Genomic DNA, 144,179 nt, shown 5'->3' with positions numbered 1-144,179 from the left:
CAGGAAACCCTTCAGTCCCTTGGCCTTGTTTATTGTCTTGTAGTCACCGGCATCATCATCAATAATTCTTTCTATGCACTCAACAATTTCCTTTTGGTATTTGTACACAGTGGTTACGCTCCGTGATTTAAAATTTCATCTGATGGACTGAGGACAGGTAGGAATACGCTTCTTCTCTACTTCCTCAAGAATGGCAGTACGGCTGGAAGACCGGGAAAAAAAGGTGGAAATTCCTTCCAAGTTGCTAAAGAAGATCCGCACTTGTTTATTGCCCGTCGCACAACCTTCAACAATTAAATTTAACTGATGGGCGTAACAGTGAATAAAGTGAGCATTCCTGTACATTTCTCTAATTCTAGTTTGAACTCCACTTTTATGGCCACTCATAACAGGAGCACGGTCGTAACACTGAGCTATCAGTTTATCAGGTTTTTCATGTGCATTCATTTTCTCTAGCTCACAGAGAACAGCTGCAGTTACATCGTCTGCACTGTGACTTTTTGGGCGTACAAAGGAAATAAATCTTTCATTTACTTGTCCCAGTAGCTCATAGCGAATTATTAGGACCAATTGTGACAAATTTGCTCAGTCAGTAGTTTCATCAACTTCTATTGCGAGAAAGTTTGCCTTCGACAGTTCACTCCTGATGAGATTGAGGCATACCTCATAAATTGATTCCAGGAGTTCATTTTGAATTGTCTTCGATAGGCCTAAGAAAACACGGTTTTCTGATTTCTCAATGTGCTGCTTCAAGACGCAGTCCAGTTCTGCCATAAGACTGACTAATCCTCGAAAAATTCCCGGGTTTTTGGAATCTTCTGTATCGTCGTGGCCCCTTGAAGCAAGCTCGAATTTGCCGCAAAATTTAATACAGTCTATCAGTTTACCCAGAATATACCGTTTGTTTGATACATTTTCATTATATATCTTTATATTACGGCGGTAAGCACTGTCTAATTGGCACATAATGTCCACTTTCCCTAGCATTGAAAACTCAATGAAACCATTTAAATGTTTTTTGCTGGAATTATGTTTTTTCACCTTTGCGTGAAAATTCTTTAAGTCAGTGATACCAGTTTCAGTCCAGGCACTATCAGTACTATTTGTAAGAAGACAGGTGAAACAGAAAAATGCATTTTTCACTTCACAACCACACAACCACTCAGCTGCTTCATACATTGCTCTACTAAAACTACGTTTGTGTCCTTGCCTAGATTTGCACTGTTTCTGTTCTTGATTGATCGCTAGATCGGGTCTGGGTACACCAAGTTCTTTCACTTTCATCCTATGGCCGTGTTCCAAGTTTTTTACCTATTAAATTGCACACTGAATTAATATTGCGCTGGTTTCACACTCGCGGTATGTCGCAGATATTCACAAGCAAGTAAAACTCACTAAAATCGTGCAAAATACACTCCGAAAAAGAAACTTTCTAATATCACACGGTATCAACAAAAGCAGTCAGCATCAGCAAGCAAGGAAAGTAAAGTAACGGGACAAATTTCGCGCGCTTTGTCCTCTAATCACTTATGATACTCTCGCTAGATGGCAGTACTGTTATGTCACTGTAGTCCAGTGCACTCTGGCGGGATATTTGCAAACTTATTCTAAATGTGGATAAAATAGCCAATGGCAGAAACAAAACAACTATGTAAAACATTATCAAAACAATAATATTAAACGTAGATTAATGACGCATCGAAGCGTAGTAGAGATGTGCAGAGACAGAGATTGGATAGCGAACTTTCGGCCACACTACATTCCTTTATTACATGGATAGCGAAACGTGAAAAACGTGTGGTGGTTGGTATGAAACCCTTAGGCTACAAGCTCTGAGCCTTCGGATCGCCCATAAAGAGCAGTACTATTTAGAAGCCACGCCCCCAAACCGCAACTACATGCAGCTTACGGAAGTTCCAAGGCGCAGCCTAAACACTACTAACCGCTCGGAAAACATCTATCGATACAAACAGTTCCAAAAACGTTATTTTAATCGGAATTGGAAATATGCGAAATTCGTCTTGATAATGTAAATTATGTAATACGTTCTTGCGAATTTACTTTAACATATTTTTTGGGGCGGCTCCGCCTCAGAGCCTTTAATTATGAGCCGCACCTGTTTGTGACTACTACAGCGCCATCTATCACAAAGCGAAAAAAGTGGTCCAATGAAAACATTCATATTTCTTTACGTACTAAAAAAATATGTAATAAAAATGGGTGTTCCTATTTAAAACAACGCAGTTGATATCCGTCTGACCTATGGTAACGCCATCTAGCGGGCCAACCATAGTGCCATCTGGTTTCCCCCTTCAAGCTAGACAAGTTTCGTTCTTTGTAGTTTTTTCGTTTGATGCTTATTTCGTGAGATATTTGGCCCGGTCTCTATCAATGGACCACCCTGTATATACTGGGTGATCAAAAAGTCAGTATAAATTTGAAAACTGAATAAATCACGGAATAATCTAGATAGAGAGGTACAATTTGACACATGCTTGGAATGACATGGGGTTTTATTAGAGCCAAAAAAATACAAACGTTCAAAAAATGTCCGACAGATGGCGCTTCATCTGATCAGAATAGCAATAATTAGCATAACAAAGTAAGACAAAGCAAAGATGATGTTCTTTACAGGAAATGCTCAATATGTCCACCATCATTCCTCAACAATAGCTGTAGTCGAGGAATAATGTTGTGAACAGCACTGTAAAGCATGTTCGGAGTTATGGTGAGGGATTGGCGTCGGATGTTGTCTTTCAGCATCCCTAGAGAGGTCGGTCGATCACGATACACTTGCGACTTCAGGTAACCCCACAGCCAATAATCGCAAGGACTGAGGTCTGGGGACCTGGGAGGCCAAGCATGACGAAAGTGGCGGCTGAGCACATAATCATCACCAAACGACGCTCGCAAGAGATCTTTCACGTGTCTAGCAATATGGGGTGTTTTTTTGGTTCTAATAAAACCCCATGTCATTCCAAGCATGTGTGTCAATTTTTACCTCTCTATCCACGTTATTCCATGGACATTTTGATCACCCAGTATATACAAGCACAATGTGATTCAAAAAATAAAAATATTATTCTCTCTCTTTCGTGATTCATGTCTGTGTGTGTGTGTGTGTGTGTGTGTGTGTGTGTGTGTGTGTATGTGTGTGTGTAAATAGAGAAGTGTTTAAGCTTCACCTACCACTAGCATTCCAGTCAAAGTAGTCTGAATTCCATCCAGATCATTTTTTTAGTACAGCTGTTTGGGTTGGACGCTTTAGAGCCAGTCCATAAATTGTTATTAAAGTATTTCAGATGTCTGTGGTGAAAATGTGCAGAGCTAGCCAGTTCAAAAATATTTAGAGCTGCTCAGTTAAGTTGGAACCATCCAATTAAATGTTGTTATTAAAGTATTTCATGATAAATGTATATTTCAAACATATATATATATATATATATATATATATATATATATATATATATATATATATATATATATAACTTGTCTCATTAAGCTGGAGCCAACCAATTAATTAAGTATTTCATGCAAATTGTCTAGTTCAAATAAAAGTACTTACAGCTATCTAGTTAAGTAGGAGAACGTTAATTCATAGAGCAGCTCGGTTCAATCTAGTCTGTTTGGATGGAATTTCATTAGTAATAGTATTTAGAGTGTAAGTTAGTCTGTACATCTGCTTTAGTTTTAAAGTATAGCTCTACAAGGGGAAAAAAACATTCCCTTCAAGGAATCTCCAACATGTGTTGAATTCTAGTAATAAGTTAAAAGTATCTCTGCGCTGAACTGAACTGTATCTCAAGAACTATATATATATATTGCACACCACTAACTGAATTGTAATCTCAAGAACTGAATTGAACTGAATAAAGGAAAAAATATTCGTTACCCTACATCACTGTTGGTATTATTTTAAAAAAACCTAATTATTTTTTTGCTAAAACATATCTGTGAACTTTCTGCAGGCACATCTGCGTTGCACGCGCACATCTACAAGACATAGCATCTTTAACGCACAATTCCAGAAAATTCACTGCAGGCGAGTGCAAGGGAATGCGGAAGCCTACCTATTAATAGCACAAGTATCATTAGTCCCTTGTTGGAGTGCACAAAGGTGTGGTAAGTAGGTCACACAGTTCCAGTGGACTGCAGGTATAGATGGAAACAGGTATAGTATCAGGGTTAACCTTATATTCTAAGGACATAGGTCTCAATAAAAAATGCATGGACAGATTGTTAGGAAAAAAACATTCACTTGTTTCTAATCCAACTTAAAAGTAATTCATAGGCAGATACAGGAAAACTTTTTTGATACATGTTCTTGAGTTGATGGAGAGAAGGACACCCATAGAATTCCAGGTCTTGAATAGCAGAAAACTTAAAGATTCGATGCATCCATGAGATCTTCCCCTTCATGTTGATGATGGTGTCCAAATGATCGAATAAATTTAAGTGCAGTCACCATATCTTTATAGGGTATGCCAGGATCATCCCAGTGAATTCCGTGGTAGAAATGTGTTAACCACTTTGTACTCTTCAGTGTCTTAGCGTACCTCACATACTTGAAAGGTCTTGGTGATGCAACGCTTGCTGAGAATGTCTCTATCATTCCAGCATCTCGTGTGTACGCTACAAACGCAACATCTTTCAATATGAACTGTCTATGCTCACCATCATAGAAACCATGAGCGCCCACAATGATGTTCACACCTTGAGATGTCATTGTGAAATGCACTAGGTATGGGGCAGCACCTATTCATTTATACAGCTCGTTACACAACACCTGTGAGCGGGCAGTAGTTGATCACACAGTCATGTAGAACTAGAGCATACGCAGCAGTGTGTTCTGGGAAATTTGTCAATGATTAAAATTCAATTTGCACATCTATAGATCCTGACTTAATTATCTCATTCTGTTTCGAGCAGTCTATTACAATGATCGGTGAAAGTTCCTTGAATTTATGCAGACTCAGTAGACACCATCCACCCTCTCCTTCAGCAATTTCATAGTAAGAAGAACAAAACCTTGCGTACATGTCATACGTTAGATTGTATACATTTTGATTCCACTGCAGATGTAAATTGTCATATGGGTAGAATTCTGAACAGAAGTAGACTTTGGCATTAGTTAACTAGCAGTTGTCAAACACGGTAGAATCATTTGCTATATTACCTCTTCTATCAGTCTGAAACGCAAGTATGATGAATTTGGGTGATTCTAGATGGGAGGAGGTTTTAATTGCCCACGTTTGTCTGCTCGCAGTCGGTAGCACTGGGTACTCGAAAACCTCCGATGAGTGAAATGTCAGCGACAGAAATGTACCTGAAAGCTTCAAATGCTCCTTGTCTGATACACTAATGTGAGGCATTTTCCATATTATCTTTCTGATTGTGATCATAATCTCCTCTTGAGCTCCTTGAATGTATGAGTTATTGTCCATAACACTCTGCACCAGAATGAGTTCCTGTTTAGTGTTCATAATAATCTGTCTTACGTCCTTAAAGTATCTCATAGGCATTTTAGAGGTATCCATGCAGTAAATCGCTTATACTCTGCAACTGTTCTATCCTCTGAATCGTGTATGAACCAACCCGCATTTTCTAAAATATACAAATCTATGGGTGGTGCAGAGATGAATGTTTTAAGTGTTGATGTTGTGCCGACACTGCATGTATGGTCGATCTCAGACCCATTGAGTTCATAGCATATCTCTTGGAAGAGGAATGCTAAAGCGTTACGTATAAGCTTGGATCCCTCTGTATCGCTGCTGTCAGTTTTCTTGAATGACCCCTCGAGATATATAAAACTCTTGCATGGAAGTGTGAGTGTGTCTTGGTGCTGGATGACAATTCTGATTTCATGGTTGAAGTGTAAGGTTTACGAGAGAAGTATTCCTGATGTATAATTCTCTCATCATATTCTAGTGGACTGGTTATATTGCGTGACGACGTCATTGCGCGGTTTCAGGCCAACTGATTTAAGAAACTCATAGTTTGCACTTGTTATCACTTTGCTGTTTGGTAACGAAGTGGCATGCTGTGGATTGTGCGCACTTGTTTTATACCATATGCCCATCCTGCCTTAGATGTAATCGTACAACGATTTCCTCACCATGAAAGTCAACAAGTTGATTATTCTGCTCCACAATACGCAGCTCCAAACAGTCCAATGTCTGAGCTCTCACTGGAAGGTATAGTGCATTGGCTGCTGTCTCAACAATCTTATACCCCGCTGCGACTGAGAGAAAGAATCCGTAAATAGAGTGAATATGACTATCGTTGAGATAGGAGTTCCTTGCAATGTTACACTCAACTCAGATTGTGCTGATGGGAAGTATGTCCACAGTTTGATATGACTTGTAAAATTTACATGGATCCTTCATCAAACCCTGCTCTTTTGTGAAACCCAGCAGGCGCCCTATTGAACCTTTCTGGTTAAAGTCAATCGTTGCATTTAGAGTCCTTATTTCAGATTTAAGTGTATTGATGTTTGCATGTAGTTCAATGCCTTTCCGGGCTGTTTTAAGACTTTGTTTAAATCGTTGACATCGTATGCACCCTGTTCTATTTCCAGAATATCTTTTTCACCATTAATATCCACATGCAGTTTGTTGTTAGTCTCAGTGATATTTGGAATGCTGTTGTACATCTCCAGTCCAATCAATGTAACATTCTATTCACCAATGCTCAAATCAGTTGGCGGGGAGTAATTTGCACGCAATACAGATGATCGTTCTTTTAATGTCAAAGTGTACGACGTTGCATCTGAACCTCAACTGATGAAGGAATGTTTAAAGCTCCTCCTTATATAGCATGCTTCTTCTTCTTCTTTGTGAATGTCAAGAGAAGCATGATGCATAGATGTCCACGGAGGTGTGTATTAAAGTCCTAATAGCGTCGATAATTGTAGAGCACACGTCTTCTGTGAGTGAAGTAACGCTTTAATTCTTCTGGCGGTTGCAGGTCAAAAACGAGTCAAAATAGTAGATGATAGTAGAGGGACACAGTTCGTACCACCCTACTCGCCATTGTTGCCAAATTTATTCAAGATGGCAGGGATGACGTCGTCCACGATGGCGGCATGTAGATTTGGCAAAAGCGCATCACGTCATCCAAGATGGCGGATTTTGGCGGGAGAATAGTCCAATTGTGCTACGTCCACTAACCTAACCTCAAGAAAAAATGGCGGGAATTTTGAATTTTGGTGGGGAAAATATGCCAATTGTGCTATGCCGACTAACCTAACCTCAAGAAAAAATGGCGGGAATTTTGAATTTTGGCGGGAAAAAAGTCCAATTGTGCTACGTCCACTAACCTAACCTCAAGAAAAAATGGCGGGAATTTTGAATTTTGGCGGAAAAATAGTCCAATTGTGCTACGTCCACTAACCTAAGCCTCGAGAAGAAAAAATGGCGGGAAGTTTGAATTCCAACAGGATAATGCATGCAAAACCGTACTTCTCTTTATTATTATTATTCATTATTATTGATTATCATTTATTAACATTCATCATCATTTATTATTACTTATTATCATTTATTATTATTGACCTGCCTCCACTAGAGAATTCCCTCCAAATTCAAACTCCAACATGATAATGGCTGCAAAACCTTACTTTTGTTTCTTATTCATTATCGTTCATTATCATTTATTAACATTCATTATCATTCATTGTCATTTATTATCATTCATTATCATTTAAAATCATTCATTATCATCCATTATCATTTATTATCATTCATTATCATTTATTATTATTATTATTATTTATTATAGGCCTACATCCACTAGAAAATTGCGCCAAATTCAAATTCCAACACCATAATGTCTCGTAAACTGTACTTCTATATATTATTATCATTTATTATTTATTCAAGATGTCCGATTTTATCGGTGAGAATGCCATTTTCCTTACATCCGTAACAAAAATCTATCATAAGTTCAAATCCCAACACCATTATTGATCACACTTACGATCTTTCTCCCTCACTTATCTTTTTTTTCACTGGTAGCCTATCATAATCACGTCAAATAATAAACTGCACTTATAGTAACGTCAGTCATGTCCTTTGATTTTTCAGGGGGGAAGGGACTGAAGCCTTCATTTCAAGCAGTACAGTCATCACTTGTTCTCCAATACAGTCAGCACACACATCTTTGATATCGCAGTGCAGTCACCACGACGTCCGCACTCCAACTGAATTAGTTCAACTCCTCACCACCCCTGGGCCAGTGCGTGGAGACAGTGCGTACGCCTGTCACGTGAGGGGGCCGGCCACTAGCGCGGGGGGTGAGCCCAGCGATCGCTCCCACGTCGTAAACATGTTTCCACTGGACACGCTGCAACTTGTCGAGTTTTTATTTCACAGTGGCCCCTTGTCTGCTCACCACGTGTATTCGTCGCCTCTGCACATTTCCCACCAAATTGTCTGCTTTGGAGCTGAATCACACACGGTCGACCATTCACTGCCACACTTTTGGCGCCACGTTCAAACCTGTCGATGCCAACCACTCACCGTCCACCACGGGTCCCAGCCTCAGCAACCTTAATTTTTCGTGAACTGCTTTTCGTGTTTGAATCACTTTCTGCTCCATTGACATCTTGGTGTATACTAATCAGACATCTCCGCAGTGTGAGACTTTACACAGGATGAGTCAATTGAAAACCTTAAATATCTTTTTAAATATTATTTATTGTGCAGAACTGGTACAAAGCTGTATCACTTTTCAACATAATCTCCCCCATGCTCAATGCAAGTCCTCCAGCGCTTACAAAGTGCATAAATTCCTTTAGAAAAAAATTCTTTTGGCAGTTCACACAACCGCTCATGCACTGTGTGGTATACCTCTTCATCAGAACAGAACTTCTTTCCTCCCATTGCGTCTTTGAGTGGTCCAAACATATGGAAATCACTTGGGGCAAGGTCTGATGAGTATGGTGGATGAGGAAGACAATCAAAATACAGGTCACTGATTGTTGCAACTGTTGTACAGGCCGTGTAGGGCCTTGCATTGTCATGTTGCAAAAGGAGACCTGCTGACAGCAATCCACGTCGCTCTGATTTGATTGCAGGCCCCAGATGATTTTTTAGGAGGTCTGTGAATGATGCACTGGTGACAGTGGTCCCTCTAAGCATGTAAAGCTCCAAAATGACGCCTTCTTCGTCCCAAAAGAGTCAGCATAACCTTCCCTGCTGATGGTTCTGTTCGGAATGTCTTTAGTTTTGTTGATGAGGAATGGCGCCATTTCTTGCTCTCTTCGTTTCCGGTTGGTGGAAGTGAACCCAGGTTTCGTTCCCAGTAACGATTCTTGCAAGGAAGCCATCACCTACTCGTTCAAAGCGCCGAAGAAGTTCTTCACAAGCATCAACATGTCGTTCTCTCATTTCAGGAGTCAGCTGCCGTGGCACCCATCTTGCAGACACTTTGTGAAATTGGAGCACATCATGCACAATGTGCTGTGCTGACCCATGACTAATCTCTAAACATGCTGCAATGTCATTCAGTGTCACTCGGCGGTTTTCCTTTACTATGGCTTCAACTGCTGCAATGTTCTGTGGAGTCACAACTCGTTGTGCCTGACCTGGACGAGGACCATCTCCCACTGAAGTCACACCATTTGCAAACTTCCTACTCCATTCGTAGACTTGCTGCTGTGACAAACATACATCACCGTACTGAACCTTCGTTGGTCGATGAATTTCAATAGGTTTCACACCTTCACTACGCAAAAACCGAATGACAGAACGTTGTTCTTCTCTGGTGCAAGTCGCAAGCGGGGTGGCCATCTTTATACTGATACTACGATGGTATGTGTACATCTGCACTATGCTGCCACCTACAGGCCATTCTGCACGCTGTAGCACGCTTACCAACTTACAGGATAACGGCGCGAAATTTCGATTTGTTATTACAAATTTAAGGTTTTCATTTGACTCACCCTCGTATATCCGGTGATTTTATCCTTCCTTTTACTATGTACCTGCTCCTCCTTCTCAACAACAAGGAACGCTACATCTATTTTCTCCTCAATAGCCTTTTCAGTTATGTCGCCTAGTTTGTTACCGACTTCATTAACTAACTCATTTAACGCATTCACCATTCTCAGAAGAATTGGTAATGCGTCTCTAGTTCCCTCCGCATGCCTCCAACGTTATGCACAATAGCCTGAATTTTCGTATCCATGTATAGCCGAATGTTCTGTCTGTGTACACCCATTCTCTCGGGTTGAGAGGTAGACACACACGTGAACTTGTCCATGGTGTGGCGTAGACTGATGTACTAACCTCTCTTACTTTGCTGTATATGCAAAAACTCTTGAAAGTTTCGCCTGTACGGTACCTACCATTACTGAGTTTCCTTGTTTTATCAATAACGAGAAACCCATACTGTCAATAATTCCAGCAATCAGCACATATCTTTACAAAATCATTGAACGACATGTCAGTTCCGACATGTGCCTGGTAAATGTGTTTTAAATTCGGATTGACTTGTTTGAAAGCTATAATGAGGTTTGAATTATCCCTAACAAACTGTTTCGGGATTCTGGAATATGTTTGGCTTAGATAAAATACATCAGCATCCATATGAGGACCGAAACAGAAATATTTTCGAATTTGGTCTTGGTTTTCCACAGTAACATGGTCAAATATGAAGACAGTGTTTGGTTTTGCTTTCTCAGGCAGAGGGATGTCACCGCTTTCACTGAATATCGTGTATGTAACACAATTTACACCGCTCAATATCTCCTGCAATAGCTGATATTGGGTTTGAAACAGTGTTTTTGAGAATACACAAACATGCTCAAATCTGACTCCATCTACATGTGTTAGCAGCGTCATGAGGACATTGGCCTTCCCGCAATTGGATGGGCCTACAATAATTGCTCGTATATTATCAGGAAGGAGAATTCCGCTCTTCTTGTTCGTCTTCAGGTCTTCTTTCGCATCTTCACAGTACCAGTCACCAACAACAAAGCCCTTGTGATGAGGATGTTTCACCCACCCTGCCATGATGCAAATTACGCCAGGTGCCGACAAGTAGTTGACATAAATAGAAAGATACATTGGAAAGGATAATAGTATGCGTATCCACTATAGTTCCATCACTTAACTGACTGAGCTGTATTGACTACACAGAGAAAACAGCTACATATTTTACCCATGAAAAGTAGCTTGATCAATCATTATCTCAATAACTGGTATAACATTGAAAAAAATTAATAACTGTTATACTTTGACTATAATGAGAGAGGTATAAAACAAAACACAAACACAGTATGAGATTATATGAACATAAATTATTTATTTATTTAAATATCATACACAGGGTGTAGCATTTCAGGAATATCATTACAATCTACACTCCTGGAAATTGAAATAAGAACACCGTGAATTCATTGTCCCAGGAAGGGGAAACTTTATTGACACATTCCTGGGGTCAGATACATCACATGATCACACTGACAGAACCACAGGCACATAGACACAGGTGACAGAGCATGCACAATGTCGGCACTAGTACAGTGTATATCCACCTTTCGCAGCAATGCAGGCTGCTATTCTCCCATGGAGACGATCGTAGAGATGCTGGATGTAGTCCTGTGGAACGGCTTGCCATGCCATTTCCACCTGGCGCCTCAGTTGGACCAGCGTTCGTGCTGGACGTGCAGACCGTGTGAGACGACGCTTCATCCAGTCCCAATCATGCTCAATGGGGGCAGATCCGGAGATCTTGCTGGCCAGGGTAGTTGACTTACACCTTCTAGAGCACGTTGGGTGGCACGGGATACATGCGGACGTGCATTGTCCTGTTGGAACAGCAAGTTCCCTTGCCGGTCTAGGAGTGGTAGAACGATGGGTTCGATGACGGTTTGGATGTACCGTGCACTATTCAGTGTCCCCTCGACGATCACCAGTGGTGTACGGCCAGTATAGGAGATCGCTCCCCACACCACGATGCCGGGTGTTGGCCCTGTGTGCCTCGGTCGTATGCAGTCCTGATTGTGGCGCTCACCTGCACGGAGCCAAACACGCATACGACCATCATTGGCACCAAGGCAGAAGCGACTCTCATCGCTGAAGACGACACGTCTCCATTCGTCCCTCCATTCACGCCTGTCGCGACACCACTGGAGGCGGGCTGCACGATGTTGGGGCGTGAGCGGAAGACGGCCTAACGGTGTGCGGGACCGTAGCCCAGCTTCATGGAGACGGTTGCGAATGGTCCTCGCCGATACCCCAGGAGCAACAGTGTCCCTAATTTGCTGGGAAGTGGCGGTGCGGTCCCCTACGGCACTGCGTAGGATCCTACGGTCTTGGCGTGCATCCGTGCGTCGCTGCGGTCCGGTCCCAGGTCGACGGGCACGTGCACCTTCCGCCGACCACTGGCGACAACATCGATGTACTGTGGAGACCTCACGCCCCACGTGTTGAGCAATTCGGCGGTACGTCCACCCGGCCTCCCGCATGCCCACTATACGCCCTCGCTCAAAGTCCGTCAACTGCACTTACGGTTCACGTCCACGCTGTCGCGGCATGCTACCAGTGTTAAAGGCTGCGATGGAGCTCCGTATGCCACGGCAAACTGGATGACACTGACGGCGGCGGTGCACAAATGCTGCGCAGCTAGCGCCATTCGACGGCCAACACCGCGGTTCCTGGTGTGTCCGCTGTGCCGTGCGTGTGATCATTGCTTGTACAGCCCTCTCGCAGTGTCCGGAGCAAGTATGGTGGGTCTGACACACCGGTGTCAATGTGTTCTTTTTTCCATTTCCAGGAGTGTATATGCATCTTCTTCTTCACGCTTGTTCAGTATTTGCCAAACAAAGCTTTTGACATGCAATAAATTCAGCACATATCTCACTCAAGCCAAGAGATGCCTCCCAGTACTCAGATTTTTCACATACGCATTTAATCCGTTACTCTTAAGGTTCAGCGTTCATGTGCAAACAAAGGGGCTGCTTCAGATCATCAACATGTACACTATGAACACCTAGGGAGTTTACAACATCACTGTATGCAGCGTCTATGCTAGGCAGTCAACAGTTCAGTTTGATGTGTCAGGGGCACATCGCGTGTCCTCATCACATAAATCAATGAGTGGGGCGGGCAACAGTAGCTCCTCTTCCTGCTCCAGCAAGAGGGCTAAGTGCACTACAGGATCCCACATGGCTGCTACACGTTCAGATGTGCTGGAGGTTGTTACCGTCACAGGTCTAGATGTCGCTGCAGGTCTCTACAGGATGGTAACTAAGGTTGCTAGAGGTCCAGACGTGGCAGATATTGGCATGTTGGCACTCGACCCTGCTGGCTTGGACATGTCGATGGCTACTGCTGGACAAAGCTGAGGAAACAATGAATAATAATAAAAATAATAGTGCTAACCACAGAGAGAGATGTGATATGGGATACTTACTTTTCCGTTTCCTCTTGTTCCGCAGGCCTGTGTTGCATTGCAACTGCTGTTGACGATTCATGGTCCTTCTTCTTCTTCTCCTGCTGCTGCTGACTGACCGAGCAAGAGGGAGGTCCCTGAGCTGCTAAGTCTCCCCTATACCCCCTCCAATGACGTCAACAGATGCTGCCATCCTACTGGCTGAAATCTAACATGTGACCGACTTAAGGACTCCTATTGGTTCTGCCATTTTCCCCCACCCCAGAATGACATCTTGAATTACATTGTGGGCCTGGCTTACGCAAAAAACGGTAAAATACTGGGTGACCAAAAACCAAGTGAAACAGTTGTGCAAGTCAAGTAAAGGAACAGATGCTAACACAGCCTTCTGATTCAACGTAAGGTAGTCAACTACCATGCCAATAGGCTTTTTCACCAAAAAAGCTGGAGACATGCACAGTGACGTGGGAGGCCTTATCACTCCATCTTTCAACTGCTGATCAACTATCTTCTGCAACTCGTCATTGGTGGAAGTCTGTATCACCATTCTAGGATTTGGTCTCTTAGCTGTATCTTACACTCAATCTTACTGGTTATTCCCAGTGTATTAATAAGTACATGAATTAATTCATTTAACACTTCTAAAATTATACCTGCCTGCTCCCTGTCTAGATGCATTCAAGTGCATCATGTTTGCGTAATTCAAACCTTTTGTTTGGCAAAAATTTAAGACGGAAAATTTACTACCACAATCCAAAATACATTGCATTTTCAGCAGAAAATTGCAACCTAGTGACATACAGGTAGACAAACATCTCACCGAAATGAGTTCAGTGGGCCGTCCCAACCCCTGAAATCCTACACTGATCCAAACCTTCCCCATTACTGCTATCCTCTCCCTGTTGACAGAATGGCAGAAGGTATTGACCTTGGTCAAACGAGGTAATTTACAAATATTAGGAAACTTATTATACTAGTTAAAATCAATTAGAGACACATTACTATCAAAGTCCAATAAAACAGAGCCCGGTTTATGGTTCATTGTCAGACACATGGATGGCATACAAGCAGGAGGTGAGACATGGGTTTAAATTTACTACAGCTTTTAAAGAGGCCACTCATGTTCTTAAATTTATCTCTCCTCATTTGACTTCAATTCTTTTTCATCTGGTCCCATGACAGTGGACAGTCACATACCAAATGACCCTCTGAATGAGACCTATAACATACCCTTTACCCGTATGCCCTTGGTCTACCATTTCCTTGTTGCAGAGCACCCTCTACGTTTGGAGTCTCAAGTTTACATGGACTAGCTACACGTCTCCCATCACAGAAATGGACATTTTCTATTAGAAATACCACATTATTCAGGTCAGCAAAACTTTCTGATCCTGCAGGAAACGGAAGGCACAACCAGTCTTCTGGGTGGAAGCCTTTTAGAGTATTCTTAACTATCTCTGCTTCTGTCAGTCCAAGGCACAGGGCCAACACTGATATCCCAATAGCTTCAATATACTACTCATTAGAAACTTGCACACAATAACAGTGCCAGTTAATCAGCTCACTGAGCACCCTGCTAGAAGGGATCCTTAATAAGGCTTTGTGAAATGTGATCAGGGAGTCCCCTTTATCAAGCCCATCCCTAATAATCCAAAGTAGTGAGCTTTTCACTAGAGGGTAAACAACTTGAGGAACTATGGGATTTTTCACTTGTAAAGGTCTTAACAGCTCCTCTAAATGCACCGAAAAAAATGGTTCCAATGGCTCTGAGCACTATGGGACTTAACTTCTGAGGTCATCAGTCCCCTAGAACTTAGAACTAGTTAAACCTAACTAACCTAAGGACATCACACACGTCCATGCCTGAGGCAGGATTCGAACCTGCGACCATAGCAGTCCAGACTGTAGTAGCACCTAGAACCACTCGACCACTCCGGCCGGCTGTACCGAAAACAACAAAATATTAATTATCTGCTGGCTGGTACCTACTGGTAATTTCTCAAACTGCTAGACCACAAATCATAATGAATTTGGTAGCTTTCTGAAAAACATCCAACATCCCCCTGATCCTCCCTTGAGCATTCAATCCCTTCTCCTTGAACCTCCCCTGCTGGGGTCACTAGCTTGGAGCTGCTATTGAATTAGCCTTTCCCTTAATGGTTCCATTTGGGAGAGTTGCCAGCCAGTGTGGCCAAGCAGTTCTAGGTGCTTCAGTCTGGAACCGCGCAACAGCTATGGTTGCAGGTGCGAATCCTGCCTCAGGCATGGAGGTGTGCGATGTCCTTAGATTAGTTAGGTTTAAGTAGTTCTAAGTTCTAGGGGACCGATGGCCTTAAGTCCCATAGTGCTCGGAGCCATTTGACCCATTTGGGAGAGTTGCTCTGGAACACTAAGCACCTTACCCACAACCTGAACACAATTACTTATATACCTCCTGGCCTCTCTCTTCCTTTTAATCCCCTCCTGCTCCTCTCTCTTTCCATCTCCTCTATACATCCCAACTTTCTCGCAGCTATGCCCATCTACTCATGTAGGCACTGAAAAACACATCAGAAAAGCAGACTGATACTACTCCAACACAACACACCTGTTATGCAGGGCAGCCTACATATCAGGTGTTGGAAAAGGTATTCGTGCTCCTGACATGTAGGCTGCCTTGTGAAACAGTTAGATGAGGCAAATACTATTCCCACATAACATGCCTGTCATTCACGTCAATAGATATGGCAGAAGCTGAAAAAACAAGTTTTTGCTATACCTCTGTTCCTATGGGAGCTAGGAAGTTATATGACCCACAGTACTGATAGTCAGGAAGTTTGCTATTTGTGTTCCAAATTTGACTGAAATTGATCTAGGTTGAGGGGAGAGTTCTGGACACACATAACATGCATTCTGCTTTATATACAAGAATTTACCAGTGCTTTCCCCCATGGTTTCCCCTGCATATATGTATGGCACATACAATGTGCACATCTCTTGGACCAACTCCTTCTCCTTCTCTGCCCATCATCTCTTCACCTTCCTATTAGTTAATCTTCTCCTCCATCCTCGAACAACCCAGCAATGCTTGTGTGATGGTACTCCATCCCAGCTATCTTCGTGTCCTAAACTTCACCAACCACCTGTTTTTACCTTCATATGTATTTAGAATAATATTTTCCACTTGGCTTCGCCCAGGTAAGTGTTCAGCACATATAGTGCCAAAATATCATCCTCCAACCTCTCTGTGTCCACCACTCCCTCTCTGTCCACCTCATCTTCCCACCTCTATCCGTCCATCACTTCCTTTTCACTCTTCCTGTTTCTTCGTCTCCTTCTTGCCCTCTTTTTGTCTACATTCTCCAGCCCCTCTCTCCAACCCATATCCTCGTCCCACTTTCTCTGTCAGTCTCCTCCTCCCACTTATCTCCGTACATCTCCCACTTTCTGTCCATCCCCTGTTCTCTCTCTCCCTGTTCAACTCCTCCTCCCCCTCGCACTCCTTCCATCACCTCCTCCCACACTCTCTCTATCCATTCCTACTGGCCCCTGCTATTATGCATCTACTCCTTCCTGTTAGTCTTTTCGCTGATAAATTGGTCATTAGTATATATGTTGAACACCAGTGCTGGCAGTACACTGCCCCATGGCAACCCATTCTCTGATCACTTCATTCTCTTCTCTTTGACTGGAATTCGACACAGAATCTTCTCTCAGGCAGCAATGTCCTGAGAATTTCTACAAATACATCACTGTTTGTCATCCAGTGTACTTTAGAGATGAGACTTCTCAGGTTTACAGTGTCATATGCTGCAGTTAGCTCAATGAACAATATGCCTGTTGGAAGCCCCCCTCTGAAAACTGTGTTTGGTCAACTGAGTCAGGTCGAGAACCTAACCTGTGCAGGATTTCTATGGGAGGAAACCTGTCTGTTCTTTAATTAGACAGCTGTCAATATATCCAACTATTCCACTGATTATTAATCAATCACAATAACACTATTGAACAATAATTCTTGGGGTTATTTTGGTCCTTCCCAGGCTTAAGAACTGCAATGACCATTGTGTGGCTCCATATTCTGGGAATTTTTGCAGTGCTCCAGCAACAACTGAAAAGGCTTGATGACCACTTTTTACCATTTTTGGACAGATCTGTAATGATTTCATTCCTAGTATCATCAAGTCCAATGTTACATACAACTGGATGACTGTTAATTGTAATAAGTGTTCATGGAGTAAAAATATTGTTGGCCATGTCTAGTGCTAGTTTTAAAGAGAAAATACCCATCTTATTTGAGGATCTCCTGCAATCCATTGCTTGAATTTCTTCTCTCTGGAACCAAGATTTTCTTGTAGATCTGGAAACCCTAGAGGTTGACGTGTTTCTTGAAATAACATAGACGACAAACTGATTTATACGTAATTTTCATTTTTAACAGTACTAGATGCCTTGCTGCCATCAATTACAATGTTCACTCAGTGAAATATGTGTCATTTGTACGCAACTCCAGAAAAACTTTACATTTCCCTTCCTTCCACCAGACAACATACAATCAACCCGCACACAGTTAACATTGTTTCAAAGTACATCAGTAAAGATATAATCATACTAAGATTAAAACATAGAACATTAAATCTAAAATAATTTACACAAAATGAAATTCACTCAACAGCACAATAGAACAATTATGATAACATATATTCTCATAAATAAAAATATATCTTTTTGTAGTACTGCAATTTTATGAAATTTGATTTTTAATCACAGGGGTTAATTATGTTAGCATGACATACACTACTATACAATTGCAGTTTAAAACATTCAAATAAGATTGAAAAAAGGATAAATTTGAGAATATACATGGTCCAAACACCTTATTGCACGTTACACCCCCCCCCCCCCCCCCAGGAGTTTTGCTTGCATTCCACTGCAAGAGAAGGTCTCACAGGCAGGCACAATGTTTACAAAAGGAGGCATCTGGTGTACACTGAATTTAGAGGGTGGTGTCTGATAGTTCTTCATATTGCTGATGGTCCTAACGATTTTTTAGGAATGGACACTGTTCCAGGGTATTTGCTAGAAGATTTTGCAGTGTATCAGCTTCAGAAATCAAAGTTCCTTAACCACATATATGAAATATTTCATGAGAAAAGTGCAAGATAAGCAAGGCTCACAGAACCTGAAGTAAAAAAAAAAAACCAGAGAAACATCTAAATGATTACTTAACTAATTTGAAGTTAAGTGAAAAGAATACTTGGCAAACCCTTAGGCAAAAGAAAATATGAGCTCATCTTGAAAAAAAAATTTTTAGACTTTGTCAGATGTAATTATACTGTTGAATTTTGTACAAATACTAATTAGAAATAATAAAAAATACCTATACTAGGACAAAATTGCAAAGCAAACATTAATGTATTATGGATAATAAGACAAAAACAGGCTCAACAACATTAAGTTTTATCTTGGATGCAGAAAATAATAAGATAAATTATTTGTTCTCTTATACCCTTGACTTCCTAAAGTTACTCAATTTTTTTAAAAGTTAATACTATTTTGAAAACAGTCTTTTCTGTTACTTTCATCGTAACTGTAAAATATGATACCGCTTGCAATAATTGTAGATTACAATACCAATCTCACTACCAAAAAATGCGATACCATATCTCAGAAGCAAGTCCTCTGCGACTTTTTGGCACTACCATGGCTTACAATAACATTTTACATCGTCAGTAGTTCATGAAATACTGTGTTCAGCATAGACACTACTAAAATGTCAAAGCATTTGATAGAGTTCTTTGTGCTACATAAGCACTACTCAGTTCTGGGATACTAGATTCAGTGTATAGTAGTTCAAATACACTCATGCTCATAAATTAAGGATAATGCTGATACATGGTGAAACAACGCTCTGGTGGTGTGGTGCATGTGAGAGTACGGTTCAGTGAGAATGTGTGCAGACATTTTCAGACATGCTAATGGTGACTATGTGTTGAAAATGGCTCAGCGAACACATATAGATGACGTTATGAGGATTAGAATACTAGGGCGACTGGAGGCAGGTCAAACACAGCAGGTCATAGCATGGGCCTTCTGAGTGCCTTCTGTCTCAATATTATAGCAACAATTCCAGCAGACAGGAAACCTGTCCAGGCACTACAGTATGGGGCATCCAAGGTGTACAACACTACAAGAAGACCGATATCTTACTATCAGTGCCCGCAGATGGTCACAGAGAACTGCAGGTAGCCTTGCCCGGGACCTTACCGCAGCGATTGGAACAGTTCTCTCCAGACACACAGTCTACAGACGACTGAACATACATGTTTTATTCGCCTGGGGACCTGCCACGTGCATTCCACTTACCCGTGGTCATAGGAGAACCCACAAAGCCCGGTGTCAAGAACACAGTACATGGTCATTGGAGCAGTGGTCCCAGGTTATGTTCGTGGACGAGTCTAGGTATAGTCTGAACAGTGATTCTCTCCAGGTTTTTACCTGGCGTGAACCAGGAACCAGATACCAAAACCTTAATGTCCTTGAAAGGGACCTCTATGGAGGTTGTGGTTTGATGGTGTGGGGTGGGATTAAGATTGATGCATGAACACCCCTGCATGTCTTTGACAGAGGAACTGTAACAGGTCAGGTGTATCAGGACGTCATTCTGCACCAGTATTTCTGCCTTTTCAGGGGTGCAGAGGGTGCCACCTTCCTCCTGATGGATGATAATGCATGGCCCCACCGAGTTGCCGTCGTGGAGGAGTACCTTGAAACAGAAGATATCAGGTGAATGGCATGGCCTGCCTGTTCTCCAGACCTAAACCCCATTGAGCACGTCTGGGATGCTCTCGGTTGATGTATTGCCGAGCGTCTTCACACCCCTAGGACACTTCAGGAGCTCTGACAGGCACTGGTGCAAGAGTGGGATGCTATACCCCAGCAGTTGCTCGACCACCTGATCCAGAATATGGTAACCCATTGTGCGGTTTGTGTACATGTGTATGGTGATCATATCCCATATTGATGTCAGGATACATGCACAGGAAACAGTGACGTTTTGTAGCACATGTGTTCCAGGATGGTTTTCTCAACTAATCACCAATACCATGGACTTACAGATCTGTATCGTGTGTGTTTCCTATGTGCCTATGTTATTAGTGCCATTTTTGTGTAGTGCCACATTGTGTGGCACCACATTCTGCAATTATCCTTAATTTATGAGTATGAGTGTATAAGTCTGGTATGCTAACATGGCACAACTTCAAATGGTGATACCATACGGTAAGACCTGTCACATAACTAAAAGTTCTTTATGACAATTTAAGTTCAAGTCCAGTTGAGAATACCATGTAGTGGTGTTTAAACACACAGCCAAGTTTACTGTCAATTTGGTTCAACTCATGGTGTACGATACTACAAAACATCAATAAATTAACATATTTATAAGCACTATGGTGAATGTCCATAGAAACATGTCATGTAACTAACACTTTTAGTAAATGTCCTCCACAGATCATGGGGTTGTCTGAAATTTACATACCATTTCTGGTTGAAAATTCTCTTAAAACTAGATAGAACTGGAAAACACAAAAAATTATATTCTGTTCACAGATGATACTATGTATGAAATTTTGGGAAGCAAGTGCCCACAAAGTTCAGTAACTCTCCTGATATATTTTACACACTTCGGTAAAAATAGGATTTTTTTGTTTCAGAGCTCTGTGTCATTGACATCTATGTAAAATTGCATGGTGCCTTCTGCACTGTTTACAGGTAGTTCAAAGACGAAGAATAGTATACATACACTCCTGGAAATTGAAATAAGAACACCGTGAATTCATTGTCCCAGGAAGGGGAAACTTTATTGACACATTCCTGGGGTCAGATACATTACATGATCACACTGACAGAACCACAGGCACACAGACACAGGTGACAGAGCATGCACAATGTCGGCACTAGTACAGTGTATATCCACCTTTCGCAGCAATGCAGGCTGCTATTCTCCCATGGAGACGATCGTAGAGATGCTGGATGTAGTCCTGTGGAACGGCTTGCCATGCCATTTCCACCTGGCGCCTCAGTTGGACCAGCGTTCGTGCTGGACGTGCAGACCGCGTGAGACGACGCTTCATCCAGTCCCAAACATGCTCAATGGGGGCAGATCCGGAGATCTTGCTGGCCAGGGTGGTTGACTTACACCTTCTAGAGCACGTTGGGTGGCACGGGATACATGCGGACGTGCATTGTCCTGTTGGAACAGCAAGTTCCCTTGCCGGTCTAGGAGTGGTAGAACGATGGGTTCGATGACGGTTTGGATGTACCGTGCACTATTCAGTGTCCCCTCGACGATCACCAGTGGTGTACGGCCAGTGTAGGAGATCGCTCCCCACACCATGATGCCGGGTGTTGGCCCTGTGTGCCTCGGTCGTATGCAGTCCTGATTGTGGCGCTCACCTGCACGGCGCCAAACACGCATACGACCATCATTGGCACCAAGGCAGAAGCGACTCTCATCGCTGAAGACGACACGTCTCCATTCGTCCCTCCATTCACGCCTGTCGCGACACCACTGGAGGCGGGCTGCACGATGTTGGGGCGTGAGCGGAAGACGGCCTAACGGTGTGCGGGACCGTAGCCCAGCTTCATGGAGACGGTTGCGAATGGTCCTCGCCGATACGCCAGAAGCAACAGTGTCCCTAATTTGCTGGGAAGTGGCGGTGCGGTCCCCTACGGCACTGCGTAGGATCCTACGGTCTTGGCGTGCAACCGTGCGTCGCTGCGGTCCAGTCCCAGGTCGACGGGCACGTGCACCTTCCGCCGACCACTGGCGACAACATCGATGTACTGTGGAGACCTCACGCCCCACGTGTTGAGCAATTCGGCGGTACGTCCACCCGGCCTCCCGCATGCCCACTATACGCCCTCGCTCAAAGTCCGTCAACTGCACATACGGTTCACGTCCACGCTGTCGTGGCATGCTACCAGTGTTAAAGGCTGCGATGGAGCTCCGTATGCCACGGCAAACTGGCTGACACTGACGGCGGGGGTGCACAAATGCTGCGCAGCTAGCGCCATTCGACGGCCAACACCGCGGTTCCTGGTGTGTCCGCTGTGCCGTGCGTGTGATCATTGCTTGTACAGCCCTCTCGCAGTGTCCGGAGCAAGTATGGTGGGTCTGACACACCGGTGTCAATGTGTTCTTTTTTCCATTTCCAGGAGTGTATATGCATCTTCTTCTTCACGCTTGTTCAGTATTTGCCAAACAAAGCTTTTGGCATGCAATAAATTCAGCACATATCTCACTCCAGCCAATAGATGCCTCCCAGTACTCAGATTTTTCACATACTCATTTAATCCGTTTCTCTTAAGGTTCAGCGTTCATGTGCAAACAAAGGTGCTGCTTCAGATCATCAACATGTACACTATGAACACCTAGGGAGTTTACAACATCACTGTATGCAGCGTCTATGCTAGGCAGTCAACAGTTCAGTTTGATGTGTCAGGGGCACATCGCGTGTCCTCATCACATAAATCAATGAGTGGGGCGGGCAACAGTAGCTCCTTTTCCTGCTCCAGCAAGAGGGCTAAGTGCACTACAGGATCCCACATGGCTGCTACACGTTCAGATGTGCTGGAGGTTGTTACCGTCACAGGTCTAGATGTCGCTGCAGGTCTCTACAGGATGGTAACTAAGGTTGCTAGAGGTCCAAACGTGGCAGATATTGGCATGTTGGCACTCGACCCTGCTGGCTTGGACATGTCGATGGCTACTGCTGGACAAAGCTGAGGAAACAATGAATAATAATAAAAATAATAGTGCTAACCACAGAGAGAGATGTGATATGGGATACTTACTTTTCCGTTTCCTCTTGTTCCGCAGGCCTGTGTTGCATTGCAACTGCTGTTGACGCTTCATGGTCCTTCTTCTTCTTCTCCTGCTGCTGCTGACTGACCGAGCAAGAGGGAGGTCCCTGAGCTGCTAAGTCTCCCCTATACCCCCTCCAATGACGTCAACAGATGCTGCCATCCTACTGGCTGAAATCTAACATGTGACCGACTTAAGGACTCCTATTGGTTCTGCCATTTTCCCCCACCCCAGAATGACATCTTGAATTACATTGTGGGCCTGGCTTACGCAAAAAACGGTAAAATACTGGGTGACCAAAAACCAAGTGAAACAGTTGTGCAAGTCAAGTAAAGGAACAGATGCTAACACAGCCTTCTGATTCAACGTAAGGTAGTCAACTACCATGCCAATAGGCTTTTTCACCAAAAAAGCTGGAGACATGCACAGTGACGTGGGAGGCCTTATCACTCCATCTTTCAACTGCTGATCAACTATCTTCTGCAACTCGTCATTGGTGGAAGTCTGTATCACCATTCTAGGATTTGGTCTCTTAGCTGTATCTTACACTCAATCTTACTGGTTATTCCCAGTGTATTAATAAGTACATGAATTAATTCATTTAACACTTCTAAAATTATACCTGCCTGCTCCCTGTCTAGATGCATTCAAGTGCATCATGTTTGCGTAATTCAAACCTTTTGTTTGGCAAAAATTTAAGACGGAAAATTTACTACCACAATCCAAAATACATTGCATTTTCAGCAGAAAATTGCAACCTAGTGACATACAGGTAGACAAACATCTCACCGAAATGAGTTCAGTGGGCCGTCCCAACCCCTGAAATCCTACACTGATCCAAACCTTCCCCATTACTGCTATCCTCTCCCTGTTGACAGAATGGCAGAAGGTATTGGCCTTGGTCAAACGAGGTAATTTACAAATATTAGGAAACTTATTATACTAGTTAAAATCAATTAGAGACACATTACTATCAAAGTCCAATAAAACAGAGCCCGGTTTATGGTTCATTGTCAGACACATGGATGGCATACAAGCAGGAGGTGAGACATGGGTTTAAATTTACTACAGCTTTTAAAGAGGCCACTCATGTTCCTAAATTTATCTCTCCTCATTTGGCTTCAATTCTTTTTCATCTGGTCCCATGACAGTGGACAGTCACATACCAAATGACCCTCTGAATGAGACCTATAACATACCCTTTACCCGTATGCCCTTGGTCTACCATTTCCTTGTTGCAGAGCACCCTCTACGTTTGGAGTCTCAAGTTTACATGGACTAGCTACACGTCTCCCATCACAGAAATGGACATTTTCTATTAGAAATACCACATTATTCGGGTCAGCAAAACTTTCTGATCCTACAGGAAACAGAAGGCACAACCAGTCTTCTGGGTGGAAGCCTTTTAGAGTATTCTTAACTATCTCTGCTTCTGTCAGTCCAAGGCACAGGGCCAACACTGATATCCCAATAGCTTCAATATACTACTCATTAGAAACTTGCACACAATAACAGCGCCAGTTAATCAGCTCACTGAGCACCCTGCTAGAAGGGATCCTTAATAAGGCTTTGTGAAATGTGATCAGGGAGTCCCCTTTATTAAGCCCATCACTAATAATCCAAAGTAGTGAGCTTTTCACTAGAGGGTAAACAACTTGAGGAACTATGGGATTTTTCACTTGTAAAGGTCTTAACAGCTCCTCTAAATGCACCGAAAAAAATGGTTCCAATGGCTCTGAGCACTATGGGACTTAACTTCTGAGGTCATCAGTCCCCTAGAACTTAGAACTAGTTAAACCTAACTAACCTAAGGACATCACACACGTCCATGCCTGAGGCAGGATTCGAACCTGCGACCACAGCAGTCCAGACTGTAGTAGCACCTAGAACCACTCGACCACTCCGGCCGGCTGTACCGAAAACAACAAAATATTAATTATCTGCTGGCTGGTACCTACTGGTAATTTCTCAATCTGCTAGACCACAAATCATAATGAATTTGGTAGCTTTCTGAAAAACATCCAACATCCCCCTGATCCTCCATTGAGCATTCAATCCCTTCTCCTTGAACCTCCCCTGCTGGGGTCACTAGCTTGGAGCTGCTATTGAATTAGCCTTTCCCTTAATGGTTCCATTTGGGAGAGTTGCCAGCCGGTGTGGCCAAGCAGTTCTAGGTGCTTCAGTCTGGAACCGCGCAACAGCTATGGTTGCAGGTGCGAATCCTGCCTCAGGCATGGAGGTGTGCGATGTCCTTAGATTAGTTAGGTTTAAGTAGTTCTAAGTTCTAGGGGACCGATGGCCTTAAGTCCCATAGTGCTCGGAGCCATTTGACCCATTTGGGAGAGTTGCTCTGGAACACTAAGCACCTTACCCACAACCTGAACACAATTACTTATATACCTCCTGGCCTCTCTCTTCCTTTTAATCCCCTCCTGCTCCTCTCTCTTTCCATCTCCTCTATACATCCCAACTTTCTCGCAGCTATGCCCATCTACTCATGTAGGCACTGAAAAACACATCAGAAAAGCAGACTGATACTACTCCAACACAACACACCTGTTATGCAGGGCAGCCTACATATCAGGTGTTGGAAAAGGTATTCGTGCTCCTGACATGTAGGCTGCCTTGTGAAACAGTTAGATGAGGCAAATACTATTCCCACATAACATGCCTGTCATTCACGTCAATAGATATGGCAGAAGCTGAAAAAACAAGTTTTTGCTATACCTCTGTTCCTATGGGAGCTAGGAAGTTATATGACCCACAGTACTGATAGTCAGGAAGTTTGCTATTTGTGTTCCAAATTTGACTGAAATTGATCTAGGTTGTGGGGAGAGTTCTGGACACACATAACATGCATTCTGCTTTATATACAAGAATTTACCAGTGCTTTCCCCCATGGTTTCCCCTGCATATATGTATGGCACATACAATGTGCACATCTCTTGGACCAACTCCTTCTCCTTCTCTGCCCATCATCTCTTCACCTTCCTATTAGTTAATCTTCTCCTCCATCCTCGAACAACCCAGCAATGCTTGTGTGATGGTACTCCATCCCAGCTATCTTCGTGTCCTAAACTTCACCAACCACCTGTTTTTACCTTCATATGTATTTAGAATAATATTTTCCACTTGGCTTCGCCCAGGTAAGTGTTCAGCACATATAGTGCCAAAATATCATCCTCCAACCTCTCTGTGTCCACCACTCCCTCTCTGTCCACCTCATCTTCCCACCTCTATCCGTCCATCACTTCCTTTTCACTCTTCCTGTTTCTTCGTCTCCTTCTTGCCCTCTTTTTGTCTACATTCTCCAGCCCCTCTCTCCAACCCATATCCTCGTCCCACTTTCTCTGTCAGTCTCCTCCTCCCACTTATCTCCGTACATCTCCCACTTTCTGTCCATCCCCTGTTCTCTCTCTCCCTGTTCAACTCCTCCTCCCCCTCGCACTCCTTCCATCACCTCCTCCCACACTCTCTCTATCCATTCCTACTGGCCCCTGCTATTATGCATCTACTCCTTCCTGTTAGTCTTTTCGCTGATAAATTGGTCATTAGTATATATGTTGAACACCAGTGCTGGCAGTACACTGCCCCATGGCAACCCATTCTCTGATCACTTCATTCTCTTCTCTTTGACTGGAATTCGACACAGAATCTTCTCTCAGGCAGCAATGTCCTGAGAATTTCTACAAATACATCACTGTTTGTCATCCAGTGTACTTTAGAGATGAGACTTCTCAGGTTTACAGTGTCATATGCTGCAGTTAGCTCAATGAACAATATGCCTGTTGGAAGCCCCCCTCTGAAAACTGTGTTTGGTCAACTGAGTCAGGTCGAGAACCTAACCTGTGCAGGATTTCTATGGGAGGAAACCTGTCTGTTCTTTAATTAGACAGCTGTCAATATATCCAACTATTCCACTGATTATTAATCAATCACAATAACACTATTGAACAATAATTCTTGGGGTTATTTTGGTCCTTCCCAGGCTTAAGAACTGCAATGACCATTGTGTGGCTCCATATTCTGGGAATTTTTGCAGTGCTCCAGCAACAACTGAAAAGGCTTGATGACCACTTTTTACCATTTTTGGACAGATCTGTAATGATTTCATTCCTAGTATCATCAAGTCCAATGTTACATACAACTGGATGACTGTTAATTGTAATAGGTGTTCATGGAGTAAAAATATTGTTGGCCATGTCTAGTGCTAGTTTTAAAGAGAAAATACCCATCTTATTTGAGGATCTCCTGCAATCCATTGCTTGAATTTCTTCTCTCTGGAACCAAGATTTTCTTGTAGATCTGGAAACCCTAGAGGTTGACGTGTTTCTTGAAATAACATAGACGACAAACTGATTTATACGTAATTTTCATTTTTAACAGTACTAGATGCCTTGCTGCCATCAATTACAATGTTCACTCAGTGAAATATGTGTCATTTGTACGCAACTCCAGAAAAACTTTACATTTCCCTTCCTTCCACCAGACAACATACAATCAACCCGCACACAGTTAACATTGTTTCAAAGTACATCAGTAAAGATATAGTCATACTAAGATTAAAACATAGAACATTAAATCTAAAATAATTTACACAAAATGAAATTCACTCGACAGCACAATAGAACAATTATGATAACATATATTCTCATAAACAAAAATATATCTTTTTGTAGTACTGCAATTTTATGAAATTTGATTTTTAATCACAGGGGTTAATTGTGTTAGCATGACATATACTACTATACAATTGCAGTTTAAAACATTCAAATAAGATTGAAAAAAGGATAAATTTGAGAATTATACATGGTCCAAACACCTTATTGCACGTTACACCCCCCCCCCCCCCCCCCCCAGGAGTTTTGCTTGCATTCCACTGCAAGAGAAGGTCTCACAGGCAGGCACAATGTTTACAAAAGGAGGCGTCTGGTGTACACTGAATTTAGAGGGTGGTGTCTGATAGTTCTTCATATTGCTGATGGTCCTAACGATTTTTTAGGAGTGGACACTGCTTCCAGGGTATTTGCTAGAAGATTTTGCAGTGTATCAGCTTCAGAAATCAAAGTTCCTTAACCACATATATGAAATATTTCATGAGAAAAGTGCAAGATAAGCAAGGCTCACAGAACCTGAAGTAAAAAAAAAAACCAGAGAAACATCTAAATGATTACTTAACTAATTTGAAGTTAAGTGAAAAGAATACTTGGCAAACCCTTAGGCAAAAGAAAATATGAGCTCATCTTGAAAAAAAAAAATTTTAGACTTTGTCAGATGTAATTATACTGTTGAATTTTGTACAAATACTAATTAGAAATAATAAAAAATACCTATACTAGGACAAAATTGCAAAGCAAACATTAATGTATTATGGATAATAAGACAAAAACAGGCTCAACAACATTAAGTTTTATCTTGGATGCAGAAAATAATAAGATAAATTATTTGTTCTCTTATACCCTTGACTTCCTAAAGTTACTCAATTTTTTTAAAAGTTAATACTATTTTGAAAACAGTCTTTTCTGTTACTTTCATCGTAACTGTAAAATATGATACCGCTTGCAATAATTGTAGATTACAATACCAATCTCACTACCAAAAAATGCGATACCATATCTCAGAAGCAAGTCCTCTGCGACTTTTTGGCACTACCATGGCTTACAATAACATTTTACATCGTCAGTAGTTCATGAAATACTGTGTTCAGCATAGACACTACTAAAATGTCAAAGCATTTGATAGAGTTCTTTGTGCTACATAAGCACTACTCAGTTCTGGGATACTAGATTCAGTGTATAGTAGTTCAAATACACTCATGCTCATAAATTAAGGATAATGCTGATACATGGTGAAACAACGCTCTGGTGGTGTGGTGCATGTGAGAGTACGGTTCCGTGAGAATGTGTGCAGACATTTTCAGACGTGCTAATGGTGACTATGTGTTGAAAATGGCTCAGCGAACACATATAGATGACGTTATGAGGATTAGAATACTAGGGCGACTGGAGGCAGGTCAAACACAGCAGGTCATAGCATGGGCCTTCTGAGTGCCTTCTGTCTCAATATTATAGCAACAATTCCAGCAGACAGGAAACCTGTCCAGGCACTACAGTATGGGGCATCCAAGGTGTACAACACTACAAGAAGACCGATATCTTACTATCAGTGCCCGCAGATGGTCACAGAGAACTGCAGGTAGCCTTGCCCGGGACCTTACCGCAGCGATTGGAACAGTTCTCTCCAGACACACAGTCTACAGACGACTGAACATGCATGTTTTATTCGCCTGGGGACCTGCCACGTGCATTCCACTTACCCGTGGTCATAGGAGAACCCACAAAGCCCGGTGTCAAGAACACAGTACATGGTCATTGGAGCAGTGGTCCCAGGTTACGTTCGTGGACGAGTCTAGGTATAGTCTGAACAGTGATTCTCTCCAGGTTTTTATCTGGCGTGAACCAGGAACCAGATACCAAAACCTTAATGTCCTTGAAAGGGACCTCTATGGAGGTTGTGGTTTGATGGTGTGGGGTGGGATTATGATTGATGCATGAACACCCCTGCATGTCTTTGACAGAGGAACTGTAACAGGTCAGGTGTATCAGGACGTCATTCTGCACCAGTATTTCTGCCTTTTCAGGGGTGCAGAGGGTGCTACCTTCCTCCTGATGGATGATAATGCATGGCCCCACCGAGTTGCCGTCGTGGAGGAGTACCTTGAAACAGAAGATATCAGGTGAATGGCATGGCCTGCCTGTTCTCCAGACCTAAACCCCATTGAGCACGTCTGGGATGCTCTCGGTTGATGTATTGCTGTGTGTCTTCACACCCCTAGGACACTTCAGGAGCTCTGACAGGCACTGGTGCAAGAGTGGGATGCTATACCCCAGCAGTTGCTCGACCACCTGATCCAGAATATGGTAACCCATTGTGCGGTTTGTGTACATGTGCATGGTGATCATATCCCATATTGATGTCAGGATACATGCACAGGAAACAGTGGTGTTTTGTAGCACATGTGTTTCAGGATGGTTTTCTCAACTAATCACCAATACCGTGGACTTACAGATCTGTATCGTGTGTGTTTCCTATGTGCCTATGTTATTAGTGCCATTTTTGTGTAGTGCCACATTGTGTGGCACCACATTCTGCAATTATCCTTAATTTATGAGTATGAGTGTATAAGTCTGGTATGCTAACATGGCACAACTTCAAATGGTGATACCATACGGTAAGACCTGTCACATAACTAAAAGTTCTTTATGACAATTTAAGTTCAAGTCCAGTTGAGAATACCATGTAGTTGTGTTTAAGCACACAGCCAAGTTTACTGTCAATTTGGTTCAACTCATGGTGTACGATACTATAAAACATCAATAAATTAACATATTTATAAGCACTATGGTGAATGTCCATAGAAACATGTCATGTAACTAACACTTTTAGTAAATGTCCTCCACAGATCATGGGGTTGTCTGAAATTTATATACCATTTCTGGTTGAAAATTCTCTTAAAACTAGATAGAACTGGAAAACATAAAAAATTATATTCTGTATACAGATGATACTATGTATCAAATTTTGGGAAGCAAGTGCCCACAAATTTCAGTAACTCGCCTGATATATTTTACACACTTCGGTAAAAATAGGATTTTTTTGTTTCAGAGCTCTGTGTCATAGACATCTATGTAAAATTGCATGGTGCCTTCTGCACTGTATACAGGTAGTTCAAAGACGAAGAATAGTATACATACACTCCTGGAAATTGAAATAAGAACACCGTGAATTCATTGTCCCAGGAAGGGGAAACTTTATTGACACATTCCTGGGGTCAGATACATCACATGATCACACTGACAGAACCACAGGCACATAGACACAGGTGACAGAGCATGCACAATGTCGGCACTAGTACAGTGTATATCCACCTTTCGCAGCAATGCAGGCTGCTATTCTCCCATGGAGACGATCGTAGAGATGCTGGATGTAGTCCTGTGGAACGGCTTGCCATGCCATTTCCACCTGGCGCCTCAGTTGGACCAGCGTTCATGCTGGACATGCAGACCGCGTGAGATGACGCTTCATCCAGTCCCAAACATGCTCAATGGGGGACAGATCCGGAGATCTTGCTGGCCAGGGTAGTTGACTTACATCTTCTAGAGCACGTTGGGTGGCACGGGATACATGCGGACGTGCATTGTCCTGTTGGAACAGCAAGTTCCCTTGCCGGTCTAGGAATGGTAGAACGATGGGTTCGATGACGGTTTGGATGTACCGTGCACTATTCAGTGTCCCCTCGACGATCACCAGTGGTGTACGGCCAGTGTAGGAGATCGCTCCCCACACCATGATGCCGGGTGTTGGCCCTGTGTGCCTCGGTCGTATGCAGTCCTGATTGTGGCGCTCACCTGCACGGCGCCAAACACGCATACGACCATCATTGGCACCAAGGCAGAAGAGACTCTCATCGCTGAAGACGACACGTCTCCATTCGTCCCTCCATTCACGCCTGTCGCGACACCACTGGAGGCGGGCTGCACGATGTTGGGGCATGAGCGGAAGACGGCCTAACGGTGTGCGGGACCATAGCCCAACTTCATGGAGACGGTTGCGAATGGTCCTCGCCGATACCCCAGGAGCAACAGTGTCCTTAATTTGCTGGGAAGTGGCGGTGCGGTCCCCTACGGCACTGCGTAGGATCCTACGGTCTTGGCGTGCATCCGTGCGTCGCTGCGGTCCGGTCCCAGGTCGACGGACACGTGCACCTTCCGCCGACCACTGGCGACAACATCGATGTACTGTGGAGACCTCACGCCCCACGTGTTGAGCAATTCGGCGGTACGTCCACCCGGCCTCCCGCATGCCCATTATACGCCCTCGCTCAAAGTCCGTCAACTGCACATACAGGTCACGTCCACGCTGTCGCGGCGTGCTACCAGTGTTAAAGGCTGCGATGGAGCTCCGTATGCCACGGCAAACTGGCTGACACTGACGGCGGCGGTGCACAAATGCTGCACAGCTAGCGCCATTCGATGGCCAACACCGCGGTTCCTGGTGTGTCCGCTGTGCCGTGCGTGTAATCATTGCTTGTACAGCCCTCTTGCGGTGTCCGGAGCAAGTATGGTGGGTCTGACACACCGGTGTCAATGTGTTCTTTTTTCCATTTCCAGGAGTGTATATTGCTATTTATGAGATAGTATCTTCAAGGTATGTAAAAAAATGATCATTACATGTTTCAATAAGTCACTGTATGTTGTAACAGTTGGTGTACATCAAGCACAAGACAATTTCAGTATAAAGTCTCCCATATGGGGTAAAGTGTTTCAAAAACTTAATATGTACCTCATCATGTTTTCAGAAAAGTGACAAAATAACTTCCATCTCTAATTATATTTTCAGAAACAGTAACGGAACAGTTATATGTCTCAAGTATATAGTCTGATACAATAAGTAGTTCAATTTATAAAGCTTTTTGAGTACTGAATAAGTCAACCATCAAGTGTTCAGATGTGTCATCCTGACTTACCTTATATGATTCAGGGTAAATATAAAAAAGAATTCATAAGTTCAGAAATAAACAGTTTACACTTCTCATTACCTTTCAGCAGTGTACAAGTATGTGGTGTTGTACAGACATAAAACCTCCTGGCAGATTAAAACTGTGTGCCCGACCGAGACTCTAACTCGGGACCTTTGCCTTTCGCGAGCAAGTGCTCTACCATCTGAGTTACTGAAGCACGACTCACGCCCGGTCCTCACAGCTTTACTTCTGCCAGTATCTCGTCTCCTACCTTCCAAACTTTACAGAAGCTCTCCTGCGAACGTTGCAGAACTAGCACTCCTGAAAGAAAGGATACTGCAGAGACATGGCTTAGCCACAGCCTGGGGGATGTTTCCAGAATGAGATTTTCACTCTGCAGCGAAGTGTGCACTGATATGAAACTAGTAAAGCTGTGAGGACTGGGCGTGAGTCGTGCTTCGGTAGCTCAGATGGTAGAGCACTTGCCCGCGAAAGGCAAAGGTCCCGAGTTCGAGTCTCGGTCGGGCACACAGTTTTAATCCGCCAGGAAGTTTCATATCAGCACACACTCTGCTGCAGAGTGAAAATCTCATTCTGAAACATCCCCCAGGCTGTGGCTAAGCCATGTCTCCGCAGTATCCTTTTTTTCAGGAGTGCTAGTTCTGCAAGGTTCGCAGGAGAGCTTCTGTAAAGTTTGGAAGGTAGGAGACGAGATACTGGCAGAAGTAAAGCTGTGAGGACCGGGCGTGAGTCATTCTTCGGTAGCTCAGATGGTAGAGCACTTTCCCGCAAAAGGCAAAGGACCCGAGTTCGAGTCTTGGTCAGGCACACAGTTTTATTCTGCCAGGAAGTTTCATATCAGCGTACACTCTGCTGCAGAGTGAAAATCTCATTCTGTACAGATATTGTTCTTAATTCACTAAAAACATTCTCCAGTTTACTTCCTAGATTCAAACATCATGTTCTTCACATTAAATTACCAACAAGATGCTTAGTCATTTTTCAATGTACAGATTACTGACAAGTTGCCTAATTACAAAAGATGTCACACTTCACATAGAATCAACCTTTCTGCATAAATATAACTGAGTATTTACTTGCATCTATTACTTCAAATTAAAAACAACTTGTATTACAAACCTTTCTGGCTATGTGTGTCTTTCATAAACTTTCTCCACAGTAAGAAGAAACAGGTTCCCTTACCAGTCTCTACCTAAAATCATTTTTCTCATTACATCAGTAATACATGCATACTTCATTAAATACATCAGATATCTCCCCATTGCATCAGCATAATAACTTCACCTCATATTCTCATAATATCACCTCATTACTCCACTAAATACTCCATAATAAAAATTACCTAAGAAAAATCACCTGCTTCATCTTACACAATTGATCAACCTCACAAAAAAATCATGTAGCAGCAGACCTCACAACTGGTATAGCTTTTCCTCTAACAATAGAAACAGACCTTACACTATTTACATGTTTTATTATTTTGCTGTATGTAATCACTGTATTGCTTTTTTCATTTGTTACATTGTACAAACACTTTGAAAATTAGTGCATGACACTAAACGTCTCAGGTGTGCTCTTCTACTAATAGCTATATATACACCATATACTTCCTCAAAGTTTACCAAAAGCTGTGTATACACTGTAAACTAATCTCATTACTCCTGCAATTATAGAATCTTTTACACTTATATGTTTACTGGTTACTCAGGGTGCTCAACATAATTTGATATGCCTGTACATTTTGTAGAATTCCATTACCTTACCTTTTTGGTATAATAAAAAAAATTTCTTTCACTACAAACAGAAAAACATCCTCCTTCACTACTTTTGTACTCAGAAAATAATGAAATAGTGTTAACTCTCTGAATTTACATAATCAGTGTTGTATAGTTTTTATGTTTCTGTTTATTGTCAAAAAGTGACTGTTCACCAATGTTTCCGCCAACCGAGAGGGTTTCAGTTTAACCTATCACTTCTACTATCATTATCTCTCACATGTGGGGGGACTGGTTGTTATTTATCCACTGTCCACCTCTAGTTTCAAAATTCCTACCACTATTTCTATTCTCATAAAACTGTTGGTCCCCACAGCTTGGTCCTACATCATGATAATTTCTAAAATTATTTGGACTCCTGTCATTCCTCTCCAGGGTGTTGTTGTTATGACCTCGGTTAAAATTGCCATTATTGTTAGCATTTATATTATCATTGTGGTTACTCCAGTTTGGCCTTCTGAAATCAGTACCATGTTGGCCAAACCTGTTATATGCCCTGTCTAACTTCTCTACATGTTTTAGGAACTGGTCTACAGATTCATCTGGCCTATAAACTAACCCCATTTGAATTTTTTCTGGTACCCTTCTCTTAAGTGTATCTATTTGAATTATTTCATCGAAAGGTTGGTTTAAGTGTGCACGTTTCATGATCTGGTGTTTGAAAAACTCTTTCATAGCCTCTCTCTGCTCCCTGTACATCAGACCATTTAAAAGCTCACTCTTTATCCTTGCCTGTTCAGTATCAGACCAAAACTTTTTCAAGAAAGACTCTTGAAATTAATCTATGGATAAATTGCTACAGTCAAGCTGGTTAGCCCATGACAAGGCTTCCCCTTCTAATGATCTTTTAATAAACTTAATTTTTAATTCATCACTCATACAAGGTAAAAAACTATCAAGGCAATGTTGTATAAAATCAACTGGATGAAAATGCTTGTCACTGGAGAAACACTTTAAGGGCATAGTAGAATAGCTTGGGTATCCAACATTACAGAATGTTATTAGATGAGCCCCATCTTGTAACTGTTGTTCTTGTTTTTTGATAATAGTGACATCACTATGTAAGTGTGACACATTTGAGTCTGTTATCTCAGCTATCTTCTGAACTTTTTCATCTACATCTGAGGCAACACTGTCTATTTTCTTTATTTAACTTATTTATAAAGGTTACCGCTTGTTTACTAGTGTCTCCAACAGCATCTTTACATCTAAATTCAACAGCACCTATCTCAGATCTGAGATCCTTGTCTAGTTCCCCTATTTTTGTCTCTAAAGATATATTTTGGGCTCTGAAGCCTCCAATTCTCCCTCTACTTTTTTCATACATTCATCTATAGCTTTCACTTGAGAAAATGCTCCAACTAAGTCTTTTTTAACATTAGAAATTTGTGCATTAAGCTCTGCTCTAATGAGATTACATTCTGAGACTATTGACTTTTCAAGTTTTTTAGTATTTTTTTCCATTGTTGACAGTTTTTTTCAAGTTTTCACTATTTTTTCACATTTTTCACTATTTTTTTCCATTGATGACATTAATTCAGTAAACATGTCTTGTAAATTTAACTGTTTGGGTTTTTCGTTCAGCAGTGTTTCACTTACATGCGACTGTTCTTGTTTCTCACAGTCTGGACTCGAATCTGACACACTACTGTTGTGACGGTTCACACGATTTTTTTATTTTTTTATTTTCTGGTTGTTTTCCTCCTTGTTGATCTACAGCATTGCTATACTGGCTGAAAATTGGGGGGTGGAAGTCAAACACAGACTACTTTAAATTATGTAGCCGGCAGGTGCACATTTGCATTTCACAGTTGTTTACTTTCACTGTTCACATCATCCCCCAACATACACAGTGCACTACTGTTAAACTTTCCATAAGCTTCATTAATAGGTTTCAGGCAAACATGCACATACTGCTATGATAGTTTACTGTTGAACATCTACAAGCAGTAAAAGCCTGACCACAAAGTTCACATTTCTTGAAGAACAAAAAGGTACATATGGAAACAGACGCTGGCATTGTCTTAACACATGCCCTAATTGTTTAACACTTATTTCACAGTTAAGTTGAAGCATTGCTGTAGTTCTAACCAACACTGGTTTCTCGTCTAAAACTCGGCCATCAACTGACTGTCTCAGGACCAAAATTGGGACCCTTATACATCCTCACAGTAATAGGTGCTGAAATTACACATTGTTCAAATTTTAATTTACAAGGCTTACAATTAAAACTTGACTCATTAAATTAACTAAATACATCAAAAACTTCTGTCTTTTTAGCAGTTTCTTCTACCATAAGGGTTAGCCCAAGTCATTTGTTTAATTGATGAAATTAACAAATATCATTACACAAACAATACTTTGGACACAATTATTAATACTTTGGAATTAATTAAGGGCTGGCTTTGCTAACATGTTTTTGAATAGAGCTAAATAGATACTTTAAGAATACTATTAGTTGTTCTTCCAAATGTGTATAATTAGTACAGAATTTATATTTGTTTATAAGTCAACAGTATAATTAAGTTACGAAATAATTACTGATTTCATGCTACAACAAAAGATACTAACTAGGCATAACAGAAATAAATTCAAAAATCAATTACATACATAAAACTAAGCACAAAATTAGATCTGGTGTTATATTCTTCTAAACTGAGAGCCATCCTTTCTCTTTTATGGAAATGCAGATCATACGTATGTTAATAGTAATTAGCCAAAAATGAAAAACACCAATTTAAGGAAGCAGATGGCAAAACAAGAGGGGAAGAAGAAATATCCCAGCTTGCTTCATCACACTGTCTAAAAATGCTGAGTGTGCAGATTCATTTAACAGTTTTGGTTAACTATTGTCTAATACATCCTGAAATATGTCTGTATCAGCTATGTCCTGTTTAAATTCATTAGTTGAAGCTGGTAGGTTCAGCACATTTATTTCATTGTTCTGATCACGACCCATTTTTTGTAAATTTGTTCGTAAATTAGCAATACAAGAAAAATCCGGTCAAATTGTTCACACTACACTGCACTGAGAAAGTACAAAAATAAATGTTTTAATTGATAGTTATCTTACTATTTTCATGGATGGGTTAGGTGCCATCAACTTTAGTAATAATGCTTCAACCATTACAATAATGTCTGTCCATAGCGTTGCATCATTCCAAAACTTCTCCAAATGTACTACATAAAATTACATTCGATTTAAAATCATTCCACTTTGCAACACAATTATGTGCTTTTTGGTCAACTGAAACACAACACTGTCAAACATCCAAACATACAAGTATCCTGGTTACAATGGCACTAGTTTAACGACCTTCTTTGTTATGCACAATTAGAACACCATTAATCGTAATAAATACGGTATTTATGGAGTAAAGGTATTGTTGCCTGGGTCGAGTGCTAGTTTTAAACAAAAAATTCTCCTCTTGCTTTTGATGCTCTCCTTCAATCCATTGCTTGAATTTCTTCTGCCTGGAACCAAGATTTTCTTGTAGGTTCTGAAACCCTATAGGTTGACGTATTTCTTGGAATAACATAGATGACAAACTGATTTGTTTGTAATTTTCATTTTTAATATTCCTAGATGCCTTGCTGCTGTCAATTACAATGATCACTCAGCAAAATACATTCCATTTGTACACAACTCCAGAAAAACTTTACATATCTCCTTCCTTCCATCCCACCAGACAACATACAGCCAACCCTCACCCCGTTAACATTGTTCCAAAGTACATCAGTACTGATATAGTCATACTAACAAGGGGAAGGCCTCAGACACGGCCAACCAATTCGGCTCAAATTTGGTCGCTTGTGTACAACCTAAACCGAAGGACTCTAAGATATTTTGAGAAAATCACCCCTAAAGGGTTATGAAGAGCAATCGACTCAAAATTGGAGGGATCGATAGATAATTGTAAACAGAGCATTTTTCATCATCAGGGATGGGGACCGCAAACGCAAACTTTTCCAGAAATCGAGGAAAGAAACTTTTACAACCGCCGCTTCTGTACCCAAATGGTAAACGCTTTTCGCCGACAGCGCAGATAGCGCAACGGCCAAGGAGCCGGCACGGTAGTTGAGCGTGTTTGGTCAGAGAGCTGATTGGCTTCTGTAATAAAAGGAGTGGGAGGATCAACATACTAGCGGATGTTATTCTTTTAGTTTGTATCTCAATTGATAGGGATAGGAGGGTTAATAAGGTAAGTAAATCAATAAGGAATGATAATAATAAGGTAGGCAAACTAACTTCCCAAACGCCGTGAGTTAGTAAAGTACTAAACTTTTAAGCCTTGTCACATGAAAACAACTCCGGGTCAGAGTGCTGCGCTTTCCTCACGGGGAATCACAGATAGCCAACCGCGCGACGCTTGTTTACAGCGTTGCACGGGACAGAATGCACGCGGGGAGAGTTATGTTGTTCCGGTTGCCTCTTGGTCATATCATAGTTGTGAAGCTGTAAGAGTGAAGGCGTCCAGCACGAGCCTTATAGAAGTCAATCGGAAAGAGTTGTTTTCCGTTATTAAGCTGCCGCGAACCTCGCGGATACATGAAGTGATTTTTCCGTCGTTAATGCGCCGAATGAAATACGTTTTGTGTATGAATACAGTGTTCTTCCGTAAGTAACATATGACGAGTACTGTATGTAGTTTGTAGTAATTAGCTCATCTGTTTATGCCGTAGCAATTAGTTATTGTTTGTTGTGTCATGTCCTTCAGGAGCATAATCTTAATAATGGAGTATGTACACCCTTCGACTAGCGCTGTAATATATAGTTGGGAGCCTGTCACAGACGATGGCAAGCGGGAAGTTACCGATGCTGTGTTTTGGTTTGTAAAAGTGTTTCAAGACAGATGCATTACCAATACACTCTCGGAAGCAGGCAGTTCTGTTTCTCGGTGTTCCAGATTGAATGAGCGGCTATGGTCTAGCGATTTTTGAAGCTGACGAACGAAATGTTGATACTGAGGTACTATACCATGAAGACGAAGCAGAAGGTGATTCAGTGGAAGACATCCCGACTAGTGAATCGCAAAATGGTCATAACACTTTGGAAATCTCCACGTCACGGGGAATATGTGCTTCATCTGTTCCCGATGAGTATTATGAACTGGTTACTAAACGATTGAACTACGGCGCTATACCCCTTGAAGTAAAAGTAAAGGCGGTAGCGTTAGCCAGGAATCATCCAAATTGGAACTTACAAAAGAATGGAGCAACAACAGCCCTGAAAAGGAAGAAGGACTTGAAATTGTGGGAGAGTCAATAGTTAATGGAGGGACACGATACGACAAATACCAGGCGATAAATAAGTGGACATACGACCGATTTATAGCATCTCGTTGTCGTAACGAGAATGTAACAACGAGAAGACTTCAGGAGTGGGCTGCAGGTGCAGCGCTTCAATATACGGCCAACAAGGATTTTACGTTTGCTGCATCATTATCTTGGACAAGAAATTTCAAATCGTAGTATAAAATTCGTCAACGGCACGTCACTAAATACGTCTCTCATAAGGAGGTACAAAATATAGAAGATATACAGAAAGTGGCGGCTCTTTCCAGCGCGCAAACGGCGTCGCTTATGACCGGTTTAAATCACGATTACGTGATCGACACCGATAAAACAGGATGCGAGTATCGGGTGAACATTCGACGCACGTGTGCCAGCCGTGTGATGTTTATTTCTATCGCCAGGTTAAAAACTTCATTTCCAGGCTTCAGAATTGCAGTGTGCTTCTGGAAACCCAGCGGGAATTGCACTACCGCACGGATGCAATAATTATTCACAGCATAATTCATAAATAACTTTTAGCACCGATTTTTCAGGCAATGATATCGTATGCGTGGTACGTGTTGCCTAAGGTTTTCCTGTGTTTACAAGAAACGAATGTTACATTTGGCCCTGGGGTTATAGGTCAATCGTTTAACCGACTCGTTGAAAAATGTTTACGTTACCTGCTTCAAATCCGGGAAACTGATGAATGCGTTTTACAGAACATTTCTTGAGAATGTTTTAAAACCATACGTTTCTGATAACAAGTTTTGTCTAATATTGGATTCCTGGAGTGGACAAATTAATACTACAATATATGACACAATGTTTATAGATGGCGAGGGTCAGCCGACGTGCACAGTAAAAGTAATACCGCCAAACTGCACACCTGTGTGCCAGCCGTGTGATGTTTATTTCTATCGCCAGGTTAAAAACTTCATTTCCAGGCTTCAGAATTGCAGTGTGCTTCTGGAAACCCAGCGGGAATTGCACTACCGCACGGATGCAATAATTATTCACAGCATAATTCATAAATAACTTTTAGCACCGATTTTTCAGGCAATGATATCGTATGCGTGGTACGTGTCAAAATTAATTCCAGAAGAAGACGTATTTTAAAATGTAAACCAAGTTTGTTTTCCGCCAACTCTTCGGAAGGAACAGTGCAGCTGTCGAAAGCTTGCATTCATTAGATGTTCTTGGTGCTTTGAGTATATTTGTTTCGAATGTTTATATGACAAGTACCATCCATCTAGTTGCTCGAAGAAAAGTGAGGACACGTAACAGCGACTGGAAGAGCCATTGTAAAGTGACCTGGAGTAACATTTTAATTGTTTACTATCCCAAGAGGTTTGAGAAATTTATTTGCCTACCTTATTATTATCATTTCTTATTGATTTACTTACCTTATTAACCCTCCTATCCCTATCAATTGAGATATGGAAAAATACAAACGAAAAGAACATCCGCTGGGGTTCTCCGATTCCCAGCCAGATACCTTGGCCGTTGCGCTATTTAATTTTTTTTTTATTGGTCATAACATTCTACAGCATTACATAATTTTCAACTGACATTTAAAAGTAATAAAACAAACTAAAATTAATTACAGGTTCCTTGACATTTTAGAAGAAATACAAGTCTAGACCAGAGTGTGATGTTCGTCACTTGATCGTATGTGTTTTTCAAAGATCAAATTATCACTCGTTTCTCTATGTGCAGAATCACATAATGGAAAATGGAGTGCACATGACGGTTCTTCTGAGCAAGTTGGCATATGTATCATAGCAATTATTCCTGCGTAGTAGGTTGTGATGCTGGTCGTAGATGTATGTCCAAAAATCTCCTTCGCTCCTTTCTTTACCGGACAGTAGGTAAAATACCACGTATCCCTTCAACCATTGACGGCATTTTTCTTCGATGTGGGTTATAGTTTTTCTTCCGGGTATAAAAGGCACGTTGGCGTTATCAAATACGGAGGTTTTCTCTGCATAGTTGCTAATTTTTTTCTGATTTTCAACCATATATTATTTGCATTTCCACAAATTGATGTTCATCTGTGTCAATCAGGTTGCAAGTGGTACACAAAGGGGAATCAGCTAGATGAATGGAATGTAGTCTGGAGTTCGATGGAAATTTCCTAATCACAAAATAATACCACAACGGCCGCGCTTTTGTTGGTAAATGCGGGTGGTGTATGTTCCTCCAGATATCATGTCAAGAGTGATCGACGTATTTTTATTCTATGATGTTCTTGGTCTGAAAGTTCATTAAGTTTTGAATATCTTCTTGACTTCAGTGACATCTTTCTTGGGTGTTCCAAGTCTAATGTTGCTATATTCTACGAATAAATATTCGAGGTGGTAAAGTCCATTTGGGATGTGGTGAACGTCTATTGGGGCGTCCTGGTTGGCCGGTGCTATTTCACTTAACAGAAATGTGGCAACACTATTGACTGACCGCTTCCACAGTTTATCTGTTTTACAGACATAGAGTGCTTGTGCTTTTTTGTACACGTCTGTAAGATTCAGTCCACTGTTCTCAGTCGGTAGAGTCAACATTTGGTGCTTGACTCTGAAGATGTGGCCATGGCTGACGAAGTGGCCAAAAGCAGCCTGTTCGCCACTTCCCTTGGCATTGGCAGGGCTTGCGCCACGTAATTTCATTTAGAGGATAAATAGATGTTCATGAGAGCCACTCTTTGTATCTCATCAAGAGTACGAAGATTGTGCTGACGTATACAGGCACGGATGGTGTTGAGGATTCTTCTGTAATTAACTGTGATGGTCTGCCGAATATTCCTTGTATACTCCACCCCAAGACATATCACGGTGACTGTTTCCTTTATTGGTCCACGAATGGGAACTCCTAATCCGCTTCCAATATTCATTATGCCAGACTTATTTCTATACAGTTTCGCACCAGATACTTGTTCATATTTGTTTATTACGTCGAGTGCTTTCCCTATCTCGTCATTGTCATTGACAATAAATGCAACGCCATCGGCATATGCCCTGCAGACAATCCTACGGCCGCATGTAGTGAATCCTTGGAGGTTGTGGCTCAAGTGAAAAAGTAATGGCTCGATTGCTATTGCAAAGAGTGACATAGACATGGGGCACCCCTGTCGCACCAAACTTTTCATTGCAATGGGCCTACTGGACTGTCGATGTTTACTTCTGCAGAAGATTTGTAATAATATTGATAAAACCTTGCAGAAAGTTCGTGGCATGCATGGTGTGAAAAAGGTAAGCATGATCGACTCTGTCGAGCGCTTTCTCAAAGTCCAGTGATACGATGGCGCACTTTATTTTACAGCCTGCGGCGATGGAAATAATATCTCTATAGTCGCACAGCGTGTGGTAAGTGGAACTGTCTGTTCTTACGCTTGATTGATATGATCCAGTGACTATGTTCATTACTGATTTTAATCTTTCATTTACGATGTGGACAAATATTTTGTAAGAGGTATGCGCTGCCTGCGATATGTAAGCCATAAGAGAATCTGAGACCAAAGAGCAGTGTTGTATGCAGTAGGAATTGCGTAGCAGTGAGTAGTTGCTAGCGGGCAGTCTGGCGTATCGTGTTGGCTGGGCCGGTCGTGGTGCAGCGATGGCGGGGCCTGAGCGTTATAGTATAAGGTAAAAGCAGCCTCACGCATATCTAGTAATTTTATGTGAACTCCCATGTAAATCTTTTAAAATGTCCTTATAATAATCTTTGTCATATAAAGTAATTTCTAACAAGCATTCATTTCAATTTAAAGAATTTACTAATTTCTTCAATCCATGATCATTCCGATTGTTGCAAAAGAAAAATCAGTTGCTTCCTTTCATAAATGACAAATCTATAGGCCAGCATTGCACAGAGCTGTGCTGGAAAAAGCTATTGTAAGAGCAGATATATTCGCCGTTTTTTTTATTGAGGTAAGAATTTTTGCTTTTTATTCAGAATGATCTTACAGGGCCATGACGCAGCACTGCTGTCGTCCAAAATTTACCAGGTTACTGAATTTATTTTTTATTTCGAGGATTAGGAATTGTTCTGTTTCGAGCTTACATTAAATGAGAAAAGAATTTTGTGGGTACATTAAATGGGAAACAAATTTTGTGTGGAGGTTAAATGTGAATGAATTTCTGTAGGGAGGTTACACTAAATTAGAATCACATTCTTTATTCATATTATTATTTATTAAATTTTTGTGGGGAGGTTACACTTGGCGACAACCGGCCAGGATCGTATTTCTTTGTGAATCTCTGAGAAGTAGTCATATATCTACTCTTATTTACTTAAATGCATCTGGCGCAACGCATTTACTAATTTGTCACTCTTTCTTTCACAGATCATTGGCAATTTATTGCTCTTTGTTGTAATTGTGTTTGTTCCATTTCGCTTTGTCTTTGTTTCATTTTGTGCTTAATTTTGATTTGTGAAAAATGCCGCAAAAAACTGTTAACAGTACATCGCGATGTGCAATGAGTGAAATAGTGGACTCGAATAATTTGACTGATAGTACTTACGACACTCAGTGTAATAGTGATAATCCTCCATTTACAGACAATCAGTGCGTACCGATCACTAATATTGATTTTGATCCCAAAGATGAGCAAACAAAGGCAATTATGTCCAGAGTAAATGTAACAATTGATGATGTGGCACGTTCCGATACAATGAACGCTGCCCAGTTTGACACACTCGATTTGCAAAATTTGAATTGTGAACAGATAAATTTTTCTCACGAAGATGAACAATGTAGTCAAAATACGTCAGATTTATTTGATTCTGAGGTAGTGACCCACAGTGCACATCTGATTGGCAAACCTTTTCAATGCAGATACACCAACACACAGCATAGAAAATAGAGTCGCTAATTTTGGCTGAGATCAAATTATGGCAGTATTGCTACAGTCTAAGAAAGAACAAGACGACAATTTCAAACGACTTAATGAAACGATCAAACAACTTAATGAAAATTTCAAACAGTCGAAGAAAGAACAAGACAACAATCACAAACAACTTAGTCAAAATCTCAAACAACAAATTAAAGAAATTAATGAAAAACTAGACAACAATTCCAAACAGTTGAATGAAAAACAAGACAGGTCGATCAAACAAATTAATGAGAACTTTAAACAGATTAATGAACAGATTGCAGCCATTGCCGTGCAATGTCATGATACTAAAGAACAATTACGTGAGGAGATTAAGGTTTGTGCTAGGAATAGTAGTGAAGAAATTAGATCTGTGGCTGAAGAATTAAGGAATACGCAAGCAGCTACAACGAAATTACTTAGAGATGAAATTAGTGCAGTCGCTAAACAATGCTCTGAAAACGCAAAGCAGTTACGTGATGAGTTTAAATTAATGTCAGCAGAACTTTCACATACACTGGATGCGAAAGTAGACGCGAAATTTGACCATCAGAACAGCCAAATTGACGAACGTTTTAATCACCATCTACAAAACAGTGAAACGTGTTACCGTAAATTTATACAGGAACAGAATAAAGTAAAGCGACAAGTCATGGAAACAATTACTGCACAGTGACAGGAAGATAAGCGTAAATTGTTTACGAAAGCAAAAACATACGTATACAACAATATTGCTACAGTATCAGACGAAATTAATACTATCAAACAGTTGAACACCGAATTACATGATGAAATCTCTGATCTTAAAACAAAAACTGACACACACATAGTAGACTTTCAGACAGTGACCGACAGACATGAACAATTAGAACTAATACAGGATCCCGATACCATCAAAGCAGACGTTATAAAATTGAGCGAAACCACACGTAAAATACAAAAACAAATTAACGCTTGTGATAATCAAAACGATGATCACGTAAAAGTACTGACTGAAAAATATGATGAAATGGCCAGTCATATTGATTTTATCGAAAGTAATAATGACACCAAATCAGACGATACTTGACCAGTTTCGTTTAATCAAACACCCGAATTCCAAAATTTACAGCAGACGATCAGTGAGATAGGTTCGTCCAATAATACATTACGTAGAAAATTGTCATCTTTACAGCACGAAGTGACGGAGATGAAAAATATTTCAGCCTTTAACACATCACAGCATACGCCATTTTCCGAACATTTGTCACACTCACACAGCCAATATAACTTAAATAATTTACAGAGACCACGCGACTTAGAATCCGAAAAGACACATACAAACATATTCTCATGCAATCTTGAACCTGCTAAGACATACAGAGACTATAATTTTGATTACAAGCACTTTCTATCAGTGAGAAAATTAAAGGTATTTAAAAATGACAGAGCATAGGTACACGCTTTGGACTGGATACGACAATTTACTTTTGTATTTTCATCAGCATTGCCTGTAATGCAGAAACTAGAATTGGACTGGATACGACAATTTGTTTTTGAATTTTTACCGCCATTGCCTGTAACGCAGAAACTAAAATTTATTTGTAGCGCGTAATTGACCTCAGGGGATTCATTACACTTCAGTGAATATGTGCTGTAGCGTGCACAGGGCCCCGAGCCGTAGTAGTGCTATTTCATCTTCAGTTTTCTGCACTGCTGCCTTCTCTTCTACTATCCTTTATATTTGTCAAAACAGCTCTTGAACTATCGATCTATCTAGATTCAGAATTGAGTAAAGAAAACCTGATACGACAAGTTTTACCTGAAAGTGACAGTTATCATTATACGCTCCAGGAAGGACAACCACCAGAACTTTAATAACAGACAAAATTTTAATTATCAGTATCGTCAAAATTATCAGCAACAGGAACCACATTTTGGTAACAATAGAGGGTTTTCCCCACAACAACAACAAAACCAGCTGGTTAGCATACTTAACCAACAATGTAATGTGCAAGGTCAACCAAGCTTTAATGTTTCGCCGCCTATACGTATAGCGTCGGCTCCACCAAATAGTAACACACAGCAACAAGGAAATAACTACGTACAGAAAACACATCATTTTAACTCGTATCGCAACGCGCCGTGTAGAAATGACTATCATGACAGATGTAAAAGTAATGAGCACAATTTTCAGCATACGTTTAATAACAGTCGGTCTTACCAGCAGCAAAATCATCCGCAACAACAGATTATCATGAATGAACCAGACAGTAGGTACCATCCCGCACCTAATGCGTCAGGACGAAATAACAGAACAGTACAAATAGTCGAAATGCCACAGCTTGAGGCGTACACATTTTTCAGGAAAGTGAAGAAGATGGTAATACAGTAATTAAAAACATCGCCTTTGCGAGTCGCATTCTGTCACCTGCTGAAGGGCAACTATTCTGTTTCAGAACTTGAAATATTATGTGTTGTATGGGCATTTACGAGATTTCGGCATTTTCTTTATGGAAGACACACTACCGTTTACACAGATCATAGAGCCATTCAATTTTTACTTTCAGCAAAATTTACACACGACACGTTAAGCAGATGGAAACTTTATTTACAGGAATTAAATTTTACAGTTGTTCACATTCCCGGTACACAAAATATTGTAGCAGACGCACTATCCCGTTCTCTCAGCAACAATCAGCAAGACATCGCAACCAACTTCTGCAAAGCAAATTTCAGCACCATGTAATATTCAAGTTGCACTTGAAAATTTCATTTCGTCGTCATTATGAGACATAGCACAAGAGCAGAGTAAAGACAACGAGTGGAAAGAAATTAAACACTTTTGGCAAGATAGGAATACTGTTACCATTAAAAACCATTACACTGTACGCAATAATATTCTGTTTCGCCGCTCTCACCCTGACAGCAACAATTGGTTATTTGTATTCCTGACGAGCTTGTTAACAAATTAATTTGGTATACTCATTTAAGTTACTCACATTACGGAGCTAGAAAATGTTTTCTTATACTGAGACAGGACTGTTATTTTGCCAACATGGAGAAACGTATTCGACGAGTTTTAGCGTCATGTAAAAGCTGCCAGAAAGCTAAGTCAGACACGACTTCACATATTCCTCTGTTACATCCCATTGTACCTGTTAAATTGAGACACATGGCTGCTGTAGACATTTTGGTCCGATTCCCAGAACTAATAGAGGTTTTTGCTACATCTTTGTTGCAGTTGAACTCACTTTGAAATTTGTTATCTTCACTCCGTTACGCAAAGCTACTGCTAAATCTGTTTCGAGTGCATTTATAAAACATTTTCTATTTCATGTAGGACATGTATCGAAAGTAATTTCCGACAATGGACCACAGTTTCGATCTGCTATATGGACACGTATGTTACGAGCAAGAAACATTTCTCCGGTTTATATATCCAAGTATCACGCTTCCCCGAACCCTTGTGAACGACTAATGAAAGAAATTGGTAAACTGTGTAGAATATACTGCCATAAAAGACATATTGATTGGGACACACACATTAATTCCATACCAAATGAATCTACTATGCTATCTCCGACCGTTATAATGAAAAATGTTGAACCACCTAACAAAATTAAAGAATTAGTGTCCTTTCCTACATCTCGTCGACTACGACACCATGAAATAATTGACATTGCGCTGAACAACATCAAACGTGCTGCAGAGCGCCGGAGAAGACAGCAAAAACAGGTTTGTACACGCCGTGACTTTCACATTGTACAGAAGATATTAGTATGTATACACTATCTATCCAACAGAGGAAAGAATAGACGCAGTAAATTTGAGCTTCTATATGCAGTTCCATATCGAATTCGCAGCATCCCTCACCCCAATGTAGTACACGTCGAAACTTTGAGAACCAGAAAAAGCAAAGGCAATCACCATGTCTCCAATATTAAACCCTTTATTGAATGAACATACTTTATGATTTATCACACTGTAATGCCATTTCATGATTTTTATATGACCAATGATGCAATTATATTTAAGTGACTACTTACTGATGATTATCATATTTTTTCTTGGCAAGTGCCCGGCAAGGTAAGGTTAGCAGGTCGCTTTTCTTGTCGTTACACATCAGACCGTGCACATTTTTCCAGATAAACTTACATATTTTATGACCAATTATGCAATTCTATCTAGTGACATATTAATTTTATCAAATTCTTTCTCCATTAAAGTCTTCAACTCTCGCCTCTATCAACTACACAACATAAAAGCTGAACACAAAGAAAGTCATTTCTTGTCGTTATTTATCAGACCGTGCACATTTTCCATTTTTCGTATATGTATGATTGTTTTCCTGTTTTGTTTGTATGCACTATGAAATGTTTAAGATGTAACAAACACCAGTTGACTTTGACATTTTGCCTTATGATATCTCAACATCTCGACTATTTTACATTTTTTTTTTACTACATTATGATACTCTGTGTACATTTTTGCACCTCAACACTGTCTATGTTTTTGACATAATACGTTTCTGTCATGCTATGCTGTATCCTTAATTATATCACTATAAACAGGTTTTTATTTAATGGGTATATGATTTAAATGCAAGATATTAATCCCTATTCATCATTTTCAGAAAGCAATAACGTGTAAAAGAAACAAATTAAACAAACTACAGTGGATTACTATAAAATGGGAATTTGACCTTCAGAATGAACGAAAGAAAATTGAATACCTAGTGGTGAAGAGTAAATGGACCAGAATTAACAAGCATTAACAACAATATACTATGATAGCAGTCTTAACTAATTTTTTCTTTCAGAATACAAGGCGATTGATGCACGCTGTCAGACAGAACTACACATCTTAGTCTTAGTGATGAAATATGCTAGAAATAAGAAACTCTATACTATGAATAGTTTTATGAAGTAAATGGTAATATGAATAATGAAGTGTCTTTTTTGCAGATGATAATGAATGGTGATGAATAGTTATATGAAGAATATGCTAATATGAATAATGAAGTTTTTCTTTGCAGGTGATGATAGTGATAAATTTTATATGGCCACTTAACGCACCACTTTTAAGTTTTTCTTTGCAGATGAGAATAATGATGAAGTCTATATATTTACTATTAGTTAAGAGATGCTATGTAGTTATTTAAGTATTTGTTGCAGTTCGTTTTGACAGTATGTCTTATGCCGCATGGTATAATGACTGAATGTTTTGGAAAGGACAGCTAGAGTACATAATATGCGTTTCATCTTTCAGCTTAATAATCCATTTTGTATTTTTTCCAGGAGAAGCTATTCACGAAATTAATTTGCTATAAGCAGTTAGTCATTAAACCTGTTCTAGTACTTGCATTTTTTTTTACCCATTTGTATGCGTCATTCATGAATGTGATCACATATACTCCACTTGTTTTATAACCTTGCTACAGCTGACTCATGACGAATGATGTTACTAATCGTTATTTACAGCAATAAGTCAAAACCAAATATTTTCATGCCCCAGCAATTAATTATCGATCCCAATGCAATGCACTGCTAGCACAAAAAAAAAAAAAAAAAAAGTCTTACCAGTTCCAAATAATGCTACCAGTTTAAGAGAGTTCTGAGTAATACTGAATGATGTTTTCTAACCACAGACCTTGAGTAATAGTTACAGTGTGTTACATTTTAAATATGTCTTATGTCACTGGAATGATGAGTTCTGAGCAATATTGAATGATATTTTCTAACCACAGACCTTGAGTAATAATTATAGTGCGTTGCATTTTAAATATGTCCTATGTCACTTGAGTGATGAGTTCTGAGTAACACTGAATGATGTTTTGTAATAATGCATAAATACTATGCCAATAATTTCCGTAAATAATACTTTTGTTATACTCTATAAATGCTATGCCAATAATTAACTCTCATTTTGAATGATGACTTCTGAATAATACTGAATAATGTTTTATAAAAATATAAGAATACTTTGTAACTGGCCAATGAGTGCCAATAATTATTTTAAATATGTCGTTTGTCACTTGAATGATGAAAAATGTTTTTTAATATTCAATACTTGCTATATGTTTAGTAACTAGACAATGAACGCCACTGTTTCTTATATTTTAAATTTGTATTATGTCACTTACATGCTATTATATATAAATACCAGTAGCTTGATGCTACACTCATTAGCTCCTGTTTTGAATGATGACTTCTGATGCTTTGTAACTGGCCAATGAGTGCCAATGATTACTATAACTAGATGAATTATGTAAATGGCATGCCATTAATTAACTCTTGTTTTGAATGATCACTTTTGAATAATGCATAAAAATGGTTTGTAACTGGCCAATGAGTGCCAATGTTCACTGTAATCAGATGACTTATGAATATTATTCTGTAATACTTCATACATAGTACAGAAATGTTTAGTAACTAGGAAATGAGTGCCACCAATTACTCAAATCAGTTGATATACTAGTGTAATTCTCAATGATGACTAGCATAAGACTTAATGTCCTTCACCTTCTGACCTAATTACCAGAAATTACGGCAATATCCGTTTGTCCTGTCCATCCTTATGATCATGGAGCACCATACTTGGTTTTTGCACTAATTCTACGTTGGTGAAAGAGTGTAGTGTTGATACATCATACTGTCCACCACCTTGAACAATGGAGATGTTATTATGGTTATACTATTTGGTGTACCTAATCTACTACCAAAATGATAACATACAATATTAATACAACATTTCAGTGTCTTGGCTACTATGATAAATACTTCAGGAAGAGAACTTCAGATTGTCTCACTTGGTGTTGTGCTTCTGTAGAAAGATATGGACTTTCAGTGCAGCTACGTGCAACCTACTGTGCTACAATCATGATGCAATCCTTCCCATTCCTTTCCTAGTTCTTGTAAAATGGTAAAGACTTATACAGTGCATTTAAATTCTTGTAAAATGATAAAGACATATACAGTGAGTGTGCACTTCATTTCATTTGTTAGCAAGATCAGTTGTCCTAAATATGCTAAAGACTTTTACAGTGCGTGTGCACTTTATTTCACTCCATGATATGTTATGTAAAAATGCTAAAGACTTGTACAGTGCGTGTGCACTTTATTTCACTCCATGATATGTTACGTAAAAATGCTAAAGAATTCTACAGTGCGTGTGCACTTTATTTCACTCCATGATATGTTATGTAAAAATGCTAAAGACTTCTACAGCTCATGTGCGCTTTATTTCACTCCTTGATATGTTTATTAGTTGTAAAAAAAAGGTAGAGATATATACAGTGCGTGTGCATTTTATGTCATTTGTTAACATGTTTTGTACTCATTGCGTATACATTTTGTCATTTCTTGATATGTTCTGTACTCAGTGCATGTGCACTCTATTTCATTTCATGTTCTGCACTTATATATATATATATATATATATATATATATATATATATATATATATATATATATATATATATATAATAGAGGGAAACATTCCACGCGGGAAAAATATACACTCCTGGAAATGGAAAAAAGAACACATTGACACCGGTGGGTCAGACCCACCATACTTGCTCCGGACACTGCGAGAGGGCTGTACAAGCAATGATCACACGCACGGCACAGCGGACACACCAGGAATCGCGGTGTTGGCCGTCGAATGGCGCTAGCTGCGCAGCATTTGTGCACCGCCGCCGTCAGTGTCAGCCAGTTTGCCGTGGCATACGGAGCTCCATCGCAGTCTTTAACACTGGTAGCATGCCGCGACAGCGTGGACGTGAACCGTATGTGCAGTTGACGGACTTTGAGCGAGGGCGTATAGTGGGCATGCGGGAGGCCGGGTGGACGTACCGCCGAATTGCTCAACACGTGGGGCGTGAGGTCTCCACAGTACATCGATGTTGTCGCCAGTGGTCGGCGGAAGGTGCACGTGCCCGTCGACCTGGGACCGGACCGCAGCGACGCACGGATGCACGCCAAGACCGTAGGATCCTACGCAGTGCCGTAGGGGACCGCACCGCCACTTCCCAGCAAATTAGGGACACTGTTGCTCCTGGGGTATTGGCGAGGACCATTCGCAACCGTCTCCATGAAGCTGGGCTACGGTCCCGCACACCATTAGGCCGTCTTCCGCTCACGCCCCAACATCGTGCAGCCCGCCTCCAGTGGTGTCGCGACAGGCGTGAATGGAGGGACGAATGGAGACGTGTCGTCTTCAGCGATGAGAGTCGCTTCTGCCTTGGTGCCAATGATGGTCGTATGCGTGTTTGGCGCCGTGCAGGTGAGCGCCACAATCAGGACTGCATACGACCGAGGCACACAGGGCCAACACCCGGCATCATGGTGTGGGGAGCGATCTCGTACACTGGCCGTACACCACTGGTGATCGTCGAGGGGACACTGAATAGTGCACGGTACATCCAAACCGTCATCGAACCCATCGTTCTACCATTCCTAGACCGGCAAGGGAACGTGCTGTTCCAACAGGACAATGCACGTCCGCATGTATCCCGTGCCACCCAACGTGCTCTAGAAGGTGTAAGTCAACTACCCTGGCCAGCAAGATCTCCGGATCTGTCCCCCATTGAGTATGTTTGGGACTGGATGAAGCGTCGTCTCACGCGGTCTGCACGTCCAGCACGAACGCTGGTCCAACTGAGGCGCCAGGTGGAAATGGCATGGCAAGCCGTTCCACAGGACTACATCCAGCATCTCCACGATCGTCTCCATGGGAGAATAGCAGCCTGCATTGCTGCGAAAGGTGGATATATACTGTACTAGTGCCGACATTGTGCATGCTCTGTTGCCTGTGTCTATGTGCCTGTGGTTCTGTCAGTGTGATCATGTGATGTATCTGACCCCAGGAATGTGTCAATAAAGTTTCCCCTTCCTGGGACAATGAATTCACGGTGTTCTTATTTCAATTTCCAGGAGTGTATTTAAAAACAAAGATGATGTGACTTACCATACGAAAGCGCTGGCAGGTCGATAGAAACACAAACAGACACATACATACACACAAAATTCAAGCTTTCGCAACAAACTGTTGCCTCATCAGGAAAGAGGGAAGGAGAGGGAAGACGAAAGGAAGTGGGTTTTAAGGGAGAGGGTAAGGAGTCATTCCAATCCCGGGAGCGGAAAGACTTACCTTAGGGGGAAAAAAGGACGGGTGTACACTCGCACACGCACACATATCCATCCACACATATACAGATACAAGCAGACATATTATTGAATATTTCATGGTATTCAGGGTCTTTTAGGTGTTCCACGTTCAGCTTCCACAAGCCTCATCCCCTGTACGTTTCTTGCCGTTTTAAGTTCATGGTACATATGTATGCAGCGTGATCCGAAAAGATAGTGGGCCGTCACTCTATTTGGAGGACGTGCGTTTCCAGGTCGACTGTTACATAGATCCTGTCGATGCGACTAGCGGAATGATTCGTAATATGAGTGAAACCAGGCAATGCACCTTTCTTGAGCTCCCAGGTGTCAGCTAAGCGGAGTTCTTTAATTACGGCTCCGATTCTGCACTGTTATTAAAATGCGGCGTCTGGTCTTTTGGAGACAGCACACAATTATAGTCACCTCCAAAAATGATATGCTCGTAGCTGCCACCGAAAAGGGGAACTATATCATCTTTATAAAATTCAGCTCTTCGCCTCCAGTTCCCAGTGCCAGATGGTGCATAGACATTTATAAAACGAGTATTGTGAATGGTGACTGCTAGAGCTCTGGCGTTTGCCAGTTTCTCGACATCTTTGTTGATGATTCCTTCATTGTTGAGTATCGCCATTCAGAGGTCACGGTCGTTCCCTGGATTTACAACTGCATTGTAACCTGTGATGGCATCCAGTCTAGTATCTGCTACTTCTTGCAACATAATCGGCGGCATAGAGCATATCTTGCAAGTTCTTAAGGTTTAATTCGCAATGGATCTTGTTTAGATTACCGAGCGAGGTGGCGCAGTGGTTAGACACTGGACTCGCATTCGGGAGGACGACGGTTCAATCCCGCGTCCGGCCATCCTGATTTAGGTTTTCCGTGATTTCCCTAAATCACTCCAGGCAAATGCCGGGATGGTTCTTCTGAAAGGGCACGGCCGACTTCCTTCCCCATCCTTCCCTAATCCGATGAGACCGATGACCTCGCTGTCTGGTCTCCTTCCCCAAACAACCCAACCCAACTCTCTTGTTTAGATTCAACGTCCCGACTCTATAAGCTTGTAATGAAATCATGATTAATTAAGTATACAAGTCGTTATGGCCCACTGTCGACGAAGTCTAAGGTTTTTCATGTAGTGGCCGAGACGATGTCTTGTCCCTCATTTCCTTGTCTTTCTGAACTGGAATCTTTCCTCCTGGTAGGTGTGACACTTCCTTCATTTCCCCATCTACGGGAAATTCTTCAATGTCATCTGCCTAGTTTCTAGTATCACTGCGTTGAGACAATTCTATCTCTGGCCCACGTTGAGATGGAGTCCTGTTCTTCGTTTCCTTACTTGTGGACCGTTCATTTCGCCATCCTGTTGCGTCTCCGTTTTCAATTTTCGAAAGTCGTCTTTTCCCGCTGTGTGCGGGGTCTGTAGATCTTCGTCAAAATTGACAGATGCCATACCACTGATTTTGCGACCGATTTGTTGTGCCTTTTCACGCACTGGTTGTACCTTTTGAGGAGCGCCAGGTGGAGCTATCCTCTGTTTTTTTATGCTTTTTGGGAAGAGATCCGGATTTCTGTCGCTCCTCAGCCTCGGAAGCCGTGCTGGGATCTTGTGCAGCATCCTCGTTCTCGTCTCGCTGTACATCTTGCTCAATAGTTCCGTCATTTTTGGAAAGACATCCTGCTTCTTTGATGGGCGCCGCTTCAGGCGACGGAACGACAGTCGTTACTTCAGTAGATCTAACGGTCACTGACAAGTTTTGGTCATCGTCTTTCCTGTCACTCCTGCTCACCACAGCGAAACTCGATGTGTAGCAGTGTGGCTACTGGTGGCCGTAGTATATGTCACTGGTAAGGTCGTCATCGTCATGGGAGGTACTGCCTCCCCCACCGGTACCTGCGTCACTCTCCTCTGTATACATTCGGAACGTACATGTCCAGTCTGTCCACAGTCGGAGCAAGGACGCGGCTGTCCATCAGACATCACAACATCTCTATAACCGCATACTTTAACATACGAGGGAATGAGCTGCTGAAGATCTATTTTTATTTGCCTGACACCATTTAAAACTGGAAACGTGTGAAAGGTGGTCCACTTCTCCGCATCATTACTAATGACCTTCCCGTATGCTTTGAGGACGCAATTAATCTTTTCATTGTTATTTCAAAGGGAAGTTAAAAAATACGGACCTTTATAATCCCGAAACCTGCACGATCTACTTTGACATCACCGACGTTTCCATCACAGTGATTAAATTTCAAAGATCCGCCACATCCTTCAATAATCTTATCACAGCGTTTAGCATTCACCATCTTTATATAAAGTGTGCTACTCACAATCGATAAGTGGATCAGTTAAACTGAGCTTTACTACATCGCGCAAGAACTGTTCTACTTTGAATGCTCTAGGTTGTGCAAAGCGTTCATCGAACGTGAACTTCAGAGTATCTTTTCGAAGCGGTTGCGTCATATTCATGTTCGATTCGTTTTCAATTATATAACTAGCATGTAAGCCGCAAGAGCGCCCACTTACTTGTCAGCATGCGGACGGCCGCAGCGAGGACGTAAACAAGGCCCGTCCGTCCGCACAGCTCGCCCACCGAAGCACGACTTGGCGCTGCTCAGGGACGTGTTGACACCGCAGACGCACGGCAACACTAATTTGAAGGTGAACAGACTCTAAATTATCTATATTTTTCAAAATTTCTCGAGAACCACACGAAAACTGGTGCTATTGGCAAAAAGCGTTTACCATGTGTGTACAGAAGCGGCAGTTGTAAAAGTTTCTTATCTCGATTTCTGGAAAAGTATGCGTTTTCGGACCCCATACCTGATGATGAAAAATGCTCTATTTACAATTATCTATCGATCCCGCAATTTTGAGTCGATTGCTCGTCATAATCTTTAGGGGTGATTTTCTCAAAAACGCGGGGGTGTCGACCCAAAATATTTTAGATTCCTTCATTTTAGGTTGTACACAAGCGACCTGCCAAATTTGATCCGAATCGGTTGGCCGTGTTTGAGGACTTCCCCTTGTAAGATGAAAAAATAGAACATTAAATGGAAAATAATTTACACAAAATGAAATTCACTCAACAGCAGAATAGAACAATTATGATAACCTATATTCGTATAAACAAAAATATATCTTTTCGTAGTAGAGTAATTTTATGAAATTTGGTTTTTAATCAAAGGGGTTAATTGTGTTAGTCGACATACTATACAATTGCAATTGGAGTTTAAAACATTTCAAATAAGATCAAAAAAAGGATAGTTCATAAATTTGAGAATATACACGGCCCAAACGGCTTATTGGACGTTACACCAATAGCTTTTCCTGTTTTTAAATTGTTTATGGCCTCTTTTAGTTCTCCCATTGAAAAATCTACATACGATATGTTATTTTCTTTGCCTTCTTTACTTTCAGCTGACCTATGTGCTTCTTTTTTTCAGTCGGCTTGGCCATTTAATAAAAGCTGCCTGGCTGTTTTGTTAGGTGTTACATTTAGATGCAGAGTTCTTATGGTGGGGTCATTTGATAGTTGTCTAACAAGTCCACGTGCTTTCCTACAACTGTGAGTCATGTCCATGCCCTCAACAGTCCTCATCCAGGTATGATGCCTTTGCTCACTTGAAGCTGCTAGTCATTCCTCTCCAGGCTCAATTGTTTCTTTGGCGAGGAGATTCTTAACATAGGAATCACAATAACCTTTGAATGCAAACTTGTTTCCTTCTGTTATATCAGGTATATACTCCATCCTGCATCCTGTTGGGATAGTCTTAACAGAGGCTTCCTCGATAGCTTGTATGAAGTAATCATAGTGTTTTGGCTTGGGTTCAATCAGTTTTACAGTTAATAGAGTTTACACTGTTGGGAAAAAATTACATGAAAAGATAATGAAGAGTAATATTTTTGTCTAGGTAAAATATTTAAGTGATTAACATTAAAATATCATGGGTTAATGTAATTGTGAGACAAGCCATTGCAAATGTGAAATGCTGGTATATTAATAATAAGTGTTACCACCGGAATGTTGAATGGAAGCATACAAACATGCATGCATTGTGTTGTACAGAGCCGGATGTCAGTTAATGTGATTGAGTTCCATGTCTACTGAACTTGGTCAGTCAATACAGAGACCGTTAACGTTGATTGTGTATGATGCTGGAGTTGTAGTCAGATGATGTCTCATATGTGCTCGATTGGAGAGAGATTCGAATCACAAGACTTATGTACAAATGTGTTGTCAGGATGCATGGGATAACCACAAGAGTGATTCTGCTGTCTTACGAAATCACATCTCAGATCAAAACTACAGGTGCAGGTCCAGTGTGTCTAGCATGCAGACAAGTTGTTTGCAAGCACTCAGCTCGGCTCCTGCTAACCAACATATGGGTATCAATGGCACAGAGGCACAACCAGCTTTCATCCACAGCAAACCTCCACCCTGGCAGCCTCCAAATGGCAGACTGCCATACTTGACAGTGATGTGCGCAGCAGAACAACTAACAGCACAACAAGAGCCTCATCACCTGCACATCACTGCTGGTTTCATACATCTTTCGACGCACAAGCTTGGAACTGCAAGCCACCACGAAATTAAGCAAACTGACATTCTGGACTCTTGAGGTCATACTATACTGTTGCGACATACTGAACCACCCAATCTCCATGCTTTGTGCCACTGCCATGAACGTGACACACCTATCTGCCTCACGCACGTTATGTTGTTGTTGTTGTGGTCTTCAGTCCTGAGACTGGTTTGATGCAGCTCTCCATGCTACTCTATCCTGTGCAAGCTTCTTCATCTCCCAATACCTACTGCGACCTACATCCTTCTGAATCTGCTTAGTGTATTCGTCTCTTGGTCTCTCTCTAAGATTTTTACCCTCCACACTGCCCTCCAATACTAAACTGGTGATCCCTTGATGCCTCAGAACATGTCCTACCAACCGATCCCTTCTTCTAGTCAAGTTGTGCCACAAACTCCTCTTCTCCCCAATCCTATTCAACACTTCCTCATTAGTTATGTGATCTACCCATCTAAACTTCAGCATTCTTCTGTAGCACCACATTTCGAAAGATTCTATTCTCTTCTTGTCCAAAATATTTATCGTCCATGTTTCACTTCCATACATGGCTACACTCCATACAAATAGTTTCAGAAACGACTTCCTGACACTTAAACCTATATTCGATGTTAACAAATTTCTCTTCTTCAGAAATGCTTTTCTTGCCATTGCCAGTCTACATTTTATATCCTCTCTACTTCGACCATCATCAGTTATTTTACTCCCCAAATGGCAAAACTCCTTTACTACTTTAAGTGTCTCATTTCCTAATCTAATTCCCTCAGCATCGCCTGACTTCATTCGACTACATTCCATTATCCTCGTTTGGCTTTTGTTGATGTTCATCTTATATCCTCCTTTCAAGACACTATCCATTCCGTTCAACTGCTCTTCCAAGTCCTTTGCTGTCTCTGACAGAATTACAATGTCATCGGCAAACCTCAAAGTTTTTATTTTATTTTAATACCTACTCCGAATTTTTCTTTTGTTTCCTGCACTGCTTGCTCAATATACAGATTGAATAACATCGGGGAGAGGCTACAACCCCGTCTCACTCCCTTCCCAACCACTGCTTCCCTTTCATGCCCCTCGACTCTTAGAACTGCCATCTGGTTTCTGTGCAAATTGTAAATAGCTTTTCGCTCCCTGTATTTTACCCCTGCCACCTTCAGAATTTGAAAGAGAGTATTCCAGTCAACATTGTCAAAAGCTTTCTCTAAGTCTACAAATGCTAGATACGTAGGTTTGCCTTTCCTTAATCTTACTTCTAAGATAAGTCGTAGGGTCAGTATTGCCTCACATGTTCCGATATTTCTACGGAATCCAAACTGATCTTCCCCGAGGTCGGCTTCTACTAGTTTTTCCACTCGTCTGTCAAGAATTCGAGTTAGTATTTTGCAGCCGTGACTTATTAAACCGATAGTTAGGTAATTTTCACATCTGTCAACACGTGCCTTCTTTGGAATTTGAATTATTATATTCTTCTTGAAGTATGAGGGTATTTCGACTGTCTCATACATCTTGCTCACCAGATGGTAGAGTTTTGTCAGGACTGGCTCTCCCAAAGTTGTCAGTAGTTCTAATGGAATGTTGTCTACTCCCAGGGCTTTGTTTCGGCTCAGGTCTTTCAGTGCTCTGTCGAACTCTGCACACAGTATTATATCTCCCATTTCATCTTCATCTACATCCTCTTCCATTTCCAAAATATTGTCCTCAAGTACGTCGCCCTTGTATAGACCGTCTATATACTCCTTCCACCTTTCTGCTTTCCCTTCTTTGCTTATAACTGGGTTTCCATCTGAGCTCTTGATATTCATACAAGTGGTTCTCATTTCTCCAAAAGTCTCTTTAATTTTCCTGTAGGCAGTATCTATCTGACCGCTAGTGAGATAAGCCTCTACATCCTTACATTTTTCCTCTAGCCATCCCTGCTTAGCCATTTTGCACTTCCTGTCGATCTCATTTTGGAGACGTTTGTATTCCTTTTTGCCTGTTCCGTTTACTACATTTTTATATTTTCTCCTTTCATCAATTAAATTCAATATTTCTTCTGTTACCCAAGGATTTCTACTAGCCCTCGTCTTTTTTCCTACTTGATCCTCTGCTGCCTTCACTACTTCATCCCTCAAAGCTACCCATTCTTCTCCTACTGTATTTCTTTCCCCCATTCTAGTCAATTGTTCCCTTATGCTCTCCCTGAAACTCTGCACTACCTCTGGTTCTTTCAGTTTATCTAGGTCCCATCTCCTTAAATTCCCACCTTTTTTGCAGTTTCTTCAGTTTTAATCTACAGTTCATAACCAATAGATTGTGGTCAGAGTCCACATCTGCCCCTGGAAATGTCTTACAATTTAAAACCTGGTTCCTAAATCTCTGTCTTACCATTATATAATCTGATACCTTCTAGTATCTCCAGGCTTCTTCCATGTATACAGTCTTCTTTTACGATTCTTGAACCAAGTGTTAGCTATGATTAAGTTGTGCTGTGCGCAAAATTCTACCAGGCGGCTTCCTCTTTCATTTCTTACCCCCAATCCATATTCACCTACTACGTTTGCTTCTCTCCCTTTTCCTACGGTAAGGTTTTCACGACAGGAAGGCTATCTCGTGGACACAAGTTTACAAGTGAGTGTGCCCATTCATGCACTGGCTTCTCCATTTTTTGGCACACTGATGACTGTCTTATTAACTGCTAATAATTTCCCCATCAAAGTTCACGAATCTATTACTGCCACTATTGACTTGGCACCCAGTCTGGAGCTTCATTGTAACTTTCTTTTGCGGCATAGTCACTGAACCAGTCATTGAGGCTCACCTCATGGCTTGCAACAAGTTGGTTTATAACCTCTCCTGATGCATGGGCATGCATGTTCCCACCAGATTAATTATCCAGTGATTTCTGCCCACTACAGGTGCTGAAACATCATCTTTTGTTTCATCGCCTAGGGATCTAGCAGTGGACTCACTTTCTTCACGACGTCATACATCAGTCAAACCCGTGGATTTATTGTTCCAGTTGTGACACTTAGATCAAATAACTATAGACAACTTGGCTGACACTGTTCAACTGCAACAGGATAATAACATCTTGTGTATCTGTGTAGCCATGGTGGAAGCCCTACTCGTCACTGCATATGACGTCATTGCAAGCTACAACTGCACTCGCACTGCTATAGTCGCACCTGCGCTCGCTCACGCAGAGGTTAGCATAGTGTTCAGTTCAGTGGGTGCCTCTGTACTGGTTTCATGTGATGTTCCATCTCCTTCGAGCCTGTATCACTTTGCTGTTAATAACGATACACTTCACTGTATCATAACCACTCCTGGACCACCTGAATGGCAGAACTTGCGCCTTTTGGGTCCTAATTGCCTTAGGGCTACCAGAGAGACGACGAATGAAATGTTAGCTGCTCAAATAGTCTGCCCATCTGACAGTTCCTGGGCATCTCCAAACTTTCCCGTATATAAAATGGATGTTAATTTCTGGTTGTGCAGGTAATTCCAGGCACCCAAGTGTACAGACCATTCCAGACTCTTGCCCAGTTCCTAATATCCAAAACTTCTGGTAGCTCCTGGCAGGTGCCACAGTCTTTAGTATAACAGACTGCGAGGTGGCATACTTACAGTTATCGATGCACCATGAGGATGTCACAATTACTGTATAATTACACTGGTCTCTCTTTTTGAATTTTTACAAACACTGTATGGTTTATAAAACAACGCTTAGACATATCAGAAACTCATTGACAGTATAAATCATGATACTGATCAATGTCACGCCTTCTTGGATGCCATACTTGAATTTTCAGATTCCACAGACAAACATGAACTACACATTAGAGGAGTTTTCAATATCCCTCATGAGGCAGGAGTACTTTTTAATGAAGAGAAGTGTCAACTACAAAAACATTCTGTTTGTTTCCTCAACACTTATTCAGTAACAACAGTTACAATTGAACTAATTACTGCAATGCTATTATCAGTTCACTGCTACCTCCTCAGACATACCAAAAACGCTGTAGGTTCTTGTGGGTGGTAAATACTATCGCATGCTGCTGACATTCAGCTTCCACTAACTTCAGCCTTCACTGGCAAAGAAAAATGTAGGAAAAAGGTTGTCCAATGGACACCCTACATTCTGCACACTTTGTGCTTCCTACAAGCTGTCAATCTCGTACCACTGGATCTTCAGGCCCCCTTATTATTACATCTGTTTTGAGTGTCACTGCTGTCAGAGCTGTTCTCCAGCAACAAATTGACAGAGACCTCCACACCTTCATTCCTCCTTCAGAAACCTTTCAGTTTCTCAGAAGGAGTGATAGCCTATGCCTGGGAGGTCTTGGCAGTCTGCAAGGCTGTCAAGTTCTTCCAGAAACACTTAGAAGGATGACAACTAACCTCATTCACCAATCACCTTCTGCTGCTGCTTCAATTGCTCGACACTGAGGTTCAGGCATTTACGATTTATTTCTCATTTCGCCACCAACGTCTGCCATGTGGACAATGCATCAACAACTGCATGCATGGCACCAATAATTATCTTCTCCGTGATGCCTCTATCGTAGTACATGACCTCTATTCCCTCATGTTTTACAATGCCTGGTGTTTGACTAATTGCATGGCCTTTCACACGTAGGTATATGCACAACCATCAAACTTCTCACCAACTATTCATCTGACCTGGGGTCATACAAAACTTTAAAATGTTAGTCCAGGTGTGTTTCCCATGCCAAGAAGACAAGATTGGATGCCACGCCCCCGCCCCCCAATTGCAGACTTGGTGGCACCTGGGAACCCAACCTGAATCCCTATGGTGCGATGACATATTTTCCATCATTGACCCACTGACTTGGTTACAAGATGGGTGGGGATCATACCTATTAGTGACATTATAGCAGAAATGTGTGGTGTACAGAACTTCCTCACCATCGCCTACCACCTCCAAAGGAAATGGTTTAGTGGAGTGCTGGCATCACACACACTGAAAGCCACACACATTTCCTACATCAGAGAAGGGAGCAACATTCTCCCATGGGTTTTACTATGCATCTGCATGGTGTTCAAGATGGACCTAAATGCCTCATTAACCAAGCTCATGTATGGTGGACCCATCCACCTGCCAGCTGGATATTTCGAAACTGCACCAATTGTCTCAGATGTAGACATGCCTACACTAGTAGGCAAGGACGGCCAGCACATCTCATGGTTACGTACACCCCTACCACATATGCACTCTGTCTCCCATAACTTTATCCATGAGGATACGGACACATGCCAGTACGAAATGTTATGTGATGACACTGTCTGACCAGCGCCCTCTCCTCCCTCCCCCCCCTCCCCCCACGCCCCACCCAATACTAGCACATTCCAATGTTTGACAGGGGGATAACACCTACAAAATCCTCTACCAGAACAACTCTGTCACTGTTTCTATTAATTGGCTCAACCCAGCTTATGTATTTCATGATCACACTGCGGGGTGACTCAGAGATAAATGTGGAATCTCCGTAAACTGACCCTCCATGGAACATTACGACTGACTTGGAAGAACACGAGACCCAGTCAGTCTCCATCTCATCTGATCAAGGCTGTGTCATAGTGAATGCACCAATGTCAAACAGCCCTTTCTCCTCACTTTCACTGTGTCAGAAACCCTCCTGAAGTCGACAAATCATCTGTCACTTTGCTTCTCAAAATCAAAGGCATCCTCTCCATTTTCAGACGGCATCTCACTGCCACAACCTCGACATTGCTGGAAGCCAACTCATGCTCATTGGACGACAACAGTACACAGCCATTGACCCCTTCACCAGCAATTCTGCAACAACACGTGCCACAACAATGTCAAGTTTGGTCGACCACAACGTCGTCCGGATCGCTTTCAGTACTATCATCTGTGCAATATAACCCAATCCTACACTCAGCACTTTACATGCTCTGCACTGTCGTGAGAGTTGGTGAGGAAGGGGGGTTGGAGTTTATCTGTAGCGACTCTGCCCTATAGCAACACTAACCTCTCTGTAGCAGAGACATATGGTGGAATAAATCGCATGTATTACAGAGTGTACATGTGTCTTTATCTCACTACCTATACCCAGTGCCTACATGTTTATCGGTAAGGATTGAACTGACAAAGGTTTACAATACTAGCCAGAAACTATACAGTCTAATCAGTTAGCGCAGTAAAAATCTAATTTCATTAGATCCATGAATATATTGTACAATATATTGCACAACATTCATTCTTATCTATGAACGATCTATACCTTTGCACCACAGTCTAACATAACAGTCACGACACTTCGCCTGGATTTTATTGCCTACCGCGCCAGCAGCGCCCCAAGCGGCCAGTAGCTTAAACTGTGAGTTCGGTGCGATCGTGAAAGCGAAGGGTAGTTGTTTATTTTGATTTCTACAATGGTTTTTAAAAGCGGGAGCGTTTGTAGCTCGATAAATTGCAACAACAACAGGAGGAAGACACCACAGCTGTCTTTCTTTGGTTTCCTAAGGATCCTGAGAGTTATATACCATCATGTTACTAAACTCTATCATCAGGATTCACTTCCAAACTACATGTGAATTAATGATTAATGTTTCGTTTTAGAAGCAGAAGATGGCTAGTTAATAAAAGACGAGAAGACCTTATGAAAAGAGACACAGTTTACCTGTATAATAATATTAGGTTTTGTTCGCTTCATTTCGAACAAAAGCAGTTCATGAACGCAGACAGTAATAAACACGTGTGGAATGCAGTAACCACACTGTTTGACATCCCAAATAAGCCACCTCAACTGGCAATGAAGAGGAAACTGCCACAAAGATTCGACAATCCATCTAAAGCTGTAAAACAGTCTTATGACACAGTAGCAGTCAGTTCAACTCTCCATGTATTAGTGCCAGATTTATGTGAATCGTCAACACAGACCTGCTTTGGCGATGAAGTAGTTAGATTAAGTGCAGTTCTTCGTGTCTTACAAAAGCGTAATGTTTCATATGTATTTCATTCACTTCTGTTGTTAGTCTCTTAATTTTCCTTGCGTCCTTCGTGTGATGACATTATTTTGTTAGCACCTTTTTCACTGACAGATTGTTTGAAAATTATTCAAATATTTGGTTCTGTGTGAAATTTAATGTAATAAGCTCATTATAATGTTTTCAACATATTTCTCCCACTGTTTGGCTGTTTGGCAGTTGCTTGTCCCACTTAGAATAATATGAAGATGAAGGTCGTACTTGTGGCAACAGGCGACGACAATAGTAATAGTAGCAGTAATAGTTTTTTCATCCAGAGACAATGTACACTGCATGGATTTCACCCTTTATATATATATATATATATATATATATATATATATATATATATATATATATATATATATATAAAGGGTGAAAAATACTCTACACAATACAAATGTGCATAGTAGACTACACAACATCAGACCGCATTGAAATAGCATGTACAACTTTGATTAATTACATTAATGTATGAGAAAGTCTTTTTACATGGACTACACAGTTGATATTTATATATAACACTTTTGTACATATTATTTATTTAGATCATAGCAACAGTAAGATAAAAATTACTATTGACACAGAGTACAAAAATCTAATTTTTTGTGTGAAGCTATCCCAGATATTCGTTTACACTATAATAGCTGTTGGTCATTAAAAATTTGAATACGGATTCTTTAAATGAAGACAATTTTTTTATTTCTTTTATCTTTACTGGTAGTTTGTTATATAATCTACTTCCTTGTATGTTTGTTTGTTTCTGTGCCAAAGCCTTGTTCAATCTTTTGATATGAATGTCATTGCACTTTCTTGTGTTGTAAGTATGTAGATCCGAGTTGGATTGGAAATTTTCAATATTTCTTTTTACATTAATTACACTTTTTTTGTATATACAGACATGGTAGGGGTAGAATATTTAGCTGTTGAAATAACTGCTTTGAAGGAGTTAGCCTTGAACTGTTGGTAATAATTTTAACAGCTCGTTTTTGTAGAGTGAAGCTACATTCTCTACTAAATACAACATTAATAACATGTAAGGCAAAGCAAGCAGAGCTTAACTTATGAGAGATACAGGATGTGGGATTTCCAGTCTAAATTTTCGTCTATATGTACAACTAAGAATTTTGTGGTAGCAACTCTCACAATTTACTTTATTTTGTATTCTGAGATCCAGATCGGAGTGTGACTTTGTTTTCCTGTAATGGATATAATTAGTTTTAGAGATATTTGTGGTTAATTTGTTCATTTCAAACCACTTTTGAAAATATCCTATAACTCTGATTGCAGTTGTTGGCAATACCCAGTTTACTACAATGTTTATATCATATGCAAACAGGGTTATGTGAGTACCATTTACTGGAATCTTGATATCATTTATGTAAAGAAGAAATGGGAGAGGCCCTAGAACACTCCCCTGCGATATCCCAATTGGCACAGTCTGAATATCCGATCTGTAAACAATACTTTGGTTTTTACTGTTTGTTGTTACAATTTCTACTACCTGTTTCCTATTATGGAGATATGACTGAAACCACTTTTTACCACTCCTCGTATACCGACATATTCTAATTTGTCTAGCAGGATATCAGGTTGGACAGTATTAAATGCCTTTGATAAGTCCAAGTTTATTCCTATTGTACTGTTGTTCCTATCTAGCCCCGTTACTATATTTTCAATGAATTGGGTGATGGCTGAGTACTCATTCCTTTGCAAAAGCCATGTTGGTTTACAGACAACAGATCGAATTTCTCGAGGTAATTTGTAATTCTGTTTTTCGTGACTGTCTCTATTACTTTTGAAAATACCGATAATAAACCTATTGATCCATTGTTTCCCACTTCATTCATATTGCCCTTTTTATACGATGGTTTTATTTTTGCAATTTTTAATCGTTGTGGAAAGACTCCTTCTGTCAATGACATGTTTATGATATGTGAAAGCGGTTCTGATATGACACTAGCACATCTCATCATGACTGAACAAGGTACCTCGTCAGTCCCTGAGGACATTTTATTCGATTAACTTCCAATTAGTTCGTGGGAGGTAGCAATATTAAATTAACACTTTGTTCTCCTGGGATTGATGTTCTACTAATCCTAGAACAATTTTTACTCAGATTGATTGGACTATTTATGAAGTACTCATTAACGTAATTTGCTAAAGTAAGATTTCTGACTAGTACACCTTGACCATCTTTTCAAACAAAGTCATCTAGATTTCTAATATTTTTGCTTGGACCTATTTCTTTTTTTACTGCTTTCCATACAAGCTTTCGATTTGTTTGCTGACTCAGCAATTACACTGTCATTGTGCATTGTCTTGGCTTTTTTGATCACCTTCCTATAAATTTTCTTATGTCTTAACAAAATCTGTGAAGTGTTCATCTTTATTGTCTTTTTTTTTTAGTTGACTGATATGTTTTTGTGTTTGACTAGATACTCTAATAGCAGGTGTTTTCTACTGGCTGACAAACACAGTAGGCCTACAGAACGATAAATGAGCTGTCGATTGCTTTTGCATGTAGAGGTACATGTCCGTGCTTCTGCTGTGTGAATCTGTGTGTTTATATACTTTTGATATCAACATGGTAAGCTGTAGTTCTATCCAACGTCACAAGTGTTTCTTCACGAATGTGTTGTAGCTTGCCACTCGATTCACGGTTTTTTGTCCATACTTGCACTTATATTAGAATCATTTTTAGAAACATGTATGCCTTCTGATACTACGCAAACCCTTGGAGGCAAGAAAATAACTGAAATGTTTCGTAAATTACGTAGGAAATGGATGCAAAACAAACGTTACGCTTACGACGTATCTGACGTTCACCTTACACGCCGCTTGGAGCGCTAGTGTCGCTCCATCTGTCAAACGATAACAACTTTACAGCAGTGAATGCATGGATGTACTTCCATGAGTGAATGTCACGAGTGTTATATTAGACTATGGTTGCACTATCGAAATATTGACCAACATTATTGACAGTGTAAGACCCACTTTAGCCAACGAACATCAGAATTCGAGAGTAGTCCACCCATGAGTCTTGAGTGGCAACTGGCATGGGGTTTTTGTTTTATCAACTTTGAGTACGGATTATGTCTATACTAAAGTCCCGTCCACATGCAACGATCTGTGCACATCACATCTGCGCAGACAGATCGTGGCATGTGAACAGAAGATTTGCACCAACCATGTGCAAACATGGAAGTTGGAGGTTTGAGCGAAACCTCTCAAATCTGTGGGTTCAAACCACATATGCGTAAAGACAAGTTGGAGCGTGTGGACAGGAGATCGCCGCAAATCTGGCGTGAAACAGCTGTTTGCTCAGTCTAGTGTTTGTATTTGTGCGCACAGGGCATTAAAATGCCTGATACTCGTGTGTTCTCGAGAGTTTGTAAGTGAATTCATTGAAATATATAGAAACCAGCCATGTTTGTGGAAGATTAAAAGTAAAGAATATAGTGACCGAGACAAAAAGACAGCAGCATACAATGCTCTAATTGAAAAATTGCGGGCAGTTGACGCCTCGGCAAACAGAGAAACAGAAATAAGAAAAAAAAATTCGTTGCGAACTGTTTACCTAAAAGAGTTGTCCAAAGTTCAGAAATCTAGAAAATCTGGTGTAGTAGAGTATTTGAGAATTTAATAGAAAGATATGCTATAATGAAGATCATATAATTATTAGATATTCAGAAAATGATCTGAAGAAATCCTCAGATCTTTCAAGTTCAAGTATCAAATAATTCATTCATCATAGGCAGTGGATTATCAATAATCAACGTGATGTCTTATTTGTACCACCAGAGAGGTTCCAGGAATAGTGATTCCACTGAAGGTGGATCATAAGAAACAGTTTAAGATTTCTCTTGTAGATAACACTATTACTTGACTTTTGCTACTATTCTCTTCTCTACAAGATAGAAAACATACAAGTCTTAACTGGGTGAGTTTGCTGCAGATATTAATCCGTAACTGGTACACCTAGGGCCTATTGACCTGAAGGAAACTCCTTTATTTATTTATTTTTGTAATACCACAATCTCTCTCTCTCTCCCCCCCCCCCCTCCCCGTACTTCCCAAGCAGTCAGTTGGCTACCAGCTCAACCTTGTTGCAGGTGCGCCCTTGCTAGTCTGACTTTTGTTAAGCTGATCGGGTCTCAAGGAGCCAGGTGTCACTTAAGTGAAAGGTTTTATTCCAGTATCATATTAAATATTTTGGATTAATGCTAACATAATTATGAAAAATGAATGAGGAAGATATCATGGGTACTCTAAACAACCCACTAGACTGTTATTGATGACATAAGCTTCTACTAATAAGTTAAAGAGGAAGAAGACCAGATGTTGAGCACTGTTATGTTTGGAATGTTCCATTGTTTTGTGTCCTAAAAGTGTATGTAGTGTGTGTGAATTAAAAGTACTGAAATGAACTGATAGACTGAATGAGCAAAAACTAAGCTTTCACAGCAATTTCTACTGCTGTGTACTGTTTTCATAAATGATGTAGTCATTCAGCTGAAAACGTTGCAATAAAATCACCCCATAAGTTATGCCTGCAGAAATTTATACACTGAATTGGCACTCTTCTTTTGGTATACTGCTTTGAAGCTTATTCAATTTTGTGTTTAAATGTGTTCAGTTTAGCTTATTATTTGTAACTGAGTTGGACTTTGGAAAAGTAGGCCATATTTTTCACATTATATATTTTATTTACTTCACTGCCTTTTCTAAATAACATCTATAAGATATGACCAGAAATGATTAATGTAGTTTTAAAAGGATAGCAATAAGCCTTATTAAATGTTTCAATTTCACCCAATTGTTTTCTTTTTTACCAAGGCATACTCAAAACTGAAGTGGGTGCTGAGGATCCAGGTGTATCTTACACATCAAAATTTTTAGGTGGGGCCATAATTTGGATAACTTAAACGAAATTGTAATATTTGCTTGCTTTGCCCTTTTAAATCTTTTTCATTATGTTTATCTGCAACGGGGATTGTTAGCACACTTCCACTCAGTACTGTCCTATGCCATAATCGTATGTGACATTGTAGCAATAAGAAAAAGCATGCCTGATCTGTTCTGAAGAAAGTGCAGTCAGAAGATTGTGTTAAGCTAATATTGGAAGGTCTTGCAACTGTGTGTTCTGGACAGAGGGATTATTACACTTGTTTTACTACCTAACATGTGGTTCATAACAATAGTAACTTAGAGATTAACTATAGTATTCACAACCACAGTACTACAAGTAAAGCTTTTCAGGCAGACAACGAATCTCTGTCTAGAATTCAGAGTGCTGTTTTGTATCCTGGATCAAAAGTTTGTAACAGGTTGCTTCTACACACTAGCGAACTGAAAATGCCTACTCAGAAACAAAGTAAACCATAGCTCATTGGCCATGCAGGTATATAATCTCTAATAATATAGGCCTACTGTGTTTCTAACGCGTCTACAACACCAAAAATATTATCTGTAACTTGACAAACTTAATTTACTTGACTTGCCTTCATGAATTCATCCTTCAGGATAGCGTAAATAGCTTCACATGTGATGGGTATTATTTCACTCAACGCTTGTTTCGATATTGCAGTTGAAAATTCCAAATCCTTGCAGCTCCTTCCTGTTGCTAGGAATCTTAATGTTTCCGCCAGCCGTTCATGAGGAGAAATTGCCCTTCTCATACAAGTATTTTTTTCTCATAATATGAGGGGTTACAAGCTTTAGGAGACAATAATAAGTTTCGACATCCATTCGCGAATAATTTCGCCAGTCGTTAGGCTCGCCCTGCAACTCTCACAGTAAATTTACGTGAGAAAACTGCTTTAGCTGTAGCAGCCACTGTCTACACCATTTTGACCGCTTTATCTGTTTCCTGCGGTTGGTCTGAATGTTTTTTGCAACAGAAGTTGCGAACACAGACCACAACAGAACTTCCTCCATTTCCATATTTCAAAGTAACTGAATTAAATTTTTGACGTTTACGGGGAGCGTAGTCGCTTGCCACTGATATTTCTTTTCTACACCGACAGATGGCGGTCTAGTAGTAGATTTGGGTTTGTGTCGTGTGAACACACTACATTTGCAGCGATCTTTTGCCTGTACAGACATCTGCGCCGACGTCTGCGCAGACAGATCGTTGCGTGTTGACCGGGCTTAACATGTTTGACTGCGCGGAATTGAATGTAGGATATCTTTATGAACATCTTTGGATTTGTATACAGGAGGGCATGCTTCGTAGTAAACACAAACAGTAAACATGGGCGGTGAGCAAGGAGAAACAGGCGAGATAACTGATGTACAGTTTTTCTCCAAGAAGCGGCATCCTATCGTAGGTAATCAGACGCACTATTACATTTCACCGAACTTTAGACATTTCTCCGCAATCGCCGAATTAAAAGAAGTATCCTGGCTTTGACTCTCATAAATGTTGAGTTGTATTAATACACGAATTATTTATGTTAGTAGTTACTAGAATGCTACTTTTGTTTGATGCTAATCAAGCCAACCAATTATTTTAGTTCCCAACGTTATTTATTGTAGTATAGTTTTATTTGCGTGTGTTATTGCACTTTATTCATAACAACCAATTGAGTACCGTTCGCTGTAGTGCGGACGTTTTTGTAGACGTGCTAGATCGAACTCCATGTGTTGGCATAAATATTTTGTCGATCCGAACAATGATATTGACCACTGTGAAAATTTTAAATAGAAAAAGTGGACTTTGCGCTAAAAAACTTACATTGAACACCCGTTTTTTAGAGCTCCAATGGGGACACTATCTCTCACAGTACCATAGCTTCAGTGTTAAGTGATAATCTTAATAAGTAGCTTTCATTTTCTTCGCTAGTTTCATTTGATTATTGCTCTTGTTTTTCATATCAGGCCGATATAAAATGTTGTCTTCTTAGTAGTCTTCTGTAACAAGGCAAAAGTCATGTAAACAGTAACTGAATTTATGCTGTGTAAGTTTAGGGTCTAAGTACCTACTTCATATGCAGCTCCTGCTACACAAGTAATTGTAAATCAATATCAAATATGTACTGTTTGCAGTTACATTTCAAAATGGTGAGCTCTTGCCAGATGCTGTGGAGAGGCTGAAATGTGGAGTTTATCGTGACAAGAAAACTGGAGAACGCATTGTTGCAGTGGCCTCTGAGTCCAGAGTGTATTTTGGATCACCGGCTTCTGCTTCAAGCAAATTGTGCCGTACTCTCCTAGCTATACGTAACAAACAGACCAATAAGGTAATCTATGTTAGTTTTGTTATATCAACATCAGCAGCTGTGGCCAATGAACAATTTCTAATGTAGTAGCTACTGCAGTACTTTGTGAATCAGTTTACAGAATGTGATGGATAGCACTTTCTGCACCATCATCACTTTCTTGTTCACGATGAATGTGTGTGAGGAGAACAACTACTGGTAAGCCTCTGTGTGAATGTACACATTTAATGCACACACATTAATAAAACGAAACTGTAGCATGAATTCTTGCACATTATATTACACAGAATAAAGAAATAGAGCATTCATAGTTAAACCATACCAATGCATAAGATACTTGTAACAAGTGAGGCATAGGTTCTCAGTTCTCACAGTCCCACTAAGGCTAAAGTTATGTATTGGAATCCCCCCCCCCCCCCCCCCCCCCCTTGAAATGTTGGTTGTTGTGACAGAGTGATCCATATAGCAGCTCGAGGTCTAGGTTAGGTTGAAAGGTAACAATTTGCTTGTCAGTTTGTGAAGACAACAAATGTGAAAGCAGATAATCTGATTGTGGTATCAAAATGACCAGTAGTGAAGCCTAATGTTTGCTTCCAAGCCAAGCTGAAAAATGCAAGGGGGATCTAATACATAACTTTTATCTCCACCTAGAATCATGCCTGCAAAAATCAGAAAACAACTACATTTTCAGCCCTAAATCTTGAAGCAGCAGATGATGATGAGGCTTTGCCAGTGGTTTTGTAATCTTTTATGCCAACATTTGTTCTGAAAGTAGGCTAAGTGCTTCACAGTAACTTGTGCTGCCTTTTTTTCTCTCTTATAAATAGTTGTCTTTATGGCTATACATTTGATTAGACTCCTGTAGCTATTAGTCTTAGACAAGTTAGTTGCTTCCTTGTTGCCACAGAGAAGCTCGAAAGCATCCTTCTTGGGCTTAGCCTTTGAAGTCATATATAGCCTCCTGACACACTGAGGACAGAGCCATATATTCTGCTGCAGTTGTGGAAAAAGCTACAGTGAGCTGTTTCTTATTCTACCAGGATATCATTGCTCCTTGAAATGTAAACAAATAGCCAGATGTTGGCTAGTGTTCAGAATCTCAGCTCAGTCTGCATCGCAATAATCTATTACATTGTCGTGCTTTAGAAAATAGTAGCTTCAAATCCTTCGTACCTTTTAGATATCAAAAAATCCTTTTGACTGCCTGCCATTGCAGTATGCCTAAATTTTTATGAAAACAACTGACAATTCCTATGAATAAGCTAGGTCCAGCCTTGTACCTAACCAAGCCTACATGAAGCTTGCAGTGCTTCATGATAGGTTATGTTTTTCATAGCTTCTTGCTCTTGTTCTACTTGCAAACTTGTACCATGAGTGAGTGCTTGGCAACTGTCCAGTTTTGTAGATATCAGATTACGCTCTTCCAAGATGAATCTGTTGAGGAGAATTGTTCCACATAGTTAGTCTGGTCTTTCAATAGACAACCTTCTTTGTAGTTCAAAAATGGCTCTGAGCACTATTGGACTTAACATCTATGGTCATCGGTCCCCTAGAACTTAGAACTACTTAAACCTAACTAATGTAAGGACATCACACAACACCCAGTCATCACGAGGCAGAGAAAATCCCTGACCCCGCCGGGAATCGAACCCGGGCGCGGGAAGCGAGAACGCTACCACACAACCACAAGCTGCGGACTTCTTTGTAGTTCCTGATACTTAATTTGTATACATAAATAGTTAGTAGCTTCACCAAGATGTTTCAGCTTGCGTTCTTCTCTTAGTTTTCTTTTGAAAATCTTTTTCCCCCTGAGATTTTTACTGAAAATCCACATAAACAGCAACTACAGAAATGTATGACAATAATTTTTGTAATAGACCCAGTGGTCAGCTGTTGACCTTTCGAGGTTTAGATTCAACAACTTATTGCCTAATTTCAAGTTCCTGCAGTGCCCACCTTGCTGTGATCCATATAATGTTTTTCTCAGTTCTGCAACACCAGTATCTTTCAATGTCTTCATAACTGGATCTAATTCTGGAACCTTTACATAGATCCCTTCATACAAGTAACCTTCTAAGAAAGCCGTGACAACTCCAGTTGATGAGTGTCAAGATCATGTTTAGCAGCCATAGCAAATAAATACCGTAATGAGTTATATCCTACAACTGGTGTGTATGTTTCATCAAATTCCAGCCAATGCATCTGAGCAGAATCTTTTAGTACTGTGTATTCTTTATAGCATACATTGTGGACTTCAAAATCTTTCTTTATTTTAAAGACCCATTTCACTTTTACTAGCTTCTTAAATGAAGGTCAAATGGCAGACTCCTATATTTTGTTCTCTTTGCGAGGTTGTAACTTCTTTTGTGTTACCACAAGCCAATTTCTACCATTGTCTAACATCATTACATCTGCTGGTGACAAAAGGATTGGAGTCAGTTGACTGTTTAGACTGATGAGTTATGAAGCCATGCAGGATCTTTGGCTTTGGAATTCTTGATTACTTTCATCTTGGATTTTTGTTGTTGTTGTTGTGGTCTTCAGTCCAGAGACTGGTTTGATGCAGCTCTCCATGCTACTCTATCCTGTGCAAGCTTCTTCATCTCCCAGTACCTACTGCAACCTACATCTTTCTGAATCCACTTAGTGTATTCATCTCTTGGTCTCCCTCTGCGATTTTCACCCTCCACGTTGCCCTCCAATACTAAATTGGTGATCCCTTGATGCCTTAGAACATGTCCTACTAACCAATCCCTTCTTCTAGTCAAGGTGTGCCACAAATTTCTCTTCTCCCTAATTCTATTCAATACCTCCTCATTAGTTATGTGATCTACCCATCTAATCTTCAGCATTCTTCTGTAGCACCACATTTCAAAAGCTTCTATTCTCTTCTTGTCCAAAATATTTATCGTCCACGTTTTGCTTCCATATATCGCCACACTTCATACAAATAGGCCTACTTTCAGAAACGACTTCCTGACACTTAAATCTATAGTCAATGTTAACAAATTTCTCTTCTTCAGAAATGCTTTCCTTGCCATTGCCAGTCTACATTTTATATTCTCTCTACTTCGACCATCGTCAATTATTTTGCTCACCAAATAGCAAAACTCATTTATTACTTTAAGCATCTCATTTCCTAATCTAATACCCTTAGCAACACCTGATTTAATTCGACTACATTCCATTATCCTCGTTTTGCGTTTGTTGATGTTCATCTTATATCCTCCTTTCAAGACACTGTCCATTCCGTTCAGCTGCTCTTCCAGGTCCTTTGCTGTCTCTGACAGAATTACAATGTCATCGGCGAACCTCAAAGGTTTTATTTCTTCTCCATGAATTTAATTCCTACTCCGAATTTTTCTTTTGTTTCCTTTACTGCTTGCTCAATATACAGATTGAATAACATCAGGCATAGGCTACAACCCTGTCTCACTCCCTTCCCAACCACAGCTTCCATTTCATACCCCTCGACTCTCATAACTGCCATCTGGTTTCCGTACAAATTGTAGATAGGCTTTCGCTCCCTGTATTTTACCCCTGCCACCTTCAGAATTTGAAAGAGAGTATCCCATTCAACATTGTCATAAGCTTTCTCGGAGTCTACAAATACTAGAAATGTAGGTTTACCTTTCCTTAATCTAGTTTCTGAGATAAGTCGTAGGGTCAGTATTGCCTCACGTGTTCCAACATTTCTACGGAATCCAAACTGATCCACCCCGAGTTTGGCTTCTACTAGTTTTTCCATTCGCCTGTAAAGGATTTGTGTTAGTATTTTGCAGCTGTGACTTATTAAACTGATATTTTGGTAATTTTCACATCTGTCAACACCTGCTTTCTTTGGGATTGGAATTATTATATTCTTCTTGAAGTCTGAGGGTATTTCGCCTGTTTCATACATCTTGCTCACCAGATGGTAGAGTTTTGTCAGGGCTGGCTCTCCCAAGGCTATCAGTAGTGCTAATGGAATGTTGTCTACTCCCGGGGCCTTGTTTCGGCTTAGATCTTTCAGTGCTCTGTCAAAAACTTCACGCAGTATCATATCTCCCATCTCATCTACATCCTCTTCTATTTCCATAATATTGTTCTCAAGTACATCACCCTTGTACAGACCCTCTATATACTCCTTCCACCTTTCTGCTTTCTCTTCTTTGCTTAGAACTGGGTTTCCATCTGAGCTCTTGATATTCATACAAGTGATTCTCTTTTCTCCAAAAGTCTCTTTAATTTTCCTGTAGGCAGTATCTATTGTACCCCTAGTGAGATATGCCTTTACATCCTTACATTTGCCCTCTAGCCATCCCTGCTTAGCCACTTTGCACTTCCTGTTGATCTCATTTTTTAGACGTTTGTATTCCCTTTTGCCTGCTTCATTTATTGCATTTTTGTATTTTCTCCTTTCATCAATTAAATTCAATATATCTTCTGTTACCCAAGGATTTCTACTAGCCCTCATCGTTTTACATACTTGATCCTCTGCTGCCTTCACTATTTCATCCCTCAAAGCTACCCATTCTTCTTCTACTGTGTTTCTTTCCCCCATTCCTGTCAATCGTTCCCTAATGCTCTCCCTGTAACTATCTACAACCTCTGGTTCTGTCAGTTTAACCAGATCCCATCTCCTTAAATTCCCACCTTTTTACAGTTTCTTCAGTTTTAATCTACAGTTCATAACCAGTAGATTGTGGTCAGAGTCCACGTCTGCCCCTGGAAATGTCTTACAGTTTAAAACCTGGTTCCTAAATCTCTGTCTTACCATTATATAATCTATCTGAAACCTGTCAATATCTCCAGGCCTCTTCCATGTATACAACCTTCTTTTGTGATTGTTGAACCAAGTGTTAGCTATGATTTAGTTATGCTCTTTGCAAAATTCTACCAGGCAGCTTTTTGGATTATGTTGCAAATAACAATAATGGGCAGTCACAGTATTGTTCTGACTTGATTCCTCATTCCAGCTAATATTCAGTGAACTACTGCTTGATGTGATAATTTCATGTACAGGTTCAGTTTATTCTATTTGAGCTGTTATTAGTCTGTTTCTCTTCTATAAAAGTGATCAACAACCAGTTTGCTTTCACTGTCTCTGTTTCTTCTTTAAGTTGTCCAGATATACCTTCGGCAAAAATAAAGTCTTCCATTTTTATAATTTTTTGACGATTCGGTTAAAAAATGCTGCATGCTTTTGAATCATCACAAGTGTCCTACCATCTACCAACATACAATTAATTCTTGTTTGCCCTATTGTCACTGGTGTGCTCCCAGAATCTTAGAACAGGCCTTTCTTCCAAATATTGTGAGCTGTTGAAGATTTGGCTTCTTGTTTGTTCAAGCTTTTCCTTGAGTCATTTTCTTAATACCTTAATTGGAGATCTGTTAATTAGGTATACTACAGCAGAAACTGGGTCTGCCCAAAATTTACCTGGAAACTTTGTTTTGAAGAGCATGCATGTTGCTTTTTCTACTATTGTAACACTCAACTAGTCTGTGTTGCTTGACATATATGGCACGGTAGTCTAATGTTGGATCCCTTCTTGACTGGAAATGTTTATCAGATTATTGTTCTCATATTCTCTGCCATCATCAGTGTCTAGAGTCTAGATCCTTTTTGCAGATGGCCTTTCAAATACATTTTTAAAGTTTCAAATCAGCTTTGGTACTTGATTTTTTTCCTTAGATTATACAGAGCGATTATAATTAAAGTTAAACTTTCAAAACACTGTAGAAATGGCACCATTGGCCATAATGACATCAAATTGGAATGGAATACTATCAGAGAAGGGAAAAAAATGCATGGCAGAAGAAAAAAAATAGTGTGGAAATTGGTCAATAGATGATGCTGTAGGTGTCAGTATACATAAATGAAAACACTTGTCATATGAACAGCCCATTGAAGTTTGTATAAACATGCTGGGTACATGGCTTTTCCTCCTTTCGCATCTGTGACGTTCGCCATGACTGTTTCAATGCAGGATCGCACTCTGCTTGTAATGCTGTATTACAAGAATGATGACTGTGCACACGTCGCTGTGCAGAAGTTCCGGACACTGAAGGGTTTGAAAAAAGGTGTTGGTCTGATGACTGCCACGGATTTGGAAAAATGATTCGGAAATTCGAAAAGACAGGTTCATTTGGTGTGCGACGTGGTAGAGGTAGGAAACGAATTGATTCGACACCAGTGGAAGCAGTGGCCACAGCAATGCAGGAGTGTGCAAATGTGTATTGCATGGAGAATTGCTGGAACATTGGACATACCCGTGAGTATTGTGCGTAAAATCCTACGAAACATCCTTCTTTGCTATCCATTCAAAATTACCCATGTGCACGAATTGCTTCCTGTTGACCTACCAGCAATAGAGGCCTTTGCTTTAGAATTTCTTGCTCGCATGGAAGTGATTGACCATGGAAGATTTTGTGGACAGACAAAGCCCACTTCCATCTGACAGGATATGTCAATACACAGAAGTGTCGAACATGGGCAACAGAAAATCCACACGCAAATCAATGAGTACCACTTCATCCTGAAAAGGTCACTGTGTGATGCGGGTTTACAGCATCCTTTATCATAGGGCCATATTTTTTTGAAGAGTCAGGTGCTTCCAGTCCTGTTATCTGTACAATCATTTGTAAGCGCTATTAGCATCCATTGCGCAACCACGTCATTCCATCTCCCAACATCATGGATGGGATCATTTTTATGTAAGGTGGCGCACCTCCGCACATTGCAAATCCAATTAAGCAGCTGCTGAGGTGCAATTTTGGAAATGCTAGAATTATCAGCCACCATTTCCCTACAGCCTGGCCGTCCCGATCACCTGATCATAATCTGTGTGACTTTTGGCTGTGGAGTTATCTGAAATATGTTGTGTTCAGTGTTCCGATTGCAAACTTAGCTGCATTGGAGGTATGCATTGCACAACATGTTCTGAATGTGACCTCAGAAACACTTTGATCAGTTGGTGAACATGCTGTGTCTCAATTTCAACTTGTTACCGAAAACAAATGGACAGCATATTGCATGTTTTGCGCCAGTCACACAGAAGTTAATAATCTGATTTGGTTTTGATTGTTGCTTATTATGCAGTTTTTGGCCTCAGGACAATTAAAAACTGATGTGATTGATGCTTTTTTTGCGTTTTTTGGAATCAGGACAATTAAAACCAATGCAATGATGCTTTTTATGTGGTTTTTGGCCTCAGGACAATTAAAAACTTATGTGGGTGATGCTTTTTATGCGGTTTTTGGCCTCATTACATTTAAAAACCAATTTTTCCCATCTGATGTGATATGACCTTGCTGTGATAGCAAGAGCTTACGTAACTAACAGTATCATACCTGTACACCCATGTACACTGAGTAGTACAGTTTGTTTAAAGTCAAACATATACCTTAGGCATTGTTGCATGCTTCATTTGTCATTTGTAGTCGACCACTATTCAGTTATGATGCTTACAGTGCCATCTGTTGCTACGTTTTGTATCTACTTATTTTTCTTCTGCCATATGTTTTCCCCCTTCTCCGATAATATTTCATTGCAATTTGATGTCGTTTTGACCAGTGGTGTTATTTCTACACTAGTTTGAAAGTTTAATTATAATCACCCTGGACATAGATACTTTTCTGGAATAATCGTCAATTAATTTAAGGCAATTTTTTCTCCTCCAATTGACCTAGTTTGCATCAGCCCACACAGAGGTGAGTTTACTAGCTCATGAAGTTTTGTGGCTCTGGAACTAAATTTTGAGAAAGGAAGTCTTGTTTGTTTGCTGTCTAAGCAAACTGTGCATGTAGTTTTTACTGGTCCCACATGCGAAATGCCACTAGCCAGACCTTTGCGTAAAGCATACATAGCTTCAGAAATCAGATGACCTAGTCTTTTATGCCACAAGTCTTCACTGTTTGACCGCAAAACTAATTTTCTATCATAATTCTGATGATATGATTGGTCTAGTCGATACGTTACATTTTGTAATGAGACACTACCAGCTACACTGTTGGATATCTCATAAATTTAGAGGCTTAGTCAGATAAAGGCAGATGGCCTCTTCTTGCTATTTCACTAACAGACAGTAAATTTGTGCTTAGTTGAGGTAAATACAGAATATCCTTGTTGTGTTCACACTAGGGTAAGTGCCTGACATAAAGGTAGAATGAAGTGAAGCCTCTGCCACAGATACCTGTAGCTAAAAGGAAGGGGTCTGCTGGCACAGGAGCTATAAACTCGTATCTTCTACACAGACTGTATCTTCTACACAGAATCACTGGTGGCAAAACATGAGTACAGTAACAATAATTTTCTAAATGAATATACATCACAAAATGTACTCAGCTTTTTCTGTGCAAGAGGTGTAGCACTTATGAACCTAATCCAACTTGATACGTTGATAATTGCTAACTAATCTAATTGAGGTTCAGTTTGGACTGCAGTGTAAAGTTTAATTTCAGTTTTGCAATAACTGAACAGTATGTGTGATGTTAGACACTCGGCGTAATTTCTCCAGTGACTAGATTGGTCAGCCCTGTAAATAATGTGTTAGTAACTGAACTGCTGGAAGCAGGCAATAACTGCATGGTGACTGGCCGTGTGTCAACATGGTCATTTAAATCATTTGCTCTGGGGATGAATGTCATCATGTGAGCTAATTGCCAGAAGCATCAAATAGTTTCAGGTTTCACTGCTGTCTGTGGTGGGAGACATAACTATTGGTGGATGACTGGCTCTTTTGAATGTTGTCTGCAGAAGCACTAAATGATACCTGGTATGAGCACCATCTGAGAGGTAACTGATCGTAGTATTTGTGTTGCCACATGGAGACTATCTGTTATGCGGCTCCTTCTGATGCTAACCCTATGTACCATAGCTGGTGGAGAAGCAGCATCACTTTTCTGAGGCTTCATTAGCTTCTTTGCTTCAATGCTTGCTAGTGTGCTAATATTGTGGGTGCACATATGTTGCTCCCACTGGCATTCATCTGTGGCACCACACCTAAACCCATAGTGAGGGGGCAGAGTCGATCAAGCAAGTGAATTGTTGGCCTTGGACATCCCTGTAGGCTTGTCTGTGTGTTGAGGTGTGACATCATCATCCATCTGGTCATTACTGGATAGCATGCAGCTGGGCCCCACTGCCAGAGGCAAAGTCGGGGGTGGCTGCTGGTTGCATTGGTATATTCCACCGGCAGCTGTCTGCATTGAAGTTATCTGAATCTGAAGGAGAGAACATTGTGGGAATTATTCTTGTTGTGCATGGGTGTGTTGTGGCAGCTTCTGATTGCTGTGACGCCTTGTGATGTCTATACTTTACACATAATGTACGTATACTTTATATGTAATGTATGATTTGGCTTGTACCTGATACTTTTTCTCCAAATTTGTACATGGTAATGAGTAACAGATCATTTATTTTCAAAAAACATTTGCCTCGAGTATGGTCAATATTCAGGCCAATGGTGCATGAGAGGCTGTAAAATTGATGTTAAAGTACAATACAGTCTACCATGCAGTCTTTCGGCTGGAGATTTTGTGTCATGTGGAGTTGCTCTGTACTGAAAAGAAATACAAGTATGTTTAATCATTATCCTTACTATACTGCTGAGTGAGCTTCATCATATGTGACTTGAATGGCCATACAAAGCTTTCAGCAAGTCCCTTATCTTCTGGATGAAATGCTGCAGTTTTGAAGTGTGTAATGCTATTTCTTTCACAACTATGTTTGAATTCTTGAGAAGAAAATTGAGTGCCATTGTGAGCAATTATTACTTTTGACAGTCCTTCAGCGGAGGTAATCCCAGACAAAGCCTGAATTGTTTTCATAGTTGTAATTTATGATATTTAAATCATAAAAGGAAATACTGAAAATGTGTCAGTGAGCCAGTAGATTTCTAAGAATGGTCCAGTAAAGTCCATGTGTAGAGGTGACCAAGGTCCTGGTGCTTGTGGCCACGGGAAATATTGTTGAGGAGGATCTGACTGGTATTTTGACTTATGTGATGTTTAATCAGCATCACTTCAATGTCTTTATCTACATTTTTCCAGTATTAATGCTCTGTGGCAGCACATTTAGTATGTACTCTGTCGCTGTGGCATTGGTGACATTTGGATTTAGAAGCTTCTGAAAAAATAACCTCACATGTTCTTCTTGATTTTGAATAAAAACTTAACTCCATCCGAACAGGCCTTTGGAGGCCCAGTGGTACTGACTGGCTGCCGTGTCATCCTCAGCTCACAGGCACTGGGTGTGGATATGGAGGGCCATGTGGTCAGCACACCATTCTCCCAGCTGTATGTCAGTTTACGAGACTGATGATTTTGAATGTGCCAGAATAATACCTTTGTAAACTGTGAGAGCATGCCTCATGTACCAGTATGATTTAATTTCAGATTGATGAGTCAATTTTTCTCTAGTAGAAGTCACAAACAAAATTTACTCTACAGGGTTTAACTTATTTAAAGACATTATTCTGGTTTCATGGCGATAGACTTAACAATCTGTTGTCATTTTTTGTGCATGCGTCTACTAACGTGAATTGTTAACTTGTCATGGGTGTGAGACAAGCAGTGGCTAGTAGGGAGAAGGCGGACAACCACCAAACACTCACAGTCCTTTGTCAGTAGCACCTTGCAGGGTTTCCAACACCACTTATAGTGCTCTTCATCTCCTGAACACTGATGAAGACCATGTGGATGAATAGGGAGCTACTAATGACAATCCTAGAACACTAGAGTCTAGTGCTGTTGAATGATAATCCCTCACAAGAATAACTCCACCATTACAGTCAAGATCAGCAACAGACATGAACTTTTCATTGCCTCATGTGGCACTGCTAACCAACTGGGAAGTAAAAGTAAATCCTTTGTCTTAAGATCATGTGCCAATTGTTCTGATTTTTCCTGATAGGATCAGTCCATGTGAAATCGAACAGTGGTATGGTTATTGATGTCACAGATTTTGATAATTTTTTTGTACATTTGTAGTAGTAGCTGCTTGCATGAAAACTCTCAAATTAAATTTTTTGAGAATTTTAAATTTTAGTTAGTAATTTTTAAAACCTCTGAAATTAGATGATCATAATTACACTTTTAAATCTTGTCATTGCCGCATCTCAAAAACTATTTGACATGGAGACCTAAAATTTGTACCATTTAATTCACTTTCTTATAAGCTTTAAAGGTGTGCGTTAATTGATAATATTCATAACAGTGCTAAATTCTTCCATATCATTGTTTTAATTTTGTGACAGTCAATTGATTACATTATAGATTTATACACTTAAATTTAAATTCCCATTTGACCTTTCCATTGTCAACTGTGAAGATATTTCAACACACACCACAACAATACATGCTCAAAAAGACACTGAATAATTTACTTATTCTTACCTTCATTGTAAAAATAAATTAATGTTAATCAGTATTATTAATGAAACATTTGAGTTACTGTTATTATTTAACAATTTGTTAAATATTTGGTGATCCACTAACAATCTTATTAGAGTCTACTGTTATGTATTATAGTTTCCTTTCAAATGACATAACCTAGTTCTCCCAAGCAATAATGACAGATTATTGATGTAGCAACACATTGTTTTACAATATAATCTGACACTTTTCACAGTTCTTCATCTGATAGCCTATATGTTCTTCCAGTGGAAATTGTAGGATTCAGATTGCAAAATAAGATTTCCCCCCCCCCCCCCCCCCCCCCCAGCAAAGCTCCAATTTTATACTGCATACTCCTCATAGAATGTCACATAGAAAAACTGACTGATGGCATACATGTTTCACCCCACTGAAACAAGTGGAAGGGAGGTAATATTTGATCATGTTGTACTTCCACAACTGATGAATATGGATATTAAGAAAACCACTTTGACTTTTATGTTAGTGCATTTATTTAAGCCATTGATTTCATTCTATATGAACATCCTCGGATTACAAAGTGGCACATATGTGCCAGTGTCATGATTTAACAGTCTTAATTTCCCAATAAAATGTTGAACTCCACTTGTTGGAATACTAAAAGTACAGTACTCCACTTTGTTGGCTGTACTTGGTATTTGTATTCCAACATGTGCCTTACAACATTTTATTGAATGATTAAGCATTTTAAATCATGTCACTGACACTTTTCTGCCACCTTAATGAGCTACACATGCACACAGCTACCTGGTCCTCTTTCGCTCATCGGTGCTGTGCTAATTATACCTCAACACTTCATCTGTACGGAAGTGGATTACAGACTGTAGAAGTGATTGTTTTATTATATATTGGTCTCTCTCTCTCTCTCTCTCTCTCTCTCTCTCTCTCTCTCTCTCTCTCTCTCTCTCTCTCACACACACACACACACACACACACACACACACTGTTCTACAAATACAAGCTAAACTACTGTAAATTAAGTCATTTAAAATGGAAAATTCATACTAAGCCTTATATTGTTTATGTTAACTTTTATATGGCATAATGTAGTACAATTATAAAATAGTAAAGTGAAATGTGCTTAATTAGTACTTAGTAATTTCATTTTAACAATAGATTTCAGCTTTTAAATGAAGTACCACTAAGATACAGTTGGCAATACAAGTATTTTCCCTTAGGAATACACACATTCACAAGAAGTATACCATTAATATACATTTTTTAAAAATCCAGTTGTGAAATTTTCAAAATATTAAAAGGTTTTGGCTTGGGTAAATTTTGCATTTTAATCATTTGGTGAAGCAGCACATATTTTTAAAGCCTATAATAAGATGAATAAAATGGTATACATTTGAGGTCTGTACTTCAAATACCTTTTGAGATACGATCATTTTGAGTTATAGGTAGAATAAAAATGACAAAAAATTATAATATTCCAAATCAGCTGGGGTCAAATTTATTTTCTTTATTGGTTGATTTCATTTTGGAATGCCCAATTACCAAACAGTGTAAATGTATAACCTGACTTTTGACTTTTTTGTTTGGACTGTTAGCCCAATCATATACTGACACAGTTTCAGTACTTTCTCATTTTTTTAAATACATTTCAACAGCTAACAATCCTTTTATACAACGCAATAAGTTTTTTAACCCTTTCAGACTTATTTTTTCTGGAGGAAGGAAATTTTTCTTCATGTAGTAATGCTCTTACATGATTTTTTTAATGATTTTAAATGCAAGATTTATATAAAAATATGTACCCATTTTCAAAACATACTTTGTACTCTTGGCTTTACTTTAAGGACTAAAATAACTAATTATGCAGTGGAATATAGTGAACCAACCACATTTGTGTATTCTGTGGACACAAGCTGCTGCGCACTACTACATTGACTTGCTGATATTTTCTTAGTGATGCCCAAAAGTTGGCAGCACTTGCAAATGATGAAATGGTTGAACATTCATAAATATGTACCTCAGGTTTCCATTGGGGAAAAAATATTTTTGTTGCAGATAAGACACAGTAAAAGCTAACGTACACAATTGTAGCCAGAGGGGCTGAAAGGGTTAAAGTTTCCAATGATTGCTTTGTACCACTTTGACAACAGATAAAATAAACAAAAGTATAATTGTAAGAAAAGAAAGTTTTTTGGAAGCAAATGTAAACTTATGAGAAAGGTCGGCAATGACATACCTTCAAGAGGTAAAATCATTAGTACTGCAGACACACATTTAATGATGCAAGAAGTTATCCAAGCATTCTCATGGAGGAAATAAGGCAAGGTTGGGGAATGTTAAAAAAAGGACAAGTTGTTCATATCCCAGGATGAGATAGATTCACCTGATGTGAGAATCAATGGAGAACTGCCCATTGTTTTTAATCTTCTCTGACTTAGCCCCTTTCCTCCCTGAGGAAGGAACTAATGGTTCAAAAAACTAGAGTAGTTTGCTGTACTTTTATCTGTATGAGTTGACAGTACTAAGAATTTCACATGTTGAAGGTAAGTTCTGGCCCGCCATTCTCTCTTGTAATTTTATAAAAGAAACCATTGTCTGGTGTGTAGTTTGAGAAATATAGCTCAAACATCCTGTGAAATTGCTTTAAGGCACTTCCTCCCTGAATTCCCTTGCATATTACATCTACATCTACTTATATATTCCGCATGCTACCTTACAGTATGGGGCACTGCAAATACTGTCATTTCTGTCTTTTTTCCTGTTCTGTTCTTAAATGGTACATCAGAAAATCAACTGTATTAAGCATTGTTATGGGTACTAATTTATGTGATTTTTCCTGTACAGTCAGTTTATGAGGTATATGTAGGAGGAAGGAATGTATTGCCTCACTTTTCCAAGAACTTACATTATCAGTTTTAAGTTATGCTTTCCATGATTCACAGTGCCTTCTTACAGCATCTGCATCATGGGTTTGATAAGCATTTTTATGTCGCTGTCACACCTGCTAAATGAACCCATGATATGACATGCTGCTCTTCTTTGGATCTTTTCTACTCTGTTAATCCTACCTTGTTAAGGTCTCATATTGTTAAGCAGTACTTAAGAATAAATTGAACTTCTTTACTGGCTAAGTTTTTCTTTCAATTCTTCCAGTGAGTCTCAGCGTGGTCTTTGCCACAACTAGTTTAATGTGATCATTCCACTTTGTCAGTCTGGGCAGTTACTCCCACACATTTTGCTGTTGTCACTGTTTCCAATGCTGTATTGGCAGTAACATAATGAAACAATAACAGATATTAATGAGCAGTGCATTTATTTTCATCTGTTTATTCACAGTATATTATTTTTATGTACATTGAGGGTCAACTGTTAGTGCCTACAAAACACATCAATCCTCTTGGTGTTCCATCGTTTTGCAACAGTTTTCTGGTGTTGCAGCAATTCTGTATACAACAGCATCTAATAACATCGTTAGTTAGCCCAGTATTCCAAAAGTGTGTATTGTGTTTACTAACTGACAGTTCAGAACTCTATCAATCTGCTCTAGAAGTCAACGCACAAGGTGGTATCCGGGGCATGTTATCTATGGCACTCTTGGCTAAAGTTACATATGGAATACCCTGAAATCTTAGATGTGGTGACAGACTGTCCTGTAATGCAGCTCAATTTCTTTGTTAGATTGGAAGGTAACAGTCAGGTTGTGGGTTGGTGGAGCCAACAAATGTGAAAACAGAACATCTGGTTGTGGTAACAAGTTGACCAGTAGCAAAGCCTAATGTTTATGTTGTGACAGTGCCACGACATTCAAAAGTGCCGCTACGTTAGTACGCGAACACGGCGATAGAGGCGCTCCGCAGCTCGGCCGAGCGCGGGAGCGCCACCTGGCTATGAACGACGCCGGCCGCATGTCACGGCACGGCAGTCGAATGACCGATACGGAGTTAGTAACATGTAACCCGCTAGTGTTTCTACTTTTGTATATCCACGCAATTTATTAGTGATTAAAGGTTATAACACTTTTTGGCGACGAGGTCGGATATTTTTTTCCTGCATTGTGGAATTGTGTGTTCGTGTCAGGGCAGACATGGAACAGCTTATGCACGCGCTTATTGAACAACAAACACAGCTGACGGCTGCTATTCAGGCGTTGTCGACGTCGCTGACTCATCGTCTGTCTTCCTCTTCTCCGCCTCCGTTCCCTCCTTATGACGAGGCCGCTGAAGACTGGGAGGATTATGAGAAGCGTTTGCGGCAACACTTCTTGGCTTTCGGCGTTGTCGACGCTCCTATGTGTAAGTCGTTATTTCTCTCTTGGATTTCCCCACGGATCTATCAGCTGCTATCTCAGTTAGCCCCTCTGTGGGAACCTGCCTCTCTGTCCTTCCAAGAAATGTGTGACTTATTGTCTAACTATTACCGAAAAAACACCCATGTCGTTGCCGCCCGCGTGGCGTTCTACCGGTGTCGTAAACAGCCCCATCAATCTTACCGGGCTTGGGCGGCGGAACTACACGGTCTGAGTCGGAAATGTCAGTTTGTCACGGACACTCATCATGAGTCTTACGCTGATTCAATGGTTAGGGACGCTATTTTACGGCTTGCTCCTGATAAAGAAGTTCGGCAACGTGCCTTACAATTGCCAAACCCGTCGTTGTCGGAAGTTCTCAGCATCGCTCAATCGTTTGAAGTGTCTCACGCTGCTAGTGCGCAAATAGACGTGTGGTGTGATGTAGGCGCTGTACAAACCACTTTCAACGCGGACAATTTGCCTGTTTCACAGGGAAACGACGATGTGGCGGCGGTGCACTCGCGTCAACGACGTCGCGTTGGGCCGCCACGCTCGCAGCGAAAACAGCAACCACAGAAGCAGGTTCGTTCCGCCCTTCCTTCTTGTCCACGTTGTTTCGTACAGCATGACAGAGCCGCGTGTCCAAAACGTTGGGCCACGTGTAATTCATGTAGGAAAAAAGGCCACATTGCTTCTGCGTGTCAGTCCCCTAAAGTTCTTGTCGACGAGGACGAGGCATCGGACATGGACGTTAACTGTGTGCTTTCTCAAACAAATAAGTTCTTCGTTACTGTTCGTGTTCTGGATAAAGACATTCGCATACAAGTGGACACTGGCTCTGCAGTAACTCTCATAAATTCTCGCACGTATTTGGAGTTGGGCTCCCCTCCCTTGTCGCCAGTTACGCGAAATCTGAGAACTTATAATAAGCAGAAAATTCCTATCATTGGCCAGTTTGATGCTTCCACTGCCTACAAGTCTGTTGTTAGGCCCCTCACGTTTTATGTGGTGGATCATGCGGGCACTGAAAACCTGTTCGGTTATGATGCTTTCCAGTTGTTCGGGTTCTCCATTGATGTGCTCCTCATATCTGAGGACATTCCATATCAACAGCTGGATGGCTTGTGTTCTGAATTCTCGTCCGTGTTCTCTGCTGGTCTGGGTCGGGCCAAGGATTTTGAAGCCCACATTACTCTTAAACCTACGGCTCGCCCTAAGTTTTTCCGGGCACGCCCTATTCCGATGGCGTTGCATGCACCTGTCAAAGCTGAGATAGACAGGTTAACAGCTTCGGGGATTCTCTTTCCTGTTACCTCCAGCGAATGGGCATCGCCCATCGTGGTGGTTTCTAAACCAAACGGGAGTCTGCGATTGTGTGGTGATTTTAAAGCCACTGTCAACGCTCAAAGCCTCATTGACACTTATCCTCTTCCCCGTCCTGAGGAGTTATTTACCAAGCTCGCTGGGGGCCAGTTCTTTTCCAAACTTGACTTATCGGAGGCGTACCATCAGTTGCCGTTGGATGCATCTTCCAAGGAATTTCTCGTCATCAACACTCCTTGTGGGTTGTATCAGTACAAGCGGTTACCATTTGGCGTCGCTAGCGCGCCGGCCATTTTTCAGCGGTTTTTGGAACAGCTCACGGCTTCCGTTCCCGGTTGCATCAACTACCTGGATGACATTGTTGTCACGGGGGCCTCCACTGAGGAGCACCTTCGCAATTTGCGTTCACTGTTTCGGGTTCTGCATTCAGCTGGGTTGAAGTGCAGTCTGGACAAGTCACAGTTCTTCCAACCCTCCATTGTGTATCTTGGTTTCCACTTGTCCCGTGAGGGTATACGTCCTCTACGACAGCACGTTGCGGCCATTACCGCTCTACCCCAGCCGTCTACGGTCAAAGAACTTCAGGCGTTTCTAGGCAAGGTTGCTTATTATCACAGATTCATTCCCTCCGCGGCGGCGGTGGCTCATCCTCTGCATCAGCTATTACGCAAAAACGTTCCTTTCTGTTGGTCCGCCGAGTGTGAGCAGGCTTTTGTCCGCCTGAAGGCTCATTTGCAGTCGGCGCCTTGTCTTGCCACATTCCGTCCGGGTCAGCACTTGGTTCTGGCGACTGACGCGTCACAGTACGGCCTAGGGGCTGTTCTCGCCCATCGGTATGAGGATGGGTCGGAACGACCCATCGCCTACGCTTCCAAGACCCTCAACGATGCCCAACGGCATTACTCTCAAATCGAAAAGGAGGCGCTCGCTATCATTTATGCTCTAAAAAAGCTCAGCGTTTTTTTGTATGGTTCTAAGTTTCACCTCATCACCGACCACAAGCCGCTGGTCTCTCTGTTCAGCTCCTCGGCGTCGCTTCCGGATAAGGCAGCTCACCGCCTGCAACGTTGGGCCTTATTCTTGTCTCGTTTTCACTATGAGATTCACTATCACCCCACCGCCCAGCACGCCAATGCTGACGCGTTGTCGCGTTTGCCGGTGGGCCCCGACCCGGTTTTCGATCAAGATGAACTACTGTTTCCACATTGATGAGGAAGAACGTCGTGCGGTCGATGGTTTTCCACTTACAGGTTTGCAGGTCGCGTCGGCTACTGCGCGGGACCCGGTCCTGCGTCAGGTGATCGGTTTTGTTCAGCGGGGTTGGCCGGACAGGACCAAGGGCCGGGCATCGGATCCCCTTCGCAACTACCATGTCTTGCACCTTCGTCTGTCTGTTCGTGAGGGTGTTGTTCTTCTGACCACGGATGGCGCATCTCCACGGGTTGTGGTGCCCGCCTCTCTTCGCAAAGATGTTCTCAAACTATTGCATGAGGGCCATTGGGGGATTTCTCGGACTAAGTCCCTGGCCCGCAAGCACGTTTATTGGCCCGGTATTGATTCGGACATCGCCCACATGGTCGCTGCGTGTGATCAGTGTGTTCAACAACTGGCTGCACCTCGTACTCTGCCCTCTCCGTGGCCTGATCCGGCGCAGCCGTGGGAACGGGTGCACGCTGACTTTGCCGGCCCCTTCCTCGGCACTTATTGGCTACTGTTGATTGACACCTATGGATGCTGCTCTGGAGTTTTCACCCATCATCTCGTCCAGGAGGCACGTTCCACGCGCAAGCTTCCGTCCTGGACATTTTCGACCATACTCTCGTGTTTCTCCGCGGGATCTTCTCGGGGCCTCCCAAGAGGCCATGGATGTCTCCGCACTGTCCGTGTCTCCAAGGAAGTGAGTGTTTTTTTTTTTTAAGGGGGGAAAAGTGTTGTGACAGTGCCACGACATTCAAAAGTGCCGCTACGTTAGTACGCGAACACGGCGATAGAGGCACTCCGCAGCTCGGCCGAGCACGGGAGCGCCACCTGGCTATGAACGGCGCCGGCCGCATGTCACGGCACGGCAGTCGAATGACAGATACGGAGTTAGTAACATGTAACCCGCTAGTGTTTCTACTTTTGTATATCCACGCAATTTATTAGTGATTAAAGGTTATAACAGTTTATATCCATGCCATATTGAAAAATGCAAGGAGGATCCATACATAACTTTAACTGCACTCTCTATGTCATGGACGAACAGAGCGAATGGGGTATCTCAGTTTACAGAACTCATGTGGATACTATAGTGGAGAGTTTATTTTATGAAAAGAATGTAATATCTGAGCGTAAAACAAGTTACACAGTTGTACAGCAGATTTATGACAGCAATACGGGCCTATAATTATATCTGCATACATCAGACATCCCTTCTTCAAAACAAGAATGACCAGCACCTCTTACAAATAATATTTTCAAAAAGTCTTTAAATAAAAATTTTAATTTAAAATTATTGCATCCTTTCATTTTTCTGTGATAATTCCCAGTACCAGTTTCAGATTCCCAGACCCTCTGTGTAAAATTTCTTTCCCAAGCTAATTGGAATTCTTTAATTTTAGCTTTAGTGTACCATGTACATTGGAAGCAGAGGTGACATTCTTCCATGAAAGAGCAATTAGATTACCCTTTCATGGAAGAATGTAATCCTTTTAACAATACTTACATTCATAAATTTGTACTTAAGAGAGACAGTTCTCGCCTAGTGTTTAATTGTGCATAGCATTGGCTTTTTAGTTTAGTAACCAAAAAGTTTGGTACTCAGATCTGTGCTCAATTCAAAGTTTTTATCCTTGACTGCTGATTCAACCTTAGTATCCATTGTATATATGAACTGACCATAGCAGCATAGATTGTGTTGTACTTTTTTGTGGGGCATGAGATAGAGTTCAAGATCAAAGAAAGATACACACTTATTGTCTTCAATAAGATACACTACTTAAATAAATATTTAACTGGTGCAAAAAGAAAAAAAAGGTTACTAAACATATTTGACAAGGAATTCTGAAATGTGGAAGTGGAATGCTGGTTTATAGGGCTATACATTGAAGGTATATACAAAGGTACATTCTAATGTTGCAGTATACAGACAGGTACATTCTAATGTTACAGCCATTCAGAATGTAGTAGATAATGCACAATAGTTCCTATACAAGAAAGAAATACTGTGCTATGTATATATTCTAATAACAGACTTTTGGGCAAAATCTTAAGGACACGTGCTTTTTACTTCTTATTGTAAACTAGTCTGGAAAGAAAACCTGCAAAATACACTGACTGAGGGACTTAAATAAAGTTGGAAAGCAGTCTGTGAAGTAGTAAGTGTTTCTGTACAAAGTTCAAGGGCATCTGGCAAGGCATGACTATTTTACATTAATCACAATGAGAACCGATCTTCACTTTCACTTACAGCAGCTTGCACTTCACAGTTAAAAGCTGTCAAAAGTGCCACCAGGTGTCAGGGATTTCTATTTGTTGACTCAGCTGTAGGGGTGCTTTAATATTAAAGAATAAATTTATTAAAATTTTGTGCATCATGTGGCATTTTTTTGCATATCTCAGTGTACGTAATACCTCATGAACTATATGTGGTACCATGATATAATTTTTTAAGTACATTTAATGGCATATGTGGGTTCTGTTTGTGAAATTTATTGCCAACAGCCTTAGTTGGACAGAAGTAATAAATTTAGAGGTCATGCATGATGCAGCAATTTTTCACACGAATTGTGGTAGGTAGATGGTTCTTACCTCAAAGCAGTTGTTGCCTGACAGTAAGGGATATGTGTACCATGTTTGATTATAATTGGTCCAGCTGTTTAGGAGGACATGTGAAACATACTCACACATATACATAAATAGTTTCTGTATTAGGTGTAGATTTAAAGAGCTAAATTTAGTAGCATGCTGCATGTAAATAAAAAGATTCCTTGGATATCTTAGAAAGCGCGCGCTCGCGCGCGTATGTGTGTGTGTGTGTGTGTGTGTCTGTGTGTGTGTGTGTGTGTGTGTGTGTGTGTGTGTGTGCATGCGTGTGCGTGCGCGTTATATACCTTTCCATAGAGAAAAGACATCAAAATGTCCTCTTTCCTTCCCCATCACACTATATTCTCCTTTGCATCTTGTTTTGCAAGATGTCTCTCTCACTCAACAGTGGTGTGTATTCAGATTTGAAACTTTGTGACAGCATCTCTGACAGTCAGATGAATCTTTGTTCTTGTGAAATACCTCACATGAAACGGGTTCAGTATCTTTGATGTCTCCATCTTGTGTAAATCCCACAGCTATTCGTAGTAATATAGTTTACTTGAACTGCACAGGTGTAAGAATTTGAAACTGTGCACCTTCAACTGTCAGGGACTGCTTAGTTACTAACTTTCTTACAGTACGTACCTTCTCCTTCCTCTTTTAATCTGCCAACTGGAACTGTAGTGAACTTTCTGCATAAACTTGGGCGCTGATGACCTCGCTGTTTAGCGCCCGTAAACCTCAAACACACACACTTCTGCATAAACTGAGTATTTTGTGAGTAAATTTCATGAAATAATGCATATGTTTTATGGAAGCTAAAGTATATGTGAAGAAATTTGATAACTGTGATAATTCCACTTTTTATTCCAGAGATAAATGCTAGTATTGGTGTAAGAATACAGTAATTATTTATTTTCTCTAAGTTTTTGGAAAGCACATGAAACATTTCCATGTATTTCATTTTGTAAGGTCTAGAAGACCACATTTAGCCGTGATATTACAACTTAAGTGGAATATAAAAAATCATCACGTCAGAGCTTTTCATGGTATAAATGAGTTAATAAACTAATTTATGGTATTATTTATTTGTTTGAACTTCCTAAACAGCTTAACTGACTTTCAAGAAATCTTTTATTGAACTTTGTTTTGTGTCTAACTAATTCTGTTTGTGTTAAATTGTTCAACTTGTGGCACATTCACTGTATATATTTTCATTGCTTCAATATCTTACTATAAATTGAACTTGTAGGTTCGACTTGTGGAAGTGGAGAGTGTAAACCTTTCGCCGATAGTCCAGTCAGAGAAACCAGCTGCAAAAGAAATGCAGAATCTCCAAGCTTATACAAAGTTAAGTAGAACTTTTGGTTCTAAAAGAGCAAAGCGCAGTGTGGAGCAGCGAGAGGCTATGCAGCTTGAAGTTGAACACATGGAGCATCAGTTGTCACAAGCACTCAGCACAACAGCATTGGCAAAGAAGGGTTTGTTACTTTTGAATTTACATAAGGTTATAACATTTATCCTGTTACAGTTCATATGCGATTCAATTATATTGATATATCTAACTTCTCATATTAACTTGCTGGTCATGATCTAGTCCTCTAACATAAAACTAATGATGTAGTGAAGTCAGTTTATTGTATTTTAGGTCTCAAAAACCAATTGGCTAATATTATTTGATTGTCGAATATCAACAATATAAGGGAAACATAAATTGCTTCTTACCATAATGATGACCCATTAAGTCACGGACAGGCACAACGAAAATACACACATTAGCTTTCGGTCGTAGCCTTTGTCAGAAAAGGAAATATACACACATTCATCCACACAAGCAAGCATACCTCAAGCACACATTACCACCATATCTGGAAGTTCAACTGGAGTGCATCTTTCTGGTACAGTGGAAGCAGCAATCTGTATGGGGTGGGGGGAAAGGGAAGGGTTAGCAGGGTACAGGTGGGGGGGGGGGGAAGGGGGGGGAGAGAACAGTACTGTCTGGCAATATGCCTGACAACAGGTGCACTTTTGGGAGGAAGGCTTCAAAGCACTCACCGAAAGTAGACCTGCCTTAGTTGACCAACACCTGTAACCCGTAGCACAAAGACTTTCCTCCAATGTTATAGATACAAACCATTTCCTAGGTCGTCTGAAATCCATGCCTGTGCCAATCCCACCACACACCTTGCTTGTCACCATTGATGCCATCTCCCTCTATACCAACATCCCCCACACCTGCTGCTGAACATTTCCTCAGTCAACACTCAACTGATTCCAGACCTATGACATCCTCCTTGCTCACTTTAATCAACTTTGTCCTTGTCCAAATGCCATGCCACTTTTCTTGAAGTTGATCTGATCCTTACCGAAGGCCAGCTACACCCTTCCGCCCACATTAAACCTAAACCTATTAACAAACAACAGTACTTACATTTTGACAGTTGCCATCCTTTCCATGTCACATGTTCCCAGGCACACAATCTTGGCATTTGAGGCAAATGTGTGTGTTCAGATGCAGACTCTTTACAGCAATACACCACCACTCTCACCTCAGCCTTCACTGGCCGTAACTGTCCCAACAGCCTAGTTCAGAAGCAGGTTTCCCGGGTCCCACATCCAAACCTGGTACTGCTGATCCCTCCAAAAAACAACTTCGGAGCACACCACTTGTCACACATTGTTATCCTGGCCAGCTACTTTGACAAGGCCATGATTTCCTAAAGTCATGCCCTGAAATGAGATCCATTCTGTCTGAGATTTAGCACACCACACCTGGAATAGCTTTTTGTCACCCTCCCAATCTCCCTAATATGCTTGTCAGACTCTATGCTCCTTCTGCACCCATCTCCCTACCATATGGCTCCTACTCCGTGACTATCCCCGCTGCAAGACCTGCTCTATGCAGCCTCCTAGCACCACCTATTCCACCCATGCTATCAATGACTCTCCTTGACACAGAGAAGTTGCTGTCCATGTTTAGAAAGCATCGCTCCTGCGAAATGCAACTCGCCCTTTTTTCACATGATATCTTGTGAACCCTGGATGAAGGGTATCGGACGGATGCCATATTCCTTGACTTCTGGAAGGCACTTGACTTGGTGCCCCACTGCAGACTCCTAACTAAGGTTCGAGCATATGGGATTGATTCTCAAATATGTGAGTGGCTTGAAGACTTCTTAAGTAATAGAACCCAGTACGTTGTCCTCAATGGTGAGTGTTCATCGGAGGTGAGGGTATCATCTGGAGTGCCCCAGGGAAATGTGGTAGGTCCGCTGTTGTTTTTTATCTACATAAATGATCTTTTGGATATTGTGGATAGCAATGTGCAGCTGTTTGCTGATGATGCTGTGGTGTACGGGAAGGTGAACTTTGCCTTCATTCCAGGGATTCCCATTTGAATTTCTGAAGCATCTCCCTAACACTTGCATGTTGTTCGAACCTACTGGTAACAAACCTAACAGCCAACCTCTGAATTGCTTCGATGTAGTCCCTTAATCAGACCTAGTACAAATCCCAAACACTCGAGCAATACTCAAGAATAGGTCACATGAGCATCCTATATGTGATCTCCTTTGCAGATGAACCACACTTTCCCAAAATTCTCCCAATAAACTGAAGTCAACCATTCTCCTACTGTACCACAGTCCTTCACTTTGCTGCATTATGTCCAGATATTTAAATGATGTGACTGTGTCAAGCAGGACACTCCTACTAATGCGGTATTTGAACGTTATGCTCTTGTTTCTCCAATTCATCCGCATTGACTTACATTTTTCTACATCTAGAGCTAGCTGTCATTCATCACTTTCTCCAGCATCCACTCTGTTCATCTGGTCCTTCTCCTGCCCCCTGCCCCCCTATCTGTCTAACTGCTCCTCTCCTGTCTGTCCATCAGATCCTCCAACCTTATACTGTCCAGCTGCTCCTCCTGCCTCTGTCTGTCCACCTCTTGCTCTACCCTTTCTCTGTCCATCTGCTCCTGCTCCCTCTGTCCACCTACTTTTTCCCCCCCTCTGCCAAGAAGAGAGCTAACCATCTAATGGAAGAATGTATACTGAGCAGAAGCTTCACTTCATGGCTGCTTCACAAATTGTCCCACCTGGAACTGCCCCTCCCAAATAACAGCTTCTCTGAATTACATAATAGGGAATTGCATTTACAACATCTTTTAATCCTACAATCTTCCAGGAGTCATTCTATGTTAGCTTCTAGACCCCATTTCTATTCATCTACCTTACTTGATTAATCTACACACACACACACACACACACACACACACACACACACACACACACACACAGATATATATATACACACACACCTACCTTTCTCTCTGTAGCCTCTTATGTTCTCCCACCCCACTTTATCCCACCCCACCCCTTTCATTTGCCCCAAGAAAATTCCCCATCTGCAGTAGGGTAGGATTATCTGTACCACATCTCTATCCAGTTCCCTTGTTACTTTCCTGTCCTGCCCTTGGCCTCCTCCCCTCCACTCTGCTCTCCTCTCCACCCATCCCCTCCCTTCCCCTCCCCACCCCCTACCCTCTCCTACCCTTCCCTCCCACCCTTGCTCCTCTCACCCAATCCATATGACAGAGCAGAGTGTGTTTTTTTTTTTGGGGGGGGGGGGGGGGGGGGTCGGGGGCATGTATTAATCAGTACTACTCTTTAAAATGTCATTGTCCAAACTTCAGTAATTTCCAATCTTGTTTTTAAGTACCCTTCAACTGCTCATTGCCTCAATTATACTGTGAGCAGTTACATTTACTCCTTCCATGTATCGTATTAATAGTCCACTAGTATTTTCTTGTAAGAGCACAGGTTTTTGGTTCAATTGCAGCAACTGCTTCTCCATTGCCTGAAGAAACCCGAAATGTTTCATCACCTGCCACAGTTGGTGATGAAGTTGTTCCCTGTGACCGAACAGCTACAACGCCTGATAAAATTTATGATCTTCATGATCTGGTCAGTGAAGGTGAACTCAACAGTTTTTCGGAGGAAGCTGAGATGCTTATTTCTGGAGGTGCATCTTCTGTGAGGTATGAATTCTATCTTTTCTTTATTTCATTCAATGTGTATTCACTTTTATTTTTCATAACAGCTACATTTGGTCAAGTATTTTCTCTTTTACAAACTATGCTGCAGCATTAAAAAGGCCATAACACAAATGATCTATGTTGTGTTGAATGATGTATAAAATATTTATTTTTGTGCTTTTAGTGCAGGAGATTCTTTTTTCTGTAGTTAGGAAGGAAGGAGTGATTAGGCTGGAAAAAGTTATAAAAATTATAGGTCTAGAGAGAAACAAAAGCTTTATTAAAATTGACTAGGAATCAGATTTGAGATCAGCAGTTCATTGGCCAACATACACAAAAGTGGGACAGAAAAGGTAAAGTTATTGTGATATGAGCCAAGTGCAAGCATTTGAAATGAGAGAAATAAACATAAAAAGACAACTGATGATAATTTTATTGTTAAAGGGTTAATGAGATTAACTTTTAGAACAAAGGTTATCTAGCAGAAGGGAGAAAGAGAGTGCAGGAAGTGACTTTCCAAAGATTATGCGGTGGCGCGGTTCTTTCCGTCCCTTTACAATGAACCTGCACCTACCTGTGAACATTGTCACAGCAGATCATCAGTAGGAAAGCCGAATGAAACCTACTGTACTTCGACATGAACCAGGCTGCAATTTAAATCACTAATCTACGTTTTGGGAGAAAGTTTTCATACGAATGAAAGGTTGGAAATTTTGTCCTCAATTAATATATTCTGAAACTTAGGTGAACAAGTATCACTGCCAAGCCGGTGCTAGTCTTACCGCAGTCACTCACAATCCCTTTCACTCACATTAGCAAGTTTATGGTTTTGCATTTCCCGAACACGTAATAGCTACAAAAATACTGATTGTTTTTGATTGATAATGCTCGCCAAATATTAAGCCTGTCCGTACCAAATGCAGTCACAGCTTTTAGCCACCGACCTGCTCAATACGCCACACGGAATATATGTCTTTTGTCTTCACAAAATTCACTTAAAAATTCCGAAATTTCTACACACCCATCGGAATTATTATGCCGTCACTGTACAACACTCTCGATGTATGAAACACTGCTATATCCGGCAACTTATCGTTTCCATCGGAAGTACTACTACACACGTCCGAACTGTTTCATGGCTAGTCTTCCACACCACTCTAGAATACTCTGTCTTCTCTACCAGCAGAGAAAGACACGTGAAGAATATTGCTGTACCATTGGTCAGTTTACTCAACACCCAATAGCAAAACAACATTCTCCCGCATCAGTCCGTGCTTTTCATCAATAACCAATTGCAAAATAGTAAACGTAACGACTGCACTTTTTACCGACGTAATTATCTAATATGATGAAGTTTTGTTTATGCATAAAGTTATTTACTATTGTTATTTATACCTGTATTAACTTTCCCTTTACCATAAACTTTCTTTACAAATCTATTCTACAAAAATCCCCTTTGTCCACATCCATACTTCTCCAAAATGTTCTCACACTAAATGCCACTACATAATTTGTTAAACAATTATCTTCATATTAACCTTAAACCCCACTCACACATAATTCATACTGCTAAAACACATTTATAACATTTTACATACACAAAAAGACATAACACTTTATGAAAATACTAGAACAGTTTATGAAAAACATTCTATTACTTTAGTGCACTCTAGTGGGCACGATCGAAACTAAACATCACAGTCCCCCTATCCAATATTGTCCTCTATCGGCTGATACATAAACTACGTGTGCGTCCAGTCTCGCGTCACCATCTGTCACTATCCAGCTCTGAGACACATCTCCCACTTAACCGCCTCCGAGGCAGGATCATTATACGGTGCTATGCCTCACTTAGCAGAATTAATATGTAACAGAAAGAGAGATTATTTGAAAATCTGAAAATGAGTGGAAAGGGAAGAAGAAAAAAAATAGTAGTAAAAGAGACCAGAGCTGAAAATTAAACAAGAGGTGCACAATTTACATAAGTAAATTTGATGGAGCTTGACCTGAATGTTGGACCATTGAAGAGAACTGTGTAAGAGAAATAGAAGCAGGCAGGAATAAAGTGTAAGTTAATAGCAGGTGGCAGATGCCAGTAAGAGGGCACAAACTGTAAAGTATGTTTCATCTTATAAAGGTTGAGGCATTGGTGCTGTGAAGAAGTATCAAAATCATCTATGTAATGATGCAGCATGTAATTTCAATTCTGAATTTACACACATGACTGCAGTCTCAGGCAACTGAAACCACACTGTGAGCTGCAGCACCAGTGAATGACGGGAGTGGCGAATGGGTGGGGATAAGGAGGAGGCTGGGTGGGGACGGGAGGGATAGTGTGGTGGGGGTGGTGGACAGTGAAGTGCTGTAGGTTAGACTGAGGGCAGAGAAGAGGTGGGGACAGGAGGGGGGGGGGGGGGGGGTAGTAGTGGGAAAAGGAAAGAAATAAAAAGACTGGGTGTGGTGGTGGAATGACGGCTGTGTAGTGCTGGAATGGGAACAGGGAAGGGGCTGGATGGGTGAGGATAGTGACTAACGAAGGTTTCGACCAGGAGGGTTATGGGAATGTAAGATGTGTTGCAGGGAAAGTTCACATCTGCGCAATTCAGAAAAGCTTGTGTTGGTGGGAAGGATCCATGTGGCACAGGCTGTGAAGCAGTCATTGAAATGAAGGATATCTTGTGTGGCAGCGTGTTCAGCAACAGGGTGGTCCACTTGTTTCTTGGGCATAGTTTGTTGGTGGCAATTCATACAGACAGACAGCTTGCTGGGTGTCATGCCTACATTGAATGCAGCACAGTAGCCACAGCTTAGCTTGTAGACTACACGACTGGTTTCACAGGTAGCCCTACATTTGATGGGATAGGTGATGTTAGTGACCGGACTGGAGTAGGTGGTGGTGGGATGATGTATAGGACAGGTCTTGAATCTAGGTCTATTACAGTGGTATGAGCCATGAGGTAAGGGATTGGGTGCAGGGGTTGTGTAAGGATGGACAAGTGTGTTGTGTAGGTTCGGTAGACAGTGGAATACCACTGTGGGAGGGGTGGGAAGGGTAGTGGTTAGGATATTTCTCATTTCAGGGCACGAGAAGAGGTAATCAAAACCCTGGCGGAGAATGTAATTCAGTTGCTCTGGTCCTGGGTGGTACTGAGTTACGAGGAGAATGCTCCTATGTGGCCGTACAGTGGGACTTTCGGAGGTGGTGGGAAACTGGAAAGATAAGGCACAGCATCTTTGTTTTTATACAAGTTTGGAAGGATAATTATGGTCAGCGGAGGCTTCAGTGAAACCCTCTGTATATTTCATGAGGGACTGCTCGTCACTGCAGATGTGATGATCATTAGGTGGGTAGGCTGTACAGAAGGGACATCTTGGCGTGGAATGGGTGGCATCTGTCAGAGTGGAGGTATTTGTGGTTGTTAGTAGGTTTGATATGGACAGAGGTACTGATGTAGCCATCTTTGAGGTGGAGGTCAACATCTAGGAAGGTGGCTTGTTGGGTTGAGTAGAACCAGGTGAAGCAAATGGGGGAGAAGTTGTTGAAGTTTTGGAGGAATGTGGATAGGGTGTCTTCACCTTTTAGCCAGATAGCGAAGATGTCGTCATTGAATCTGAACCAGGTGAGGGATTTAGGATTCTGGGGCTTAGGAAGGATTCCTCTAGATGGCCCATGAATAGATTGGCATAGGATGGTGCCATGTGGGTGCCCATAGATGAACCTTGGTTTTGTTTTTAGGCAATGCCTTCAAAGGAGAAGTAATCGTGGGTGAGGATATAATTGGTCATGATGACTAAGAAGGAGGTTTTTGGTTTGGAATCCATCGGACATCGGGAAAGGTAGTGTTCAATAGTAGTAAGGCCATGGGCATTAGGAATGTTAGTGTACAGGGAGGCGGCATCAATAGTGATGAGCAGGGCATCGCATGGTAAAGGGACAGGAGAGTTGGAGGAAATGGTTGGTATCTTTTGTATAGGAGGTTAGGTTCCGCGTAACAGGTTGAAGATGTTGGTCTACAAGAGTAGAGATTCTCTCTGTGGGGGCACAGTAACCAGCCACAACGGGGTGTCCAAGGTGGTTAGGTTTATGGACTTTACAAAGCATGTAGAAAGTAGGAGTGTGGGGAGTGGTAAGGGTGAGAGATGGACTCCAGGGAGAGATTCTGGGATGGGCCTAAGGATTTGAGTCATGACTGGAGATCCTTCTGGATTACTGGAATGGAGTTACTGTGACAAAGTTTGTAGGTGGAAATATCTGACAGCTGGCAGAGTCCTTTCACCAGGTAATCGTTGCGGTTCAAAACAACAGTGGTGGAACCTTTGTCCGCAGGTAGGATTATAGAGTCAGGATCAGATTTTAGATGGTGGACTGCGGTTCTTTCTGCAAATGTAAGGTTAGTTTGCAAGTGAGGGATCTGGGGAATGATGGTGAGGCAAGGTTTGAGGTTAAGAAGTTTAATATTGGTCTTTGGTTGAATCTGATTGGTAGGGTTGGTGGCAAAAAAGTGTTTGCACGGTAGGGACCAGGAGAACGAGAGCAGGTCTTGAACAAATCCTGCATGATTGAATTTGGGAGTGGGGCAAAAGTGAGACCTTTGGAAAGGACTGATATTTCTGTGGGTCTAAGGCTTCTGGAGGAAGGGTTCATGACTGTGTTGTGGGTCTGTTTGGATTCTGGATTCTGTGCATGGTGGGGGGGAGTTTTGGAGGGTGGGGTAAATGTAGTAGGTCTGCAAGACATTGTTTGTCAGCTATGAGGGGACATGGGGGGAGGTTTAAGGTGGTTGTAGAGGTGGTGGACAGTGGTACTCCAAGGCGGGAGTAGGAAGTGAGCAGGATGGAGAGCTTTTTGAGGTGGTGTTGTGCATGTTGCTCAAGTTCCTGCAGGGTAATAGTTTCAGTGTGTGTTCCGTTCCAGAAATTTGGGATTGCATAGCAGGAGAATTTTGCAGATGGAGAGAAGGTACTGCAAGGAGGTATGGTCTTTGGTTGATATGGTTTTGCAAGACTATGTTGGTGAGGGCTAAGGATCGGCAGAATCTGAACAGGAGGAGATCATTGTGGAAGGAGGGGTGGCAGCCAGAGATGGCTAATACGATGGTAAGGCCCATGGGGGGGGGGATTCTAATGTGCGTGTGTGTGTGCGTGTGCATGTGCGTGTATTCCATCCTTGATTTTCCATTGTTTGATTCTGAATTTATACTTTGCAAACCACTGTGCAGAGTGCAGTAGGAGCTACAAATAGCATTCATACTGAGGGTACCATTTTAATGTGTTAATACATAGTAAGAGGAAAAAAGTTATATCTGTGCTGGGGCCTGGATTTCCCCAATTTTATTTAGATGAAATCTACTCTCGCCATGAGAGAAATACCGAGAGCCTAAATTGTTTCACTTATGCTCCAACAGCAGAGCAAGGTCAACACATTACTACTGTTTGTGCATAACAGAGGACTTCACAGATGTGTGAACTGTTAACTCATGGTCTTCTAGAGGCTCTTCCGATGATGGGTCTGTCCAGCATATGACAGTCTGGCATTTGATTTATATATTGAGCACTGCTCCCATCCATGATACAGTCTATTTGGCCTCTATTTCTGTGTCCACCTGGCAGGCATTTTTTTCGTGTCACTGCTTGTTGGGTTACAACACAGTATTAAGAATGGGTCAAGTGAGAGTTTTATATGTACCACTATTCATTCATAATATTGTTGAGAACACAATATGAAGGACACTATTCAGAGATGCGTAATGAGCTAAGACGGGTATTACCAAAGCAAAGGTGCTGTTAGAAACTGCATTAATATGGAACAGTATTAGAATTGAAACTCAGTATTTGTGCCTATTAGATCTAAATTTAATATAGGTAAATTAACAGGACTGTTGCTTTTGTGGAGGAGGAGAAGAAGAAGAAGAAGAAGCCTAGTTCTTACTCAGTTACATCAAATAGCTGATACCTATCTCCTATTTCTTGCTTAAAATCTATGTGCTCTGCTATTACCAGTTTAATACCTACATGACCTCATTTATATTTATAATATAACAACTATTATCTAATTGCCACAAGAATGCAGGCATTCAAATTTTCGGTCATTGAATGTAATATGTGTGAGTAGTTGCTACTTAGGTGTGTTAGTAATTCTGCTCTTTAGAGATAATGGGTACAAGTCCAATCGTCACAATTTCAACTTAAAATCATTTTTCTAATATACACAGACTGCTTCACCTGTGAATGAAGGACGCCAGTCATGTTCCAGCCCACGGCTGATTTGGCATTGTAAAAAAGGTGGAATGTTCATTTAATATTGTCTAAATCAACAGTATGTCTGGTGCCCTTGTTCCACAAATGAACCAATGTATGGGAATTACAAATAAAGTGTGAAGTAGAAATTGGGCAGTTGTGCTTGTGCCCGTTTGCCTCTGAGAATGGACTTCTTTCAAATTTACAGGGGTTCTCTATTTCTTGTTTTGTTGTTTGTTGAAAAGTGAACACAAAAGTACAAAACCCAACTCCTAAACCTAGACAAGATGGCATCATTTATAGAGAAGTCATTTTTCTAGTTTGTATTGTATTTGTTGAAACACAGTTGTCTGTTTTAAACGTGATTTAAATGGTTGAGTTTTTACGAGATGATACATTTAGGTAGTTTGAGGGCTGCTCCAATGCCTCTAATCTATCCATTGAATATACCCAGTGTACAAAATTATCATAACTTTTCTCTTTTTATACATACATATACTGAGTACTCATGAGGTTTTAATTATCACCTTGAGATAATCAAGCTGTAGCTATGAGGCTCTGTGACATTGTTAATCTTTTTCTACTATTCACCCTTCTGTGTGTGACTTTTTCTCAACAGTGGATGACATGGCAGAGGTTTGATTGCAGAAGTCTTCATTTTGGCTGTTCAGGAATATGTTCCGTCTTGAAAATCAGGTTGTCATTATGGAAATGCCTGCCACACAATGGTTTCTCACCAAAGGGAAACAGAGAAGTCAGTGGTTGCCGTGACAGGGGAGTATGGTGGAGCTATGAATTTGATAGCCCAATTAAGCAGCATATGTGATTGTGTCCTGTGTTCTGGAGCAGAAAACACCACCTCAGGCAGCATCCTGTCACACTTCATGCTGAGAAACTCTTGTGACCTCATCAGGAGATTTTGGTAGTATGCTGCTCTTATGGCTTGCCCGCTACATACCTAATCTGTTGGCACCACTCCATGGCAGTCCCAAAAAGCCTGATTATGGTTGAGTCTTTACTTTTTTGGATGTTGATGAATCTGTATGTTTTCATTTTTTGCTTTGCTGCTTTGTCACGGCATCATATACAGCCAGCACTCATTCAAGGTGATAATATGGTTAAAGAAGTAATCTGGATTGGTTTTATGCAGCTACAATATATCCTGTGTTGCCTTGGTTTTGATGGGCTTCCCAAGTGGTTGGGAGCAGTTGTGGGACCCAGCGGGCAGCATCAATATTCTTTTTCAAAATGTTATGCTAAATGTAGAAAACTGATCCGTGACTCATTTACACTTTTTTCACAATGTTGGTCTTTAAGCACCAGGTTCTCCACATCTCATGCTATTCCTAGTTCTTCAAAGACAGTTGGTCTGACATTTCATTCATCATCATTCAGACTAGTTTGTCCAGACTGGAAAACATCTTTGGTGCTAACCACTTTATCGTATGACAACTCATTATTGCTACACACTTTCATCAACTTAGCAGGATTGTTGCAGCATTGTTTCCCTTCAAATGCAGAAATAAAATTAGTATGCAGTACTCCACGTTATCAATGGTCTGGATTATTTTCTTTTGGCTCCTCCAGCTGTATGCTGTTGCACTGTTGAACAAGGATTCCTGTTTCTACCAGTACTGCAGACATGTACCTACAAACAAAAGTTATCTACATAGCTTCATTTTTATGAGGAGATAGTTAAAATTTTAGAACTATTCCTTGTAGATACATGTATATTTACATATTAGTGAAAGGTGGTGGTGTGGAGATTTGGATCCTTTGTGTTGAACGTTGCACAACCTGCTATGCATTTCCCACACAGCTAGCCACTTTGTTATGTAGAGTTTATGATCACTTGCACTGGCGATGGTGCTAAGGCCAGTGGAACGTTTTCCCAGCACATTTCTGACATGTAAATTATCGGTGTCTGCCCGATCCAATCATAAGTTATTCGTGATATTTCAGCAAAAGGACTTGTTACCATCTTCAGGTCATTCCCGATTGCTGCTTCTCTGAAGGGCCTGGTGTCCTATACCCTCCCAATTCACCCTGACTGCAGCCACTGCAGTGAAGGGTGGCGGTGCTGGACAGTGAACTATAGCCCCCAGTCTCCATGTTATTTCCACTGGGTACGAACCTGACTGTAAGGGAACACTTTGCTTTTTCTTGGATCAGTGCAAGATTCCACAGCTGACTTTGTCTTTGTTAAGTAGACCATATTTGATACGAATTTCAGTGGCTTCTGTAATTGTGCCATCCAGGAGGAGGAAGATTGCCTTGATATATTGGATTTATTGTAATATTCACTATGGCTTGTTTTTATTTTGTGTTCAAACATGATGTTTCCATAGTCTGATGTAATTCAGTGTGGAGTCTATGTTCATGACACCTCTCTTCTATCTTGCATACAGTTTCCCTAACTTATGCCTTGCTGCATTGGCATAGGATTTTGTAGATGCCTGGTTTTCAAAAGTCTAGATCATCCTTTACTAAACTTAGTAGTGTCAAGGTCATAGGGGGTTGGCAAAATAAACATTTGATATTGTGTCACAGCAACATTCTGCTGACTTTTCTGGAGGTATTGTTGAAAAACTGGATGCATGCTTGTGATTTGCACTCCTCATTTTCTTCTTGCTGTTGCCTATGTAGAATGTGTCTAAACACACACCTTCTCTGCATGTTGGTGTACCTATTCCTTCAGAATGTTGTCTTTAGGTGGTTCATCTCAGTTGGAAGGCTGTCCTGATTGCAGATGCACTGTGCGCTGTGAGCAAATGTGCATACAACACCTTCACACTGGAAGTGTGGTGACTACTGGAGATGTGTAGATATAGATCTGTGTCCATAGATTTTCTGTACACACTGTGTCACAGTTTGCCATTTGGTTTGTGTTTCATTAGGACCTCAAGAAATGGGAGGACACTGTATAGTGAAGCAAGTTGAGTTGCTGAAGAAATTCATCTAAGCTTTCACATCCATATGGCACTGTGATGGGAGCAGAGTGATGGATGAGGTAACAGCCAGTGTAAATAGGATGCTGACCCAAACTGAGTCTCTGTCACAGAACCCTCTGAAGATGGTAATAAGTCAGTTTGCTGTAATATCGTGGAGACCTTACAACATGACCCAGGCAGACACCTGAGGTAGTTGGAAGTAGAAAACTCATCATAAGCATGTGCAAAACAGTCCAGGGAGTGATCTGAATTTAAAACATAAAGACAAGCAGGATAAATTGCTCTGTCAGTGGTGTGTACTGAAGGCTTTATAGAACAGTGAGGAATTGGAGGGCCAAGTGCAGGGCCACAGTATTTGTTGGTACTGTCATGTCAGTGGGCTGGCACATGGGTCATGCTTGCTTTGGCAGCGCCCTCCTTGGAAACAAGCTGCAGTTGTGCTGCAAAGTGTATCTCTGACTTTTGCTCCAAATCAGTATTCATGTTGGGTACTGAATCAGCCTACCATTGTTGAGAGAATGTCATCTGAAAAAAAGTGACAGGTTATGGTCAGTAATATCAGAGACTGCACTGTGAAGTCCCTCCTTCCAGTAGCTGAGATGGGATTAACTCTTTATTGGCCTGTTGCAGGGATGCCGGACGCATTTGTTAGTGATACTACATTAAACTGTGACTGTGATGATCGTGCAGTACTCCCATACAGTTCTCAAACCGTTATTTAATTATGTTTCTTGTGATGCTTTCATAAGGGAGATCCATCTAGAGACTTCAGACAAGAAACTGCTTCAAATATACACCAAGACTCAGTGTTCTCTTCTTCAGCGTTGTTCATTAGGGTTCAAGGAATCTTCTGTCTGGTGTAGTCCTTGGAGCTGCAATTGGTGATGAAGTCTCTTTGCGCTTGCATTGATGTCACAACAGTGGCTTCTGTGCCCCAACGCTGCCCATAGCCCTACAAATACCTCATACAGAGGATGCTTAAAACTAAAGAGAGACAAATACCTTCAATACATAAGTGAAACAGGAGTTCACAGAATAACATCATATAACATGAATCAAAACCAGAAAGAATGCTATAAATCTACATGCTTACTGATTCATATATGTCATCAAGGGAGCACATTTGCATGTATTTCAGGTTTTTAAGTCTCAAAATTCCTGCACACTTTCACCATCTCTGTGCTGCACGTTGTCCTCTGATTCATAGGTTTTTAGTAATTACAGAGAAATACCTATGATTATTTAGTTGCAGAACAATAAGCCACTTAAGCACCTTCATATTGTATTTTTATGGTAAATCCATAATTACACAGTCCAGCGACCACCTGTCAAAATCCTGCAAAACATACTGGAAGAATGTCAGTGAGGTTCTGGAAGGTACTGCCAGGGATGTGAAGCCACACTGACTCCAGTGCCATGGCCAGTTGGGTGTGCTGGGTTTCTTGATTGAGGACCCAAGGTGCAAGGAGCCCTATTGAGGTGTCCCACAATTGGGTTTAAATCCAGGGAGCTGGGTGGCCAGGGGAGTGCAGTAAACTCACCGTGGTGCTCTTCAAACCACACACGTACACTGTGAGCTGTGTGATTTGTTGCATTATCCTGTTGGTGCTGAAGAAACACAAACGGCATGTAGGGGTGGACATGGTCCCCAAGTATAGATCCACTCACATGTTGATTCATTGTATATTTCAGAATGACTAGATCAGTCAGGGAATGCCACAAAAACATTTCCCAGACCATAACGCTCCCTCCTCCAGGCTGGAACCTTCTGACGATTGTTGCAGATGTTTGCTTTCAAATGTTTTACACTGTACACGCCAATGGCCATCTTTCTGATGGAGCATAAAACATAATTCATATGAAAAGGCCACCTGTCTCCACTCAGTGGAGATCCAGCTATGGTATTGATGTGGAAATTCCAGCCTTATTCACTGGTGAACAGCAGTCAGCATGGGTACATGAACCAGGTGCTTGCTGCAGAGGCCCATAAGCAGCAACATTCACTGAACGGTCTTTGAGGAGACACTCTTAATAGCCTCTTGCTTTATCTGGGCACTCAGTTGTTCAACAGTTGCATGTATGTTTGCCTGTACACATCTCTGCGCCCATTGTTCACCCCTGTCATCTATGGCACAGGGTGCACAACAGTTACCTCAGCACAGGTTTTGGATAGACTATTTTGCCATTGCACAGTAGACTTTAAGCATCGTGTCACACAGACAGTTTACAAGCCTTGTCATTTTGGAAATGCTTCCACTCTTGGCCTGAAAATCAATGACCAAGCCCATTTGGATGTCGGATAAATCACTCTGTTTCCACATTACGACTACTACTGCACTGTTTCGCATGTTCCCTGGGCACGTTTCATATACAGTCCACTGCTGGTGCTGCCACCTTCTGTCTATGAGAGGCTGTAACATGTTGACATTGAATGTAGGCATTGCTCATATTAATGTTACTGGACAATGTAATAGTTACCTTGACAGTATGATAGCCATTGCTGTGATAGGTGCAGTGCTCCTGAAAATTTTATACAATGGTCCTCCTAAATTGTAAGTTAGGATCTTAAGATGTTCAAAAGTGCCAATATTGGCTACGTTTCTAATTTTTAAATTCATTGTTTTACTACCTGAAATTGATTTAATAATTTATTTGCTCCTTTCATTATAAACAGTGTGATGCAAATAATTCCTGTACTTGAAGGCAATAAGAATGAATAGTAAATGATAATTGTGGTCTGCGATTATGTATAGTTAAAACCTCATTTGCACTTAAAAGGTCATTTATTATAGACCACAATATTATGTAGTATTTCCCAACTGACAGTATTAATTTGGGATAGTGTTTACATCCTTTTTCTGGTACCGAACGCCACGGAATTTGAATCCCCGCCAGACGTCATCGACATCGAAGACCCCTAGAGGTCTCTGCACCATTGCACCGTAATGTGTGGCGGCGCACGCGTCCTGGCCCGTATTTAGTGTAAGGGCGCCACAGTGGAACACGTGGTTCCAGCAGCCAATAGCGATGCCCCAGATAGAGTATTTAAGCATCTGCCTCTCGCTCAGCCAGCGAGTCTAATCGTTGTGTGAGTCTCGACACATCGCCTCGACAACAGACAGCGTGTTTATCGTTCTTTGTTTTCATTACTAGTGGACGCCTTGGATTCGTTTGGTTGTCACTGTCACTCCGTTGCTTCTTGCGTATTGTCATCGTAAGGTCTCTCTCCATAGTCCGTTGTTGTTTCGTGTCCGTCCTTTCCGTTCGTTTGTTTGTTCATGGGCCGCTCTCCGTTTGGTCCCACCACGCTTTGCGTTCACAACAGGTTACAACACTTTTCTTCAAAGCACTTGGCAAATTTGGCATTAGCTCACCTGTGACATTGACAGGAGATGTGGTGATTACCGTATTTAACGAAATTTAAGCCAACCTTGAAAGCAAGACACACCCCAGAGACAAAGACTCGAGGGGGAGGTGGGAATTCTCTCTTTCCAAGCCAAACGTAAAATAAATATAAATAAAAAGTATTGCTCATCATATTGTGGATAAGGTATGAAGTGACCCTGCCTCTCTGGGATTTGTGGGGAGTAGGACTAATCTACAGTAATTCGTATGGAATTAAATTTAGCCTGTTGGACACTTAAAATTACTCTTACATCACAAACAAAGATTGACAGCAGTGAGAATTCATGATATCTATCTAAATATTCTGAGGAGAACTTGGGCAGATGGGGCTACTAAGACTTTTACAGACTATACCGCAGCTTGTGTTTGAGCCTTACGTCAATCTTTACATATCATATGAATGTCATCTGAAGTATTTTTTCTTACATTGAAATATGGTATTTTCATCCAAGAAAATTACATTTTGGCTTTACAGAATATCACCCTTGATTTAAAGGATGTAAATTTTGTGAAGAGCAATCTGTGTATTAAAGTCACTGATTTTTATTGTCTCTAGTAAAGGTGATTTGTATCATCCACGATAAAGATTAGACAGGGTACCTTATTAGATTATTTTCTTAACATTCTAAACAATATAATTTGTCCACACAGGATCATTTCCAGCACAAGTGATCCATACAAAGTGCGAACTGTAAGTATTGTCAACAGTGTGGGAAATAGTTGTCATGCAGCATCTCCTATGTCTGTCAGTGTCTTTTGACAGGCAACTTAGGGCACGGCCATGTAGAATACAGGTGGCCATGATTAGGAGCTACATGCAGGCGGGCTGTGAATGGTGACACCACAGGCAGGTCTTGCTGCACTGCATACCTGAACACAGTTGGGATTTTTCATGACCATATGGTCAGTGAAATACTGGTATAAAGCCTCCTAAGGACACCAATCTCTTTCACCATGTAGGGGGCACAGGAAAAAGAACCTCACAGAGACTTAATGTAGACCAAAGAGACCTGTGCTACAGCAAAACCCCCAGTAATGTGGCAAACAAAAATACAAATGTACAACACATAATAGAAAAAAAAAGATGTAAATAATTACAACATTAACACGCACAGAAGAAACACACATCATGTCCTCTCATTAATGATAGCTTAGGCTCACCAACTGACTGAATACCATTGCATATCCACAAAGAAAATGAAGAAGATGAAAGTACAAACCAGAAATTTTATTGAACTACCATAATGTATACATACTGTTTTTAGTCATTGCTCAGATGATTCTAAGTCATCATCCCTTGATTCCTTGTTTCCAATCTCTCTGTAGATAGTGTCATCCTCTGTGCCATCAAGCGCATTTAAAACACAGCATTTTTTTTTAAATGCGTGATGGACAGTTTTATTCAGTTTACATTTCCAATATTGGTAAGTCCACTCACTTGAGACAAGGTTACATGCTGAACACATCCTGTAGGCATTAATAGCCTATCTTATTTTGTTAACCATTGCATATACATATTTTTAAGTTTGTCTTTAAATGGTTTGTTGAAACAAACATATAATGGATTAGAATTGATGTCATCCCTCCTCGAATTACATCCAATCCCATGCCGCCTTCTACTACTTTTCTCTTTACAGCCAGTGTATAATGACTTGATATAAATCCAGTAAGAGCAAATTTGGCAAACCTAGCAAGATACCAGGACAGTGTTGCCATACCAGTTTAAATGCCATGTCCTGTGTGAACCATTCACTTTAATTAGCAAGTAAAATAATGCTTTTTGGAAGTATCTCTGATGTAGGTAACTTCTTGCCATCAAAAGCAATGAATGGTGGCAGTTCACGGCCTATAGCTGTACAAGCAAATATGATAGAGATGCGCTGCTTTTCACCTCTTGCAGACAGTACCTCACATCTTTGTTTCCTTTTGATTTGATCATATAGTTTGTTGGCATACCAAAATACAATGGTGTTTGGTCCACTTTACCCATTTGACCAAGAAGATAACTATGTTTGGTATGCTGTCAATTATGAAATGCTGAAATTCAGTGAGTTTTTCCTCATAGTTTTATGGCAGCTTGTGTGCATTTGAAGTGTGTCTATGAAGAGAAAATTTCCAACGTAACTTCATGTGCTGTAACTTGGATAATATCTACACTCACGGGTGAGCACTTCTGTCACTGCTCCCTGACAAAATTATTCAGCATAACTTGTAACGTATAACAGTGGCCAAGTTTTGCTCCAAAAAATTTTTTGCTGTTGCTGGAACAAGTTAAAAGTTGTTCCTTTTGTTGTCTCCACTAGCTCATGTTACTCTCGTTTAGCCCTTATTGCTGACCTGCAGCACAATTTTATGTTTCTTCAGTGAGAGAAATCATTTCTCTTTTCATCTTCACAGTGCAGTGGACATGCTTCATCTTGGTAGACTAAAATCTGGCCCTTCACAAAAGTACTAAAATAGACAGAAACAAAGGGTTAAATCCTAATGTACTGTCTGCAAACATTGTAGCAGGCACTGCTCTCTTTGACCAAGGAGTCAGTGGAAGAAACACAAATGAAGTTAGGGGAAGGGGTAGGGTGCACTGGGAAAGTTTCACACATTATGTGCAGCATAGGTAACATATGATTTGTATTGATCATGTCCTGTAGTAGAAATTTCTCATGGTTGTAAAAAAAAAGTTTCATAAAAGCTAATTAATAAAGATGCTCATGTTCAGAGGTAGGACTTATTTGTACTCATGACTATGTACAAAAATCTCGGAATAACTATAAAGTCAGTAATAAACTTAAATAAGTTTTTATTTCCTTCAGTAATTATATTTTGAAGCTATAGAATCTCATATTGAGTAATACTCTCTTGTCCTCTCCCTCTTTCCTCCTATTCCCATCCTTTCCCACACCATATTTCCCCCTACCCAACTTTTCCCCATATTACCTTCAGCACCCTTCCCCCCTTGATCCCACTCTCCCTGGGTCCTTCCCCCCTCAGCCTGTCACCCTCTCAGCCCCTTCCCGCCTCTTGCACCTTCTCATGGCTTGCATCTTCCCATCCATTGCCCAATCCCACCCCTTGCCCCATTTCCCGCTCTCACCCCTTCCCACCCTTTTCCCCCTTTCCCACCCTCGCTCCTTTCCGGCTCTCACCCCCATTCCCGCCCTCGCCACCTTTCCCACCCTCACCACCTTTCCCACCCTCATCCCCATTCCCGCCTTCACCACCTTTCCCACCCTCGCCCTCTTTCCCACCATCACCAGTTGTCAACCGTTTGCCCTCTAGCCACTTTCCCCACATTGTCACCCTTCCACCCCCTCGCCAGCCCTCTGCGCCCTCGCCAGCCCTCTGCGCCCTCGCCAGCCCTCTGCGCCCTCGCCAGCCCTCTGCGCCCTCACCAAACCTCTGCTCTCACAACCATCTGCCCCTCCCAACATTCTGCCTCCGTCCCCCTCTCTGCCCCACCCCCCTCTGCCCTGTCCCCCATATGCCTCGCCCCCGTCTGCCCTGTCCCCCATATGCCTTGTCCCCCTCTGCCCTGTCCCCCATATGCCTCGCCCCCGTCTGCCCTGTCCCCCATATGCCTTGTCCCCCTCTACCCTGTCCCCACTCTGCCCCTTGTACCTCTCCCACCATACCCGCTTGTCCCACCTCTGCCCCTTGTCCCTCCCCCCCCACCCCCCCAGTGGCCCCTTGTCACATACCTGCCCCTCGCCACCCCAGCCGCCTCGCCATTTTCCTTGTCGCCTCACTGCCCTCCAGCTTCTTACTACCCCCTGTCCCGTTGCCCCCTTGCAGCCCCCTGCCCTCACTGTCCCTCACTGCCCTCTGCTGTTTGACACACCCTGCCCCCTTGTGGACCCCCTACCCCCTCGGCTTCCTTATGCTCCCTGCCTCCCACATCCCTTTCCCCCGTCTCACCCACTCATCCCCTTCCCCCTTGAGTGTTTCACCCCTCATCTTGTCCCCCCAGCCCCTTCCTCCATGTCTCCTATCCCCCAGTCTCCTTTACCTCTTGTTCTCCTTTCCCCTGTGGCACCCTGGCTCCACTTTCTCCCTGGCCCCTTATTCCCCCTGGTCCCATTTTCCCTCTTCCCCCCCTGGCTGCAATTTACCACCTGGCCACAATTTCCCCCTTGGCCCCCTTTCCCCCCTCTCTCATTTAGCCTGTGGCCTGCGGCCCCACTTTCTCCTGGGGTCAACTTTTCCTCCTGGAGACCTTTCTCCAGCCCCCCCTCCCCCTGATCTATTCCCTCTGGCTTCCCAGACCCACTTTTACATGTGCCCCCCCTTTCCACCTGCCCCCCCTTTCCGCCTGCCCCCCCTTTCCGCCTGCCCCCCCTTTCCGCCTGCCCCCCCTTTCCGCCTGCCCCCCCTTTCCGCCTGCCCCCCCCTTTCCGCCTGCCCCCCCCTTTCCGCCTGCCCCTCCCTTTCCGCCTGCCCCTCCCTTTGCGCCTGCCCCCCCTTTCCAGCTGCCCCCCCTTTCCAGCTGCCCCCCCTTTCCACCTGGCCCCCCTTTCCACCTGGCCTCCCTTTCCACCTGCCCTCCCTGCACCCCCTTTCCTGACCCACCTCCCCCCCTGACCATCCTTTCACCCTGGAAGTTCTTTCCTCCTACCGCCTTTGCTCCCTTGGCCCTATCCACCTGTCCCCTTAATCTGCTGCTCTCCCTTGTGGTCACCTCTCCATCCCTTTGTTCCCTTTCCCACCCTCTGTTCCCTTTCCCACCCTCTGTTCCCTTTCGCCCCTCTTTCCACCCCTTGGTTCACTTTCCCCCTTGGTTCCCTTCTCCCCGTGTCTACCCTTCCCCCCTTAACTCCATTCCCCCCTTAACTCCATTCCCCCCTTAACTCCATTCCCCCCTTAACTCCATTCCCCCCTTAACTCAATTCCCCCCTTAACTCCATTCCCCCCTTAGCTACCTTCCCCCCTTAGCTACCTTCCCCCCTTAGCTACCTTCCCCCCTTAGCTACCTTCCCCCCTTAGCTACCTTCCCCCCTTAGCTACCTTCCCCCCTTAACTCCCTTCCCCCCTTAACTCCCTTCCCCCCATTAACTCTCTTTCCTGCCCCTTAACTCCCTTTCCTGCCCCTTAACACCCTTTCCTGGCCCTTAACTCCCTTTCCTGGCCCTTAACTCCCTTTCCTGGCCCTTAACTCCCTTTCCTGGCCCTTAACTCCCTTTCCTGGCCCTTAACTCCCTTTCCTGCCCCTTAACTCCCTTTCCTGGCCCTTAACTCCCTTTCCTGGCCCTTAACTCCCTTTCCTGGCCCTTAACTCCCTTTCCTGCCCCTTAACTCCCTTTCCTGCCCCTTAACTCCCTTTTCCCCTTAACTCCCTTTTCCCCTTGGCTCCCCTTTCCACCCCTATGGCTCCCCTTTCCCCCCCCTATAGCTATCTTTTCCCCCTATGGCTCTCTTTCTACCTCTTGGCTCTCTTTCTACCTCTTGGCTCTCTTTCTCCCCATGGCCTCCTCCCACATTGGCATGATTTTTTCCTCCTTGGTGCACCTTCCCCCTCGTGATACCTTTCCCCTCCTTTGGGTACCCTTTCCCCCCCTTGGGTCATCATCTTTTCTTTTGTGAACCTTTCTTCCCTTGATGCCCCTTTTTTTTCTTGGCCCCCCCCCCCCCCCCCCGCCCTTGGCGCCATTATTACCCCTTGGCACCACTTCCTTCCCTTGGTGCTATTTTCCATCCTTGGGTTCCCCCTCTTGTTTCACTCCCCTTTGGTTCCCTTGCCCCTCTTGGTTCCCCTGCCCCCCCCCCCCCCCCCCACTCTTGTCACCTTACCTCTCTCATCTCCTTGGTCTTGTAAACCAAAAACTAACTAAATTAATATTGTAGGTCATTCATGTGTTTGTGCTTTTATGGCATAAATAGGAAGTTGTTCTAAGATGCACAAATGAATCCATTAACATTATATTTGCCTTAAGCATCAATGTGTCCTGGCATATTTTTCTTTCTTTACATTTTCTGTCTAGCATAACGGAACCTCTGAGAGTTCGTGATATTATGTAAATATTTCATTTTCAGATTTCTTTCACTTAGAACTAGTTTTGTATTTGGTTTCCTCAATTAAGTTCCATCTAGTTAGAATATTTTATCATTTTGTGAAGATTTTGTATTTTAATTGGTAAAAATATGCGTAATGCATTTAACCATTTGGCTTTTCCAATTTCAAAATTTTATTTTGAATGCCAGATTTCTTCGAATGTATTGAATCCTTAAGGTTCTTTATTTTGTTACAGTTATTCACCATTCTTCAACAGTTGCTTTAAAGAGGTTCCAGCAGAAACACGAGTACAAAGCATAAAGATTCTCCTATATGCAGAATGCCTTATACGTTTTGTCTCTTTGACATACAAGGATCTAAGAGCAAAGAATGTAAGTGTGTGCCCTCAGTCAGAAAGTATCAGTACCCGGATACTTAATAACTTCACAGTTGCCTCTGACAGTGGAAGGTTAGTTAATCACTCTGCAATATCTTTTCTGTATTGATTCTTTTCTGAACTTTGTTTTTTTAAAACTTGATTCACTGTATTTTGCTGTTTGTGGTCTTTATAGAGATTCTTTATCACTGTCTTTTAGTCTCTCAGTTTCTCTAAGCTCGTGACTATTTTTCAGTCCATGTCTTTGCCATATTTCCATGTAAAAAAGGTGAGAGAGAAAAAGTTTTGTTCTGTGGGCTACTTTAATTAACATATGAAGCACACAAGACTCTAGTTTTGCGGATGACATTACTTCTGAGTCTTTATCTTTGCATGTAGCCCAGGCTTTCTTTTCTGCTTATTTATGTAAGATACTTAACACCAACGGTATAGTGTAGGTCTGTTATGGTCATGTTATGTGACTTTTAGCTATATTACACAACAAGAATTGTCAGTCTTGTAACTCTTTTACTTTGTTTGAAATTTTTAATATTGTTTATTTTTCTTTCTCAGTTGCACATCATTTTACGGTATGGCAAGTGTGATAAAAATTAGTCATACTGTAAATGATGTGGAACTGAGACAGAAAAAAAAGTATTTTTTTCAAATGTAGCAAACACTGTTGCTGAATTATCTCGTGATGAATGTGTCAGCAATAGTCTTTTGCATGGGTTTGTTACTGAAGCTTACATGTTTCAGCTGACTCAGAATCATCAAGACATAAATGTTTTACGCCATTGTTTAAATCAGATGATGGCAACTGTTTCTTCTTTCTGTGGCTAAATATGGGTATTCTTTATTTTCATTGCCTGTATCTGTTCAAAACTTGACTGTAGTGTTTGCCACTACAAACCAATAACAGTAAAACTTGAAAACTATCAAATGTCTTAGTAGATGTGTGACAAACTTGAGATACAAATAGAATAACTACTGGAAGAGACTTCATTAGTTAGATTTGATTTCTTAGAGGTAATAACCATGAAAAGTTGCCAGTGTGTTTATAAATTTGACTTCTAAAAATGGGCTGTTGTTTTTTTGGGGCAGAGAAGTTGCTATCTGTGAAAAGTCATGATTGTGTAAAGAACATGAATTGCTCATTTTGTACAATCACTTGTATTTCCCTATCTTTGAAATGGATGCCAGCAGTTACCTCTAAGATTTAACACTTTGAGGGACCATGCCAGTTGCAACTCTTTAGGACTAATTGATCATGAACTAATGCTGGAGTAAATACTCTCTTGCCAACCTTAATACTGGAAAACATGTAGCACTGAAGATATGCTTAAGCCTTCATTATTGGATACTGTAACCAATAGTCAGGCTTCACTTAGTGCTAATTTGAGAGTATTTTTGGATCCACATACCAAGAAAATTCACATTTTATGTAACACATCTTCAAGCAGCACTGAAGTACAACAGCCAGTGTGGATGAAACCAGGAATAATTTTCATCAAGGTTATGTTATTCATAATATGAAAAGTATTAAATGTTACCAGTGCTGCCATACAGGTATGTTAAACCTACATGAAAGGAATATGCAGTGACAACTGAAAATTAGTGCCAGACTGGGACTTGAATTTGAATTTCCTGCCTGTTGCAAGTAGCTGCCTTGGCCATTAGGCTATCTCAGCATTCCTCCAGGATTGGCTCAAACATTCATTGTCACTGAAGTTTCCTCTTATAGCTTCCAGACACTTGTGCTTAGAATACCTTTTTTTACTCATTTCAGGACAAGGCCACTGCATGTGAGAGATAAGGCAATTTGTCATGTCATAGTACTTGGATTATTGGCCAATAAATTCAAGTTGAATGTTGAACCTTTGCTTGCATCTATCAAGATTGGAGCAACTAGGTATGATTTCTAGACTTCCTTTTCTCTATCTGTAGATTGTGATACTTAAGGTATTATCAAATGCTGATAATCATCTGACAGAAAGAAAAATGTGGATGAAAAGGTAAGTGGGTAAAAAGAGCAGTCTGATTTTCTGTAACTGGAGCAAATATTTGGAAAAGAAAGAAAAAAAAATTTACAGGTGGCTTATCTACAACCAACCTGGTTTGCAGGAATGGAAGGTGGTGGTGGTGAATCCACATACAGTAAAAATTGTTTGACATGAACACAGTTAACACAAAAGATTGTGCAGTAGGCAGGAAGGAATCCACGTCAAACAGTGGTGCAATTGCAATCACATTAAACGGAACTGCAAGTCATGCAGTCTCACATTCCACAATGGAATCACAACTGCTTGGGGATGTTCTCTCTGCCCTACGACCCATTGTGTTCTGTTGACACCCGCCCGATAGCAGCACAGTTTGCGATGATGCTAAGGGCATAGTGACCTGACCAATGACGAGTGGGGTCATGTACTCTTCTCGGATTAGAGCAGATTCCGTCTGAGTAATGATTCTGGACATACCCACACATGACAAGAGGTTGGAACATGTGGTGCACTCAGGAACATTGTTGAACATGATCATTTTGACACTTTAGGTGTTATGCTGTAGGATGGCATAATGTTGCATAGGCATACTGGCTTCCTAATCTTTGAATGTGGTACACTTGCCAGTCTATGTTATTGTTACATCCTTCCCAATGGGCATCTTTTCAAGGGTGGATTTGGCCCAAATTTATTGTTATGGAAGACAGAGCATGACTGCATTGAACAGTGCAGTTGGAGGAGCTTTCAGAAAGAGAGAATATTCAGTGAATGGAATGGGAATACCTATTCCCCTGACATAAATACCATTGAGCATGTATGGCTTGTATAGCGAGGCTTATTGTAGTATGTCCACATGCACCAAAGACTATCCAGCAGTTGACAACTGTGCTGATTCAGGAATGGAACGCCCAACCATAAGAACTCCTTACCAATCTCGTGGCCAGCATGGGAGCACATTGCAGAGCATGTATTGCTGTCCATAGTGAACACAAATGTTATTAGGAACCATGTCCTACCTTTTGTAATGCCCACGGCACCATTATAAATCGCAGTGACTTCAGTGCAATTATTGTCATGGAATAAAAGTGTCATTGTGATTTTTTTTAGTTACCTTCTGTACAATACTGTAGCATGTCTTTCTGTTATGGTTGAAGTTTCATTGAGCTATGTTTCTTGGCATAACACTTTTTCTGCAAAAGGTACTTTCATTCTTCAGTTTTTTACACCAGGGTGTTTTCAGAAAACACTCCCTCTGAAATGTATGTTCAGTGTTAACAAATTCATCTTTCTGAAAACAGTTCTCTTGCTAGCACCAGTTTGAATTTTATACCATATTTATTTCATTAGTTATTTTATACCCACGTAGAAAACTGCATCTACTGCTTTTAATTTCCTTTATTTACTTTAATTGATGCTTGTAGTACAGCATCCTCTCAAGATCTGCTAACCTAATCTTCCAAATCCTGTGTCATTTCAAATATAGCTGCAATGTCATTGATAAGTTCTTACTTCTTCTTCCTGAACTTAAATATGCTTTCAAAATTTTGCCTTTGTTTTCTGTGTTGCTTTCTCTACATATAGATCAGATTACATGAGGCATAGGCTACAATCCTGTCACACAATCTTTTCAACTACTGTCTTACCTTCGTCTTCCTTAACTCCTAAAACTGCTGTCTGGGTCCCTTACAAGCAGTAGATATCTGTATGCTCTCTGTATTTCATCCATGATACCTTCGGGATATCAGTGAATGTTTTCCACTCATTATTGTCAAAAACTTTATCTAAAATCTCTAAATTCAGTGTATGTAGGTTAGCCTTTCTTCCACCTATCAATGGCATGTGTTCAGAAGATGATGTGTCCACCCCGATAGCTGAGTGGTCAGCGTGACTGATTGCCGTCCTTCGGGCCCGGGTTCGATTCCCGGCTGGGTCGGGGATTTTCTCCACTCAGGGACTGGGTGTTGTGTTGTCTTCATCATTTCATCCCCACCCGGAGCGCAGGTCACCCAATGTGGTGTCGAATGTAATAAGACCTGCACCAAGGCAGCTGGACCTGCCCGTAAGGGGCCTCCCGGCCAATTATGTAAACGCTCATTTCCATTTCAGAAGATGATGTGAAATATATATATATATATATATTTTTTTTTTTTTTTTTTTTTTTTTTTTTTTTTTTTTAAGAACTTTGTTTATTTGTCCACATCAATGTTATCCCCTTCAAAGTAGTCTCCATTGAGCCAACACTTTTTCCAGTCCAGCTTTTAGCTCTCTCTGGTGGGTTTTTAATCTCATCTGTGCTTGTAGAACAATAGCTCTGTAAAATTTGCTTTATTTTTAGGAACAGATAAAATTCATATGAGTCTATGTCTGTATAAGGCCATTCTGCCTTACCAGGTAGCATTTGCAAAAAGATTGACTGCAGTCTGCAGAAACACTGTGTGAAGTGTGCTTTCTGACCACTTTGTGGGAAGTGGGTATCCACTGTATCCCATGCAGTTGTGGCATGTCACACAATGGTCAGGCCAGCTAGCTTACAACAACCAAGCAAATCTGCTGTTGCAGGAAATTGTCTTAGTATTTATCACTGTGTGGAGAATAACAACACAGACTTCCTTCCATGCACTCCCAGCTATTGGGACAGTACTACTAAGGAAGCAGTTGAGATTAAATTAGCAAGTGACAGAGATGGAAGCTTTTGCTTAAATTCAGTTTGGACTCCAACTCTCTCCTGAGTCAAATTACAGAGGGACACAGTTAATGTTACTTGCTCACACATAGGTATATAAGATTCACCATCAGTAAATCATGATGCTGATCATCCTAGGTGACGCTGACCACCGCTAGGTGTGCGGTGGCACTAGTTGTTTCCATTGTGTGTGTTGTCTTACCCCATATGCCATGTTATGGTAGTTGGTCAATGTAGCCCTCCCTACTGACAGTTTAAATTTCCTTTCACAATATTCTTCTCTTTTTCCCTTTGTGGTGTCTTATATCATTTCCATGGGAAAGGCCATGCAACACTGTTACGATCTCCAAAGTATGGAAGATAGCTGCATGAACAAAATACAAAAAATAAATATAGCTTAGATGAACTTTGTAAAAATAGTATACCAGCAAGAGGAGTCTCTTTGGACAGAGTCAAGTGAGATAAGGCAGTACATGTGTGTGCAGCCTGAGGGGTGAGCAGGTGTGTAACTTGCTGATGGAGTGCACTATTCCATGCTGCCCACAGTTAAAGGTGCTTTGGAGGGGCCACCACAGAATATGCAAGCAGACTATTCCAAGAATATTAACACTAATAAAGACATGAAAGAGACTGGTTGATTTTGGATGAAATTCCAGATTAAAAGGTATTGTTATGTGGTAATTGTGTAAGTTTATGGAAGGAAATATGGTATTTAAAGTAAAGTCACTGTCAAAAATAATTTACATAGCTAAAGATAGCTGAAACCCTTCTCTCTTTTAGTGAAGCACTCACAATTCAGAAAAAGTCACTGATCACACCAAGAAGTCGAGTTGGAGCTGACTAGCAGGTCCAGCTCATAACTAGTATTAAAGGCGACCATAAATCTCATGTTAACACATTGTACATTCAGCCAGCTAAAGAGAAGGCAGCATTACACTTGGTGTCAAGTATGGTGAACCATAGCAGCACTACGGAAAATAATAAACACTGCATATGTTGACTGTTATGGCCAGGACAGAGAGCAATATGTGAATGAGAGCAGAAGAGGGGATTTTTGAGGAATTTAAATGGTTTTAAGGGGAAGGTTTGAAAAAAGATGGCATTGTCAACTTATAGTAGTTATGAAATAACAAGAGGCTAGCAAACCATAAACAGTGGTTTTTGCTTACCAAATAAGAAGAAGTCACTCGCAGAAGTAAGAGTTAAGGTGTTTTTGACGTGTAAAATTATGAAGAAGAGTGGTGGCTGCAAGTATTAGAAGGCTGTGCGGAAAGACAGCATGCTCAATTATGAGGGACATGGGTTGCTGACAACACTGCAACAACGTTGATGCTGTCCACGAGTCAAGCTTGGGTGTAGCAAACTGTTGGATGCTGACGCGAGAAGCTACGTATAATGCCGCTGCCTGCACCATGCTGTTCAACCTACAGATCCTGAATGTGGGTCATTTACACTGCAACGCAGTTTCCTCTCACCACTCTGGGTGAGCAGTTTTCATACTGGCATTTGCTTGGAATGGCATATCTTTGTGGAGCACAGTATTGTTTAAGAATGTATTTTGTGAAAGATGTCATAAAAGTATTTGAGTTGTTATTCAACTGGTGACTTAGTGTATGCCTATGATTAGGAGGAAAATGGCATCTGAAATTCCAGAGTGGTTCTGCATCTTTCGGGGAGAGGCTAGAAAGAGAGACAAAGAGGCTAGGATGAGAGATAAGGAAGAGGCTAGAAAGAAGGATGAAAATCTGTCACAACACTTCCAAAGTATCATCGAAGAAATGAAAAGAAATAATGAAAATGTAAAAACTGAGCTAAGTGAGGAAATCTTTATGTAAAAGTTTTAGTCTACATAAGAAGAGGTTACCAAAGTCATGGAGGAGCAAGGTATTTCTTAAGAAATATGTAGAGAGATTTATTTCATCACAGTTCGACTTAAAAGAGGAGGCCACGACGTTTGGAACGCGGATTTACTGCAAACTTCGTCCACTTGTTGTACTCCCTGAGGACAACAAAATGTGTAAGCAGTAGCACGTGCTTCTCAAACGTTATTAAGAAAATCGCAAGACAATTTTGGTCGTCAAATATATACCTGTGCGTGGCCATTTGAGAAATCCCTTATACCTGGAAGGAGCCTGAAACGACTTGTTACCTCCAAGTTTTGACCAGCACAGACGGCTTTCGAACGATGTACAATTAATCGTCGCTTTCGACATTATGAGCACAAGTTGCAGGATAGTATTTTTCGTTAAAACATGGGAAACATAAAGTTAAACTGCACCAGCTGCATCGAATAAATTCTATGTTTCCACATATGCAAGGTCTTTTGAGGTTTTCTGTGGAAAAACAAACCTCATTAACATTTTCAAAAACCTCTCTTTCAGCCGATAATTTGGAAGCAAACCACGCATAACGCAGCATTTCCTTAAATATCGGCGCTGATAATTGGTCATGCAGTATCAAGTGTATTTTAATAGCATCTTCTCATTCTCTTTTGATTAAATACATACAATTTTGAAAACACACACAAGCATACATTTTCAGTATCACTTTATGCGCTTGGTCGTTTACTAGTCGATAGTTATGAATATTACATTATTTGTGATGATAAAAATTTGTAGACTGCCAAATAACATTGTAAATTTAATAAAAGTTCACCTGATTACACATATTTTTCCCATTATATCAATTGTAATATAAATAGTGAAGAAAATGTGTTAGAAATAAAAAAAACTGATGAACAGGACTCGATCCCGCAATTACGGGGCTTGAACACTAACCACTCAGCTGGCATTGCTTCATGGTAGAAATGGCCACGCACAGGTGTATATTTGACGACTGAAATTATCTTGTGATTTTATCAATAATGCTTGAGAAGTACGTGCTACTGCTTACACATTTTGTTGTCCTCATGGAGTACTACAAATATACGAAGTTTGCAGTAAATCCACATTCCAAACGTCGCGGCCTCCCCTTTTTAGTGCAGAAGGAAGTAGATGAATATGTTAAGGAGTGTCATAGAAATATGGAGGTCAGAGAATTTGCAGAACATGAATGTAAAAATGTAAATGAACAAATCTCAGATGCATGTACACGTATTGAGATGTTGGAAGATCATAGTGAGACCAATTACACTTTTGTGTCAAATGTATCTACAACTAGTTTGGAGGAAAAGATAGAGGCTTTAGTAGACCAGAAGTTTTAAGAAAAGGCCAAAAATTCAAGTAGTATTAACTTGTGTGGGGATGATACTACTAGACAAAGGGTGGAATTTAAAAAATTATAGGACAAAATTGCTAAAACTCGACAGGCACTAAAATTGGGAGAACAAGGGAATAGAACACCAAATCTAAATCTATTAGAAGAGTTGCAGTTAGGGAGTGCCATGCTTTTGTCTAAGGTTTACTTGAGTTCAAGCAAGATGGGGATGTGCGCCCAACACACTTCCTGAGAGTATTTTCAAGATCTTTGATGCAAAAATGGGAAGACACAAAAAGGATAGATTTTGCACTAAGTTATTTGGTAGGTGATGCAGCAGAATGGAGTACAATCCATTCTGAGGAGTTTGCATCCTGGGTTGATTTTCAGAAAAGATTTAAGGAAAAAATACTGGCTCAGGAAATTCAGGCAAAGTTAACATTAGAACTTTTAGATTCCAAATACTGTAACAGTTCCTGGGGCAGTTAAAAACATTGAATGGCATGTAACATGATCAAAATATGTAGATAATCTGGTAGAGGAGATTCATCACACAAAGGTTTTGTTTGGGAGGTTACCTTATATACGAAAGGAGATTTTGTACAGGGGATAGTCCACATTGGATGATTTGTTGACGTTTTTGGAAAGTCTAAATGCAGTGAGCAAAGGACATGGTGACTTTAGTCACGGAGATAGAAATTAGTATCAAAATGGTGACACAAATAGGGCCAGTACTAATAACAGAAGATTTCAAAAGGGAAGAGAAATAAATTTTTGTTGAATAGCCTGAAATAATCCGATAAAGGTGCAACAAACACAGCACCTATCAAAAAACTCAAACTTGCACACGCTGGTTCCAAACTCTGTAACAAATACTGATTTACAGAACAATGCAATTATTCCAATGCAGCCAACGATAGTGGTGGAAAACAGACAGCTTCCCAGAACCAGCACCATGATCCAGGACATATTGATGTAGGGCAAGGCCCACATATCAAACAGCTGGTTTCTTTCATGCAAACTATACCAGTGAAAGAATGGATTTTAGAAGAACAACAATTAGAAGACACTAGAGATGGGTAGTTCGCGAACAAACGGGTGCAAAGGAACAGTTCACCAAGATGAACGAAAGGACCGAGGAACGAATTCCAAGGAATGATCGGTTCATAGTTCACTTCGGTTGCGGCGGTCTACTTATAGTTCCCGGGAACGAGGAACGATCAGTTCATAGTTCATTTCGTTCGCGGCGGTCTACTTATAGTTCCTGGGAATGAGAAACAATCGATTCATAGTTCACTTCGGTCGCGGCCGTCACTTCGGCAGTTCTCATTGCAGTCCCGGTCGTGTGCTCGTCTCAGTCTCGGTCCTCAGCCGCACTCGTCGTTCTTCGCATGACCACCTGTCTCAGTTCCACTGCTGACTGCTCCTAGTTAGTTGAGTATCCAGTTGTTCGTTTCGTTCACTGCACTCGCCTATTTTACATGTGTTCCAAACTGTTCTTGCACTTGGTTCTGGCTATTCAGCGTCCACGACCGGTAATCAAAAAGTATTTTATAGTTACGTAAATTACATAAAAATTTCGTTGTATGTAATAGGTACGTCTTTTCAGGTAACAAAAGGGCATATCAGCTCATTTCATTATATCGATGAACAACAGAAGACATATTTATAACAAGGCAAGTTTTTTTTGTTATTCATATATTTTTTGGTTTCATCAACTTGATTTAGCAGCTAACTTTCAATAATTTGCTTAATTTTTAGTGTAATAAATTCCATATAAAACGATTTTTGTGTATCTTTCATATGCAAAACATTACATTTAGGAAGACTCTAATTATTTTTAAGTTTGGTTGTTTCCAATTTGCATTACCTGCTAGTTTGGCTTCTTTGAGAAAAAAAAAGTGGGTTGTCGGTCATTTTGGCTCAGTAGGAAAGTGGTGCCTCTCCATTTGAAAAGACATAGATTGCCACAAAATCGTATTTACTTATTATCTCAAAAACATTTGTTCAGAAGGAGCTTTCCAACCAAAAATGTTATTACTGCGAATTTAATTATTATTATTATTGCTGCATTAACTTTAATAATGCAACATAAAAACCTAATTTTTACTAAGCGTGTGACGCAAGTATGAGAAAACCACATTTTATTTTATGCTTCCATAAAGTCTCTACTTCGCCTATGAACTCAGAGACAATGTGAAGTATATATAGGGTGTAAACGATTATTGTTTACAACATAGCATAGCTATGTAGTGGAAGTCGAAACGAAGAATTTTATACAAGACACTTGTGGTCTATTAAGTTGGGAAACAGCCACCAACAGGTTTTCAAGACTACATGAGCTATAGCTCATGCGCGTCGCGTGAGATTTTCGTGTTCTCTTATCCAGCTCTCTACACATCGTCATTGATTGTTGCTTGCATTAGCTTGTTATTTCTTCACTGCCTAATTATTCAATGTTTGTCTGTTTGTTGTATCTGCTCGTGACGAGCAACACATCGTCCGTAATTGGTGAGCAGTCTGTACTCGGGGCCGGTTTTCCGTGCGCCACCCTATATTATTTCCCTGCGATCAGCCACATAAGGCTACGGTTGGCTAAACGAGAGGATCTGCAGGATCACAGAAATTACTTCTGAAAGTGTGTAAGAATTCTGTAATGAATAAAAACTCTATACTCCAGGGGGGAGGAAAGTGCCCCCTCTTGGTGCCCTCCATCCTTCAGTCACCTACACTACTAGTTGTCAGTTTTTCATAAGAACCATATACCAAGCACAAATGAACGGTGAATGAATAAAAAAGAGCGGTTCCCAAAAAAGAACGATCAGCAGTGAACTAGTTCCCTAGGATGAACGAGTTTGCCCATCTCTAGAAGACACTGAGAATAATTTTAAATCAGTAGATCGGGGGAAATAAACCATCAGAAGATACATAAGTATGTCGATTCAGGAAGTGAAACCTCGCTTCTTTTAGAGTCATTATTATTATTAATTTTAAGACCCAAAGTGGTGCACCCTACATGTCCAGTGACAGGAGTATACATTGTTGGTATAGAAATAAAACGAGAAGTAAGATTACATGTAATGCTGGGGAATTTTATGTGTATGCAAACACTTTTAGTAGTGCCCCATTTCAATGTGCAGTTATTGCTCAGCATTGAGTGGATTATTGCAAATAAAGTAACTTCAGATTTTGCTGCCTGAGAATTGACATGTAATTACAACAATCAGTATTATGTGACAGCATTTAAGAATAGGGGAGTAATAAGTAACATAAAATATGGGATAAGGTTAGAGGCTACATGAAGCACATTGAGTGCTGAGAAACCTAGTGATCGGCAAGAATTTTTATAGTTGCAAATAACGCTAAAAGCATGTGAATCAGTTTTGTTAACAGGACAACAAAAAGGGGACTTATACCAAACATCGTTCCAGTTTGGAAAGGTGTTTTTCGATAAACCAGCAGTACTTGGAGATTATATATGTAGCTTTAAGATAAAAGATGATACCCAAATTTTTTTTTGTAAATCTTATCCCACACCACTGGGTATGTGACCAGTGGTGCAGGATGCTTCCGGTGAATGAATATGTAGAAATGGCATAAGGTAGACTAGTCTGTATTGATGAATTACTGGTAAAATTCGAACAAGCACAGTATTTTAGCTCCATGGATTTGACCTTGGAGGGTTAGCAGGTCATAATTGTTGAAAATTTGAGAAAATTTACCATTTGGTTTGAATATTTCAGTGTCCGTGTTCATTAGAGCTTTGGATGCAAAATTAGGTAAGGACCTACTAAAAAAGTTAATTATTTATGTAGAAGATGTATTTCTAATATCAAAAACTTGGGAAGAACATTGTAATCTGTTAACAAGAACTTTGGAAAGGTTTTATGTTAAAGGTATTACAATTAAGCTTTCTAAATGACATTTTGGCAGAGAAGAGTTACAGTTTCTTGGATGCCTGGTAGGTATAAATGAGATAAAGCACAATCCAGAACGAATACAGGATATCAGAGATTGTCCCAAACCAAGGAATGTGAAACAGTTAAGATTGTTTCGAGGCTTAGTAGGATTTTATACAGAGGCAACCTGTGAACGATCCAAGGCTACAAATACTTCTCAAACAAAAGTTAAACTGGATTTGGAGTGGAGAGCAGTTGGAAGCATTCAATAATATTAACTTAGCATTGTTAGAGGCACCAATCTTAACCCTTTAACTGCTCTGGACGTGTTAACGTGCGTGCCTTTCTACCTGTTCCTGTGTGCTCTGAACGTGTTTACGCGTACCACCAGTCCTTCTACCTGGTACTCTGAATGTGTCTACACGTATTCAGAGTATCAGGTAGGACTGGTGGTGCGCATAAACACATTCAGAGCACACAGGGACAGGTACAAAGGCACGCACGATAACACGTCCAGAGCAGTTAAAGGGTTAATACATCCGTGTATGGATAAGCCTTTAAGTTTAGCACTGATGCATTGGAATATGGAATTGCTTGCGAATTGTTCCAGAGAGAGTTGAATCTGACACAAGGAGACCATAATACCTTAGCGTGTGCCAGCAGAGCACTGAGCAAACACGAGTTAAATTGTACTACAACAGGAAAAGAGTTATTGGCATTAATATGGAGTTTAAAGGAATTTCAGACTCCAATTTGGGGGTCTAAAATTATAATTTATACTGACCCTCGAGGCCTGTTCTTCTTAATGGAAAGTGATCTATTACGTAGGAGACTCATAAGACGGGTATTTTCCTACAAGAGTATCATATATAGAGATAAATTACATAAAACATTCACAGAACGTGGTTGCTTAGGTGTTGTCATGCCTACCTATGGGTATGAGTGACATCATGGGAACTGAGGGTCTTGGAGTAACATTCAGCCTAAGACATACAGAACTTGACAACAAGAATAAGGCAGGGTGTACTTGAGAATGCATAATTTAAATATAAGTCGTTAACCATGAAACAAGGTGCAGCTATTAACAATCAAACAGTTGAATGGATAATACATGACAATGTTTTGTTTTGGAGATTAAGAACTATAAGATTTCATGGAGATATGTGACTGTGGAGACACAACTTATTAGTTTATCCACAAGGTATATGGACATTTTGGAGTACGTAAGTGCATCAAGCACATTGTCAAATTCATTTACTTAAAGGGTTTAAGTAGAAAAGTGGTATCAGTTTAAGATCCTGTGAAGTAGGCTAGAAAATGAAAAGACGATAACCAAGCTGTAGTTAGAAACTGCATTCTATAATGCCAAAGAATTACATGACCCTACTGCAGCCGACTTTTTGGTCAAGTTCTGTGAAGAGAAGGTGTAACATATAAATCATCCAAATACAGAAACAGTGGTCCTCTACAAAATATATAAAATTGTATCCCACAAAACATGCAAATACAGGAACAATGGTTCACTGATTCAGGGAATATTTTGAAAGTGTAGGAAAACCATGCAGATTGCTAATAGATAATGACCCACAGTGTCAGTCAGGAGTTTAAGGAGTTTTTGATACGGGAAAAAGTTAAGCTATCTCAAAATATCATCCATGAAGTAACCATTGTGAATGAATTATGAAGGAGATTTCATGGCTGTGTTGAACCTATTGTCCTGCTAAACATACATCTTGGACACAATTAATTCCTGAGTTACAGATTATTGTCAGTGAACTACCACACATGACGACAGGATTAGCAGCTTTGGAAGTGATGAACAAACCATTCATAGGGGCACCATTACTAAAAATGTTTACACAACTGCGTAGCAGCGAGGAGAGCTCCGCCTACCGTCCTAAAGGAGCCATGGGTCTGATGATGGTTTTGTAGAAAGAACCGAAACCGGTTACCTATATCATTAAAACATACATGATGTGATCAAGACTGAACTTTAGTCAAAATATAAAAATGTTTAACTGGCCTAAATCAGAAGCAATCTCTATGGATGAAATACGATTACACATAGGCAGCAATTTATGTTTACGCGTGGAACAGCATTTGCGACAACATAACTGCGTCATGCACATGTTCTGGAATTTAAGATTGGCAAATTCGTATTGATTCACCAGTTAAGTTCAAAAATCAAAAAGGAGACACAATTTTTTTTCCAAAATATGGCGGACCATGTATGGTAAAGGGGACTCCACACCCGAAAGCTTTGTTCCTAGGAGAACCAACAACAGAATGAGCGAAAGGATTGTATAATGTGGAACTGGTAAAATGTTACAAAGAGTCAGAATAACCTTCGTGCAATAGTAACAACAAGCTGAGCATAGATAGTTTTGTAGTGACAAAATGGAAAAAATATATATAAAATTTATTCCTTTCTTATATTTTCCAGTACTAGGAGCTAATTCCCATAAATGTTAAGTAATGTTTTCTACCTTTTGTATTGGATTCACTATTATTTGGGGTGGGTTTATATACTGTTTTATAAGGGAAGGTTAATTTATCATCAGACATAGCGTACAGGTACCCAGGTACCAGCCATCTTGAGTGTTAGCTTAGTCTCTTTTTTTTTTGGGGGGGGGGGGGGGTTGTCACAGTTTGGGATCTTCCTATGGAGATAAAGAAGTAGATGACATGCTAAAACTGAAATGCTAGGGAATCCAGTCACAACACAAGTGAGGAGATGGGAAGGAAATGTGCCTTAGGGAAGTTAAGATGATGATGTGTACCAAAAGAAATGCACAAACAAGGTGCACAGTGAAGCAAACAGGAACTCAAAAAGTCTAATAGGGAGGCTGCAGGAAGTGTGGCAAGAAGGTCAAAGAGCAATAGGATTAGGATACTTCAGTACTCGTATTGGTAGTTGTCTGATGTGATGCACATTGTGAAGAGAGAAAGAAGGGAGGTTTACAGGGTACATTACCCCACAGATGGGAACCTACATCAGGTTAGGGTGGACCCGAAGGAGGGATGAACCAACCACATTTTTTAGGATGATGGGAGAAGAAGGTTAGGGGTGGACTCCGTATCAAGCTTCTGTACTATGGGGAAAGATTAGCTATACCTGGAAATGCTGTAAAGTGAAGGAAACTTATTAAAGGGCAAATGTTTTATTTGAAATGAGTTTTCCACCAAACTGAGGAAAGTATGACATAACAGTAATAAGGGAATTATGAGAGTCGCCTGTTTCTGTGCTTCACTGTGCTGGCTGTATGTGCTCTGAGATTTGGCCCTAAAAAGTAAGGATGAAGTGCTGGCACATCTCTGAATCAACAATATTTGAGTTACAATGCAATGTTTCCCTGAACATGATATTCTTGTATGAGAAGTATAAATGTTATTTGGAATCTTAACAGTTTTGGAACCAAGAGTTCCCTTTGGCCAACATATTGTAATTTGATGAATAATTGTAATTAAAAAGAAAAATGGGTATGATACATTTTCATTTTAAATAAATATGAAAATGTTAAGGAGATACTTAAAGGAAACAAATGCAGAGTATTATTAAGAATTAGAGACAATGTTCAGCAGAATTTGAGAAAATGGACTATACTGGCCATGTGTGGAATAGTGGCATGTGTGTGAATTTGTGTGTGTTTCTTCATCTGATGAAGGACTTTGATAGCCAACAATCTACTTTTAAATGTGCCTGACCATCACTCAACACCACCTCTGTGTGGTGTGGAGCAATCTATTCAAATGTAATTTATCATGCGTTATCCAAGAATTTTGACAAGGGTCTTTTCTTTTTGACTAGTTGTTTCTCTGTTGCAGTCACTGTTTCATGCCTCATGCTCCCTTGAAACTCTTAACAGTCTCTATATATTTCAACTATATGAAAAAGATAGATTGCTGCTCACCTTATAGAGGAGAGGTTGAGTTGCAGACAGGCACAACAAAAAGACTGCTATACATTTTAGTTTTTGGCTGAAAGGCCTTCTTTTGGAGTAGAGAACACACATTCACACATAACCACTGTCTATGGTCATTGTGGCCAAACTGAGTCATAATTGTGCCTGATGGCAACAAAAATCCAGTGCTGGTTGTGAGAAGGCATGGAGTGGAGACATGTGGGGGGTGGTATTGTGCTGCTTTTGTGAGTGCGCATTGACATGATGGGGGCAGGGTAGTTTGGAGGATTTTTTGGGGGAGGGGGGGGGGGGGGGGGGGGGGGGGGAAGGAGAGAAATAGAGAAGAAGAAAAGGACCAGTGGGTGTGTTGGTGGAACAGAAGGTGGGGATAGTGCTGGAGTGGGAGAGCAGGGAAGGGGTGGAAGACAGGGACTATCGAAGGTTGAGGCCACGGGAAGTTACAGGAACAAACAATGTGCTGCAGTCAGAGTTCCTACCTGCGCCATTGAGAAAAGCTGATGTTGGTGAGAAGGATCCAGGTGGTGCAGGCTGTGAAGCAGTCATTGAAGTGAAGCACATTGTGTTGGGCAGCAACTGGGTGGTCCAGCTGTCTCTTACCACAGTTCGTTGATGGCCATTCATGCAGACAGCCAGCTTGATGATTGTCATGCCCACGTAGGAAGCAGTACGGTGGTCCCAGCTTAGTGTGCATATCACGTAACTGCATTTACAGGTAGCCTTGCCTCTGATGAGATAGGTGATGCTTGTGATCGGTCTGGAGTGGATGTATGGGAGAGGTCTTGTTGGAAAGATATGAGTCATGTGGCAAGGGGTTGGTGGCAGAGGTGGAATAAGGATGGACAAGGGTACCTCTAGTTTTGGTGGGTGGCAGAATACCACTGAAGGAGAGGTGGGAAGGATAGTGGGTAGGATGTTCTTCATTTCAGGGTATGACGAGAGATAGTCGAAACCCTGGCAGAGAATGTGATTCACTTGCTCGAGTCCTGGATGGTGCCGAGTCACAAGGGACTGCTCTTTGTGGCCGAATTGTGGGTATGTGGGAGGTGGTAGGTGACTGGACAGAAAAGGTCTGGAGATCTGCGTATGTACAAGGTTGGCAGGGTAATTTCAGTCTGTGAAGGCATAGGTGAGACCCTTAGCATATTTGAAGAGGGACTGCTTATCACTGCAGATGCAATGACCATGAGTGGCTAGGCTGTATGGCAAGGACTTCTGGGTATGGAATGATGGGCAGCTGTCAAATTGGAGGTTTTGCTGGTGGCCAGTAGATTTGATGTGGGCATTGGTACTGATGTACCGTCCTTGAGGTGGAAGTCAACGCCAAGGAAGGTGGCTGTTGAGGAGTACCATATGAAGCAAATGGGAGAAAAAGTGTTGAGATTCTGGAGGAACGTGGATAGGATGTCCTCACCCTCAGTCCAGATCATGAAGGTGTCTCCAGTGAATCTGAACCAGTTGAGGGGTATCGGATTATGGGTGGTTAGGAAGAATGCCTCTAGATAGCCTGTGAATAAGTTGCATAGGATTGTGCCATGCAAGTGCCCATTGCTGTACCATGGATTTGTTTGTAGGTGGTAACTTCAAAGGAGAAGTAATTGTGGGTGAGGATATAATTGAACATGGTGACCAGGAGGGAGGTCATAGGTTAGGAATCAGTTGGGCATTGGGAAAGGTAGAGTTCAATAATGGCAAGACTGTGGGCATTTGGAATGTTAATGTGGAGAAAGATGGCATCAGCAGTGATGAGCAGGTCACCATGCGGTAAAGGAACAGGAACAGTGGAGAGTGGGTGAGGGAAATGGTTGGTGTCTTTTATTTAGGAGGGTAGATTACAGGTCATAGGCTGAAGACTTTGGTCCACAAGAGCAGAGATTCTCTTAGTGAGGTCACAGTAATCAGCCACAATGGGGCATCCTTATCGAAGACCCATCTTCCTTTCTTCAATTTGTTGAGTTGTAAAGGTAAAAACTCCATGAATAGTGAAAACACTAACTCATCAATAGTTGCATGAATAAAACTGAGAACTTTGCTAGTATTCTTATGAATCCTTCTTGAGAGCTCTTAGGTCCACACACATGCCAGCACTGGCTGGGACTGCAGCTTAACTGCAGTTATGTGTTCTATTGGGAAGAGTGGGCGAGGGGAGAAATGAGGTGGGAATAGGAGTTTGGGTTGAAAAGGGTGACAGATGGCGGGGGGAGAGAGGCAGCAGATGCATAGGACATGAATGTGGTTCAGGCAAGCTTATTTCAGCTGCAGGCAATGGGAGTTATGTGTAGCACACAATAATGTCAAGGAGTGACTGGGCTTCAGATTCTTATCTCCTTGCCTGGAAATGAGGAGCATCCTACCTGCAACTTCCAAAATGGTATTCCATCACCCACCTTGTATGTGCAGTACCCTGTTCTATCTTCATGTCACACCAACTCCAACCACTTGCCATATGAATCATACCCCTGTAGAAGACACAGATGAATTACCTGTCCAATGCATCCACCTTGCACATCCTACTCCAGTCCTGCCACAGGTGTATTCCAAACTATTAGAAGCAGAGCCACCTGTGAAAAGGTATGCCATGTAGCAGCTCTGCTGTAATTTCAACAACACGTGGTACATGGGCATGGCGATCAACCAGCTAAATGCACTGCCATCACCAAACTGTGAGTGAGAATGGAGTTGACAACCCACCAGCGGATAATGCTGTTTACCACATCTTGCTCAACCTAAATTGCTGCTTCACAACCCTTGCCATCTGGGTCTTCCATACATTTTCTCCCCCCCCCCCCCCCCCCCCCCACCAATACCAGATTCTCTGAATAATGTACATGGAGTTGTCCTTGCAACACATTCTTTGACCTTGTAATACTTCTGGCCTCTATCACTGGTAGACCCTGCCCCATCTCTGGTAGACCCTGCCCCATCTCTGATAGACCCTGCCCCATCTCTGGTAGACCTTGCCACATGATCCTTCATTCGTCCTGCAGTCACATCATTTTCTCTGTAGTCTCCCTCTTTGTCTTCCTCTTGTTCTACCTCTCCATCCTAATGCACTCCACTGCATCATCATCATCATATGTTACACACAACTCCCTCTGCCTGCAACCAAAATGAGCGTACTGGTTCCACATTTCTATCCTTGGCACCTGGTGCCCGTTCTTACCAGCTGTAAGCCACCTTTCCCAAACACTTCCTCCTGCCTCCTTTTTCACCTCACCCACTCCTCCTGACACAACACCAGTCAAGTTGGACTGCTGGCAGAATGTAGTCAGCTTGGACTATATACTCTACAAGTATGTGTGTGTGTGTATTGTGTAGGAACGGGGGGTGGGGTGGAAGGTGGTTGCACCTGCACATGTACATGTGTGTGCTCTATAGCTCTGAAGAAGGATTCCTCCGAATGCTAGCAAAGTGTTCAGACTTGTTTATCTGCCTATTAACAACTCAGTGCCTCCACTATTCAGTGAGTTGTTACCTTCCCTCCTTAAAGTATTTACCATGATATAATCTATGTGAAATCTTCCATTATCTATTCCACAAGTACAGCTTACTTTTATTATTCTTGATTAAATAGTGGTCTATTCAAAATTCTACCAAGTAGCTGCCTGTTTAATCTCCCGCCCCCTGTCCCAACCCTTTGTCTGTCCATGTTTTTCTACCATTCTTTTGTTCTGTCTCTCACTATTCAATTCCAGTCTCCCATCACAGTTAAATTTTCATCTCTTTGAATGAACTGAATAATTTATTTTGCCATATGTACCAGTCTCTCCTTCCCTTTATATTGAACTTTAACGTATCCATTTCTCTTTTCCATTTCTCTAACATAACCAACACAATTAAGGGCTCTAACATTCCATGCCCTGCCCTATAAAATGGCAGATTTGTTTTTCCTTCTAATATGTACACCTGGCTATTCCCTGTCTGGAGATCAAAACAAAGCTATGAAAAAATCCTGTGCTCTTGGGCAAGCAAATGTTAGTTTGGCCTTTCCAGAGATATCCTTCCAACATCGTTGCACCTGTGCTTAAGATGTCCGTATTGTTGAGGAACATAAACATCTCCAATGTGGCAAGATCCAAGGATCATGAAAGGGTGATATGGGGAGCTGATAGTGGTGTATTGCACCTGGAAATTTAAATTCATTTCAAGGTACATCATATTGTCTCCAACCATGTACTTATTTAATTATAACTTTTAGTTAACTGAAAGTGAGAAATGATCAGTTCCCTGGAGAGATCACAGAATAACACTTCCTGTAAAGGAAAGCTTTGCTGCCATTGTTTTGATGCAAAACTTGGTTGTACGTGCGCACACGCACACGCGCACACACACACACACACACACACACACACACACACACACACACACACTAGAGCCCTTGTTTATTCAGATCATATTTCCACTTTGCCCCCCCCCCCCCCCCCCCCCCAATTCCCACCATAATCAACAGCTCATTCGACTAAGTTCTGCATCCATGCAACACTTTTCTTTAAGAGTATTAAAGTTATTTAGAAACCTCTCTGGCGATCTGATCATCTCTGTTACAGTCAACATTTTTCCCCCTACAATATTGTACAATACAAGTAGTGAATGGTACTTGATCACACGATATTATTATTTCACACGTGGGTCTAGTGACTGTCTGTGTCATATAAATAGCCAGCTTCATACAAACAATGAAAAATGTCAGCAAAGTAAGTCTTCCATAAAAATATTTGTAAGATTTGTGAACAGTGAAAACTGCGCAAGTAATGCTGAGTAACTCTTTACCACATTTCTGATAGAAAATAATCTACCACTAGCATGTTCTGATCATGCAGGCCCTCTCTTTTGTAAAATGTGTTCATGTTCAGCAGTATCAAAGAAATAATACTCCAAAATGAAAATTGATGCAATACTGTCATGCTTAACTGCATCAGTACAAAGTGAAATTGCAGGTGTTGTCAAAAATATCCCATTTGCTTTGAATGCTGATAGTACCAGTATGAATGAAACAAAACTCTATCCAGTTGTGTCTTATTTCACTGTGGAAATTAGCAAAATAAGCTTAGTGATACTATCTGTAAAAGAGTCTACAGTGAACACAGGTGAAGGTATTTTTTAAATACAGAATTAAGAGAAAAGGACATTACTTGGAAGAACTGCAGTGCCATCTCATAAGACTGGCTTTTTTGTTAAAACACCGACAGAAAAAAAATCTCAGCACCAAGGTGTTGTGCAGCATAAACGAAAGGTGGTAGGTGTGTTTCTATGTCTGAAACATGATGACTATTCAAATTTCGTGCCAGTTGCATAAGAATGGTGCTAGTAACTCCACTGTGAGGATCCAAAATCAGGTTTTCTTTAAATACACACTGTAATGGTCGTGAGTGTCAGTTAGCTTTGAGGTTGACATGGTGAGTTGATGTTGGTCAAGAATACCATTAAGGACCAAGACTCCATTGTCAGCACCTCACTGAGTTTCAGTGATGCCATGTAATAGGGCTACAAGAAGCTGGATGTTCCTTCTGTGATAGTGCAGAAAGACTTGGCAGGAATGTAGCCACTGGACATGGAGCTGGCAGCAGTGGTCACGAGAATTTACAGTCGCAAGAAGGCTGGACTCCAGATGGCCAGGTGGCATTGCCAAGAGAGAAGGCCATCGTGTTTGGTGTATGGCACTGGCACATCATACTGTGTGTGCAGCAGTAATTTGAGCAGCACTAGGCACCACAGTGACACAAAAAACTGTTAAAAATTAGATAATTCAAGGACACTCCGAGCCAGATGCCCTGTAGTGTGCATTCCACTAACCCCCATACCAATGCCGTTTGTGACTTCAGTGGTGTCAAGCTAGAGCTCATTGGGGGGGGAGGATGGAGGTTTGTTGTGTTTTATGATGAAATGTAGTTCTGGTTGTGTGCCAATGATGGCCGTGTGTTGATTAGGAGGAGATCAGTTGAAGGCCTACAACCAACCTGTGCTAGATGCACTGGACCTATGCCTGGAATTGTGGTCTGGGGTGCAATTTCATATAACAGCAGGAGCTCTTTCATGCTTATCCCATGCACCCTGACTTTAAAATTGTATGCCAGTCTGATGAGTGAACCTGTTGTGCTGCCATTCATGAACAGCAATCCAGGGCGTGTTGTCCAATAGGGTAGCGCTCCCCCACATACCACTATTGTAATGCAACATTCTCTACAGCATGTTGACATGTTGCCTTGGCCTGCTGGATCACCAGATCTGTCTCCAATTGAGTACAAATTGGACATCATTGGAATACAACTCCAGCATCAACTGCAAAAAGCCTTAACCATCCCTGTACTGAGTGACCAAGTGCAACAGGCAAAGCAACTCCATCCCACAAAATGATGTCTGTCACCTGCACAACACAATGTCTGCACATTTACATGCTTGCAATTCAACATTCTGGTGATTAATGCACCAGCATTTCATATTTGCAATGGCTTGTTTCACACTTACATTAACATGCGATCTTGCAATGTTAACCACTTAAATATGTTACCTAGACAAATGTATTCCCGAGATTTCGTTACTCTACATTGATTATTCTTTGTGTTGCAATTACTGATAGCTGCTTTCAAAACTTGGCATCCCTGCCAGTGTAGGAAGGCCTTGTTGGATAATATTGCATGGCCAGGTCAGTGAATCGTCCAGACTGTTTCCCCTCTGCAACTACTGAAAAGACTGATACTCCTCTTCAAGGATCATTGTTAGTTTGGCCACTTCAAATACCCTTTCTGTGTTGTCTCAAAATCTAAAATATGGCTACCTGTATCACTGAGCAAGCCACCCTACTGTGGGAAGAACCAAGGTTTGTGAGGAAACACATGGTATAAATTGATTGATGACATAATGCCTTTAGAGTGAAAAGATTGTATAAACACTCCACAAGGAAAAATATCTTTTGTTGCCAAATATGTCACCATACAGACAAACCCAGTGAATAATGAATTCTAGACAGGGTATTAAGGAGACGTGGTTGTTGTAATTCTTGTAACAGCATTATGAGATTAAGCTTATTTCATATAAAATTTGATAACCTGGAAGAAATGTGAAAGCAAATAGAATTAGTATAATTGTGGGTCTTGTTGTTGTGTTGTGTTGATCACGTGGTGTAGTGATAGTGTCTGAATAAATCAGTCAAATCTGCATTGATCTTCACAGCTGCAGTGAGAGGTAAGTGATAAATGTAGGAGGCTGCAAGTACCATATAGATGTTTGCACCATTTATAGGTACAAACATGATGTTTGGAAATGTGAACTGCCAGTTAAGAATCAAGATGGGTTCTTACTTTATAATGAGATTAGTAAATTCCATGTTTGAATATCACTTAAAAAACCTTTAGAAGTTATTAAAGAATAAATTAGCATGTAGACTAAAATATAATGCTTGTGAAATTGCTTCAAACTGTAGGTCATAACTACCAACATCTTGTCATCACAATTACATGAAAAATTGTGCACTAAAGAACCTGTACTTATTGCTAGCTCAGCATCTTAGTTTATTTGGAATATTACAAAGATATCAGAGGAGCATTCTGGAAGGAAACTGAGGTAGATGACAAAATGCAGCTACTCATATTGGGGAGTTAGACTGTGGATGTACATCTTTTCAGTGGTGTAGAGTAGCATCTGTCACTGTTATGAGGTAGTGAGTAACTGCATCTTGTTTCATGTAAAATATTGTTAGACTTGTTTCTTGAGCTCTATGCACATTTGAAAACAATTTTTTTTTCCCCCTTCAGATTGCAGCAATTGTGTCGTGCAATAGGAGCAGTGCCAAGTGTGTCAAATAAAAATATTGTAGTTTTGAAGGCACCATTACCTCCATTAACATCTGTTGGTGGTGGTGGTGCTGGCAGAAATCGTCGCACAGGAAGAGGAGGACGTCAGCAGTAGCAACCCAAGTGAAAATTTTTATTTTGTGCTGCAAGAAAAGTAAAATGATATCTGTTGTTATATTCTCTCTGAATATTTTTCATATTGTACTGAAAAATTTCTTGAATGAATATATTGTAAATTAATATCTGACTAAAGTTCAGATAATTGTCTTTGGTTGATGATTTCAACATTGTATTTATCCTTTATTTGATGTCCAGAAAAACTTGTTTTACTTCTCAATATATTTTTAAATATAATACAACTCCTCCTGCTCCCAAATTCTTTTTGTATATGAGGGGCATTCAATAAGAAATGCAATACATTTTTTCTCAGCCTTATTTGGTTGAAAAGTGCTGAATTTGTTCTGGGATATAGTTAACTGTTCCCATTTCAGCCCTTGTAGTTTCATGAAAATCAGGTGCATTCCAAGCAGAGCCGTCATTGAGTTCCTTTTGGTGGAAAACCAGAGACCACAGATTTTCATAGGCACTTGCAGAATGTCTGTGGAGACTTGGCAGTGCAAAAGAATATATATATATATATATATATAAAAACAAAGATGATGTGACTTACCAAATGAAAGTGCTGGCAGGTCGACAGACACACAAACAAACACAAACATACACACAAAATTCAAGCTTTCGCAACAAACTGTTGCCTCATCAGGAAAGAGGGAAGGAGAGGGAAAGACGAAAGGAAGTGGGTTTTAAGGGAGAGGGTAAGGAGTCATTCCAATCCCGGGAGCGGAAAGACTTACCTTAGGGGGAAAAAAGGACGGGTATACACTCGCACACACACACATATCCATCCACACATATACAGACACAAGCAGACATATTTAAAGACAAAGAGTTTGGGCAGAGATGTCAGTTGAGGCAGAAGTGCAGAGGCAAAGATGTTGTTGAATGACAGGTGAGGTATGAGTGGCGGCAACTTGAAATTAGCGGAGATTGAGGCCTGGTGGATAACGGGAAGAGAGGATATATTGAAGAGCAAGTTCCCATCTCCGGAGTTCGGATAGGTTGGTGTTAGTGGGAAGTATCCAGATAACCCGGACGGTGTTATCTGGATACTTCCCACTAACACCAACCTATCCGAACTCCGGAGATGGGAACTTGCTCTTCAATATATCCTCTCTTCCCGTTATCCACCAGGCCTCAATCTCCGCTAATTTCAAGTTGCCGCCACTCATACCTCACCTGTCATTCAACAACATCTTTGCCTCTGCACTTCTGCCTCGACTGACATCTCTGCCCAAACTCTTTGTCTTTAAATATGTCTGCTTGTGTCTGTATATGTGTGGATGGATATGTGTGTGTGTGTGTGTGCGAGTGTATACCCGTCCTTTTTTCCCCCTAAGGTAAGTCTTTCCGCTCCCGGGATTGGAATGACTCCTTACCCTCTCCCTTAAAACCCACTTCCTTTCGTCTTTCCCTCTCCTTCCCTCTTTCCTGATGAGGCAACAGTTTGTTGCGAAAGCTTGAATTTTGTGTGTATGTTTGTGTTTGTTTGTGTGTCTGTCGACCTGCCAGCACTTTCATTTGGTAAGTCACATCATCTTTGTTTTTAGATATATATTTCCTACGTGGAATGTTTCCCTCTATTTTTATATATATATATATATATATATATATATATATATATATATATATATATATATATATGACTCTGAAATTATTGGTATATCTGAACACTTCTTAAATAAGGAGATAATTCAGAGGCTTCCTTTACCAGGATACAGGTTGGCTGGCAGCTTTTCTAGGAGCTCTTTGCGGTGTGGGGGAGTAGCCATGTATGTGAAAAACGGTATCCCATTTGAGTCAATTGATGTTTCAAAGTACTGCACTGAAAAGGTGTTTGAATGTTGTGCAGGTGTGGTTAAATTTAGTGGAGCTAAACTTCTTACTGTTGTTATTTATAGATCCCCAGACTCCGATTTCAAAACTTTTTTGCTAAAGCTAGAGGAGGTTCTTGGTTCACTTTATAGGAAATACAAAAAGTTAGTTATATGTGGTGACTTCAATATTAATTGTATAAGTGATTGTGCAAGGAAAAGGATGCTGGTAGACCTCCTTAATTCATATAATCTTATGCAAACCGTATTCTTTCCAACGAGAGTGCAAGGGAACAGTAGAACAACCATAGACAATATTTTTGTTCATTCGTCATTATTAGAAGGGCATTCTGTTAGCAAAAAGGTGAATGGCCTTTCAGATCATGATGCACAAATTTTAAGTCTAAAAGATTTTTGTGCTGCAACACATGTTAAATATAGTTACCAACTTTTTAGGAAAGCTGATCCAGTTGCTGTACAGACTTTTGTAAACCTTATCAAGGAACAAGAGTGGCAAGATGTTTATAGTGCTGTTACAGTAGACGATAAATATAATGCTTTCCTCAAGACTTTTCTCGTGCTCTTTGAAAGTTGCTTTCCGTTAGAACGTTCAAAACAGGGTACTAGCACAAACAGGCAGCCTGGGTGGCTGACTAAAGGGATAAGAATATCTTGTAGAACAAAGTGGCAATTATATCAAAACGTTAGAAACAGTCAAAATCTAAATGCAGCAGCCCATTACAAACAGTATTGTAAGGTGCTTAAAAAAGTTATTAGGAAGGCAAAAAGTATGTGGTATGCAGATAGAATAGCTAAGTCTCAGGATAAAATTAAAACCATATGGTCAGTCGTAAAGGAAGTGGCTGGTCTGCAGAGACAGGTCGAGAATATAGAATCAGTGCGTAGTGGGGATGTCCGTGTTACTGATAAGTCGCATATATGTACAGTACTTAATAATCACTTTCTGAATATAGCAGGTGAACTAAATAGAAACCTAGTCCCAACAGGGAATCATATAGCGCTCTTAGAAAAAAGTGTTCCGAGACTGTTACCTGAAATGCTCCTCCATGATACTGACAAGAGGGAGATTGAGTTAACAATTAAATCACTAAAGACCAAGAACTCTCATGGATATGACGGGGTATCTAGCAGAATACTGAAGTATTGTTCCACGTATGTTAGCTCAGTACTTAGCCATATCTGTAACTTTTCCTTTAGGAGTGGTCGGTTTCCTGACCGATTAAAGTACTCGTTAGTGAAGCCAATTTATAAAAAGGGAGACAGGGATAATGTTGACAATTATAGACCTATTTCTATGCCATCGGTGTTTGCTAAAGTTATCGAGAGGG

General features: G+C 41.1%; 1 protein-coding gene across 1 annotated transcript; it reads left to right on the top strand.

The window, feature by feature from the left end:
* Positions 1-71,615: 71,615 nt before the first annotated feature.
* LOC124544647 lies at positions 71,616-141,166 on the top strand. Its single transcript, XM_047123264.1, has 7 exons — positions 71,616-71,758; positions 72,477-72,670; positions 94,675-94,903; positions 98,265-98,463; positions 117,293-117,505; positions 119,202-119,324; positions 140,861-141,166. The coding sequence occupies exons 1-7, from the start codon at positions 71,683-71,685 to the stop codon at positions 141,012-141,014; spliced, it is 1,188 nt and encodes a 395-aa protein (XP_046979220.1). The 5' UTR covers positions 71,616-71,682; the 3' UTR covers positions 141,015-141,166.
* Positions 141,167-144,179: the final 3,013 nt, after the last annotated feature.

The sequence above is a fragment of the Schistocerca americana genome, chromosome 1 (genome assembly GCF_021461395.2).
Source record: "Schistocerca americana isolate TAMUIC-IGC-003095 chromosome 1, iqSchAmer2.1, whole genome shotgun sequence".
Taxonomy (NCBI): Eukaryota; Metazoa; Arthropoda; class Insecta; order Orthoptera; family Acrididae; genus Schistocerca; species Schistocerca americana.
The sequence above is the reverse complement of the archived record's forward strand: the minus strand, read 5'-3'. Positions and strand labels throughout refer to the sequence as shown.

What these genes read in the sequence shown, in the direction of transcription:
- LOC124544647 (XM_047123264.1), top strand. Translation starts at nt 71,683, where the DNA reads ATGGGCGGTGAGCAAGGAGAAACAGGCGAGATAACTGATGTACAGTTT. An exon ending in AACAGCATTGGCAAAGAAGG is followed by an intron (nt 94,904 to 98,264) that starts GTTTGTTACTTT and finishes GTTCAATTGCAG; the next exon opens with CAACTGCTTCTCCATTGCCT. An exon ending in GGAGGTGCATCTTCTGTGAG is followed by an intron (nt 98,464 to 117,292) that starts GTATGAATTCTA and finishes ATTTTGTTACAG; the next exon opens with TTATTCACCATTCTTCAACA.